We start from the raw sequence: 107,947 nt of genomic DNA on the forward strand, positions 1-107,947 counted from the left end.
CAGTCCAACTCTCACATCCATACACGACCACAGGAAAAACCATAGCCTTGACTAGACGGACCTTTGTTGGCAAAGTAATGTCTCTGCTTTTGAATATGCTATCTAGGTTGGTCATAACTTTCCTTCCAAGGAGTAAGCGTCTTTTAATTTCATGGCTGCAATCACCATCTGCAGTGCTTTTGGAGCCCAGAAAAATAAAGTCTGACACTGTTTCCACTGTTTCCCCATCTATTTCCCATGAAGTGGTGGGACCGGATGCCATGATCTTCATTTTCTGAATGTTGAGCTTTAAGCCAACTGTTTCACTCTCCACTTTCACTTTCATCAAGAGGCTCTTTTGTTCTTCACTTTCTGCCATAAGGGTGGTGTCATCTGCATATCTGAGGTTATTGATATTTCTCCCAGCACTCTTGATTCCAGTTTGTGTTTCCTCCAGTCCAGCATTTCTCATGATGTACTCTGCATATAAGTTAAATAAGCAGGGTGACAATATACAGCCTTGATGAACTCCTTTTCCCATTTGGAACCAGTCGGTTGTTCCATGTCCAGTTCTAACTGTTGCTTCCTGACCTGCATACAAATTTCTCAAGAGGCAGATCAGGTGGCCTGGTATTCCCATCTCTTGAAGAATTTTCCACAGTTTATTGTGATCCACACAGTCAAAGGCTTCGGCATAGTCAATAAAGCAGAAATAGATGTTTTTCTGGAACTCTCTTGCTTTTTCTATGATTCAGCGGATGTTGGCAATTTGATCTCTGGTTCCTCTGCCTTTTCTAAAACCAGCTTGAACATCAGGAAGTTCACGGTTCACATATTGCTGAAGCCTGGCTTGGAGAATTTTGAGCATCACTTTACTAGCGTGTGAGATGAGTGCAATTGTGTGGTAGTTTGAGCATTCTTTGGCATTGCCTTTCTTTGGGATTGGAATGAAAACTGACCTTTTCCAGTCCTGTGGCCACTGCTGAATTTTCCAAATTTGCTGGCATATTGAGTGCAGCACTTTCACAGCATCATCTTTCAGGATTTGGAATAGCTCAACTGGAATTCCATTACCTCCACTAGCTTTGTTCATAGTGATGCTTCCTAAGGCCCACTTGACTTCACATTCCAGGATGTCTGGCTCTAGGTCAGTGATCACACCATCATGATTATCTGGGTCGTGAAGATCTTTTTTGTACAGTTCTTCGGTGTATTCTTGCCATCTCTTCTTAATATCTTCTGCTTCTGTTAGGTCCATACCATTTCTGTCCTTTATCGAGCCCATCTTTGCATGAAATGTTCCTTTGGTATCTCTGATTTTCTTGAAGAGATCCCTAGTCTTTCCCATTCTGTTGTTTTCCTCTATTTCTTTGCATTGATGGCTGAGAAAGCTGGAAAAGATGGACCTCCCAGCTCAAGAAGAGAGAGAGTTCTTCCTTCACCTTCTTTATTCTATTTGGGCCATCAGTAGATGGGATGATGCTCATTGTCAACCTAAATAAACCTGAGTGAGTGACTGATAGTCAGTCAGTCATGTCCGACTCTTTGCGACCCCATGGACTGTAGCCTGCCAGACTCCTCTGTCCATAGAATTTCCAGGGAAAAATACTGGAGTGGGTTGCCATTTCCTTCTCTAGGGGATCTTCCCAGCTCAGGGATCGAACACAGGTCTCCTGCATTGCAGGCAGATTCTTTACCATCTGAGCCACCATGGAAGCCTAGAAGGCGATAATGAGGTAGAAAGCTGTTATTTGGGATCAAAAAACTACAAAGCAGAGCGCACAGATGTGAGTAGCAACCTAAACTGTGTCCTACTAAGGAGTAATAGTCATGGGCTTCTAAAGACAAAGAAGGGAGGCTTGTACGGCAAAGAATTTTAATTGGTGCCGGATGCAGAAACTAGTCCTGGCTGAACAGGATTACTAAAGCTATGACTAGAGCAAGGTGAAATCCTGTTTTGGGGATTACCCAGGTGGCACAGTGGTAAAGAATAGGCTTGCCAGTACAGGAGACTCAAGAGACATGGGTTCAGTCCCTGGGTAAGGAAGAGCCTCTGGAGAAGGAAATGGCAACCCACTCCAGTATTCTTGCCTGGAGAACTGAGCACACACACACAACAAGTTTTAGGAATTTTTGCAGAGTCCTTGGGATTTGTGGTTTCATGCAGTTCAAAAGTTGAGGTTCCATCCAAGTAGCATGTGGGAAAGGTCCACCTACTTAATGGCCTTCTGGTTCCACTAAAAAAAAACTTGACCTTCGTGATTCCATTTTGTTTCACATTTCTCATTGCCCACACGTGAGAGCAGACCTTTACTTAGTCTACTAATTCAAACACTTCATCTCACCTGGAAACACCCTTACAGATACACCCAGAAATAATGTTTTATCAGCTGTCTGAGCATCCCTTGGCCCAGTCATGTTGACTCAAAATTAACCATCACAGGCAAATGTATAAAATTTTTAGAAGAAAATGCAGAAGAACATCTTTATGACCTTTCTGTAATTCTGTAGCACAAAATAATACAGAAAAAAATAATAAAGCACAAAAAGGTAAATTTGATTCCATCAAATAAGAATAATTAAGTAAATGAAAAGGCAAGCACCATCTGGGAGAAGATATTTGTAACACAAAAACTGACAAAGGATTAGTATTCAGTATGCATAAAGAAATCAATAAGAGAAAGACAACCCAACAGAAAAGTGGACAAATACGTTAATGGGCTTTTCACAGAGCAGTGAATACAAATGTCTCACAAACACATGACAAAATGAAGCACTTCATAAGCAATTATAGAAAGACCCTGGATGCTGCAGCTACCATGCTGGCAAATATTCAAATACTGAGCATTCACACCTCTGGTATTCTGCCAGTGAAAAGCAGAATTTTCCATTCTTTTTCTAACAAAGCCAAAGGTCATACCCTACAATCCAGCAACTCTGGTTTGTGACCCTTTAGCAAGTGATAACTTTTATTTAGTGGGTCACAGTCAGTATTTTAAAAATCATTCAATAAAGCAGAATGTTCAGTTCAGTTCATTCAGTCGCTCAGTCGTGTCCAACTCTTTGCGACCGCATGGACCGCAACAGGCCTCCCTGTCCATCACCAACTCTTCCCCTCTCCTCTCTGCCCTGAAACTTGGTGAGTGTTGACCATGACCTTGACCAGACCAGCTCCTTCTGAATCTACATCTCCAACTCTGAGGGCTCTTCTTCAGGGCCTGCTTGTCTACCCAGCACATAGCCTGGGTCCGCTTAAACACAGAGCAGTTCTCATGTGAACTCTAACTCACGTTTCTAAAGATTTGTATGCCCGGAGCATCAGAGGAAAAACCAAACTCTTAAAACAATAAAGGCTGGACGTCCAGGCAACAAAACAGACAGACATCATCTTGACAGAAAGATGGCCTTGGTCAGTCTAAACTGCAGATAAGCTTTTATTTAAAAAAAACAAAAACAAAAACTCTGCTGTGGTGATTTCCTTGTTGGTCTGCAGCTTTGGCTCAGAGGAGCGCAGGTACAAGCTGAGACCTGAGGGTCCAGGTTGGGTGGGGAGCATTCCTACGGGCAGTCCTGAGAAGGCAGGAATGGTGGGCTCGGGGAGCCCAGCCCCACGTCCTCAGTCACGCTGTCTGTATCAGTGGGACCAGGAGCGTGGTTCACAGCAGGGGCCCTGGGTGGGCTGTCAGAAGGCGTCCTTGTCCCCCCTCATCTTCCATCGCAGCAGCCCCTCTGCTCTCCCTCCATCCCTTTATCCTCCTCCACGTGTTCCTTCTCCCTTCTGGATCAAAAATATCCACACTCCCTGAGTGCTCACCACAGCCTGCAGTGTGAGAAAGGCTTTTATTTAGCTTTTGAAACAACCCTGTGATGTAGGATTGTGTGCATACATGCTCAGTTGCTCAGTCGTGACAACTCTTTGCAACCTGAGGGATTGTAGCCCACCAGACTCCTCTGTACATGGGATTCTCCAGGCAAGAATACTGGAATGGGTATACATTTCCTCCTCCAATGGGTCTTCCCGACCCAGGGATCGCACCCACGTCTCTTGATCTCCTGCATTGCAGGCAGATTCTTTACCACAGAGCCACCAGGGAAGCTGTGAAGTAGGACTAATTACCCCCAAGTTCACACTCGAGGGCACGAAGGCTGTGGTAAAGGAACTTCAAGAGGGAGAGCGGGAATCTGACCCTAGGAGACTCTGACTCCAAAGCCCAAACCTAAAAAACAATTAATTAATTTCTTTAATTTAACAAGTAACATGTAAATACATTTTCTTTGTTAACAATAACAACACCACAACAAAACAAAACCAAAGCCCAATCAAAACTGTCAGCATTAAGGCTGAAATCCCTTTCCACCATCATCTCCTATATGGACAGTTTCTCCTTTAGACAGCTGGGTGTGTGCCCTTCCAGAGAACTTTTCTACTCATTTGCATACATAAGTATGGCTACCTTTGCAGTGTTGTGTTATGACTTTAGATTTTGCTGCAGTTTTTCGTCTGGTTCCCTGAGTATAGCTCATTTAAGAAATGATCGATTGGATCTTTTCCTTTGTTTATCAGTTTTTCAAATGATATGGTGAGTCTTTCATATCCTCCAAAGGTGACAAATACATTTAAAAATATCATTATGAGCACATAGATTTAAATATACTGGATACATTTCAATCTATGTGTAGTTATTCTTTTTAATGTGTAAACTGTCGCATCTTTGGCCAAGTTGAGTCTTGACTCCTATAATCAAAGGCTTTGCTCTCAGCCATGTCTCCCCACTAGTCAGCTGGCATCCTCTGCCCACAGCAGTCACTCAGCCCCCTGGTCAGGGTGTGGCTGGCTCAGCCAGGTCACAGGGAGCTGTGGTGCTGGCTGACCTCAGAGCGTTCCTGAAATAAAACTCCTGCGGGAAGGGCGTATCTTGCATTCTGAGTGTGACCAGGGCAACATACCTCCTGTTCCTGCAAACTCCAAAAAGGCACTGACCACCGCCAACCCCAACCACACTCTGTGATCCCCAGCCGGCTCAAGGCCTGGAGCCCAGACTTGAGCTGTCCCAGGATGGCCTGGGATGTTCCGGGTTCGTGAAGGGCATAACATTGGAAACATTCAGAACTAGCTTTTGATCTTGCTCTTCTACTTACAGGTGAGAAAGGCCATCTAACCTCCTTGAGCCTCAGTCTTCCCATCTGTAAAGTGGGATAGTGACAGGTCTTACTGGCAGGAATGATGATAATGCGGCTCCATGCTGAGCACCATGTCTGGCATGTAGGGCTTTGCAGGTTGGAGCTCCATCACTCATATCACTTGCCCAGGGAACAGGGCAGGTGGCCCTTTAGAACGCATATCAGACCTCCTGGGAGTCAGGACTCACTCTCTGACACACACACACTCTGCACATACAGTGCACTCACACCCAACCTGTGTACATCACTCTGACTCACTCCCCTGCTGCATGTCCACCCACACTGCCTTCTGGATCCCTCTCCATCTCGCCTTTGTCCTCTAAAGAGCACCTTTCAGCGCAGTCATCCCAGTAAAAAGAGGGACTTCTCAGCAGTGCAAGAAAGGCTCCCAACTGCAGGTGATGAACAGAGGGAGCCTGCAGACTGGACTGGAGCTCCTTGAGGGTCAGGTTCTAGAATGTTCCCTGCCAGGGCTCCCCTCTGCCTGTCTCTGGTTTTCCTGTCTCAGGCCAAGCCAAGACCGAGACTTGGAGATCTGACTGAGATTTCTGCCTCTGGCTATGAACACTGGGCCTTCTGTGTGAGCAGGGGCTGTGTGAGCCATCTGGCTCCCTCAAGCAAGGACAGGTTCTCTGTTTAAGCCCCAGAGTTGAGGTGGAGAGGGGGAACTGTTGCACCATCATGCACTGGTTCTCCCTTCAGTGCCTGGCACAACAGGCACTCAAGGGCCATTTGCTGAATTCGTCGTGCTCCCCACCCCCACAGTGTACCAAGGGCTTGTCTTCATTAGAAGTGAGTTAATGGGCAGACTGTTGACTTTATTCCATTGGAAAATGGGATTCAGTTCCAACCAACCCCCGGTTCTTGGGAAGCATCCCTTCCTGGGTCCAGTCTCCTATATATTAGTTGTTCTGGAGGGAGGAACAAGAGTAAGAAATAGCTATTTCCTCCCGATCGTTAACAACTGGCTGCACAGTGTAAGGCGAGGAGCGTGCGCCTCCCAACTGGACAGAAGCAGTTGGGGATCCTCAGTCTCCTGCTCCCTGACTGTGCAACTTGCACATGTGACTTTGGCCACCCCCCTGCTAAGTTCAGCTGCACTTCCTGCAGAGCAGATAATAATCCCTACCTCCGGGCTGTGTAGGGATGGAGTGAAGGCGGGTGTGGGGAGGCGCTGGGGCAGGCTTGGATAGGTCCTGGACCAAATCCCTGCTTCCTTCCACAGCATCACAGCATCAAAGAGAATGCCCAAACCCTGGAAATAGCAGGGAATTGGCCAAATAAAATAGATACCTGCATGGAATGGCATGTTAAGTGAAAGTGAAAGTTGTTCAGTCATGTACAACTCTTCCAAACCCCATAGATATACAGTCCATGGAATTCTCCAGGCAAGAATACTGGAGTGGGTAGTCATTCATTCCCTTCTCCAAGGTGTCTTCCCAACCCACGGATTGAACCCAAGTCTCCTACATTGCAGTCGGATTCTTCATCAGCTGAGCCAACAGGGAAACCCAAGAATACTGGAGTGGGTAGCCTATCCCTTCTCCAGCAGATCTTTCCTACCCAAGAATAGAACCGGGGTCTCCTGCATTGCAGGTGGATTCTTTACCAGCTGAGCTACAAGGGAAGCCCTTGCATGAATGGCATGTTATGCAACCATTAAAACAGCTTTACAGCACATATGCATATACATATGTGTGTATGTATTTGTATATATATATGTTTATATTCAAAATAAATATATAAAGTAGACTTATTGAAGAACATTTACTAATAGTAAATTGACCCCTTTTGTATATAGTTCTTTGACTGTTGACAAACTCGCATATCCATGTGACCATCAGCAGAACGCATCATAGGAGAGTCACTCACCCCTAAAGTTCGCCCACGCCCCACTGTTGTCAGCCAGCCCCTCACCCCCAGCTCCACACCTCCACTCATGTGATCTCTTTTCTCTCCCTATAGCTTTGCCTTTTCTAGAACGTCATAGAAATGGAATCATACAGAATCTTGCTTGTTGTGTCTGGTTTCTTTAACTTAGCAGAATGCTGAGTTAACAAATGTCTGGTGTTCATTTATGTTGTAGCAAATGAACTTTATTCCTTGTTACTGCTGAGTGGTATATTGTTTTATGCATGTCCCAGCGTTTGTTTGTTCACCAGCAGAAGGACATTTTTGTGACTTTTGATATTTGATTTCCAGGAGAAATATCAATAACCTCATATGCAGGTGACACCACCCTTATGACAGAAAGTGAAGAAGAACTGAAGAGGCTCTTGATGAAAGTGAAAGAGGAGAGTGAAAAAGTTGGCTTAAACTCAACATTCAGATAACTAAGATCATAGCATCTGGTCCCATCACTTCATGGCAAATAGATGGGGAAACAGTGAAAGCAGTGGCAGATTTTATTTTGGGGGGCTCTAAAATGAAGGGATGGAGCCAAAGCAAAAACCATACCCAGTTGTGGATGTGACTGGTGATAGAAGCAAGGTCCGATGCTGTAAAGAGCAATATTGCATAGGAACCTGGAATGTCAGGTCCATGAATCAAGGCAAATAGGAAGTGGTCAAACAAGAGATGGCAAGACTGAACGTCGACATTCTAGGAATCAGAAAACTAAAATGGACTGGAATGGGTGAATTTAACTCAGATGACCATTATATCTACTACTGTGGGCAGAAATACCTCAGAAGAAATGGAGTAGCCATCATGGTCAACAAAAGAGTTCAAAATGCAGTACTTGAATACAATCTCAAAAACGACAGAATGATCTCTGTTCGTTTCCAAGGCAAACCATTCCATATCACAGTAATCCAAGTCTGTGCCCCAACCAGTAACACTGAAGAAGCTGAAGTTGAACGGTTCTCTGAAGAGCTACAAGACCTTTTAGGACTAACACCCAAAAAAGATGTCCTTTTCATTATAGGGGACTGGAATGCAAAAGTAGGAAGTCAAGAAACAGCTGGAGTAACAGGTAAATTTGGCCTTGGAATATGGCATGAAGCAGGGCAAAGACTAATAGAGTTTTGCCAAGAGAACGCACTGGTCATAGCAAACACCCTCTTCCAACAACACAAGAGAAGACTCTACACATGGACATCACCAGATGGTCAACATCAAAATCAGATTGATTATATTCTTTGCACCCAAAGATGGAGAAGCTTTATACAGTCAGCAAAAACAAGACCAGGAGCTGACTGTGGCTCAGATCATGAACTCCTTATTGCCAAATTCACACTTAATTTGAAGAAAGTAGGAAAAACCACTAGACCATTCAGGTATGACCTTAATCAAATCTCTTATGATTATATAGTGGAAGGGAGAAATAGATTTAAGGGACTAGACCTGATAGATAGAGTGCCTGATGAACTATGGACGGAGGTTCGTGACATTGTACAGGAGACAGGGATCAAGAACATCCCCATGGAAAAGAAATGCAAAAAAGAAAAATGGCTGTCTGAAGAGGCCTTACAAATAGCTGTGAAAAGAAGACAAGCAAAAAGCAAAGGAGAAAAGGAAAGATATAAGCATGAATGCAGAGTTCCAAAGAATAGCAAGAAGAGATAAGAAAGCCTTCCTCAGTGATCAATGCAAAGAAATAGAGGAAAACAACAGAATGGGAAAGACTAGAGATCTCTTCAAGAAAATTAGAGATACCAAGGGAACATTTCATGCAAAGATGGGCTCGATAAAGGACAGAAATGGAATGGACCTAACAGAAACAGAAGATATTAAGAAGAGGTGGCAAGAATATACAGAAGAACTGTACAAAAAAGATCTTCATGACCCAGATAATCACGATGGTGTGATCACTCACCTAAAGCCAGGCATCAAGGAATGTGAAGCCAAGTGGGCCTTAGAAAGCATCACAATGAATAAAGCTAGTGGAGGTGATAGAATTCCAGTTGAGCTCTTTCAAATCCTGAAAGATGATGCTGTGAAAGTGCTGCACTCAATATGCCAGCAAATTTGGAAAACTCAGCAGTGGCCACAGGACTGGAAAAGGTCAGTTTTCATTCCAATCCCAAAGAAAGGCAATGCCAAAGAATGCTCAAACTACCACACAATTGCATTCACCTCACACACTAGCAAAGTAATGCTCAAAATTCTCCAAGCCAGGCTTCAACAATACATGAACCGTGAACTTCCAGATGTTCAAGCTTGTTTTAGAAAAGGCAGAGGAACCAGAGACCAAATTGCCAACATCCACTGCATCATCAAGAAAGCAAGAGAGTACCAGAAAAACATCTGTTACTGCTTTATTGGCTATGCCAAAGCCTTTGACTGTGTGGATCACAATAAACTGTGGAAAATTCTTCAAGAGATGGGAATACCAGACCACCTGACCTGCTTCTTGAGAAATCTGTATGCAGGTCAGGAAGCAACAGTTAGAACTGGACATGGAACAACAGACTGGCTCCAGAAAGGAAAAGGAGTACGTCAAGGCTGTATATTGTCACCCTGCTTATTTAACTTCTATGCAGAGGACATGATGAGAAACGCTGGGCTGAAAGAAGCAGAAGTTGGAATCAAGATTGCCAGGAGAAATATCAATAACCTCAGATACGCAGATGACACCACCCATATGGCAGAAAGTGAAGAGGAACTAAAACGCCTCTTGATGAAAGTGAAAGAGGAGAGTGAAAAAGTTGGCTTAAAACTCAAGATTCAGAAAATGAAGATCATGGCATCCGGTCCCATCACTTCATGGGAAATAGATGGGGAAACAGTGGAAACAGTGTCAGACTTTATTTTGGGGGGCTCCAAAATCACTGCAGATGGTGACTGCAGCCATGAAATTAAAAGACACTTACTCCTTGGAAGAAAAGTTATGACCAACCTAGATAGCATATTGAAAAGCAGAGACATTACTTTGCCAACAAAGGTCCGTCTAGTCAAGGCTATGGTTTTTCCAGTGGTCATGTGTGGATGTGAGAGTTGGACTGTGAAGAAAGCTGAGCACTGAAGAATTGATGCTTTTGAACTGTGGTGTTGGAGAAGACTCTTGAGAGTCCCTTGGACTGCAAGGAGATCCAACCAGTCCATTCTGAAGGAGATCAGCCCTGGGTGTTCTTTGGAAGGAATGATGTTAAAGCTGAAACTCCAGTACTTTGGCCACCTCATGCGAATAGTTAACTCATTGGAAAAGACTCTGATGCTGGGAGGGATTGGGGGCAGGAGAAGAAGGGGACGACAGAGGATGAGATGGCTGGATGGCATCACTGACTCGATGGATGTGAGTCTGAGTGAACTCCAGGAGTTGGTGATGGACAGGGAGGCCTGGCGTGCTGTGATTCATGGGGTCTCAAAGAGTCGGACACGACTGAGCGACTGAACTGAACTGAACTGAACTGAAAATCACTGCAGATGGGGACTGCAGCCATGAAATTAAAAGATGCCTGCTCCTTGGAAGCAAAGCAATGACCAAGGTAAAGACCATATTAAAAAGCAAAGACATGACTTTGCCAACAAAGGTCTGCCTAGTCAAAGCTGTGGTTTTTCCAGTGGTCATGTATGGATGTGAGAGTTGGACTGTGAAGAAAGCTGAGCACCAAAGAATTGGTGCTTTTGAACTGTGGTGTTGGAGAAGACTCTTGAGAGTCCGTTGAACTACAAGGAGATCAAACCAGTCAATCCTAAAGGAAATCAGGCCTGAATATTCAATGGAAGGACTGATGTTGAATCTGAAACTCCAATACTTTGGCCACCTGAGGCAAAAAAACTGACTCACTGGAAAAGACCCTGATGCTGGGAAAGATTGAAGGCGAGAGGAGAGGGGGACGACAGAGGATGAGATGGTTGCATGGCATCCTCGACACGATGGTCGTGAGTTTGAGTAGGCTCCAGGGAAGTCTGGGGTGCTGCAATCCATGCGGTCGCAGAGTCGGACACGACTAAGCGACTGAACTGAACTGAAGTGAACTGATGGACGTTACTATACCGGTTTGTTTGCATGCATGAACGTATGTTTTCATTTCTTTTGGGTAAACACAAGTAAGGTTGTGGAGTTACCGGTAAGTGAATGGTTAATCTTAAGAAACTGCCTACCCACCCCCTCAAAAAAAGGAAACAAAATGCTGTTGTTCAAGTTCCCCTCAGCAACATAGGAGAGGGCGCCCTCTACTGGGGAAAGGAAGAAGCCCATCGCGGAGATGCGGAGTCTGGGAGGCAGAAAAAGGAAAATGAACCCAGGAGAGACTCGAGGTTGGGAGATTCTCGGGGGTAGAGACAGAGGAGACAATGTGCTTTTCTCATGAAAAAGAATCAGTTCTTGGCGACGTATACCCATGCCTTTATTAACCTTGTTTCCTCCACCTTCCCCTTCTCGTCGGGATCGGCAACCCTGGCAAGACTTAAGCGCTGTCCCTCCTGGTACTGACTCAGCAGTCTCTTTCTCTACCTCCATCCCTGCTCCTATAGCTGGAGCGAGCTGGGGCAGGGACTTTTTTTAAATGGAGTTTTGAAAGAAAATAAAACAGGTGAGCTAAAGGGGAAACACGCACGAGTGCATTTAGAAGCTGGTCATTCGATAACTCGGCTGTTCAGAGACGGACATTCGTCAGCAGGCTTCCTGTGAGCCCGGCTGCGTCCTGCAGGTCCAGCGGCCCCTCCCTGACGGTTCCAGGCGCACCACCGGGCGGTCATTCCAGCTTTCCAACAGGCATATGCGTATCCTGCCACCGCAGCTGAGCCTTTAATGCCAACAGGATATTCTCAAGAGGACTTTAGAAGTATGTGTAAATGTCTCATTTTCATACTTGCTCTTCACATTGTGTGCAATCAGACAATACTTACTTAAGAAACAGGGGGAATGCAGAAATGCCTGCAGGGCAGCAGGAAGTATGCTGCACTTTTTCACAAGCCCGTGCTCCACAACTACTGAGTCTGTGATATAAAGCCCAGGAGCCGCAGCTACTGAGCCCAGGCGCCCTAGAGCCCGTGTTCTGCAACCAAAAACAGCCACCATGATGAGACCATGTGCACCACAACTAGAGAGTAATCCCCACTTTCCTCAACGAGAGACAGGCCTGTGCAGCAATGAAGACCCAGCAGAGCCAAAACTAAATAAATACATTTTAAAAAAATAAATAAATAAAAGCAGTGAGAAGAGGAGGACTTATCTGGAACCACACAGCAAATGAGCCAGGAACCTCAACTGACAGTGGCTAGCATGGAGAGAGGGTCATAAACAAGACAAAATAGCAGTCCGTAACAGAGTTAAATTGTCTTTTTTTTTGTTTTTCACTGCATCGCGTCTTAGTCGCAGCATACAGAAGCTTCTGTTGCAGCCCATGGACTCTCTTGTTGGGCTTCCCTTGTGTGCTCGGCTGGTAAAGAATCTGCCTGCAATGTGGGAGACCTGGGTTCGATCCCTGGGTTGGGAAGATCCCCTGGAGAATGGAAAGGCCACCCACTCCAGTATTCTGGCCTGGAGAATTCCTGTACAGTCCTGGGATCACAAAAGTGATCCAGTCCTGTACAGTCCATGGGATCACAAAAGTCGGACACAACTGAGCAACTTTCACTTTCACTGTGGACTCCCCAGTTGCAGCATGTGGACACCAGAGGGCATGGGCTCAGTAGTTGCCCCGTTCAGATTTACTTGCCCCGAGGTATATGGGATCTTAGTTCCCCACCTACGGACTGAACCTGTGCCTCCTGCTTTGGAAGGCAAATTTTTAACCACTGGACCACTAGGGAAGCCCTCAACTGTGTCTTTAATAGAATCATGCTAGTCTGCATTTCCCCAAATAAATCTTCCTGTGCTTTTATTGAGTTCCATTAAAATAAGCCTAAATGATCACAAAACGGAAATCAATAAACTAAACTCCATGCCTGCTAGCTAACAAGATTTCCCAACTGGCTGCCTTCATGACAATTCCTTGAACTTACTGCTTTTCCCTCTTGCTTCTGCAGCATCACAGTGAGGCAGGGGCCAGGCCCACTTCTACGATGACACCTGCCATCACACCTACAGTCATGAGCACATCAGTGACTTGCAGCAAGAAGAGAAGTGGGGTAACGCTCAATACCAGGGGTCTGACCACGGATGCATAGAATACCAAGAACCCTCAGCTCAGGGAAGACCCTTTTGGTCTGGTCCTCTTCAAAGCAACCCCAGCAGGAATAAATACAGCCATTAAGGGGACATCCAGAGAAAGCCAGCCACCCAGGAAGGAGGGGAGAAAGTGGCCGGCCAGAGGGGAAAGAGTAAGTGGGAGGAGGGGCCGCAGGTATGAAATGCAGGGAAGGGAGGGATCAAAGAAGGGAAACTCAATGGCCCTGTGGGTGTAATACCCCCGGAGGGTGTGGGTGCCCGGATGACGTAGGGCTGACCAACTGGGAGCCTGGAAGCCGGTGTAAAGGGGAGGAAACCACCCCGTGCCCTCTCGCTGCCCAGAGTTTGTGGGCAAGAAGCTCGCCTGGACCACCCTGTGTCCTAGGTGCCCGGCCACCTCCAGGCGCATAGCAGGCTTGTGACTGACCTGCTGAACAAATGACTGAACTCTGGGTAGCACTGAGGTTCTGCTTTTATGAAATAATACTGTCTCACTTGTGTGCTGTTGGGGAGAGGAAATTTCCCCTCTGTGCCTCTTGCGTTATTGTGGCTGAACTAAAGATAAAACAAATGATAAAATGAAAAAATAATGGAAACCGTATTTGCTTGGGCTCCAAAATCACTTCAGATGGTGACTGCAGCCATGAAATTAAAAGACGCTTGCTCCTTGGAAGAAAAGCTATGACCAACCTAGATAGTATATTACAAAGCAGATACATTACTTTGTGGACAAAGGTCTGCCTACTCAAGGCTATGGTTTTGCCAGTAGTCATGTATGGATGTGAGAGTTGGACTAAAAAGAAAGCTGAGCACTGAAGAATTGATGCTTTTGAACTGTGTGCTGGAGAAATCTCTTGAGAGTCCCTTGGACTGCAAGGAGATCAAATCAGTCAATCCTAAAGGAGATCAGTCCTGAATGTTCATTGGAAGGACTGATGCTGAAGCTGAAACTCCAATACTTTGGCCACCTCATGGGAAGAAACAGCTCATTGGAAAAGACCCTGATGCTGAGAAAGATTGAAGGTGGGAGAAGGGCATGACAGAGGATGAGATGGTTGGATGGCATCACTGACTCGTGGACATGAGTTTGAGTAGGGTCCGGGAGTTGGTGATGGACAGGGAAGGCTGGCAGGCAACAGTCCATGGGGTCACGTAGAGTCGGACATGACTGACCGACTGAACCGAACTGAATGATAAAATCAACTCAAGATAGACTCATAGAGAAAAAGAAAAACATTTTAATACATACACAGAGCCTCATGGAAAGGGTCCCTAAGAAGTAGCCAAGTAGGCAGCTTTCAGACATTTTAGACAAAGAAACAATACATTTGTGAGAAATTGACAGGACAAAGAAACTACTGTGTTCTGAGTATTGGGTGGTTTGTGTTGTTGTTATTGTTGCTGTTTGTTTGTTTGGCTGCCCTGCGTCTTTGTTGCAGCACAAGGGCTCCTGGTTGTAGTGCACAGGTTTTCTCTGGCTGAAGGCTGGCTCTGGTTGCAGGCTTCCTTCCGTTGCACTGCGCAGGTTTAGTTGCCCTGAGGCATGTGGGATCTTAGTATCCTGACCAGGGATCAAACCCGAGTCCCCTGCATTGGAAGACGGATTCTTAACCACTGGACCACCAGGGAAGTCCCCAAACTTAGGTATTTCGTGTTCAATTAGTGAGGAATCTAAGCAGAGTTCGCGCTTGGGGTGGTAAACTAAAGAAGTAACGAGGCGTTTATCCAGGCTTCTTTCCCCGGATTCCCTGTCCCTGGCAATAAGGATGTCCTTCTATGTCCAGATGCAGCGGGGGCACCTTTCACATGAGGGGTGTATTTCCTGCTATCAGGAGATCAGAAAGGAGAGTCAGAGCATCCCTCTTGCCTTGGCCATTTCTTAACTTTAATTCAAAATAAGCAATGTTCCATTGTAATATATTTGGGAGTAGTCCACCCCAAGTCCCAACAGCACTGGTCAGAAAACGAATCTAGATAAAGACATGGATACTCAGAAAACACAAAAGGATACAGTAGATATGTGAGGATGATCCCTGAAGACCAGTGTACTCAGCCCAGCTCCGCTGTACTCACCGACACGGTGACATGGACGGGGGTGGGCCAGCTGGTAAGATTGGAAGCTGGGCTTCTATACCCAACAGAGACTTGGAGACAGTGGCCCCATCCTTCCTGGGGATGACATTCAAAGAGATGGCTTCAGGTCCTGGCAGCACTGAGCTTTTTCAGGCAGGCATCTGAGGGGTCATCCTGCAGATATGGCCTCATGTTGCCAGAAGCCCTGCTGGAGTTTGACGGTCCCTTGGTGCAAAAGTCTGGATGCGTTTGTTCTGTGGCTCGAGTTCCACTGTTCTCACAGGCCCACATTCTTACCTAAAGAGAATGAGACAGAGGAGAGTCTTTCTAGAGAAACAGTGTGATAAGAAGGAAGGGGTGAGGGGGAGATAGAAAGGCAAGTTAGTGAGTTACCTTCAGTGGAAAGAGTTCAGAAATAGAGGTGCAAGGGCCAGGAAAACGAACAGATGAAGGGACTACACACACCCCCAAGCGCCCCCTGCAATCTCGAGGGCCTCTTCTTTCCCCAGTAGAGGGCGCGCGCTACTGCAGTGCTGTGAGGTACTTGGACAACAACTGGGTCGTTTCTTATAATAAACGTTCACTTACTGTTGTTGTTGTTCAGTATCTAAGTACTGTCCAACTCTTTGTGACCCCATGGACAGCAGCATGCCAGGCTTCCTTGTCCTCCACCACCTCCTGGAGCTTGTCCAGATTCATGTCCATTGAGTCGGTGATGCTATCTAAACATCTCATTCTCTGCCACCCTCTTCTCCTTTTGCCCTCAATCTTCCCCAGCATCAGAGTCTTTTCCAATGTGTTGGCTCTTCGCATCAGGTGGCCAAAGTATTGGAGCTTCTGCTTCAGCATCAGTCCTTCCAGTGTTCATTGATTTCCTTTAGGATTGACTGGTTTGATCTCCTTTGCAGTCCAAGGGACTCTCAAGTGTCTTCTCCAGCACCACAGTTAGAAAGCATCAATTCTTCGGCACTCAGCCTTCTTTATGGTCTGAGTCTCACATCTGCACATGACTACTGGAAAAACCATAGCCTTGACTATATGGACCTTGGTCAGCAAAGTGATGTCTTTGCTTTTTAATATATATATTGTCTAGGTTGGTCATAGCTTTCTGTCCAAGGAGCAAGCGACTTTTAATTTCATGGATGCAGTCACAGTCCACAGGGATTTTGGAGCCAAAAAAAAAAAAAAAAATCTGCCACTGCTTCCACTTTTTCACCCTCTGTTTGCCATGAAGTGATGGGACTTCACTAATCTTAGTTTATGATTCTGCAATCCTACACCTAGTGCTTACCCAAAAGAAATTAGAATCCATGTTCATGCACACAAACAAACCTATATGGGAATATCTATAGTGGCTGTAATAATTATTGTCAAATATCATAAACTTTACAAATGTCCTTCAGCTGGTGAATAAAGAAAGGCTGGCCCATGCATGCAGCAGGATACCACTCAGCAGTAACAAGGAACAAAGCATGTCACATGCTACAACAAAAATGAACGTCAGACGCATTCTGCTAAGTTAAAGAACCCAGACACAAAAAGCAAGCTTCTATATGATTCCATTTGTACGACATTCTAGAAAAGGCAAAGCTATAGGGAGAGAAAAGAGATCACAGGAGCTGAGGTGTGGAGCTGGGGTGAGGGGCTGGCTGATGACAAAGGGCCTGGGGAGCTTCAGGGGTGAGTGACTTTCCTGTGACCTTTGTTCTCCTGATGGTCACATGGATATGTGAGAGTTTCAGCAGTCAAAGAACTATATACAAAAAGCGTCAGTTTACTATTACTAAATGTTCTTCAGTAAGTCTAACAGTTACACTTATTTTGAATATAAACATATATATAAACACATATGCCTACATGTGTATACACACACGTGCTGTCCATCTGTTTTAATGGTTGAATAACACGCCATTAAATGCAGACATCTATTTTATTTGGCCAGTTTCTTGCTATTGAGTGGTTCCCGGGGTTTGGACATTCTCTTTAATGCTGTGATGCTATGGAAGGCAGTAAGGAGTTGGTCCAGGACTTGGCCAAGCCTGCCCCAGTGCCTCCCCACGCAGGCTTTCACTCCATCCCTACACAGCCCGCAGGTAAGGATTATTATCTGCTCTGCACAAAGTGCAGCTGAACTTAGAAGGGGGGTGGGGGAAGTCACGTGTGAAAGTTGCACATTCAGGGAGCAGGAGACCAAGGATCCCCAACTGCTTCTGTCCAGTTGGGAGGCCCACGCTCCTTTCCTTACACTGTGCAGCCAGTTGTAAACTATTGAAAGGAAGTAACTGTGTCTTATTTCTGTTCGTCACTCCAAAACAACTAATATATAGGAGACTGGACCCAAGATGAGATGCTTCCCAAGAACCGGGGTTGGCTTGAACTGAACCCCACTCTCTAATGGAATAAAGTCAACAGTCTGCCCATGAACTCAGTTCTGATGACAACGAGCCCTTGGTATACTGTGGGGGTGGGGAGCATGATGAAGTCAGCAAATGGCCCTTGAGTGCCTGTTGTGCCAGGCACTGAAGGGAGAACCAGTGCATGATAGTGCAACTGTTCCCCCTCTCCACCTCAACCCTGGGGCTTAAACAGAGAACCTGTCCTTGCTTGAGGGAGCCAGATGGCTCACACAGACCTGCTCATACAGAAGGCCCAGTGTTCATAGCCAGAGGCAGAAATCTCAGTCAGGTCTCCAAGTCTCGGTTTTCGCTTGGCCTGAGACAGGAAAACCAGAGACAGGCAGAGGGGAGCCCTGGCAGGGAACATTCTAGAACCTGACCCTCAAGGAGCCCCAGTCCAGCCTGCAGGCTCCCTCTGTTCATCACCTGCAGTCAACAGTTGGGAGCCCTTCTTGCACTGGTGAGAAGTCCCTCCCTTAACTGGGGTGACTGGGCTGGAAAGCTCTTTGGGGGACAAAGAAGAGAAGGTGAGGGGGTCCAGAAGGCAGTGTGGGTGGACATGCAGCAGGGGAGTGAGTCCAAGTGATGGACACAGGTTGGGAGTGAGCGCACTGTATGTGCAGAGTGTGTGTGTGTCAGATAGTGAGTCCTGACTCCCAGGAGGTCTGAAATGCCTCCTAAAGGGCCGTCTGCCTCCTACCCTGGCATGGTCAGTTTTCGTAAGCATTCCCTTGTGTGCAGTCAGAAAGAATCTGTATTTCCTAGTTCACTCTACGTGCTCGTTGAATCAGCTTGTCAGTATGTTTTGCGAAGTTTCTGTATCTTAACTGATTTTTGTGTCCCCTTGATTTATCAGATCCTGACAGAGGCATAGGTAGATCTCCCACTATGGTGAACTGGTCATTTTCTCCTTACAACAGACCAAAATTTTTAATATCTCTTTTAGGATTTTTATTAGATGCAAACAATTTTAGAAGTATTAATATCATACCTTCCTAGGGAATTGAAAGTGTTTTCAGGATCTTTGTGGAACGTTTCTCGACACCAGCAGTTAATTCTCTGAGTTTCCAGACACCAACTGGGTGCTCACTGAATCGGTTTGATTTTGACACTAAACACAGACGTCACAGCCTAAGTGCTCAGTCCCCTAAGACTGTCTTCCTTCACATCAGATGTCCTTCACCACTCACCTGTACTTTTGTCAAAACCCCTCCTACATTTTAGCAGTTTTCCAGAAAGGCTCACAGAACTCAGAAAGGCACCTTAAATGTTTACCAATTTATTAGGATGGATACAATTCAGAAGCAACCAAATGGAAGAGAGGTGGAGGGCAAGGCGTGGGGGCAGAAGATGCAAGGAGCTTCCCTCTCCTCTTCAGGCAGCCACTCTCTGGACACCTTGGTGTGTTCACCACCAGGAAGTTCATCAAGTCTCCTCGCTGAACAGTTTTTATAGAGCTTAATCTTCAGCAACCCCTCCCACGTTCCCTTCTTAGAGATCAGCAGCCTGAAATGTCCAACCCTCTAATCACTGGGTCTTTCTGATGACCAGCCCCATCCTAAGGTTATCTTAGGGTCCACGTCACCCCATTAGCACAAACTCAGGTTGATCAAAGGGGTTCCTTAGAAATAGCAAAAGATAAAGCCTATCAACAAGGAAATTCTGAGGGTTTTAGGAGCTCTGGCCCAGAACCAAGGACAAGGACCAAGTGTATTTCTTATTATGATACACTTTTCACACTTTCTGTCTAGTACTCATTTTTGGTTTGAAGCTTATATTTTCTGATATCAATATAGCTATGCCAGCTTTCAGTTAATTAATATCAATGAATTAACCAGTTTTTAGTTAGTAGTTGCCTAGTATATCTTCTTTTATTAAAAATATTACTATAAAATTTATTAAAATAATTTTGAAAGTTTTCTTTTGTTTAAATTTTCAAGTTTCAGCTATTTATAAGGTATTTACTATGTAAATGTTTTAATATACAAAAGTAGCAGTAAAATGGCCACCCATATACCTAAGGCGTGGGTCAAAATCTGATTTTTGGTCATTTTGCTTTATCTGCATCTATTTTTTATGCCATGTGTTTTACGTAAACCTCATAAGACGTTACGTAAACTTAATAAGATTCATGATTCCTTAATATTCTTCATTATCCAGTTCACATTCAAATTTCCCCAGTAAACCCAAATTGCTTTTAGAGTCCTTTCTCATATTTAGTTACTTTGTCCTCAACATGTCTTTCAGTCTAGAACACTTTATTCACACCCTCAATTTTTTTCCTTGATAACATTAATGTTTTCAGGATGTCAAATGACTTGTCACATAAACTATCCATCTTATTAACTTCAGTCTTTATGTCCTTATATTTCAATTGTATCTGCTGTAAACAGTATTCCCTGGATTCGTTTTCTAATCCAGTAAAATGTTTGTCTTTTACTTGGCAAGTTTAGTTCATTTATATTTATGGTCACTATCAATATATTTGGAATGAGTTCTTCCATCTTATCTGATTATTTCCACAAATCTCACTTTTTATAGGTAATGTTTCAGTATGTTTTAATTGAATGGGCTGCTTTTGTTTTGCTTTCTTGTGTTTAGTCTACCTCATTCCTTTTTATTCCATAATTAATTTGGAAATCTATACTCCATGGGTCCATATCATAATCTCCCCAGTGTGAGAGAAAGGCCTTCAAGAGACTCCCCTTTAATTTTGGCCTGTGTCCCTTGAGCTTGGCACACTTGAAAACAGGCATGAGATGTTACATCAATAGAGCTAAGATAAAACGAAAAGAAACTAACTGGGAGAAAACTATGCTTATGTCAACACTGGGGAAAGAATGCGCATAAGCTTTTCCTAGACCAGGTATGGTCCAAGCAGTAGTAAACTAGAAACGAGCCATTTTATAAGTCCTGTCCGGGATTCCACACACACATGGTCCCCAGACAACCAAGGCTGCCAAGGGAAACATTGGCAACCAGATAGAGAAGATGACTTGCCTTGTGGAGGGAAGGACAATTGGCTCCAGAAGGGTGCTTCCGAGGAGCCCACAAAAGCCCGTTTCAGGAAACTGGTCACTTTGAACATCTGCCAAGCCCAGCTAGTAACAGAGGCAAACGGGACCAATCACAAATGGTCACACCTCCTTCCCTAACCCCTCCCCAGAGGCCTCAGCACCAGGCACATCACATATAAGACCATCCACACCCACACTCCATAAGGTCCGAGGCAGCCTTTGTACCACGTGACCTGGCTCCACTGGGCAGAGCTGATTGATCTAGTGGGCCACCTGATCCAATGGCTGTCAACCAATCAGTAGACAGCCCAGTGTGGTGAGGGAGCCAATGAGATTCTCTCTCAGGAGCTTGTGTTAGGAGCGTCTCGCAGGCCACAGGGAGGGATGAAGCTGAACGGGTATGGGAAGAGAAGCCACAGGAGCGGGTGTGGGATCAGAGACTTGGGGGCCGTGACAAGCCCAAGAGGAGAGGATGCAGGATCACTGTGGGGTGGAAGTGATGAGGCAGAGAAAAGCTGTGGAGAGCAGGGGAGGTTTTAAACAAGATTGGGCAGAGCATGTAATTTTCATTATGGCTGTGGTTTGGTTTGGTTTGAGCCCCACTGGACATCTACAGACTCCGGCTGCTGACTCCTGGAAGCCGGCCTGGATCTAGTTCCAGGTCAAGGGTCCTGGTTTCCCTTGGTTCCTGTTCTTGCATATCAGTCAGGTTTGTCTGTCTCTCTTGGTGCCCACCTGTACCTACACAACTGGAAACACCCATTACTTGAGATAACCAGAGCTGGACTTTGTTTCCTGCAGGTAAAGAACACAGCCCACAGTTTGAAAGTGAGAGAAAATCACCAAAGACCCAGAGCACAGCCTGGAATCAGCAGGAACAGAGCCTCGCTGCAACCTCAACAGACTTCATGCCAGACAGTTTTTGATGCATGTCCCCCAATAAAATCTTTCCTTACTGGGCTTTATTTTATTCTTGTGAAAATAAACCTTATTGTAAAATAGAATGAAAATTACAAACCAAAGCAGAAACCCTCTAGGCAAACAAGACCCCCTCAATGTATAAAGTCACTGCAGACTGGACTGTATAAAGTCACTGCTTCTATTTCTTGTTTCTTGAGAACATGACTCCGATGAGGCCCATGGCTGCAAGGCCCACTCCCGCGATGCCAACTGCCATGATGGCATCTCTGACCTGCAAGAGAGAGGACAGTGAGTCAGACTCTGTGTCAGGAAGCTGAGAACAGACTGTACATTCAACAAGGACATCCAGCTCAGGGAGCTGGACATGCCCCTTAGCTTCCTTGACAAACTCAGGAGTCAACAAATATTGGCAGGGAAATGGGGAGAGAAGGGCAGGATGGGAAAGGAATTGGTGGATGGGGCCAGCTGCCAACAAAGTACACAGGCATAAAGAGGGAAACTCCTTTGACCCTGTGAGTTTTTAAAGCAGACAGAGCCCCAGAGGGTGGCTGTAGAAAAGACAGGGAGACGAAGCCAGATGGTTGAAATCCTGGCGGGCCAACAGGGAGCTCTTGAAGTAAGTGTAAAGTTGAAGAGGAATTGCTATTGAATCCTTAATAAACTCTGACCTCTGTCCTACAAATCCCTCACTTATCTTCACCCTTGCTGAATCCCCAGAGCACAGTCCAGCCAACCATTGACTTCTGCATGTTCTTAAATATATGACTCAACTATGAAAAAGAGTAGTGAGGTTATACTTTAAACTATTAAGATATCTGACTTGTATTGCTTATAATAGGAAAAAAAAAACCACTGGGACAAAAGTAAGAGGAAGTTTCATGGTAAAAATTGAACATATGTCAAATTTCACTCTTTCCTGAACTCCAACTAAAAATAAAGTAAGTCATTAGTTTTAGGCATAATTTCACTAGGACTCAGAGAATACTCACTGCAATGAAGGCACAATGCCCCAGTCGGCAAAACTCTACTTCTCCCAACTAAAAGAGTATCATGAACATGGATCAAGAAATCTCCCCTGAAACCAAACCAGGCATTTAAGCAGAATCAAGATTCAAAAAGGAAAAGATTTTCTTAATGGTTTGATGCCAAGAAATCCAAGGAGACAATATATCAGAAATCTCAATAATATAAAGGGTGAAAATGTGGACCTGAAACCCAAAATCCACATCCTTACATGACCCGCCAACTCTGCCCTTGGTACCCTAAGCACAGAGCTTGTCTAGGTTGTATATTTTGTGGCTGCAGAACTCACACATGCCCAACATAAAGAACAATTTGGAAAGCTTCAGCGGTTAAAAAATATGTATCTTGGCGCTGCCCAGGCTTATCTGAGCCATAAATGTGTCCAGCAAAGCTATATGAAATTCCAGGAAATATACCAGTGTAACTAAGATCACAAGGTACGCAGAACTGGTATCCTCGGCAGCAGAACACGTGAGGACAGAAGTTCGAATGAGGAAACTGACCTAAGTTCCACTGTCGGTCAGTCTTGAGAGCTTCCTGTGACAGGTAATTCGGAGAAGGCGATGGCACCCCACTCCAGTACTTTTGCCTGGAAAATCCATGAACGGAGAGGCCTGGGAAGGCTGCAGTCCATGGGGTCGCTACAGTCGGACACGACTGAGCAACTTCACTTTCACTTTTCACTTTCATGCATTGGAGGAGAAAATAGCAACCCACTCCAGTGTTCTTGACTGGACAATCTCATGGACAGAGAACCCTGGTAGGCTGCAGTCCACGGGGTTGCACAGAGTCGGACTCGACTGAAGCGACTTAGCAGCAGCAGCAGCAGTGAAAGGTAATTAGGCTGGCTTTATGGCACCCGTGGCTCTGTTTCGGTCTTGCTAGGGAACCTGCATATAACCACTTGTATCCAGTGTTTTCCTTGCTAAGCTAGGTGTTAGGGTGGGAGAAATGGTTTGCAGATAATGGAGTAGGAACAATAAGCCCCCAGTTCTTTACAGAACCTCATAGTGTGAGAAGAAATGCTGATGGAGCCAGTTCATACAAAAGATACTTGGTCAAGGAAAACAACAGTAGCCTCATTGTTTGTGCTCATGCTTTGTACAAAGTATGTAATTCAATACAAAAGTAGTATATAGTTAGTTCTGAGGGTGCAAATTTTACAGAAAGAATGATCTTCCTGGGAGAGACAGTGCTCCCTTCAGATGTCATTGATGATTTTCTTGTTGCAAGGCTGCTGGGTCCAGCCCAGCCACTGTGCTGAAATTGCAGGAGTTCTGATCATGAAAATAGGCTACATGGTGTGCATCAGAGGTCTTCAATCAGAATATTACGAAGGAGAAAAATTGTCCTTCGTTATCTTTTTTTTCAAAGTGGGCAAACTGTAATTCTGTCAAGGCACCCTACTTCCAGTACTCTTGCCTGGAAAATTCCATGGACAGAGGAGCCTGGGGTTGCTAAGAGTCGGACATGAGTGAGCGATTTCACTTTCACTTTTCACTTTCATGCATTGGAGGAGGAAATGGCAACCCACTCCAGTGTTCTTGCCTGGAGGATCCCAGGGACGGCGGGGCCTGGTGGGCTGCCGTCTATGGGGTTGCACAGAGTCAGACACGACTGAAGCGACTTCGCAGCAGCAGCAGCTGCTTATGCTAAAATGTCCACTCTGAGTTAAGCCCTGGAATTGTTTCTAGGAAAAAGACAGCTTGAATGTGCTTTCTTTACTTTCAGCAATGTTGTAAGTGGATATAAGAAGAGGAATATTACTCAGAGAGCAACTGAGCAATTCAGACTATGAGGGGTTACAAACTAAGAATGTTTATAAAGTATTTGACAGCAAGTTGGCTTTAATATTTACAGTAATTTTTAAATAACACCCTGCAATTTATCCAGGTTTATGAAATATACACATTACCATTGGCCAAATCTTCAATTTCTACTTATCTTAAAACTTTATCTGACACAGAATAGACTTCAGCCTGAGTGTGTAGCTCCTAGCTGCTTTTTTTAAAAAGTACTATTCAATGTGAAGGCTTATTTACAAAAGCTTACTAAGGATACATTTCTTGAAACCTGAGTATTTTTAGGTAGGTAGATGGAAAATAGGAGAATCTGTTTTAGAATACTCAGGCATGGAAAGCACAAACTACATTTTGGTTTTAATCCATTGCTTCCCTTTCTAACTGGAAAGTTACGAGTCACATGTAGTCTGTTGAAGGAAAATCTAGTCTGCTTTAAAGAGCTGAACACAAATAAACATAATGACTAATCAGATTCTTTTAACACAAACACAAATGTCCTCATGAGTTAAATGAAAGAGAGTTGCTGCTTTGACAGCGATTACAAAGAAAACTACTGCTGGACATTGTCCAGCACCCGCTACTTCCACCCTCTCTGGTGAGACGGGACAAGTGCGGAAGCTGCATTTTAATTTGGCCACACCGTGTATTATGATCATTGCTTGCCTTGGCCAGTGATTCTCAAGGAGAGGAGAGGCTTGGCCTCTGGGAGATATTTGTCAATATCTATAGACATTCTGGTGAAGGCCATGGCAACCCACTCCAGTACTCTCGCGTGGAAAATCCCATGGAAGGAGGAGCCTGGTAGGCTTCAGTCCATGGGGTCCCGAAGAGTCAGACAAGACTGAGCGACTTCACTTTCACTTTTCACTTTCATGCATTGGAGAAGGAAGTGGCAACCCACTCCAGTGGGTTGCCTGGAGAATCCCAGGGACAGGGGAGCCTGGTGGGCTGCCGTCTATGGGGTCGCACAGAGTCGGACACGACTGAAGTGACTTAGCAGCTTAGCATAGACATTCTGGCTCTTACACCTGGGGATGGGAAGGCTACTGGCATCTAGAGGGTAGAAGCCACAGACGCTGCTAAATATCCTTCAATGCACAGAGCAAGTCAGGACAACGAAGGCTTAACTTCATTGTCGATGGCCCAAAACGTTAACAGTGCTGAGGCTGAGAAACCCTCATCTAGGCCAAGAAGTGAAGGGAAATCTTGGGGAACAGTTTACACGGCGCCTCCCCTTGCTCCGCAGTCTACCCTGCTTTCGTGTTCTCTGGAGGGGGTCCAGGAGGACTGCTGACGCTGTTTCGCCTTTTTCAGATGTATGAGTGGTGCATCGGGCTAAAGGCTCAGGAAGACAAATGGCAGGTGTCTGGTTAGTGTTGCTTCACTTTTCACAAAGATGTTTGTAGAAAGAATGAACAATAAACAAATATTTCTTGGTTCTTTTACTATCTCAAGATTTGCAATTGTATTTAAACACTCTAAATATTACGTTTGTGTACTGACAAATGTGTTTTACTAGATTATGTAACAACACTGTGTTGAAATAAAATGTTCTACTTATATGAACTTCTGAATTTGTTCTTCAGTCTATTAATAACCACTAAAGGAGAACTAAAAATGACACAATTAAGAGATATTTTATAAATCTTCCTAATACAACACCCTAAATTTATTACTTCCCAAATGTGCACAGTAATCTCTTTTTTTATTTTATTGCTGCATAGGAGGGTGGACATTTACCTGAAGTTGAAGCCAGGTCTAACTGGGACCTCAACTGTTACCTAGTACCACAAATTATGAAATCAGATTTATTTAGCATAAGTTTCTCTTTATTCTGACATCATCACTGCTACTTTTAAAATATACCAGTAAATGTTAGTTTTCTCATTTAAAAAGATAAATAATTGGAAAACAGGAGAGAGAAGATAAGGAAATCAGAAGAGGGCTTCCCTGGTGGCTCAGTAACAAAGAATCTGCATGCCAATACAGGAGATCTGGGTCCCATTCCTGACCTGGGAAGATCCCACCTGCCACAGAGCAACTAAGCCCGTGCACCACAACTATTGAGCCTGTGCTGCGAGCCTGGGAGCCGCAACTGCTGAGCCTCCGTGATGCAGCTACTCAAGTCCATGTGCCTGAGAGCCATGCTCCACGACAAGAGAAGCCATCACAATCAGAAGCCCGCACAGCAACAAAGACCCAGCAGAGTCAGAAATGAATAAATAAAAATTTTTTAAAAAGAAAATCAGAGGCGCAGTCTAGGGATACAACCTCCAGAATAAAAAAAAAAAAAAAGAGAGAGAGAGAAAATGGAAAACTTCCCAGAACTGAAGAATTGGGGTTTCCATACTGAAAAGAGTCATCAAGTTCCCAATACAATTCATAAAAACAGATCTGTGCAAGGTTTATCATAGATAAATTTCAGAAAACTGAAGATAAGGAGAAGACTCTATAAACTTCCAGAAAGATAAAATTGGTCATATACAGAGGCTTGAAAATCAGAACGAATTCAGACTTCTCAGCAAGAATAGCTTAAATAACATAACAATGGAGCAATACCTTCAAATTTGGGGCAAAATTTTTTTCAGCCTAAAATTCCATCCCCAGTCAAACCATCAATCAAATAGGATAAAATGAAGATATTTTCAGGCACACCCAGTCTTTTTAAAATGCACCTTTTCTCAGAACCTATTCAAGGTGGTATTCCACCAAAACTAGAGAATGGGAAAGATGTGAGCTTCAGAGGGTAAAAGCATTAACACAGGAGAAAACTGAAGGGTGTCTCTAAGGGCTGCTAGTAAAGACAGATACTAGGATGACAGGATGCATCTAATGTGACTCAGGACAAAGCTTTCGAAGGTCATTTTCCCCAGTAGGCACGTGTGCTGATGCCCAAATCCCCCAGATTCCTTCTGTTTGCATCACCTTTGTAAGCTAATGAGGTTCCTCTCATGGACCTGGCCAATGACTTTCCCAGAAGGAGGCTCTTATAAACTGTCAGAGAAGTTGAAACCAGACTGTGACCCAGAGATTCTGGAACTCTTCACCAAACATTGGCAGTATTACCCTGTCCATAACCTAGGTAGGGGTGGACTTGATATTCCTCGATTTTTATATTAATCGCCCTTCACATTCACATATACATACTTATATATTTATTGCATATATGTACATATATATGGATGAACTAATCAGCATGCAGGTCAGTGTAGTAAACACTGCTGGTTATCAGCAGTATGAGGAAGAAGGCTGAGCATGATCCTTGCTGATGAATGCCTCCCCAGGATGTCACTGTGGCCCAGACAGGCCAGTGGACAAGACACTGGGTGAACCAAGAGAAAGAATGAAAATGAGGACCATTATGACCACTTCAACTCCCACGATTTATTAACAGAATTTTCTTAGTTGCCACTATGCTAAGCATAAGGATGCTCTTATCTAATTCACACAGTAACCTTCCGAGATCAATATCATCACTTGTACTTTACCCAATGGCAACCCACTCCAGTATTCTTGCCTGGAAAATCCCATCGACACAGGAGCCTAGTGGGCTACTTGACCACCACACTGACCAAGGGAGAGACCAAATCGCAAAAAGTTAAAAAGTAATGAAAATCAACAACCTGATGGATCTTAACCTCACCTCTCATCAAAAGAAAAAGAAAAGGCATATTCCTTTGCATCAACTGGTATCTAAGAACTTTTAAAAATAATGCTGTCACACACACACACACAAAAGGAGGGGGAGGGCCAGAAAAGGAGGGGAGGAAGTGAGAGAAAATGAGGAGGAAGTTAGTTTCCCAGGAGAAGTGATTCAAAAAAGAGAGTGGCCATGGCTAAAGTCAACTAAGTAAATAAACATCCCCTGGGGGCCCCTGGACTGCCCCTTGGGTTACAGCAGGACCGGGCACAATGCTTTTTATAAGCAGGAAAAGCTGTGTCAAAAAGACCTGGGATTCAAATCTCACCTCTGCTACTTATCAGCACAGCTGGAGACAGCTCTCAGGAAAAGAGATAACACAGATTTGTTTGATGACAAGAAAGGCCACCAACAAGTGCTCTGGGGCTCCATTTCTGCATCTGTTAAGCAGGACAATGAAACCTGCCTCTGGGGCTGTGGGAAGGGTCCGTGTCAGGGCCAGGCGGCCAGGGAGGGCTGGACAACCGGGCTGACAGTGATGCCTGTGCTCAAGCCTTCAGCCAGCATCCCCTACTCCCAATTGTCTGTGGTGCCCATCACCTCACCCCTGTCCCCACCCTGACTGTGATGTTCTTGAGGAGAGTTCTGTCTCTGCTCTCCTGTCTTGTTTGTGTGCCTGTCTCCACCCCAGCCAAGTCCACACTGATGCCCGTGTCAGCTGAGAAGGTGGAGATGGGGGCACACTGAGGACCCACCTGGTCACTGCGGGGGACCCCGTAGCGCAGCTCATTGACGAAGTGCTCACAGTTCTCGCTGGTCAGCTTGTAGAGAACCTCCTGGCCCACCAGCTCCTCCGCCCGCTGGATGATTTTGCTGGGAGGCAATGGCGAGTATCTGCCATCGTGCTTGTTGTTGACGTGGTACCTGTCTCTCCCAACCACGTCACACAGCCGCTCCTTCTTCACTAAGGCCTTGTCAGTCAGTGCAGACATGAGACTGGCCGCACCAGCTCCTGGGATTTCGCCTGTGGATTCAGGAAGAGGAACACAATTGGTCCTGGGCCGGCCCCCAGCCTAGCATCCACCACACCAACAAGGGGATGAGCAGATGAGTCAGGGTCAGAGCTGTGTGGCTTTGGATAAGACCCTTGTGGTCTCTGGTCCCTGGTCTCCTTATCTGAAACAAGGAGTGAAGTTCCATAATTTGTTGTGATTTTTTTAACCTACAGAAGCTGGCCTTACACACCCTGTGACACCCCAGTGGCCCTCTTGATTGTGCAAATACAGGCTCTGAGCACACCCACCTCCCTGGGAGAATAGAGTGTTAATTTTTTGTGATCCCGCCAAGACTCCACTTCCCTGACACACACAAAGCTGATCACTGCAGAAAAGGTGGATGGACCTGGGGAACGGATCCCATTCCCCTTGGAGCAAAGGGACCAAAATCCCACGGCTGCTCCTAGAGGTATGACACCAGGGAGATTCAAGGGGTACACAGGCACAACCCTGGCCAATGCTGAGGGGCTGGAAGGTGCAACAGGTTTCCAGAAGTGAAACTGCCTTGAAGAAAGGGATTTGGGGTCAATACAGGGACCAGGATGGTGTGGAGCAAAAGCTGGTGCCCACACAGAGATCCCTCTTGAGGTCACCAGCTAATATCATGTAGGGAGGGTATGATGACTGAAAACTGGGCTTGCCTTTAAAGAGGTGGGCCCCAGGGAACATCACAGAGGAGACTCATGTCCTTCAGAGAGCCTCTGTGGCCCTGCCATGATTGGGAACCCTCGGTCTCTGCCAGGAGGGGAAGCATCCCATTACACAGGGCAGGACCCATCTTGCGCTGTGATGCCACGTGACAGCAACAAGCAACGGCCAGAGGGTCTGATCAGAGTGCAGGTCCTGTTCTGCTCAGCTTTCCAGAGAGGACTGAACCCCTCTGCCCAGAGAACAACTGTAAGGTTTGGAAAATCAGAGGAATTCAGATTACCTCCTAGTAGGGCAGGAGGTGCTTAAAGGATTCAGTGAAATAAATAAAAAGGTGCTGTGTTTGAGCCCTGAGTCTGTGCAGAGGGTCAGCGTGGGGACTGGATCAGGGAAGCTCCAGAGGCCCATCCACCTTCAGCCCCTCAGCGGGCAGGTAGGGGCCTGGGACTGGGGAGAGGCAAGCTAGGTGCCTGGGGCACAGAATTTCAGGAGGTTCCAGCTCCAGAGGTGCAAGTTCAGAGTCAACACCCAACAGTGAGGGCTTCCTTACACTCCACACGCTGGGTGCCACCCTGGTGAGAGTGTGCACAGGCTCAGAGGCAGAAGCAATGGGTGCTGATTCTGGTTCCATCACTGCACGGTCTTGACATGTCACTTAACTTAGCTGAGCCAACACTGGGAATCCACAAAGACAAGCTAAGATGGATTCATGAACACACATCAATTTAGGAATTTAAAAGTTCCTTTTAAAAGAATTGTTTTACTTTTTAAAGTTAGTCTATTAAACAAAATACTAATTAAACAATTGGAGAAAGGGCACCTGGATGAGGCAAACACTCAATGACTGAATTTGGGGGAACCTCAGACTTCACAGCAGAGCATCAGGTTTAAAGGCAGGAAATAGAGAGTTAGCCAGGGTTTGAGTCCCACCTCCAGGACTTTCCTGCTATGTGACCTTGGACAAGTGGCTTAGTTCTCTGCACCCCATTCCCTATAGAAAAGGCCCAATAAATTCCACCTGTGCCTATAGCGGTGGACAGGGAGCTGCAAGCATTTAAGAAACTGACTCAGTAAGGTGCCTCCCCCAGTGCCTGGAACAGGGTTGGTGCCCAGCAAGTGTTGGCTCTCCTTAGTACTGGGCTGTTCTCTAAGTTTCCTTCCAGCTCTGACTTCCACCATTTTCTCAGTAGTATGAGGTCAGTCCCCCTGCCTCGCCTATTTCACAAGATTCCCGTGAAGCTCCAATGAGAAGATGCAGATAGAAGCATCTTTTCCCTTTAAGGAGCATTGCTCACCCAGTGATGGGTGTCACATTGTCCACCCAGATCCCTGTCATGCCTTTCCTGTCTCCTGTCCAGCAGTTACACCCACTCAGCACAGTCAGTCAATACTGAGGCCCTACTATGTGCCAGGCCTTGTCCAAGGTGTTGAAGAGAAACATGAACTAGACACCCCACCGGCCCTCAACTAGTTTATGCTCTGGTGAAAGGACACTCACAATGAACAAACAGAAAAAAATAAGATACTTTTAGGTTTTGAAAAGGCTGTGGGGAAGATTAAGTAAAGTCACACAGGAAAGGATGACCAGGGGAAACTGCCCTCGCTCAGGCTGGGGAGGGCCACGCTCAGGAATGGCCATTTGAGTTGAGACTTGAATGATGAAGGGGAAGCAGCTGTGCTGAGAGCCAGTAAAGAGCATCACAAGCAGAAGGGAGAGCAAAAGCAAGGACCTCAGGAAGGAAGGCTGCAAGGAGACCAGTGTGGCTGAAGTCTTGTTGGGGAGGAAGAAGAATGTTGGGGTCCCCGGTTACCCACAGCTCCCCCCGTCCCCTCTGCTCCAGCCTCAGCACAGTGGAGGCCCTGGGTGCCCTTACTTGGTGGGGCCAGGTGGACCACATATCCGTTGCCAATGTAGACAGCCCAGTGTCTGTAGAAAGGGCGGAAAATCTCAATCAGGTCTCCAGGCTGGGGTTCAGGCTGCAAAACCAAGAAGAAGGCCGTTAGAAGTGATGGAAGACCTGGGAACCAGGGCGGGGCTGAGCCTAGAGGGAGCAGCTCAGCGGCCTTCATCTCACAGCTCTCCAGGACGTCCTCCGGAGCCCGCCCGGCCCACTTCACACACTTGTGTCCCAGAATTGCAGGGACTACGGGCCTGCCCATCTGTCTTTATGACTTGCAAAGTGCACACCTGAAGGGTTTCTTCATTTGCTGGGGCTTCTACCTTCTTGTTACTCTTAATATTATTGACTGAACTCGAGCTCCGAGTCAAGCACTCTGCTAAGCGTTTCACAGGTGCAGCTCAATAAGTTCACACAACGCGCCTATGAGGTGGGCACTGTTGTGATCCCTGTGTGATGAAAGAGGAAATCAAGGCTCAGAGATGGAAGGGAGATTTTGCAAAACCACCCAGCCCCTGAGTGATGTGAGCAGGACTCAGTGCTAGGCCGCGTGATTCCCAGGCCATCGTCTTGACCACCACAGTGACCGTCAGGCAAGCACACGGGTTATCTGACTACTACCCACCTGGGGGCCCTGCAGACGCTGTCAAATCTGGGGGGCACGGTATTCCACAGACACTCCCCCTACCTGACCCAGAGCCTGGCAGACAGGTGGTGTCAGCCTCTGGCAGTAATGTCCCCCTGGCTGCTCCTCCTGAGAGTGAAAGTGCGTGCATGCGTGACAAGCAAAGGAAAACTCTCTGTGCACTGTGCTCACTCCTCTACTTCTGACACCAGATGTGTGTGTTTCCCACACTAAGAAATTCAATCCTTGGTGCACACTGAGTGGGTGTCCCACAGTTTAACTCAGTTCTGACACTCACGGCCCAGAGTCAGTGCAGACCCCGCAGGCTTAGTCCCAGGAGACTTCGCTTCAGATGCCAGGTGCAAGCTGAAGTTGTCACCTGCACTCTGAACAACTGGCTGTAAATTGATGGTTCCCACAGCCCCCTCCCTTGGGTTCAGTGGTTTGCTGGAACAGCTCATAGAACTCAGGGCAACAGTTTACTTGCTAGATGACCCGTTTACTAGAAAATATGCAACTGAAGAATAGCCAGGAATGCAGAGGGCAAGCTGTAGGGGGAGGGATTCAGAGCTTCCTCGCCCCCTCTGGGGACCACTGCTCTCCAGCACCTCCACGCTCTCACCAACACCCCATGTTAGGGGTTTTGTGGAGGCTTCATTATGTAGGCTCAGTTGATGAGATCATTGCCCACTGGTGATTAATGCTACTTCCAGCTCTTTGATCACCTGGTCAGTTGAAAGGGGCTTCTTCTGAATGACGAAACGCATTCCTCTCAACCCCACCGCTCAGGAAGTTACTCGGGTTTTAGAAGCTCTGTGGCAGGAACCCAGGACCAAGACTAAATATATATTTCTCATTACATCACAGTGGGCATGTGTGGGAGTGAGGATTTGTGTGCGTCTGCAGGGGAAGGTGGGGAAGGATGCTAAAACGCTCCTCAGAGCCCCGCCCTGTGATGAGGGCAGTGGCCCAGAGCCTGAGAACAGTCAGGAGATCTTCAAGATCACTGTCATTCAATGTACAGAGGTCCCAATACCAGACACTGTGCTAAGAGCTGCAGGTAGGGGCACTCGATCTGGACTTCCCTTGTCTAAACCAACCATAAATCTCTTTGGGACACCTGGAGACAGAGCTCCTCAGAGGTTGTTCCAGCCCTCTGTCCTTCCCCCCTCACCCCTTGCTCTGGGGGGCTGTCCACATCCCACCTCCAAATTCTGGCCTGACTGAGAGATTCCATCAAAGATGAGTAGGGAGTGTGGACTCCCCTGGGACAGCAATGATGAGCAGTGGGAATAGCCCATCACCACTCTACAGTGGCTGTGAAGCAGGGTCAAGGGCAGTTCATTTCTATTTATAGAAGCACTAAAACTGCCAAGAAGCATCCTGTGTGGCAGGAAGTATACAGACAAATCATGTTGTCTTATTGCAGCAACTATAATTTATCTTCCCAGAAAAAGGCACCCAGACCTTACTGAGAATCTATTTCAGAACACTGGACAATGGTTACAACTTACAAATCCCATTTGTTTTCCAAAACAAAAGAGGAAAATGTATATTAATTGTTGAGGAAGAGTTAGGAGGTTTTCAAGGATCCCCAGAAGGGAACTTAACTGGCATTTCCATGAATAAGCCAGGACATAAAGGCAAGGCAGAGACCCAGCCCTCAGGGAGCCTAAAGATTAGAAAAGGAGACATTTTGGACTTGAGTAATATGAGGGCTTCCCTGATGGCTCATACGTTAAAGAGTCTGCCTGCAGTGCAGGAGACACAGGTTTGATCCCTCGGTACCGAGGTCCCAATACCAGACACTGTGCTAAGAGCTGCAGGTAGGGGCACTCGATCTGGACTTCCCTCGTCTAAACCAACCATAAATCTCTTTGGGACACCTGGAGACAGAGCTCCTCAGAGGTTGTTCCAGCCCTCTGTCCTTCCCCCCTCACCCCTTGCTCTGGGGGGCTGTCCACATCCCACCTCCAAATTCTGGGGTCAGGAAGATCCCCTGGAGAAGGGAACGGCAGCCCACTCAAGTATTCTTGCCTGAGATTTCCATGGACTGAGGAGCCTGGTGGGCTACAGTCCATGGTGTCGCAAAAAGCCAGACACAACTGAGCGACTAACATTTTCACTTAATATGCTGTCGAGCAATAAGCAGCCAGTAGATACGCAGACCCAAGGAGCTCACTGTATCCCAAGCAAATCACAATGAAAGAAGACCTATGCAGAGAAACATGTTTACTATACACACACACACACACACACACACACAGAGCAACAAAAATATCTACGAAGAAACTCAGACTCTGTAACACTGAATACTGATGCTAAGTGAAAAAAGCCGTACCAAAAATCCACATACAGTAAAAATTTACATACTGTGTGATTCCACTTATATGTCATTCCATAATAGCCATCACTATGGGACAGGAAAGTAATCCATGATTGCCAGGGCTACAAGGGGTGGACAAGAAAGGGGTATGAGGGAATTTTGGAGCAATGAAAGTTTCTGTACTATTCTGTATTTGATCATGGTGAATGGTTACTCAATTGTATGTGTTTATCAAAACCCATTGAACTGAACACCAAAGGGAGTAAATTCGACCTTAATTTTTTAATTAATAAAATTTTTTAACTTTGAAAAATGGATATCTACAATTTGAAAGCAAAAAGGCTGTGATTTTTTTAATAATCATATTGCCTTTCTCTTATAAAAGGCAAAAGGCACATATTTCCAAATACTCACTAACTTCAAACATGCCACCACTCAAAGAAACTTCTTTTTAAAAATGATCTAAAAGGTGATGGATTCACCCACGGGACCCTGTGCACCAGTGAGAAGCAAGGATTCGATGTTCACTTCACGACACAGACAATCTTAACTACAGTGCTGAGTGGAAAAATGAAGACTGAGCTCTGCAAAATACCACTTATATAAATTAAAGACAATCACACACAAACCAATAATACATGTCTTATCAGAACCATACCCAAAAAATTATTTTTAAAAAGCAACAACAAAAGAATCTCAAAAACACACACATCATTTTAAAAATTAAAGAGCACATATTAAACATATTAGGATGCTAGCTAACCATTCGGAAGATGGAGAGAAAAATTATGATACAATGGAACTTAAAAGTCAACAGAAGACAAGGGGTCTTGCAAGGACCAGTGAGGACAGGTTGCCATGATCACAAGACATGAATAATTCACACTCTTTCACTAAACTCTAACTGGAGAAACAACTGCTTAATGATACACACAGCCAACTGTGCTGAATCAAAATTTAAAACTCAAGAAATCGTGTTATATATTTGAAATATGAGAACTACAGTCCTTGGGCCCGTTGTGTGCCTCTGCTTATTTTCGTCTGCTGGCAAAGAATAATGTTTACATTTTTTAATGGTTGGGGGAAAAGTCAAAAGAAGAATATATTGTGACACAAGAAATTATATGAAATTCAAACTCCAGCGTCTATAAAGTTTTATTGGCACACAGCCATCCCCATCATTTACGTTGTGGCCAATGCTGTTTTCTCTCTATGGCAACAGAGACCAGACATAATAAAATGTTCCCTCTCTGGTCCTTAAGTTTGGATCAAAAGTGATCCATTCCTCACTTGGCTTGATCCCCAGCTCTAAAATCTAGTGGTATGCTATGCCAGGTGGTTCTTCCCCCAGGAACAGGTGAGCCAGCAGGAAGCCAGCAGTTCTCCCGAGTGCAGTAACCCGGGCTCTCCCACACGACACAGGCAATGACAATGGCAAAGCTGAGACTCTGTGCCCACGGGATTTCAGAACAAAAAGTCTTTATCCTCTCCACAAAAGCACAGCTTATAATGAGCTGTGTAACAGCCATTTTCCTTAGCAAGCAAATGGGGAACAATGTCTGGCCTCTGCAATTCATATTGGAAAAACAACCTAGATGACCATTAACAAGGACCAGCGAAATAAATTATCTTATATGTGTATGTATTTATAGCCAATAGAGAGAACAGGTTGGTTTTACATGAGCAGACATAGAAGCAATCGAAAAGATAAGTTGGAAAACATTATCCCATTTTTGTTTAAAAAACATCATTGTGACATATGATATTGCTTTTATGTGAAATCTAAAACTAGGCTACAAATAAACTTATCTACAAAACAGAAATAGAGTTACAGATGTAGGAAATAAACTTATGGCTCTGGGGGGAGGGGAGTATGGAGAGAGAAACTGGAAGATTGCGACTGACACATACACAGCACTGTATATAAAATAGATAACTAATAAGAACCTACTGTATAGCACAGGGAATTCTACTCAGTACTCTGTAATGGCTTATATGGGAAAAGAATCTAAAAGAGTGGGTATATGTATACGTATAACACATTCACTTTGCTGTATACCTGAACTAACAAAACACTGTGAGTCAACTATACACCTATAAAAATTATTTTTTTTAAAAAATTGTACACTTATAAGCAAAACATATTATACACTATGTATGAGCTACAGAAAATACATCAAACTGTTATATACTATATGCAGGGGGGATTGGGATTCAGAGACTTTTACATTTTATATTATTTTATTATTTTTAATCAATGTGAATTACTTTTATGATAAAAAAATTTTTAATAATTTTAGATGGGAAAAAATCCTTCATACTGATGACCTTGCAGTTTTTTAATTGGAAAAGGTGAATATTCTCTGTCACCAAAACCTCTTAAAACCATCTTGCATTTGAAGCCTGTAAATATTCCCATGTTAATAATGCTTAAAAATCATTAACATTTGAATGTATCAATAACACTTAAAACCACAAAATAAAACCTAAAATAATACGGTAGATATATCTCAGATCTTAGAATAGAGAAAGACATTCTAAAGATAAAGTCCAAAGAAAAAGGCATAAAGTAAAAGATTGAAAGTTTTTATAGGTTTCCGTGGTGGCTCAGTGGTGAAGAATCCACCTACCAATGCAGGAGACACAAGTTTGATCCCTGATTCAGGAAGATCCCACATGCCTTGGAACAATTAAACCTGTGTGCCAACACTATTGAGCCTGTACTCTAGAGCCCAGGCACCACAACTACTGAAGCCCACGCACCCTAGAGCCCAGGCTCGGCAACAAGAGAAGCCTGTGCAACTAGAGTAGACCTCGCTCATCGCAACTAGAGGAAAACCCTCGCAGCAATGAAAACCCAGCACAGTCAAAAATAAATAAATAAATAATAAATATTTGGGGAAAAAGTTTTTATGATTGAAAAAAATGTTAAAGTTCTTATTTAAACTTTCTATCATTGCCTATTATGTTCACACTCCCTCTTAAGAGAAAATGACCACCCACAATCCCGACGGCCCCCGCAGCCATATTTTATACCACGTGACCACTGCAGACCAGCCTCCACCAGCTGGACTAGAAAAAGGCACGGATCCCAAGCAGGTCAGTGCCCTGTGATCCTCCATGGTCCTCTCTCTCTCACTCAAAAATTTGAATCAAGTAATTTTAAAAACTAGCTTTTGACACAAGAGCCAAAATTGAAAAATCATGACATGGAGCAGACAAGAGAGACCCCAGTGAAGCACAGGCCAAACCAAGGGTTGGAGTTCTCACACCCACTCTGACCAAGCAGAAGACCCCTGTGGACAGTGGGAGAGAAAGAAGCAGGCACATCATGAACAGCTAGCCGGGTCTCGCCATGGATGGAGCACTGAAAGTAACAATGAAGTCGTGCCCGACTCTTTGCAACCCCATGGACAGTAGCCTGCACCAGGCTCCTCCGTCCATGGGATTTTCAAGGCAAGAGTACTGGAGTGGGTTGCCATTTCCTTCTCCAGGGAATCTTCCCAACCCAGGGATCAAACCCAGGTCTCTCACATTGTAGACAGACGCTTTACCGTCTGAGCCACCAGGGAAGTAGAGATGCACAAATTTCAGCTGTGGAGGGCCTGGAATCACCGTGATCCTGAACTGCCTCCCAGCCCCTGGGAGGCCCAGCTTTATTATAGCTCCTGTACTTAGGTTTTCCCCTTACCCCTCTCCATGTGCCTTTAGAATAAAGCTTCTTTACTTGAGCTAGCTTAAGTGGGCTGCTTGTAATCAAAACAGCCAGACCAGAAAATTCTGTGCATTAAAAAAACCACAGACAAACTACCAGTGACTAACTGGAAGAAAATGACAGCCTTAATATATAAAGAATTTTCATGAATCAAGAAAAAATTTAAACACTGAAAAAAAAAATGGAGACAGGGTATAATAAATAATTTTTAAAAGAGAAATATATATTACCACTAACATAAGAAAACTTATTCTATCTCAACAGTAATCAAATAAAAGTAAATTAAAAATGATTCAGGGAGCCTATTATACAGAGTGAAGTAAGCCAGAAGGAAAAGCATAAATACAGTATACTAACGCATATATATGGAATTTAGAAAGATGGTAACAATAACCTGGTGTACGAGACAGCAAAAGAGACACTGATGTATAGAACAGTCTTATGGACTCTGTGGGAGAGGGAGAGGGTGGGAAGATTTGGGAGAATGACATTGAAACATGTAAAATATCATGTAAGAAACGAGTTGCCAGTCCAGGTTTGACGCACGATACTGGATGCTTGGGGCTAGTGCACTGGGACGACCCAGAGGGATGGTATGGGGAGGGAGGAGGGAGGAGGGTTCAGGATGGGGAACACATGTATACCTGTGGCAGATTCATTTTGATATTTGACAAAACTAATACAATTATGTAAAGTTTAAAAATAAAATAAAATTTTAAAAAAATGATTCAGGGGTAATACTAAATATAAGAAAAGATGCAGGTAAACAGGTACCCTCAGTCACTGTTGATAGGCGTATAAATCAATACAACTTTTCTGAAGGTCAATTTGGCAATTTATATCACTAACCTTAAAAATGGGCTTCCAGGCGGCGCTAGTGGTAAAGAACCTGCCTGCCAGTGCTGGAGACGTAAGAGACATGGGTTGGATCCCTAGGTCAGGAAGATCCCCTGGAGGAGGGCATGGCAACCCACTCCAGTACTTTGGCCCAGAGAATCCCTTGGACAGAGGAGTCTGGCAGCCTACGGTCCATAGGGTCGCAAAGAGTCGGACACAACTGAAGCAACTTAGTATGCACGCTTGCACACAACCTCAAATATATTCATATTCTCTGACTCACATCTTTATAGACCAGCTCTTAATACTAATCTGAAATGCCTACAAAAGATGTAACAAACTCACATCTAATGATAAAACATTAGAAACCTAAATATTCTACATAAAGATACTAGCTAAATTCTGCCATATTTATATAGTATACTGTACAGTTATGTTTTAAAAGAATACTTAAGGACAAGAAATATCCATAATATAATGGTTAATAAAAAAGCTTTACAATCAAGGATAACTTAATTTTTTAAGTTTAAAAAAAAAACCTTTATGGAGAAGGAAATGGCAACCCACTCCAGTATTCTTGCCTAGAGAATCCTGTGGACAGAGGAGCCTGGTGGGCTGCTGTCCATAGTGTCGCATAGAATCGGACACAACGGAAGTGACTTAGCATGCATGCCTTGGAGAAGGTAATAGCAACCCATTCCGGTATTCTTGCCTGGAGAATCCCAGGGACAGAGGAGCCTGGTGGGCTGCCATCTCTGGGGTCGCACAGAGTCAGACACGACTGAAGCAGCTTAGCTGTGGCAACAGCAGTGCCACAAAGTGAAAATATAGGTCACTAACTACAAACCACCAAATGGTTCCATTTCCACTTAAACCAAGGTCGTACACTTTATGTCTGAACTTTTTTTATTTTTTGTCTTCATTCATATCTTGGTAGTTTTCCCTGCTTTCCAATAAAGTTTTTCTATGAGGGCAAAAAAAAAAAAAAACCTTTACACAAAATGGTATTTTTTAAACTTTGTTTCAAAAGGAAAACCAACACATTAAAAAAAAAAATTGTGGAAATACACCAAAATGTAAACAGTGTTTATTACTAGGTGGTGGAATTTGGGATATTAATTTCCTTTTTAATTCTTTTCTAGTTTTCCAAAAGTGTAAATACATATATATTTGCTTTAGAATCAGAAAACAATGTAAGATTTGATAAACATCAGTGTGCTCAATCTGGGGTAATCCCTACAATTACTATTATGTAACAAAATAAATACACAAAAGACTAGAAAGATGTATACCAACATCCTAACAGATTCCCTCCAGGTGCTCGAGCTAAGGGTGGTTGTTGTGATTATTTTGTTTCCTTCTATTTTTCTGCATTTTCCAGCTTTTCTGCAATGAGCATTTTTAAGTTTATAGCATACTTTCCAACTTTATAATTTCTCCACTTTATTATGAAGATTTTTCAAGTGCTCAAAATTGAAAGCAGTTTTTAGTGAACATATACCCACCACCTAGATTCTACCACTGTGTTACTGTATGTATTTTATCACAAATATGTCCACCTATTCATTCCAACTGCATATATCTTTACACTCCTGAAAGGCAGACATAAAGCACTGGGGCGTCCAGGACAATGGCAACAGTGCCAGCAGCAGTAAAACAAGCATGTGACGTGCTCTCACGCTGACGGGCTCCAGAACTCACTGGGTTCCTGACTCCAAGCCTCCAGCCTTTATCCCGAGCTGTGGTCTCAGACCCGAGCCTTGCCCAAATTACAGGAGAGGAGGCTGCCAGCATGCGTGCAGAATCACCCTGCCCTTAACAAACACCCTCTCCCACCTCAGGGAAGTGATGTAACTGGTCAATGATACCCTTTGAGAATTCTTTCCCCTTGGGGATGCTCACCTCTGCCTGGGAGGGTCAAAGGACTCATTCATTTGCTCATTCACTTAACACAGGCTCAAAGAGCCGGGTACCTGGACTATGCCCATGAACAAAGCCAAGATAGCCATCTTCACAGAGCTCTTGTTCAGTATCAGAGAGAGAGAGAAATTCTTCAAATGCATTTAAAGCCTCAGTGTGGGTGCGCTTAGTTGCTCAGTTGTGTGCGACCCTTTGTGACCCTGTAGACTGTAGCCCGCCAGCCTCCTCTGTCCGTGGGATTCTCCAGGCAAGAATACTGGAGTGGGTGGCTATTCCCTTCTCCAAGGGATCTTCCTGATCCAGGGATCAAACTCGGATCTCCTGCATTGCAGGAGGATTCTTTATCGTTTGAACCACCAAGGAAGCCCCAGTAAATGATGATATCTAATAGAAGAGATATCAAATAAAAACAAAAAGAAAGAAAGAAAAGGTAAGACAGGATTAAGTGGTCTGGATTGCAATGTGGTGGGCGGGGGTGGGGGGGGGAGGACGCAGGCTGCAACAGTCTAAGGGTGTCAGGGAAGGCAGAGAGTGGGCCCCGCAGATGCCAGGAACATCCAGGCCAAGGGGACAGCCTGAGCAAAGGCCCCAGGTAGGCGTGTGTTTGAGGAACTTCCGGGAGGCCAGAGTGGCTGGAGTGCAGCGGGAAGGAGGAGAGGGTAGGATGGAAGATGGAGAGAGAAGCTGATGCCTCAGCCAAGATGGGGACAGCAGGGCATGAGAAATAATGGATTCTAGACTTCTTTGAAGGTAGACTCAACAGGATTTGCAGTTGCGATGAGGGAGGGTTTGAAGGAAAGAGGAGTGAAACGTTACTTCAAGGTTTCCAGGAGGCTGAATGGGCAGGCTGCTGGCGGGGAGGGTACCCTGGGGTGAAATGTCCACCTGGAGCCGGGCAGCTGCATGTGTGAGTCTGGAGGTCAAAGGAGCGGTCTGGGGTGAAGGTCACTGCCGATCTTTAGAACAGCTCCTATTGGGAGTTGGAGGCAAAAACCTGGCTGAAATGGGTATAACAGAGACCAGAAGGAGAGGACATCCTCCTGGGAAAGGCAGCACCTGAGATTTTTGTTGAAGTCTTGAAAAATGAGGGGGAGCATGTATTTAAACCCAAATCCTGCACTTTTTTTTTTTTGGCACACCATGTGGCAAATGGGATTTCCTGACCAGGGATCAAACCTGTGCCCTCTGCTGTGGAAGTGCTGAGTCTTAACCACTGGACTGCCAGAGAAGTCCCCCAAATCCTTCACTCTTAACCCTCAGACTCTGCTGCAATCAGAGGAGGCAGAAAAGCAGATAGATGGAAAGCAGACAGAAGGAGACAGGTGAACAGGGGTGGGGGCAGACAGGAGCAAAAGCACAGCGGTGTGGGCATCTCAGGGCAACCTTAGGGTTGGGTCAGAAGCAGGATGGACCCCAGGCCTGGCGTTTTTTTTTTTTTTTAAGCCTCCAGGTGATTCTACTGTGCAGCCCAGAGGGAGAACCACAGGAGAGGGTGTCCGTAGGGCAGAGAAGGCTAGACAGAGAGGGGCAGTCGTACCTCATTTTGCAGTTGGGGAAACTGAGACTAAGGTCACTTACCCAGGGTCAGCCCTTAAGTAGCCAATCAGGAACCTGAACCGCCACCTCGTCCCCACCACAAGGAAGAGGGACACCGCCCAGCCCTCTAGCAGAATTCGTCATCTGCCCCTGCATGATAATCCACATTCACTCCTGAAACTCAGAGCCAGTGTGAGACCCTCAGGTGCGGGCACTGCACAGGACCAGAGGGGAAAGGAAAGGCACTTCCAGAAGAATTCTCAACCCAAGGGTTGAAACAAAGCAAAAGGAATATTTTTCTTTCATTCAAGACCACTATATGCCTTCCAGTCCACCCACACTCAGCCCCATTTAGCCCCCTTGTCAGAAGTTTGCAGTCTGTTTTTTTTTAATTAATTTTTTTATTGAAGGATAATTGCTTTACAGAATTTTGCTCTTTTCTGTCAAACCTCAACATGAATCAGCCATAGGTATACATATATCCCCTCCCTTTCGAAACTCCCTCCCGTCTCCCTCCCCATCCCACCCCTCAAGGTTGACACAGAGCCCCTGTTTGAGTTTCCTGAGCCACACAGCAAATTCCTGTTGGCTATCTATTTTACATATGGTAGTGTAAGTTTCCATGTTACTCTTTTCATACATCTCACCCTCTCCTCCCCTCTCCCCATGTCCATAAGTCTATTCTCTATGTCTGTTTCTTCATTGTCACCCTGTAAATAAATTCTTCAGTACCACTTCTCTAGATTCCATATATATGTGTTAGAATACAGTATTTATCTTTCTCTTTCTGACTTACTTCACTCTATATAATAGGTTCTAAGTTCATCCACCTCACCAGAACTGACTCAAATGTGTTCTATGGCTGAGTAATATTCCATTGTGTATATGTACCACAATTTCTTTATCCATTCATCTGTCGATGGACATCTAGGTTGCTTCCATGTTCTAGCTATTGTAAATAGTGCTGCAATGAACAATGGGATACATGTGTCTCTTTCAATTTTGGTTTCTTCAGGGTATATGCCTAGGAGTGGGATTGCTGGGTCATATGGTGGTTTTATTCCTAGTTTTTTAAGGAATCTCCATACCATCTTCCATAGTGGCTGTATCAATTTACATTCCCACCAACAGTGCATGAGCGTTCCCTTCTTTCCACATCCTCTCCAGCATTTATTGTTTGTAGACTTTTTGGTGAGGGTCATTCTGACCAGTGTGAGGTGATATCTCATTGTAGTTTTGATTTGCATTTCTCTAATAATGAGTGATGTTGAGCATTTTTCATGTGTTTTTCATGTGTTAGCCATCTGTATGTCTTCTTTGGAGAAATGTCTGTTTAAATCTTTTTCCCACTTTTTGATTGGGTTGTTTGTTTTTCTGGTATTGAGTTGTATGAGCTGTTTGTATAATTTGGAAGTTAATCCTTTGTCAGTTGTTTCATTTGCTATTATTTTCTCCCATTCTGAGGGTTGTCTTTTCACCTTGCTTATAGTTTCCTTTGCTGTGCAAAAGCTTTTAAGTTTAATTAGGTCCCACCTGTTTACTTTTGTTTTTATTTTCATTACTCTAGGAGGTGGGTCATAGAGGATCTTGCTTTGATTTATGTCATCGAGTGTTCTGCCTATGTTTTCCTCCAAGAGTTTACATATGGTAGTGTAAGTTTCCATGTTACTCTTTTCATACATCTCACCCTCTCCTCCCCTCTCCCCATGTCCATAAGTCTGTTCTCTATGTCTGTTTCTTCATTGTCGCCCTGTAAATAATTGTGTATATGTACCACAATTTCTTTATCCATTCATCTGTTTATAGTTTCTGATCTTACATTTAGGTCTTTAATCCATTTTGAGTTTATCTTTGTGTATGGTGTTAGGAAGTGTTCTAATTTCATTCTTTTACATGTAGCTGTCCAATCTTCCCAGCACCATTTATTGAAGAGGCTGTCAATGTTGGGTTTTTTTTAATGAAATATTTCAGGAGTACAAACAAATACAGAAAGTAGGCTAGTGAGCTTGACTTCTGTGTTTAAATCAGGATGCATTTGGTTTTTAGAAACTGCATACTGATTACAGCCTTGGGGCTCTGAAGCCATACAGCCAGGGTTCAAGTTCCAGTTGTACTTCTTATTAGCTGAGTAGCCTTGGGCACCGTTACCTAACTCCCAGCCTCAGTTCCCTCAGCTCTAAGAGAAGGGTAGTTAGGGCACATGATTCAGGAGACTGTCCTGAGGATCACATGAGTTAGTATCTGTAAAGCAAACACCACCTGGTACACAGGCATGTGCTCAGTCGCTGCAGTCGAGTCTGACTCTTTGCGACCCCACGGACTGTACCCCACCAGGCTCCTCTGTCCATGGGATTCTCCAGGCAAGAATACTGGAGTTGGAATTGAAAGAGACACGTGTACCCCAATGTTCATCACAGCACTGTTTACAATAGCTAGGACATGGAAGCAACCTAGATGTCCATCAGCAGATGAATGGATAAGAAAGCTGTGGTACATATACACAATGGAGTATTACTCAGCTAATAAAAAGAATGCATTTGAGTCAGTTCTAATGAGGTGGATGAAAGTGAAGCCTATTATACAGAGTGAAGTAAGTCAGAAAGAAAAACAGCAATACAGTATATTAACGCATATATATGAAATTTAGAAAGATGGTAACAATGATCCTATATGCAAGACAGCAAAAGAGACACAGATATAAAGGACAAACTTTTCAACTCTGTGGGAGAAGGCGAGGGTGGGATGATTAGAGAGAATAGCATTGAAACATGTATATTATCATATGTGAAATAGATGACCAGTCCAAGTTTGATGCATGAAACAGGGCACTCAAAACCAGTACACTGGGACAACCCTGAGGGATGGGATGGGGAAGGAGGTGGGAAGGGGGGGGGTTCCAGATGTACACCCATGACTGATTCATGTCAATGTATGGCAAAAAACACCACAATATTGTAAAGGAACTAGCCTCCAATTAAAATTTAAAAATTAATTTAAAAAAAAATACTGGAGTGGGTTGCAATGCCCTCCTCCAGGGGATCTCCTGACTCGGGGATAGAACATGTGTCTCCTACATTGGCAGGTGGGTTCTTTACCACTAGCGCCACCTGGGAAGCCCTGGGAAATAGGTAGTGTTCTGTAAATGGCAGTTTTTGCTGCCACTGTTCTTGGGGGTGTTTTTATTATTCTTGATTTGGAAGGTTCATAGACAGCTCCAGGACCAACTGGAGACATTCTGGAGGTTGTGAAACCCAGCCAGAGAGCAAGTTCTCTTTGTTCCCAAATCACATGCTGTGGTGAGTGTGGAAATCCCTCATCTCACCCACTCCATTTCTGATACTCTGGGGAAACCCTCGAGAGGCACATAATTCAAAACAAAAGTAAAATCCTGAAGTCTGGAGAGGGTGCTGAGAATGGATTTTGCTGGCAGAGAGTTGGGAGTTTTAATGCAAAGACTTTAGGAAGAAAAGAAACCCCGGAGGAGCCCACCCTCAACACTGTCTGTCTGAGACTGCATTTTCAGAAGCAGAACCCAGTCCACCTGAGACTGAGGCCCCTTTGCTCTATTGCGGTGTGACCTTCAGGAATCACTTAACCTCTCTGAGCTTCTACAGCAGATTTTGTGTCAGGAATAATGAGATAATGGGGGTGAGAACTCTAAAAACCACTTAATACCTGTTAGAGAGTCCCAAACTCATGCCCCAGGCTGGGTGGGTGCAAGGAACTGGGTGAAGGGGGAGGCCAGACTCCCCAGCTTCAGGCCCAGCAAGAAGATAGAGGAGGGGCTGGGTTGACTCATAACCTGTTCCCTCCCAGCCTCTGGGAGAGGGACAGTGGCAGCTTCAATCAGGCACCAGTCCAGCCCCAGCAGCCCAAAGGTCATGGGTATTCCGAAAAGGAGGCAAAACTCATTTGCCTTCCCAGGCTCTTGAGCCCCACAAGCCCCAGACCTGTTCCACATGTTGAACTTCAGCCCACGGGAAACGACTTCCCCTGAACTCATCTGGGAACCACCACGGCTGCCACCAGGCACCCCTCAGGGTTTTCACAAGTTACTTGGAATCCTTACAGCAGCCCCATTTTAACCACCAGAAAACAGCTCAGAGATAGAAAGTAACTTGCCCAAGAGAACTCCTGAGAAGTGGTGCCAGGGGCCTTCACTGCTGGCTCAATGGTAAAGAATCCACCTGCCAATGCAGGAGTCACGGGTTCAATCCCTGATCCGGAAAGATCCTACATGCCATAGAGCAACTAAGCCCATGCCCCACAGCTACGGAGCCTGTGCTCTAGAGCCCAGGGGGGCCTCAACTACTGAAGCCCACCTGCCCTAGAGTCTGTGCTCCGCAACAAGAGAAGCCGCAGCAACAAGGAGCCCACAAACTGCAACTGGAGACCAGGCCCCACTCGCCACAACTAGAGAAAAGCCCACGCGGCAACGAAGACCCAGCACAGCCAAAAATAAATTCATTAACTAAATTATTTTTAAAAAGAAGTGATGCCAGGATTACACTACAGGTCTTCCTGAACCCAAAGGCCAAGTTCTTTTCGCTGCACCCAGTAATTCACATGAAGCTTCTGACATCTGCTCACCACCCCCACGGTGAGTTTTGCCCACTGCTTCACTGTGTTCTAGGCCTACAAGGCCCTTGACTGTTTGCTAGCAAATTCCTATTCATCCCTCATGTCTCCGCCTCCTCAGCGCCTCCCCTGACTTCCCTGCGGAGAGCGTTTATCAGCCACAGCCCGGTTTGTCTATAATGATGACTATAATTGTCTGGCTGAGCCCCGGGGAAAGGAGAAATCAGTTTCCCTGCCCAGCCCACCAGCTGCACTGGGCAGCCAGCCAGGCACATACAACGTTCTCAGCAGAAGTTTGTGGGCTAGAGGAACACTCTGCTTCCTGCTCAAGCCCCTCCACGGTGCAGATGAACCCCTGCCCTGCCTGAAGCATCTGCTTCTCCCTCCTCCCCTTTGCACCTTAACTAGCTCCACAGAGATCTGTTAGGATGTCAGGCAAACCTCGAGGGTGGTGAAGAGGTCCATAAGAGAGTCTCAAGTCAGAGCCCAGAGCAAGCCCATCAATTTCTGCATATCTGCAGGCAGGAATAGAGATGCAGATGTGGAAAACAGACTTGTGGGCACAGGAGGGGCAGGAGAGGGTGGGACGAATTGAGAGAGTAGCACTGACATGCATATACTGCCATGTGTAAAATAGAAAGCTAGCGGGAAGCAGTTTGTAGTGCGTGAAACTCAGCTCAGGGCTCTGTGATGACCTAGAAGGTGGGATGGGAGTAGGGGTGGGAGAGAGGTTCCAGAGGGAGGGGATGTGTGTATACTTACAGCTGATTCATGTTGTTGTACAGCAGAAACCAACACAACACTGTAAAGCAATTATCCTCCAGCTTGAAATAAATTTTTTTTTAAATTTCTGCATGTCTGGAGCCTCAGATGCCCTCTGGATCTTCACGTACCCAGCAGCAGCTGCTCAACAAGCCACGGGTTTAAGGACAAGGTGCATGGAGAAGGGAAGGCAAAGCTCTTGGACCACGCCTCCTAAGCAAATGTATTAATAGAACACAGTGGCACTGACCTGGAGGCCTCAGGACTGGACTGAAGGGCTTGGAGAAACGTGGGCCATATGGTAGACATGCAGCCTCTCCAACCCAGGGAGATCCAGGGATCTTCTATTGGAATAACTAACAATTGTCAAGTCCTAAGAGCCAGGCTTCCCAGGTGGCTCAGTGGCAAAGAATCTGCCTGCCATACAGGAGATGTGGGTTTGATCCCTGGGTTGGGAAGATCCCCTGGAGAAGAGAATAGCAACCCACTCCAGTATTCTTGCCTGGGAAATCCCATGGACAGAGGAGCCTGGCAGTCTATAATCCATGGAGTTGCAAAGAGTCGGACACGACAAAGCACACACACACACACATACACACACACACACACATACACACACACACACACACACACACACAAGAGCCAGGCAGTGGCACACATAGAGTAGGAAAGTGCACCCATCCTCTGGGTGCAGACAAATAGGTGAGAGTTGTCCATAGAGAATTTTAAAACAACAAGACATACCAAGAATCAGTCTGCTGTTTATTATCGCCATATGGCGACACTTTTAAACAGTATCAGTGATAATGGTCTAAGTTCTAATTCATCCAATTCCTGCGGAGGAGCCTGGTAGGTTTCAGTCCATGGGGTCGCTAAGAGTCGGACACAACTAAGTGACTTCATTTTCACTTTTCACTTTCCTGCATTGGAGAAGGTAATGGCAAACCCACTCCAGTGTTCTTGCCTGGAGAATCCCAAGGATGGCAGAGCCTGGTGGGCTGCTGTCTATGGGGTCACACAGAGTCGGACACGACTGAAGCAACTTAGCAGCAGCAGCAGCATGCGAGCTTTAAGTAAGCACACATTCCTATTCTTTGAAAAGTTTAGTTTTCTATGTGGAAGTCTAATCAGAGAACACCTAGCTATACAGTGAACCTCCAACACACACAGACTCAGTTCCATGTGTCTGCTCCTACAGTAAGTTCTGAATGGCTCAGAATGGTTCAAGTTCGCTTTCAGGACAGTTTGGGCTACCAATCCCTCCCTACATTTTCCTGTGTTTAAACAGAAGACAAGCATCTGCGCTCCCAGCACCAGAAGAAAAGAGACTAAAAGAGAAGTATCTGAAAGTCTAAATCAATTTCGCTGGGAACTAAACTCTCATTCTAAAGCAATGGATTAAATAAGTGTCAAAGTTCACCATCATTCAGTCATTCTCTCTGATTTTTGCCAAAGAAGAAAATCTTGGGAGAATTTTACCAAATAAAATAAAAACTTATGATGGATTTTCTGGTGAAGATGTTTTAGTCAAAATGTTTTAAATGTGGATATATTTAAAAGCCACTAGAATGGATAAACAACGAAGTCCTACTGTACAGCACAGGGAACTATAGTTAATATCCTGTGATAAGTTATAATGGAAAAGAACATTAAAAAGAATATATGTGTGTGTGTGTGTATATATATATATATAACTGAATCACTGTGTTGTAGAGCAGAAATTAACACATTATAAATCAACTATACCCCAATAAAATAAATTTTAAAAATAAAAATAAAAAATCAGAAATTCCCTAGTAGTCCAGTGCTTAGGACTCTCTGATCTTATCTCACTGCCTAGAGCCTGAGTTGTACCCCTGGTCAGGGAACTAAATCCCACAAGCTGAACGGCACAGACAAAAAACAAAACAAACAAAAAACCTAGAGATCAACAAACATAAATAAAATTTAAAATAAAAGCCACTAGAATTAATTTTTTAAGACATAGGCAGCATTGCAGTTTCTGGAATTTATTACAAAATGGGATTTTTATGAATCTCTGACAAACCGATTCTAATGTTTAAGGCTATTCCTATTTGTATATCTGTTGTTTCATATGAGAGAAACTTTTGAAATTAATAAAAAGTGTTCTTTGATCAACTGTGAGCCAAGATAGATTGACAAGTCTGCCTCTACTGAGAGTTGCATATGCAAAGAAGATCAGTTTTGTCAAAGTCAAGGACAACTTTTCAGAAAAAGTTCCAAAACAGAAACTATAATGTTGTCATTATTCATGACTATAACCAACCTAACTATAAGAACAAGTTTTCTTCTAAATTACATTAATGCAACTAAAAACTATTAACCCATTACTTCTATTTTTCTCTATAACATCTACCCTACTTTTCAATTTTTATTTTTTCACTGGCATGATTTCAAATGCAAAGCTCAACAGAAGCAACTTTACTGTGTTTCTTTTCCAGCCATTACTAATATTTATTTCATGATTATTACTGAAAATAATGTTGTTAGATAAGGAAGAGGGATGTTTTTAAATGACCACTCCCGGCATCAAATATGCCAGGTACACCCTAATACCATGGGCTGCCTTAAGCTCTTTACACGGATTAAACCATAATCATAATCAGAACAACGAATTACAGGTGAGCACTTAATATGTGTGCAAAGCACTGTTGTGAGCACTTCAGAAGTATTAAGTCACATAATCGTCACTCTGGGATTGGAAATGTGATCAAAGTGCCACAGCTAGGGAACAGGATGGTGAACATGACCCTAGGGGTGTCTTCCTCAAAAGCCGGGCTCAGAACCTCTCTGCAGTGGGTCCTGATAGGTTGAAAGGAAGCATGTACTAAGCCCCTTTATGATTTCTGAACCACATCACAGATTAGAAATAGGGAGAGTGAAAGTTGGGAAACTCCCGGCAGGGCGCCATGAAGTGTCTCAGCTGAGGCCAGGAAAACGCCCCTGTGGTCAAACCCAGGCGGTGGGGGCGGGGTGGGCTGCAGCAGGTGCAGCCCAGACATCGTGCTCCAGGAGCCCTTCCAGGTGCTCTGGTCTGACTCAGGAAGGCAGACAGGACCTTGGCGGAGCAAGCCTCTCCTTGCTGCCTCCCAGCTCCGCTTGGCCCTGCCTTCCCCGGCTCCTGTTTCAGGCAAACAGGACCTGCCTACACAAGTACTCATTAAGACAACTCTAACCACTGACCGTCTCACGCCTGGTGCCCACCCCACCGGCCAATGGAGGTGTGGCCCGCACATCCTCAAGGGCCCGTTCTCTGATGACTCAGACCGACCCAAACACGGCCCCCACCGCCAGCCCAGGCACGCCTGCCTTACTTACAAAGGGTGCGCGCATCTTCTTGGGTGATGGCGGCCCTCGATTTCAGGCTGGAGTTGACTTTATCAGCTGTGTAAATGCCTGAAGCAGGAAGGAGCGGGGAGTCACCGTCAGTAACAAGAAACCGCGTCCCCAAGACCCCAGGGCCCAGTGGCTTCTGGCGGAGGAGACCGTGCCCAGTTGATCTCCAAATTCTCCGGCCACGACCGGCTCACTCCATTCTAGTTCCTTGCCGGTCCCCTCCCAGCCCCTGCACCTGGCCATGAACCCTGGCAGGGCGGGTAGGAAGGTTCACCTGATACCGCAGAGGCTGGCGGTGCAGCGGCGGGGAGCGCGATCGGTGTCACCTGCCCGGGCGGCCGTGCCCCAGAAAGTCCGCGGCGCCGCGCGCGCGCGGCCCTTCCTCCCCGGCCGCTGCGCTCAGCTAAACCGAACTAATTTGTTTACTCCAGTCTCACCCAAGTTCTCCATCCCCCACACAGCCTGGGACACCGGGAGAGCCACCCCAAGCGTCTCACCCTCCTTAAGAGCTGGCAAGTACCGCTCCACCCACCTCGCGAACTTGGAAGGCAGTAGCGGCCTCCACCAGGAAAGGAACCGGTTAAATGGCCGCAGAGTTCAGGCCAGCGTGAGGTCACTCGGCCCCTCCCCGTGTGACTAATTAGAGCCTCGCAGAGCTCACGCCCCAGGGCGACAGGGACAGCCTGCCCCGGCCTCTGGGGCAGACAGGCCAGGATGCTTTCCACTCACCGCGAACCCTCTCTGCACACACTGCCCTGAGAAGAGGAGACCCCGGAACTCAGCTCGGGGCCACCCCCGCTCAATATTTTAAGATCTCATATACCTATCTATAGAGAAGGCGATGGCACCCCACTCCAGTACTCTTGCCTGGAGAATCCCATGGACGGAGGAGCCTGGTAGGCTGCAGTCCGTGGGGTCGCTAAGGGTCGGACACGACTGAGCGACTTCACTTTCACTTTTCACTTTCATGCATTGGAGAAGGAAATGGCAACCCACTCCAGTGTTCTTGCCTGGAGAATCCCAGGGACAGGGGAGCCTGGTGGGCTGCCGTCTATGGAGTCGCACAGAGTCGGACAGGACTGAAGCGACTTAGCAGCAGCAGCAGCAGCAGCAGACCTATCTATACATATCGCCCTGCAGAGTAATCAGTTTGCTCATCCCCTCAAGTGGGCTTATCCTGTAGTTTAAAACGACCGTAGACCTCCGATATCCACGAGTTCTCTATCTGCCCTCTGCTGGGTAAAAAAATAAGGAGAGACAGAACTATGGATAAGCTGAGATTATTTTAGGGTTCTGGACTTCCTGTTTGGGGCATTCCCTGGGAATCTTGGAACACATCCTCTTAGGATAAGGGGGAACTGTATATTAAATTTTAAGGCCATTTAAAGGCAAGGGCCTAGCAGAGAGAAAGTATTTTTAACTATTGGTTCCCAAGCCATCAGATGTCCCCCAAATCTGGCACCAACCTGGCACATGGTAGGCCTTTCATGAGAAGGAAAGACCAAACACAGGCCCTTCTTATGCACTGGGCTGTGACCCTGCAGGGGTAAAAGTAGTTCTGGTCTATCACTATTTCCTGACCCTTCACTGCTGGCACTGAGCTTGGAATCAGGACTGTTGGCCAAATCCTGAACCTGGCTACCTACAGAGTCAAGAGCACCCTTCCCTCTCTGAGCCTCAGTTTGTTCATCTGCAAACTGGAGTGGTGATGATATTGTACAATATGTAAGATAATGTATAAAAATATACACAGCTTTGCTGTCAGATAGGCTTCTCAGGTGGCTCAAGTAGTAAAGAATCCACCTGCCGATGCAGGAGATACGGGTTTCATACCTGGGTCCCCTGGAGTAGAGAATGGCTACCAACTCCAATATTCTTACCCAGAAAATTCCATGGACAGAGGAGCCTGGTGAGCTACAGTCCACGGGGTTGCAGAGAGTCTGACAGGACTGAGCATGTACACAATGTAACAATAAAAATAGGTTCCCCAAAGGGAGAGCAACAGATGAAGCCAGGAATATAAAGTGGGAGCCTGATGTCTGGCCTGGGGCAAGTCCTCACTGGGGACCTGTTGGCTGTTGTTAACAGGAGTAAAGGTTATCCACAAACTAGCTTCCCAGCACGGAGGTCAAAGTTTTAGTGCATACTACTCACCCAACAAATCGCATTATGTGTATTGAGCAAGAGATTATCTGTAAGACCGTCCAAACCCAGAATGTAAAGTTTTGGTTTTGAGGAAACCACACCTATTCCTGCCTCTCCTTAATCTATGCTTTCAATCAGCCCAGACGTCACTTTTTTCAGTTTTTTCTCCTCCACCCCCCCCCACCCCCCGCCACCCCGACTGTGCCAGGAAAAACAACATCCCTACTGAGGAGCAGGGAGGTCAGGAAGTGTAGTTTCACCTTTCACACAGCTCTTAAACGTGGAGCTCTCTAGCAAAGGCCCCAAGAGAGGTTACCACGTGTTGCCACCACCATCAGCAGCAAAGCAGTCCATCCTTAAGCCCCATTCCAAGTCCATCACCATGATGTGGGTGGACGGCCAAGTTCAAAACAGCCGGGACCAAACTGCTATCTGCCTATGAAGCCTCTTTCAGTCTTTTCTGCAGCCACAGCTATGGAGGCCCATCGTTCTTGTGACAGGTAGAAAATATTAATTTTTCATTATTTGCCATCTCTCCATTCTCTGCCTTCTGAGGGTTCTCCTCCAGGAGAATCCATTGTTGCGCTGTCTCTGAGGAAGGAGTAACTGAGAAAATGGCACAAGGTTACATGCCAAGAGGGCTTCCCTGGTGACTCAGCGATCAAAAATCCACCTGCAAAGCAGGAGATGCACGTTCAGTCCCTGGGTGGGGAAGATCCCCTGGAGGAGGAAATGGCAACCCACTCCAGTATTCTTGCCCGGGAAATCCCAAGGACAGAGGAGCCTAGTGGGGTACAGTCCATAGGGTCACAGAGTCGGACACAATTTGGCAACTACAGAACAACACGCAGAGCAGACCTAAAAGACTGCAGGGCTTCTGAGCAGGTGGGGCAGGTATGAGAAGCAAGGCCAGGGCAAGAGGAGAGCAGGAGGGGAAGAAGTGTGGGCAGACAAACCGCACTTAAGGGAGCAGAATCCACAGAGCATTACGTGACTTGAAAGCTCTGATGCGGAACAGCAACTCCAAACCAGATCACTCCTCAGGGAAAGGTACCCCACCAGCCAAGTGAATAGGCTTTTGATCTGTATCCAGGGCACTCGGGGCAGGCGATGTAAGTACACTGACTCTTGACAGTTCGCTTTGACCAGAAAAATCAGGCTTTTAGGCAAGGAAGGTGAAGTGTAACTTCCTCATGAATTGCCTAGGTCTGCAACCCCTCAAGCCCTACTTTAGAGGTGAAAACAAACCCCTATTGAGAGGCCCTGAAGAGCTTCCACTAGTCAATGTGCAGCATAACCACCTCTATTTCCCCTTAAAAGCACATTCCCGAGAAGTTCCAGGCTCTCATTCCACTAAATGGCCAGTCTGGGGAACTGACAACTGCAGAGAACGTTTGCTTTTGTCCAACATTCTCTCATTTGGTGACTCTGCTTGGTTCTGGTGGAGCCACAAGTCACAGTACCCCCCATCACCCTGAGTAGGGACACACGTGACCTACATCTGGCTCATTATCATGCCCCAGCCCTCAAGGCAGCCAGGGACCCTGGAAGGAGCATATGACCCAAGGCAGACCAGTCAGAATCTTCCTCTAGGATGGAGGTTTGTATGTATATAAAATACACACAAACCTTGTAATAGGTAATGGGTCAAAGAGCCTCTTTCCTCTGGGGACAGTAAAGTGGAATGATGTAAGCCTGGAACCATATGTTCCTGCCCTCCCCAGCAGCATGGAAGAAATCTACAAGAGCAAATGATGCAGCCACTGCAAACAGGAAATAATAGTCCTGTTGACATTTGAATTCATGCCAGTTTAACTTCTAGACATCCAATTACAAGCAAATGCTTCCTCATTTAAAAAATTCTTCTAATTATTAAGTTAATTAGCATTGGACTTATCTTTGGCAAACTGTTATAGTAATCAAAGGCAAAAGTGTCCATCAATGCACCAAAGAGAGGTCATACTTTGCTTGACTTCTCCTTACCCACATGGCCACTTTCCCCACCCTGCTCCTTTCTTCCCCCAGCTCACACTGACGGAGGGCCAACACTCCCAATACTCTCCATATTACATTAACTTGTGAGTTTGCCCCTTTCCTACTAAACTGTGAACTCAGTGCAACACCCAGCCTGGTATGATCAGGGATGGCTGGCTACTGACCCCACCCAGTGTGTTTCAAACTAGGAAAGAAATCTTTTTATTGTAGGGCTGAATGGGGTTTGTAAAGTGATCAGTCAATATTTGAGTTCCAACAACTTCTTCACTGCCTCCAAGGTCGCCAGTAAAAGGGCAAGCTTTCAGTAGAGCTTTATTTACCTCACCCCACTCCCAGAGACGAACCATTTAACCAGTTGGCTCCAGATCGGGCAACTAAATGAAAGTCCTCCAAATTCCAAGGTCCTCACAAGTCCATGTAACTATAAAATCTGTGCTCCATTTTATGCAATACTGTCAACAGCACAGCTTTCTCTGGCATTATGCTAGAGATTACGATTCTAGTGCGGTATTATTTTTCAGGAGAGAGAAAGCCGACTCATTCAAACCACATTACCACTGCCACCTTTGACACCAAGTTTTCATTCCCTTAGAGATCCTATTCACTTTACCAAGCCTAAATCTACTTAACACATCTTCCCATATTAAAGAGAAAGGAAAAACACAAGGAACACGGTGCTGTGATCTTTATTCCATTAAATGACCTTAAAACTAAGAAACAGAAACATGCTTTTATACTAATAGCATAATCTAATCCATTGCACTTTTTAAAAAGTATATTAAATTTTAAAGCCATTCAAAAAGTCTAGAAGGAAGAAAGTGCTTTTAACAAATCATTTTTTTGAAAGAGAAGAGAAATCAGAGAAGAAAATTTGTATACGCTCAAAATTAGTATTCACTCCTTTAAGGCTTAAGTCCATGACAGCATTTACGTATCTAAACTGGAGCACTTTGGGAATCAGATGCATCTTCCCCTGGTCATAAGAACACTACATTTATAATTTGAGTTCTGGCATGTGAGACTCCTTTCTCAAGAAGAAACATTTCTTCTAAAATCTTTCTGTCCTTAATCTTGAAGGCCCCTGGTAAGGGGTACTCTGTCACTAATTTTCAAAATTATGATCCTCTCTGTCCTTTTTGTTCATTTTTACTTATGGCTTACGGTTTTCTGTGCATGAAAAGATTCAGAGGTTCAAGTCACAGTGCTAAATTTTTGCTTTTTCAAAGAAAAACAACTTTCAAACTAGTTTTTTAATCCTAAGTACACCTGTTGGTAAACAGGATACCTGTACATTCATTTTTCAGAGAAGGCACGAGGACTTTCTAATTTAGAGAAACATTTTCATAGAGCTTGGGTAATCCTCTGGACTAAATGCATCCTTGTTACTCCTAACTCTCAGTGATTGTATCTGGCAGGAGACCACCCATTCTGAATCTCAGGCAAAAGGTGTCCACTTGCCTCCAGGCAACACTGAATTGCACTTTCCCATCCCTCAGAGCAGCCTCTCCCACTGTGCTCTCTGAACCACCTGTGATGCTGTTTTTAAAAGTGGTGATTCCAGGGCCACAACCCAGACCCAGATCCACTGAGACAATCCCTCGGTATAAAGCTAGCAATTTGAATTTTTTTAAACATCCCTCCCAGGGCTGTTTTATGCAGGTCAAGATAGAAGAGAGCCACCATTCAAAACACAGCAACAATATGACTTCACAGAAGGAAAACTACTCAACTGCAAATGGTCTCTTCACAAATGGGCTTCGGAATATCATTTTAAAACACCACCTTCACAAATAGTTGGTATGTTAGTAACTGAAGCTTTTCTTCACTATGCCCCTATTCCTTGATTAAAATTGTGATGGATCTAAACATTAAGCCAAATGATGCAACCTGTGTTGGCTACCTTAGATGGCAGCCATCCTAAATAATCCTAAATTACATTTCAATAGTTCCATGGGGAAAAAAATAGCTCTATTAAGATATCCATATAAGTTACATTATTTTGTTTAAAAAACCAGGGAAAAATAAAACTATTTGTTTTTTAATCACTTTTGCCTGGACTTAAATCAACCACGTAATTTTTCTGTAACTCATACATACTTATCAAGACACCATTTTCATAAGCCAGGTGGAACGCTGGGTATGATCTGTTAAATGCACTGCCAGTATGAGGCAGTTTGTCTGTTTGTTCACCTAAAGCATTTTACTTCACAAAAGAGAAAAAAAGCAAAGACCAGGTAAAACAAAAACAATACTCATAAGCAACTCTACCAAGCGTGAAACTACAGAGACCTCCACACGACAGCTTTCTTGATATACTGCTAAAATAAGGTATGACTCTGAGGCTGTTTTCATCATCTTACATGAGTTTTCCCTCTTTCTGTCTATACATCAATCTAGAAAGAGTTCTCAGTGAAAGAATTGAAATTTTGATTCTGTTATTTTTACTTAGAAGCTGGAAGTATTAAAAAAAAAAAAAAATTTAACCTCTTCTAAGTGGTCATGTATGGATGTGAAATTTGGACTGTGAAGAAAGCTGAGTGCTGAAGAATTGATGCTTTTGAACTGTGGTGTTGGAGAAGACTCTTGAGAGTCCCTTGGACTGCAAGGAGATCCAACCAGTCCATTCTAAAGGAGATCAGTCCTGGGTGTTCTTTGGAAGGAATGATGCTAAAGGTGAAACTCCAGTACTTTGGCCACCTCATGCGAAGAGCTGACTCATTGGAAAAGACTCTGATGCTGGGAGGGATTGGGGGCAGGAGGAGAAGGGGACGACAGAGGATGAGATGGCTGGGTGGCATCACCGACTCGATCAACTTGAGTTTGAGTTAACTCCGGGAGTTGGTGATGGACAGGGAGGCCTGGCGTGCTGCGATGCATGGGGTTGCAAAGAGTCAGACACAACTGAGCAACTGAACTGAACTGAAAATGAATTCTTTTCATAGAAAATACTGAAAACCTTTTATATGTTAGTAGGAATGTGCCAACTAAAAATGCTTGCATGGGAAGGCAAGAGTGGCAGAGAAACAAACACCAGGAAAACCTTACAGTCCTAAGTCAAGTCCCTGACCCACACACCAACAGCTGAGGGGAGGTCAGAGGAAAAAGGCATTCTTTGCAACCCGGTCATAAACCTCCCCAGGACTACTTACAGCCAGCAATGAGAATGCACCTTTTACTGGAAAAGTTGATACAAAGTCATCAATTCTCTTTAAAAAAAAAAAGGAAACTCATAGAAATCCTCACTGAGAAAACTATAAACAATCTCCAGAGGCAGAATAAGACCAAAAACAAACAAAAAAAGGCTTCCCCAGGGTAATTACACGTTATTCCTTTATGATCAAAACAGAAATTTGGTGAATTTAAACAGTAACTAAATTCTAAGGTTTCATTAAATCATACATGATTGCATGTTTTTTTATTTTTTAAAAATCTAGTATTTTAGTATTCAAGTTTTAAACATAGCATCCTTTTCTCATCATTAAAAGTAGGATAATTCTAGACAACTCTTCTGAAATCTATAAACATGCTTATACAGTGCATTAAAAGCTAAGTATGTCAACATCTGTAAGGCCTTTAGCAAATAAGTATCAATCTTCAGGAATATGATAGGCCACCTGAAAATGCACCAACATTTCAAAACTAAAGTTTTAATTTAATAAAGCTAAGTATTACTGATACGCAAGTAAACAGTTTTTAGAACAAGTTGGAATTTTTCTAAAATTTAACCATGACTGAATAAAATAGCAAGAACTTCAGGGCAAGATGGTATGTAAATGTGAAAAATACATTAAGCATTTAGAATTAATTCAAAACTTACAAAAATACTTGAGTGGTAAAGTGTTAAAATAGTCAAGAAAAATACTCTTTGATAAAGAGATGACAGACTAGAAAAGACTTTTTTCCACCATCCATTCATACTTCACGTATATAGAACTTACACTTGGAATCTGCCTGTAACTCCCTACCTCCCTCCCACAACAAAAGAAATTATCTTAAGAATTAAGGCTCATATACCTGAATGCTTATATAAATACTTGCAGGCAAGTTGTATGAAGTTTTAGAATCCACAACAATTCACCATGATAAACAAAGGAAAAGGCAACTGGTAGACAAAAATTTTTATCACACAATCAAGGTAAATAAAGAATTTAGATACTTTCTAGATATTATATATCCATACTTGGGTGGGACTCGGTCCTTACTAAGCCAAAGATATTTTAGAGCTACCAGACTAGTCACGTATAAAGTTAAATAAAGGATGGTTCACTAAATAAAACTGACAGTTCTAGCTTCATTATTAAAAACATCAGACCGTGAACAGGAGACTGCAAATAAACGCTGTGGATGAAGACCTGATGCGCTGCCAAGCCGCATGAGACGGGACATCGATTAAAGGCAGCGTGTTTGGTAAAAATCCTTCCTCTAGTCCTTGATAAAGTTCTGTTCTCATGAATGACGACTGTGTGAGTTATGTACAATACACATACGTGTTATAAACCTACAATCAGCGAGTCTGACCAAGGCACAAGTTCAGATGACTTATCAGAGGTCACATGGTTCATTTAAACTCAAGTTTTTTCCTTAAAGTATTACACTCATTCCTTTTATTATGAGCAGCTCTGGTTTTTCAAGGCATGTCTGCCTCTTTTCTAGAAAGAAGCTATAGGAATGAATGAAGGCAAAAAAAAACAAAACAAAAACAAACCAGAATATGTTCTAACAAAACTGCCAGCCTGCCAGGAAACAGACCTTAAATTTCAGTGTATGGTTGATTTAAATACAATTTTTCCATATTATGTGGCAAACACAATTCTCTAATATCGTAAGATTTAAAAACCGTAATAGCATCATTTTTAGTCAGTCTTTAGTTCTGAAGCTTTTGCCAAGTTTTGTAAACTTTTAAAAAAAGGAATCCTTCTCAAAAGAGTACGGTACAAACTGACAGTTCATCCCAAAACAGCATCTTTCATGTGAATGTCCTCAATTTCCTCCCGATCAAGTCCTCGAAAGCATGGGTTCAATCTTAAAAGGCACTAAGCGGCACATGAAGGACTTAAAACCGCATTTCCATTGTTCTTTTAGCTTTCTCCCCCATAAAGTGCACAAAGCAGAGAGTAATGAGAAAACAGACACAAGCTTGGATCTACACCAGCAAGGAAAAGAAACGCTTCCAAGGGAAACGGAAGTGTGTTTAAGAATTTGAAACCACAGGAAAGGTCTGTTCATTTATTAGTGCCGTGTTTCGGCTCTTCCCAGATGGTCCCGGGTCTGCGTTCCTGGAGACCTGGGCCTGCGGCCGTAGCAGACGCCCAGAAATCAGAGGGAGCTAGAAGGGTTCTTGTCTGATCCTCTCATTAGGATGCTACTGAGCTTTTTTATCCGAGGGCGGTCTCCCAGCAACTGCATCCCTTACAGCAGCCTGAGTGGAATTACCGATGTGAGAAGTGGCCTGCAAAAGTCCATTTATTCAACATGTCAGTTAATAAAATTACAGCACAGTGTCAAAACAGCAAGCCATTACAGACAAACTTTCAAAAATCTCTGTCTACACTGAGACAGAAAATTAGGGAATGAAAATGCAGGGGTCAGGGAGTCTGTGGTGGCTGCTAATGCCCCAGAAAGTAGGTCAGCTGAATCTTTAGTGGATAGGCAGCTCGCCAGCCTTCACTGCAAGCTTCTAACTGATCTGTTCCTGCTACTCAGAAAAACAAAGCAGAGTCTCAAATCTGTATACCTGGAGATCATGTCAATGTCAAGAGCCACTGGTTTGATGAAGCGATTTAAGTGAAAGAGATGCCATCTACTGGCAGATCTCAAAATAGAACATTTCGCTAAATTCATATTTTTCAAAGCTCATGACTTTCAGCGAAGCAAACTAACCTTGGATGTAGGAGATAATCAATCAGGAATTATGTCTGATGAACACGTATTTAAAAGTTTCCCGTGAAGAACACAATGTATGTTAACTTGTAAAGTTTTTTGCATTAATGAGCAGGTTTTAAGCATGGAAACAAAATATTAGGTAGGAATAAACATTAACATCTTAAAGAACAATAATAAAACATAAGACCTATCAAAAAAAAAAAAAAAAGGCATATTTCTCATGCCTTCTATCACTATTGAACTCTTCCAAATGGAGATATTTTACAATAGAAGCACGCATATCTATCTGTTATCGACCGTCAGCCTCCTGGGCTGGCACCACTTACCTGCTCTAATACATACGCTGCACCAGAATCAATAGCACCGCCCAGCTCACGATACTGACCAGAGTACCTGATGTACCCCCAGGTGAGAAGCGCTATTAACAGCAGCCCAACCATACAGTTGAACAGCTGGGCCACCACCTCAAGACCAATAAAGCCAGTGAGGCCAGAGGCGATGTACAGAGCCACGATGCCCGTGAAGAGCACTGCGGGGGTTCGGAAGGTGCTGAAGACGTTCTTGCTACTGTTGTGCTTGCAGAAGTTCTCGTAGAGTTCCTTGATCTCCTCCTCCAGCTCCTGCTGGTAACGAAGGCTAAAATCCTTCCCACCCATCTTTTTCGTCTTCTTAAAATGGTCCAGAGCAAGCTGTTTGAATTCGCAGTGCTTCTCCTCTAGAATGTCTGGAGACAGATAAGGTTTGTCTCCCCCACAAACCTAACGAGAATAAAGACAGAACGCAGTAAAGAATCCTTCAGAAACAAGTGCCAAATAAAACAAGTGAAAACGCTGAAAAGCTTAGAAAATTTTAAGATACTAGAAACGAACTTTAAAATGATGACTAAGATCAATAAAGTCTGGGTTCAATTCTTCTGAAAAGCACACTTACTAACCAGGGTGATACTGATCAGTGAGAGCAGTGCCGCTGTAAGAAAGTCTTGCTTAGAAAGGGTCGTAATTAAAAGGCCCCAATAACCAGGATAACCTGAATGTTGCCTCATCATCATAAGCTATACTAAGCAGGATCAAGCTTGGACTTCTCAAGTTAAAAATATTGCCCAGGTTAGATATTTCAGAATAAGACTTACGTCCAACATACCTCTTCCATGTTGTTGTAATAAACATCCTTGGCAGAGGCTGCAGCTGCTAAATTGTTGGCTTCAGCAGTGGCCTTTGAAGAAAGGAAACCACAAATTATAAATTCTTTCTCTTTTAATATTCTTCCACAAATAACCAAACAGAAGTTCTGTTTCACTCTATTCCCCATTCTTCTTCCTTTATGATTCTTCTGTTATTTTTCAGGTTTCCACAAAGTCCAACTGATTAAATAAAATACACCTTTTCTGCTAGATTTTCTGCCAAAAAATATTCTCATACATAAGAATCTGTCATAAAACTAAACCTCTGAAAATATGTCCTTTGCTTCAATTTTGTATGTTAAGGAATAGATGTAACTCAGAAGAGAAAAAATTTATCTTTACAATACCAATCTCACACGCTAACTCCCTTTGTGAAAATGTTTATCTACTAAAGAAATAAACATTTGGCAATAAACAACCTTATCTTCAGTATGTGTAAGTCAGAAATCATATGTATTCACAAAATGACATCTTGAAAACATCAAAATGTTGATAATAAAACTGGCTGAAAATGAAAAACCTGATTAGTAAATAGATAAGTCAGGACATGTTTTACGAAAATAGACAACAGGAAATAGGAGAACAATTTGTCTAACGGAATGGGGTATGTTTAACCTGCGTACAATACTTTTGGGGGGACTCTGTTCTGTTCTAACTCCACCACCATGAATACAGACAAAAAAGTCTGAAGGTAGTCACACTGCTGAAAACATGCTAAACATGAACAGACCTCAGCATAATGAAAAAGGGGGCCCTTCCCTGGTGGCTCAGTGGTAAAGAATCTGTCTGCCAATGCAGGGGACACAGATTCGATCCCTGGTCCAGGACGATTCTACACACCAGGAGGCAACTAAGCCTGTGTGCTACAACTACTGAGCCCATGCTCTAGACCCTGTGAGCCAAAACTACTGAACTAACTCGCACGCCCCAGAGCCCAGGCTCTGCAACAAGGGAAGCCACCGTAGTAAGAAGCCCAGTGCACTGCAACGGAGAGTAGCCCCCACTCCAGAAAGCCCTCGCGCAGCAACAAAGACCCAGCACAGCCAAAAATAAATTAAAGCTTTTTTAAAAAAAGAAAAGGGGAAAACTACCAGGACTGTCAAAGAACTGCTTACCTGAAGCATGGATTTGGGGTGAGGCAGATCTTCTCCTTGGTAAATTTTAATATATGCCTTAGAATATAAACAGAAAACAATTATGAAAAACGCCACTCGTCATATTTAACTGCAGCTTACCTTTCAGAAACAGTGACCGTACAATTGCATTTTCCTAGAGACCTAGATCCACACCCAGGAATTAGCAAAAACACAGCACGCCTCCGAGTGCATGTTAGCATTTTTTTAGTTAACTAGAAATGTTCTCAAAGCAGCACACGCCTACCAAGGCTATGGCTCCCGCCAGACTCCCCATGCACGCTGGCCTCACCACTGCCTGTGGGCAGAGTGACCATCCGCCGTGAGGTAGTCGTGTCACATCTAGGTGCCGTCTCCTACTCACAGCAACTTCCTAACCACCTCCTCTCCACACCATCTTCCTTGAGGAACAGTCTTCCTTTAGCCACAGTAATCACTCCTCTAAGAGAGCGCAGAAAACAGCCATTTGGTGCCTAGACCAATACTGCCACCCAGTGGCCCACTCCTGGAAGGACGATGGAATCTGAAAAGGCTTTTCCTTCCAACTTCCCCCAAGCTTTAAAATACCTGAACTGAGTTAATAACCTATATCAGTTTCACCAAAAGTCAAATATTTTAATAATGAAAACCCCATATTTACCTTAAAATACTCCAGCAGTCCCCGACAGGTGACTTTTGAGCCATTGATCTCCTTTTCCATTAAGTTGGCTGGGTTTAATACATGCAGTATCAGTGTCTGTAACTGCTCTTTGAATTCACTGGCAATGTCTGTCCACAGGACCAAGAACAAGGAAACAATAAGCCAAAGAGATTTATTCAGCCAAGGGGAGCATAAAGCACAATCTTCGGTCCATCTGGTTGTTCTAACATCTCTAGCTGAAAGGGAGCGGCAGGAGTCCCAGACTGTGAGCCGGGCCCTCTCTGGCAATGACCAGGCTGCTGACGGTCTCTATTCTCACGTGACTGTGCGGTCTCCTTCCCTTCTGCAGGATTAAGTCCTCTCTAGTCCAGAACAGAATACGCAGGATATCGCTACCCTGGTTTTCACTCTGCGAGATTCACGTCTACTCCCTACACGTCCAGGAAATTTTACTTTTTATTTTACGGGACTTCCCTGGCAGTTCAGTGGTAAGGACTTCACCTTCCAATCAGGAGGTGGGGGTTCAATCCCTGGTCGGGGAACTAAGATTCTACATGCCTTGTGGCCAAAAAGCCAAAACATAAAACAGAAGTAGTGTTGTAACAAATTCAATAAAGACTTCAAAAATGGTCCACATCAAAAAAAAAAAAATTTTTTTAAAATAATAATTTCATTAACATATCTTCAGGAAAATCCTTATCAACCCTTCAGGTTCTCCCAGACCAGGCCTTTGCCACACCCTCACTCTTCCCCTTAAAAGCATTATAAATCGCTATTTATCCATTTGCTTTACTTTTGTTCGTTTTTTTAACATTAAAGGAAGTAGAAGCACCTGAATCTCATGATATTTATTTTCTATCCTCTCCTCAGAGAGGTTCTCTGGGCCACCCCAAAGGGAAAAGACTACTATTTCAGGAGACATGACAGCTGCTTTCCAGCTTCTGTAGAGTTCCCACAGAAGGAAGGGTCAGGAAGCTATTAAACAGAGCTCTTTCCTCAAAGTGAGAACTAGCTGGCCCAAGTATGAAAATGCAAGGAATCTGATTTATATGATCCAGCATCTTCATAATTCAAGTTATTGAATTCAACTAATTCAAACTATCAGCTAAAAATAAAGTAGACAGGAACCCACATAAAGGTAGGAACTCCTTAACACTGCATAGCCCAAATTTACAAAATGGAGACAGTCTTATGTATTCATTTAACAGATTGTGACCACCTTTTTGTGGCAGGCATTGTTGTACGAGTTGGGGATACAGCAGTGAATAAAACAAAAGTGGTTTACTAAATTTTTTCCAGCTACAAGGATCACCATAAAAATCTCCACAGGAAAAAACTTCAGGTCATTTTATCTCTGAAGATTATAAGGTCTTCTAAGAGGAATTACTAGGTATGTGAGGAAATATAAATTTCTGGAAAATATTCAAAACTATTTAAAAAATAACCATCCATAAAACCCACCATCAGACAATCAAAATTCACATTTAAAATACTCTCCCCTTCCTTTTTAAGGCTCTTATATATTGCTAAACTGCTTTTGTAGAAGATTGTACCAACTTATATTCCTATCACCAACATGTGAGAAGGCTTGTTCATTACTATGAACTCACGAGATTTTTATTGTTTTTAAAACCTTTACTGACTTGACTGGCGAAAAATCGTATCTTGCGGTTTCTGCTTCTGACCGTACTAAACATCAGAGAATCGGAAGGGATCTTCTTCCTAACAAGATCCTGCAAAAGATACATTCTATTCCATTGTAGACTTGGAAGTCTACAAAGAGAGTCTACAAAGTCTACAAAGAGAGCTGCAAGGAACTGAGTAGGTAGGGGGTGAGCTGAAACCAGAGCACTGAGCTAAGTACATGTGAAGCTGTGGCTCGTTTGAGGCCATTCACTATAATGGGGTAACAAACTTTGTGCAAAAATAATTGCTGAATTAAGTTGGATCCTGAAACGGCACTGCAATGGTCCTGGGCTGGTAAGCCCCCGGCTCCTCGAAGAAGCAAACACAGATCAAATCTCCTCTGGAGAAAAAAAAAGATCTGAATAATATAACAAAGAACAGCACAGAGAGATCGGATGATGCAAAATAAGGAAGAAAACTAAGATACGGAAGACAGAATACAAGGTTCACAACTTAAAACAGACATATAGAATCTTGACATTGCAGAGAAAGAACACCCAATCGAAAACTAGACAAGAAGAATTTCAGAGGAAAGGAAACATGAATGGAAATAAATACATGAAAAGATATTCAACCCCATTAGTAATCAGAGAAATGCAATTTAAGATCACAATGAGATACTATTTTATAATCACTAATTTAACAAAACTAAGATGGCTGTTAATATCAAATGTTGCCAAGGATATGGATCAATGGGAATTTTTATAACACTGATGCTGCTGCTGCTACTGCTAAGTCACTTCAGTCGTGTCCGACTCTGTGTGACCCCACAGACGGAAGCCCACCAGGCTCCCCCGTCCCTGGGATTCTCCAGGCAAGAACACTGGAGTGGGTTGCCATTTCTTTCCCCAATGCATGAAAGTGAAAAGTGAAAGCTAAGTTGCTCAGTCGTGTCCGACCCTCAGCGACCCCATGGACTGCAGCCTTCCAGGCTCCTCCATCCATGGGATTTTCCAGGCAGGAGTACTGGAGTGGGGTGCCATGGGAGTGTAAATTGGAATAAGAACTTTGGAAAACAATTTGGCATTACCTAAGGTGAAAATATATGTATTTCAATTATCCATCAATCCCGCTTTTAAGCACATAACCTGGGAAACTCCCATATATCCACATCCACAAGAATGTTCATAGCAGTGCTATTCATAATGGCAAAAAAACTGGAGAAGCCCAAGCTTCCACTGAGAATAAACTGTTATATTCACAGAAGGCTCTGTTATCCTACAATGAAGCTGAATGAATTACAATCCCATGCAATAATACAGATAGCCTTAAAAATAAAGCACACAAAGACGGTAACGACAACCCTATATGCGAGACAGCAAAAGAGACACAGACGTGAAGAACAGACTTTTGGACTCTGTGGGAGATGAGGGTGGGATGATTTGAGAGAACAGCATTGAAACATGTATATTACTATATGTAAAACAGATGACCAGTGCCAAGTTCGATGCATGAAGCAGAGCACCCAAAGTTGGTGCTCTGGGATGACCCAGAGGGATGGGGAGGTGGGAAGGGGGTTCAGGATGGGGGGACACATGTACACACGTGATTGATTCATGTTGATGTACGGCAAAAAACACCACAATATTGTAATTAGCCTCCAATTAAAATATATAAATTAAAAGAAAACAAAAATAAAAAATAAAGATCACCGTGAAAATGCAAATTGGCCACATACTATATTTTTATAAAGTTCAAAAAAAAAAATTGAAGAAACTTAGCAAAAGACTGTTAAGTGAATCAAACACAAGGGCTTCCCTGGTGGCTCAGCTGGTAAAGAATCTGCCTGCAATGCGGGAGACCTGGGTTTGATCCCTGGGTGGGAAAGATCCCCTGGAAAAGGGAGCAGCTATCCACTCCGATATTCTGGCCTGGAGAATTCCATGGATAGAGGGCCAGGTGGACTATAGTCCATGGGGCCCCAAAGAGTTGGACACGACTGAGCGACTTTCACTTCACTTCACTTCACATACAAGTAATAACTTTTTTAATTCAAAGACAAGACAGCATAAGCAAAATTTAGAACAGTAGTTATTTCTGTGGAGAGGCAGGGAGAAGGAAAGAAGCGTACAAATATAGAAAACAGCACTGATAATGTTCTTGGTAAGACTAGAAAACTACAGCCCTTGGGCCAAATATGACAGCTAACTATATTTATAAATAAAGTTTTACTGAAATAGAACCATGTACAATCATTAATACAATTGTCTATGGCTGCTTTCTTGCTACAAAGTAGATCTAAGTAATTGTATGGCCCACAAAGTCTAAAACATTTAGTTTAGTCCATTACAGAAAGTGTGCCAATTCTAGCTCCAGATATTAATAGTAAGTTGGGCAGTGGGTTGATGATACTCATTACACTTCATACCTTACATATATACATTATATATATTCTTTCTTATATGTAATACTGATGCATTCTTTTGGATATCAAATAGCATATTTAAAAATTTAATGGTAGATCATTCTTTTAATTTGCTTTTATTTATTTTATTACTTGTTAGGCCAAACTCTCTCCCATATTTGTTCATTAGCTGATTACCTTTTCAGTGAACTTTTAGGGCCTTTATCTTAGTCACTCTTCAGCAAGTAAATAAATATATTGTTCTTTATGTATACTATAACTGAAATTTTTCTCCATTTTATTTGCCTTTTTATAAACATGCATAAGATTATTACGTATTCAAAACTATAGCACTTTTTCTTGATAATTTCTTTTATTCCTTCTAATTTTAAAGAGTCCTTCCCCAATTCCAGAGGTCAAATAAAATTAATTTTTCCCCATGCTTTCAATTTTATAATTAGAGTTCACTTATGGCTCATAAATTGAAATCTGCATGAGATTTTTTTTCTAAATAGTAACATATACTTCTAATCACTCATTTCTACACCATCTTAAATAATCAATCATAAGATCTCTTGACATCAAAAAATATGTTTTTTAATGAGATACCTAAATAAACAGATACCGATCTCCATCTAAATACCCTTAATTTCATAGTCCTCTCAGGATGGAACCAAAATATAGCCCTATACCAACTTTAAAAAGGTGTTGATCCCTACATTTAACATTTGATAAAGGTGACATTTCAACCAGTGAGGACAAGTCGGACTCTTCGACAGTGTTGAGACGCATAGGCAGTCATTCGGAAAATAAGCTGGATCCAAACTGGATCATTGGGAAAGACCCTGACCCTGGGAAAGACTGACGGGAGGAGAAGGGGATGACAGAGGAGGACATGGTTGGATGGCATAACCGACTCAATGGACATGAGTTTGAGCAAGCTCTGGAGGTTGGTGATGGACAGAGAAGCCTGGTGTGCTGCAGTCCCTGGGGTCACAAAGAGTCGGACATGACTGAGTGACTGAACTGAATTGAACTGTAACTGGATCATAAATTATAATGTGAAAAAATGGGACCCCAAAATTTCAAGAAAGAAAAAGTGGGACAAATTCTTTAAAACCCCAAAGTGAAACACAAATAAGTGTACATATTAATAACATGCTATCCTATGTATATTTATATTTGCTTTGCATATACTAAAGAAACTCTGGAAGCCTACAAAAAAGAGACTTTTCACTGAATACATTTTAATCCTTTTTGGGATTTAAAACATGTGACTGCATTATCCACTCGGAAAAATCTTAAAGGTTTCAATGGTCATCACACTGAAAGACTGAGAGCCTCAGAAATATTTCACACAAGAAACAGCAGGATCTATAGACACCACAAATGGTATTGTCTATGGTTTTACCCAGATTTAATAGACCCTCAGCAATTAATGTTTCTATGAAGGCTGTACCAAAATATGAGTTTTAGACTTAAGAGCAGATAAGAACTACTGTCACATGACTTAGACAATTTCAACATATCATGGCGTCCAAGAAGATTGCTCCCTACAATGTCTTCTGTTTAATTTCTAGCTAAATATCTCAGTAGTTACTGTATTAGGTCTCTCTGCTCTAGTAAAAAAGGAAGACAGTTTTCTTTATGGTGATGACAGTCATCCTGTGTCTGTTGAAAAGGAGTCTCAAAAATGAGCTAATCTCCTAGCTAACTACTATAGGAAGCAGCAGCTTAGCACTGATTATACCATAAATAAGATTGTGTCTGGCAGGTGTTCACCTCTGAATAAATGGTTATTCTTTTAAAAAATAAAGTAAGACCAGTAAAACAATCCCTGAAGTAATTAGGGGAACATTTGCAGAAACAGCTTCAGAATGCAGTTCTTAATAAATTTAAATGTTCTACAAAAACTACATGAAGGTCTTTTTCTGGATTACCGCTAAACATTCTCAGGCTAATGTCTTATCCAAGTTATACAGAGCAGAGCTGCAGGATCTCAACCAAGTCAATGTACAAGTATATGCTTGAGAAAATACAATGTCTAGGTAATTTTTTTAACTCCGAGAAATGTTATCAACTCTACTTAAAGGTCCCCCACAACGAAGTTTATGTGGTTCTCAGCCAAGCACTTGCCAAATATTCACAAGTCTCACACTATTTGCAATGTAACATCCTCAATTTGCTCTTCACTCAAAACCCTTCAATATCTTGTTTTAAAGGCTCCCTAAAATTATAAATACCCACAAACCTTTGCAGAGCTAACAAGAATTCTTCATCAACAACCCTCCTAATGACTATAGTTTCCTTAACAGACACACAGGGGCAAACTATTAACATATTTTTAAAGTGAAACAATAAAGGAAATTTTTATTTCTCAAATCCTTCCTTTTTTAAAAACAACCTCATAAATATTCAGTTTTAAATAATTAGGATCATACAATATATGCTACTACTCTGCACTTTCCACATTTAACAACATATCATGAACATCTTTCTATGTAAATACAGATGGAGCCATCTATCTATTTTTTCCTTTTAAATGATTTATTTTCATTCCTTTGTGAGATATACCGTAATTGAACCAACTCTTCAGAAATATATATTTGGGTTGCTTCCAATAATTCACTGTTATAATAATGCATTAGGGGCACTATTCTTGTCCACGTATTTTTATCTATTTATATATGCATAATTCCTTAGGAAAATTTCCTAAAAGTGAAATACTGGATCAAAAGTTGTGAACATTTACAATGCTGCTACTGTGGTACAGACTATACAAATTGGTACCGACACATTTGCACTTTCTTGATTATTGCTAGGCAACACATATTTTCATTAATTATGCCTTGACCATCTGTATTTCTTCCTTTGGGACTTGCCTTTCCATGTAGTAAAAAAGAATTTTAACCCTAAAAATGTGTTTTATAGTTTTATCACTCATAGTGAATAAATTATAAGACCAAAGGTTGCTTATATAGAATTTGTTCCCTATTTTATAATATGAAGCTTAGCACCCTGAATGTTTAGTGACAAACCCTTCATACCTGTAAATCTGTGTACTCTGGAGTGTCCCCCACTAAAATGCATGTCTATCTGGAATCTCAGAATGTGATCTCATTTAAAAATAGAGGCTTTACAGATGTGATAAGCTGAGATCATACTGGATGAAAGTGGGACCTAAATTCAAAGACCAGTGTCCTTGTAAGAAGAGAGAACACAGAGAAGGTGGCCAGTGACCACAGAGGCAGAGAGTAGAGTGATGAAACTAAAAGCCAAGTTATTCCAAGGACTGCCAGCAACCAAGAGGACAGGACAGCTTCCCCTCAAGAGCCTCCAGGAAGAGCCTCACCTGACAACATCCTGATTTCGGAATTCTGGTCTCCTGAACTGTTAGTGGATGAATTTCTTAAGAAATCTAGTTTATGGTGTTTTTTTACAGCAGTTCCTAGGAAACTAACATAAAATACATACCCAAGGGTGATAGAAAATTTCAAAAGTCAAGGTTACAGAACTTTAAAAAGCTCTTCCTGTTTCCTAGAATAACATGATGAAAATTAATTTTAAAACAGAATATTCTGAAATATTTAGATGTTGAATAATACGGAGGAATGTCATGTTTATATATTATGTATGTTACTCGCAAGGAGATCCAATATGTCCATCCTAAAGGAGACCAGTCCTGGGTGTTCACTGGAAGGACTGATGCTGAGGCTAAAACTCCAATACTTTGGCCACCTCGTGCGAAGAGCTGACTCACTGGAAAAGACCCTGATATTGGAAGGGATTGGGGGCAGGAGGAGAAGGGGATGACAGAGGATGAGATGGCTGGATGGCATCACCAACTCGATGGACATGAGTTTGGGTGAACTCCGGGAGTCGGTGATGGACAGGGAGGCCTGGCATGCTGCAATTCATGGGGTTGCAAAGTCGGACACGACTGAGCAACTGAACTGAACTGAACTGATGCCCAATAACCTGAAACCACCCTAAAGCAAGACCAAAGGTATGAGGAGTCACTTCCACCCATCCTCTCTTAAACACCGTCAGTTAAGATTTCACTGGATAGCTTCCCTACCAGTGATGAATATACCAGAGCTCAGATTTGGTAAAGTCATGTCTAATAATGGAGCGTTAAAATCCTAAAGAACACCTTACCTACAAACTCAACTTTCTCACCTACTCAACTCAGAGAATTCACTCACAACTGCTTTTGTTTCAGCACCAGTGTTGCCTAAGCAGATTTCTCTCCAAAGACAGGCCCCAACCTTGGGTTTCCGAACTGCCAACCTACAGGCTGTGAAAGTTTCCCCTTCAGGAAAGCGGCCAACCACATGAAATGTCACACAGGTGGCAAACAGAAGGTAAAGGTAAGCCTTTCAGACTCATAAGACCAGCTGGAATGTAAATCTTAAGCTGAATGAGCATATTAACTTTCTTGAATCCACTGAGTTACATAAATTGAAAATTATGCATTTTATGTTTAATACGAAGTAATAAAAAACTGCCACTTCACAAGACAAGTTCTAGTAACTAAGCAGTGTAAATGCTCTAGGTGACTTGCCCAGTACGGCAGAACTTCCGTTCTAGCACACTACAGCTTTGAGCAAGGATCTGGACGTGGATCTCTGCCCCACCACCTACTAGCTGAGTACTCTAAGCAAGTTATGTAACTTTTCTAAGCCGGTTTCTTCACTTGTAAGATAAAGGAAAAAATATCAGTTCCATGGAATTACTGGGAACATTAAGTATAAAAGTAACTAGCACAGGGGTGGTGCTCAGTCGCTCTAGTTGTGTCTGACTCTTTGCGACCCCGTGGACTGCAGCCTGCTAGTCCTTGGGATTCTCCAGGCAAGAATACTGGAGTGGACTGCCATTTCCTACTCCACATAGTGCTGCTGCTATGGTCTGAATGTCCGTGTCCTTCCAAAACCCACATGTTGAAATTCTAACCCCAAAGGTGATAGTATCAGTAGGCGGGGCCTTTGGGAAGTGATCAGGTCGTGGGAGTGAAGCCAGGTGGGATCAGTGCTCCTATGAAAGAGATCCTACCATGCTCTCCAGCCCATTCCCCCCAAAAGGATACAACCAGAAGTTTTAAGGCCAGAAAGACAACCTCACCGGATCATGCTGGCACTCAGATCTGGGAAATCCAGCCTCCAGAACTATGAGAAATTAATTTCTATTTTTTATAAACTACCCAGTCTATGGTATTTTGTCACAGCAGCCTGGAGAGACTGACAAATGGCCTCTAAAAATGGCAGCTATTATTATTTCAATTTTACTAAGAACCTAAGAAGCTCAAATGGGCTTCCCTGGTGGCTCAGTGATAAAGAATCCACCTGCCAATGCAGGAGACATGGGTTCAATCTCAGGGGATCAGAAATATCCCCTAGAGAAGGAAATGACAACCCTCTCCAGTATTCTTGCTGGGAAATCCCCTGAACAGAAGAGTCTGGTGGGCTACAGTCCATGGGGCTGCAAAAATAGTCAGACTGGACTTAGTGACTGTATAACAAAAAAAGAAGCTCAGATTAATTTATAAACAAAAGTGCTTGGTTAAACCCATGTGTAAACTGAAGACTAGCCATTAAATGACCCAAGGTTTTAGTGAGGAAGGATCAAAAATAAGACAATGGAACCCAAGAGTCCCACCTCTGATTCCTCTAAGCTACTGTCAGGTTAGCACTCCCTGATAGTAACTCATGACCCAGCATCAAGTTTGCTATAATCACAAATAAGATGAAAACAGTAGCCACGCCATGCATCATACCACCTTTGCTTGGGACTTTAGTTTTACTTCATAAAAATGAGCTGACTAATGTTAAGTCTTCCTTTATCTAGCATTTTTATCTCTTGTAAACCAGGAATCACAACATCATTCTTAGAAAGATCATTAATGGGTACTACCACAACCATTTCAGATGGAGAAACTAAGATAATATAATTCTGATGGTCACACTAAGGCAGGAAGAAAAAACTGAACTAGACTCTAAACACTATCCTTTCTGAAAGAACACAGTATTTCTGTCAAGGACTTACTATTCACAACCGATATTTTCTGGTCACTCTTTTTAATTCCAAAGATAAAAATCACATGTATAAATAACATCATTTGCAACACACCTTTCAATTTGCCATCAAAGTCAGGGCTTGTGGCCACCTGGAGTCCCGGATGTGGTAGCAGAAAACAGGAGACGCTGGAGAAACATGAATGGATGTGATTCCGGACATTCTGAATTTCTTCATGCTGGTGTTCTTTTACCTGCCAATAGAGGCCAACAATTTACAAACAACCACATGTTTCTCCTAACCAGCACTCACTCGTATAGGACAAAGGGAAGAAGACTTTCTGACTCTAAAAGATCACAGTGGCCCAGGTGCTGTCCAATAAGAAAACTCAGAACCCTGAGAAGCAATAAATGCATAAATTTGATTAACTATGGCTTGGCTCTTAGAGCTATCAAAGAACAGGTACTAAAGAGTTTTCTTAAAAGAGTATTGCACAAGACTTAGGAAGAATAAGGAAAGATTTGTGGGCATGAAGGACAAGGAAAGGCTTGTGGGCATGAACCAGTGAGCAGTAATTGACAAAGGACCCCTGTGTTTTAATTTTGGAAAACAGGCTAAGCCTGTTTGTATCCACACCAGAAACCAAAAGCACATATAGACTCACATGTGAATTGTGAAATGGAAATTGCAATCAAAGCTTGGGTTTTTGCCTGGGGTTTTTCTCTCCAATCCCTGTGAGTTATATACACGGGTTCTTTAACCTTACCATGAATAATATCAGTTTGTGCTAATTAATATTCCTAAGTATTTAACACACAATGTAATTTTCCATAATCTGCTTTAAATACAGTGGTGGAGAGTGGTTTAGTCGCTAGGTCGTGTCTGACTCCTGTGACCCCACGGATTGTAGCCAGCCAGACTCCTCTGTCCATGGGATTTCCCAGGCAAGAATACTGGAATAGGTTGACATTTCTTTGTCCAGAGGATCTTCCTGATCCAGGAATTGAACCCAGGTCTCCTGCACTGCAGGCAGATTCTTTACCAACTGAGCTAAGAGGAAATCCCTTAAAATACTTTGCTAAAGTATTAAAATATTTTAATATTTTAATACCTTAAATATTTAAAGTAAAGTATTTAAATATTTGCTAAAGGCAAATGAGAAAGTTATCACTACTTTTAGGTAATTCATCAGAAGACTGTATTTCTATTTACCTGTAGACGCTTTTCCAAAAATGACATTCCTCCCTGTAATCCATAGTTGTATTCATAAGGGAAACTCCAGTCTCGAACCAGGAACATCAGTGTCTATTTAGATAAAGAGCAGAACGCATTATAAAACTGCATAAATGCATTTTCAAAATAACCACTGAAACACTTCGCAAAATGCCACCTTCTTCAAAAGGGGCAAGAGAATGTGCTAAATGAATTATCTACCCAATCCTACCCTGTAATGTCTTAGAAACTCTATAAAGACTAGAAGGACATGTATAAGCCATTTGTGAGGTCAGTATATCCTATCTGATATTTTTGTCCTCATGGGTTAAGAGGAAGAGATTGATGAAAATAGACTGATGAGAAAATGCTACATTCACGGGTCTGCTCAAAAGGCAAGTATGAAGAATATGGTGAAGGACAAGAAAAAAAAGAGCACTAGCTAATCATAAAATGAGACCTGTTAATGTCAGACAGGAAAAAAAAACTAAAATAAAAAATAATGCTTAGAGATCCTTTAATCTTACTGAGGTTACTGTGCATTCTCATCCTCATAAAGCAATTAGCTAAAGCTGGGGTCAGCAAAGGTTTTCTGTAAAGGGCCAGAGAGTAAATATTTCAGACTGTTGTAGCAAAAAGCATCCATGGACAATACAAATAAGTGTAGCTAAGTTCCAATAAAGCCTTCACTATGGCCAACTGACATTTAAATTTCAGATTATTTCCACATACCATGAAATATTATTCCTCTTTTGATTTTTTTTCAACCATTTACAAATGTAAAAAAAAAACCATTCCTAACTCCCAGGTCATATAAAAACAGGCAGCTGGCTGTATTTGGCCTATGGATTATAGTTTGCCCATCTATGAACTAAAACAAAGATGTGACTTATATTTACAGTTAACAGCCTACCTGGAAGGGTTTTTGGAAAATTTCATCCATCGCCAGACGACCATATTCTGTGAAGAGCTTTAAAAAAGAAGAGTTATGGTTTGTAAGGCAATATTACATAAAATATTTTAATGGCTATTCTTTAGCAAATAATTCTTTTAACAGACTGAATACTACTTATATGAGACCAAAATTCTACACTCCCACAGGAGTCACAAATCTTAAAATAATCTAGACTATTTCTCTCTCAGAAATTCCTCATTCCAATTCATTAGCAAACCCAAAATCCAACCATGTGCAACTTCCACATGGCTTAGAATATTGCGATAGCTTCTCACTGTGTCAGCCCCACAGACTCTGCTCAATACAGTGGCCACGGTGGCTCTGTTATACAGAAGGTTAGTCAGACCACATGATGCCTCTGCTCAAAACCCTTCAACCTCACTGTGCATAAAAGCCAGACCCTACAGTGTGATCTGGCCACATTGGCCCTCCTTGATGTTCCTCAAACTTGCTGCATGCACTGCCATCCTAGGGCCTTTGTTCTGATGCCTCCTTCTGCCTGCAATGTCCTTCCCCCCAAACACCTGAACAGCTACAACCCTCCTTCAGGCATTTACTCCAATGACTCCTTCCTAATGAAGGCTCCCATGGCCATCTACCTAAAAACATTACACCTCTCCACCCAGTACTTCCTGTCCCATGTCCTTTCAAATTTTTCTCCTCACTTGTCTATCTAACACACTATACCTTTACTTATCTTGATTAGTATCTGTCTTCACTACTAGAATTTAAAGTCCATGAGGGCAGGGACGCTCTGTGCACTATGGGACCTCCAGCACCGAGGACAGCATGTACCAGACCTGTAGGATGCACGCTGTTCGAATGACCCAATGAAGGAATTCTTTAAAGTTAGGGTTTACACATTTACCTCTATTTCTTCATGAAGCTGCACCAAAAAGTACAGCAAAATGAAGTGCAAAAGTTATAAACTCACAGGACAGAGAGGAAGAGAAAGGGTATGAAAAAGAAGAGTTGTCACAAACACTCTGGAAGGAGAACAAACAAGAACTGTCTTGGGTTTTGGCTTTCTCCACCCCTCTAAGAATAAGAGATCTATGAGGCAGGGGCCAAAAAGTAACAAGCAGAGTCTCAGCAGAATACCTGAAAGGCTCAGAAATTAAAGCACCAGTTACCCTGAAACAGGAGGTGAGGGAGGATGACTGATGACTGACGACATTTCCTGATGACTAAGGAAATGGGTAGAAGTCTTTATATATATTACATACACATATGACTTCCAGCTTCCCCAACTGTGAGATGACACATTTCTACGTTTTAAGCCACCCAGGTTGTGGCACTCTGTGAGGTGTGTGCAGTAGTCCTGACACATCACTCATGCCCAGTCATTTCTGCACCCTCCCACTGACTGGACTACAAAATCCATCAAGAATCAAGTCTACCTCACACACTAGTGCATCTGCAGCACTTGGTCCACTGCCTCACACTAATTGCTGTTGCTGCTGTTTAGTTGCTCAGTCAAGTCCGACTCTCTGGGACCCCATAGACTGTGGCCTGCCAGGCTCCTCTGTCTGTGGGATTTCCCAGGCAAGAATATTGGACTGGGTTGCCATTTCCTTTTCCAGGGGATCTTCCTGACCCAGGGATCGAACTCACGTCTCCTACACTGGCAGGTGGATTCTTTCCCACCGATCTACCAGGGAAGCCCTCACACAAATTAGGTATTCCAAAAAATGTGTGAAAGAAAGGAGCTTAGAAAGGGGTCAGTTTCAGGTGAAAAGGTATCAAAGTCAAGTTTTGATGGATACGTATCACGGAGCAACAGCTCTCAACCACTGAATGATGGCACTGGTGTAGAACCACCAATTATGAAGTACAAGTAACTGGTAATAGTAACATCAAGAGCCAAAATTTTGGAATTATTTTTTTTAAGGAATATAAATTAAAACTAATTCAAGGTAATCTCTATAATAAATGACACCCCCAAGACTCTCACATTCTGATATATTTCCTGGATGTCAGTGGGAAGAGTAGAATTTGAGAAGCATGCCAGACTGCATCCAACTCTGGGATATCCAATGAAGAGGATTTTACAGGAAACATGTGTAAGAACTGCTGCTATGGAGTGAGGACAATGACTAATAACAGTAACAGGTTTAATAGGTAACAGATAGCACATATTAAGCACATACTGTTTTCCAGGCAATGACCCTATGCCTTTTATGAATACTAGTTTATTTAGCCTCACTTGAATTACTGCAGTAGGTTCATAAGCAGTCTCACTGAATGCATCATTGCACCTCTAAAAATATACTCTAAACACAACAGTCACCATGATCCTTTTATCACATGTCAAGCAATATCCTCTGATCAAAACCTGGCTCCCATCTCATGCAGAGGAAAAGCCCAAGTCCTTACAAAGCAGGGCATCACTGGAAGCTGAGCGCCCGCCTCTCTGACGTCATCACTCACCCTTCTCCTACTCATCCTCCAGCCTCACCCACTGGCCTCCACGCTGTTCCTGGACCCACCAAGGACACTCCACATCAAGGTCTGTTTTCCCGCTGTTTCCTTCCCTGCATCACTTTCCCCCCAAAATATCTGCAGGATTTACCCTCTCACTTTTTTCGGTCCCCTGCTTAACTCAATAAGAGCATCCCTGACCACTCCAATCATAGATGCACAGAGTGAAGGACTACCATGAGCCCACACCTTCCTCCACATTTCAATCTTTTGCTGAAACTACTCAGTTGTAAAATGCACCTTGGCCTTAAAACTTTTAAATGACATTATTAACATTTTTATGAGGAATACATACCTGCAGCTGTTGAAGATCATCTTCTTGAATGTTCTGGGACAAATTATAAATCTAGAAAACAAAAATTCAGATTGATACTACTCTACTCTACTTCATAAATCTGGCAGGTGGATTTCTACGTTTTAAGCCACCCAGGTGGCTTAAATACCAAGTAAGTCTAAAGCAGTGACCAGAAGCTTGTACAGTTAAAGGTCTGCATATAAAAATACGAGGTCTGTTTAAACAGTAATATTATCTGTCTTTTTGGAGAACTATGCATATAAGGTTGAAATAGCATAATTCTTCCTTTATAGTTTAAAATACAGTTTTCTTACTTTTTTATACCAAAAAAGTAAGAAATTTTCCCATATAATGCAATTGATTTAACTTCAATTTCCATTTTTCAGACTTTTCCTGGAATATACTATATTATGACCAAAATGGGAAAATATTAGTAATTTAGGCTGCTTCTTGAGCTTGTAAGAGCTTCACTGATACCCGTAGTATAAAAAAAACATTACTTATACTTATCACCATAGGAATTCTGATAACAGAACAATAGCTGAAACTTGATGTGTCCTCTTTATCCTATTTCTTCTACAAAATGTTTTCCTAGTCAAGTGGTTTTACCTGCACAGAGCTAGTCATGGTGCTCAGAGCAAAGATGGTTGCACAGTCTTTCACTGTGGACTGGCTGTCAAATGCCCCCTGGGTGTCCATCAGAACAACTGCAACCTATAAAACACACACACACACACACACAGAATAGGTTCAAGTGAGAAGGGGGAAGCACATGCTTGCAGGTTCTATCAGAAAAGCACAATTACAGCTAACCCTTGAACAACATGGGTGTGAACCACATGGGTCCACTTACATGCAGATTTTTTTCAATAAAGGTAAGTATTTAGATGCCTTGGTTTTTTCTGATCAAAGAACTTTGCCGGAAAAGATTATCTGCTCTGACAGACAGTACAGAACAGAGGTGTTTACAGAGCAATATGAAAAGAGAGGAAAATCACCCTAATAATTAAGACAGCCAAATGTTGAAGCCAATTAGCTCACTTTTCAAGCCAGTCCTGTGGATGTTTTTGTTGTTGAAAAACAAATTTAAAATATTGACTTAGTTTAAACTCAGGCATTATTCAATAAAAATAAAACATATGGCCTTGTTGGCATTCACCTGCAAAGCTGAATACTTCTCTTTAAGTTATAGGATTTTCTGGTCATTTGACAAAAGAAAAACCAACATTTATTTCAATCTTTACGAAAGAGACCACACCACAGATGCCAAATGAAAGTAACAGAATCAAAGCCATCGTTCTCTCTGTGTAACTAGGTCTCATGAAGCCTCATTCTTTCCAAAAAGAACTTAATGACCCAGTCCCACCTTAAAAGTGAGATTTATGTAAAAATGTTAAAAAAAAAAAAAAGATGCAGTACCTACCATCCTTGCATAACTTCCGATAATTGAAAAGGTATCTGCACTCCCACATTCACTGCAGCATTATTCACAATAACCAAGGTACAGAAACAGGCTAAATGTTGTTTGACTGACGAATGGATAAACAAAAAGGAGTACATATCCATACACTGGATTATTTTACCATGGAAATGAGTCAAGTCTCAATACATGTTACATCATGGTAGGGCCTTGAGGGCACTGGGCTGGCTGGAAGAGGTCATACAAAATACCCATATTTTATATGATTCCATTTGTATGAAACAGCAAACATGGAAGAGGAAAGGAGATCGGGTGTGGCCAGGGGCTGGAAGAAGAGGGAAATGGGACGTGACTGAGTTTCTTTTGGGGGGTGATAAAAATGTTCTAGCATTACATGGTAATACTTGCACAGTCTTATAAGTGTACTAAAAATACCTGAATTACACACTTTGAAAGGATGAATTTTATTGTAGGCAAATTATCTCTCAATGAAAAAGAAAATCATAACATCTGCTAATAAGAAAAATGAGGCTAACTAGAGGGAAAAAGAAGAAATACTAAAGAGAAGCTCTTTGAGGAGTGGGAGTCCTATGTACACTTAAAGTACTGGATATTTGGAGGGAAATGGTATTCATATATCATGTAGTGGAACAGTAAAATGCCCTAACGACCTTCAAGAACAGTTTGGCAACAGTGAGAAATAGAGGAAATGGGTATTCTCAGACCCAGTAATTTTACTTTTAAGAGACTTTCCAATGTTTTTCACTAGAACCCACAGTAAGAAATATATTTTATATTACAATCAAATATGCACATGCATTAAGCTGAAATTTAATTTTTATCTGCACTATATATACTCTAATACTTCCTAGTTCTTATTTTTAAAAAACTGGTCATAACAGTCAAAGTTCGATGCATTAGACAGGGCACTCAAAGCTGGTGCACTGGGACAACCCAGAGGGATGGGATGGGGAGGAGAGAGGTGGGAGGGGGGCCCGGGATGGGGGACACATGTACACCCGTGTACATGAACACCCGTGTTCAAAATTCTCCAAGCCAGGTTTCAACAGTATGTGAACTGTGACTTCCAGATGTTCAAGCTGGTTTTAGAAAAGGCAGAGGAACCAGGGATGAAATTGCCAACATCCGCTGGATCATGGAAAAAGTAAGAGAGTTCCAGAAAAACATCTATTTCTGCTTTATTGACTATGCCAAAGCCTTTGACTGTGTGGATCACAACAAACTGTGGGAAATTCTTAGCGATGTGAATACCAGACCATCTGACCTGCCTCTTGAGAAATCTGTATGCAGGTCAGGAAGCAACAGTTAGAACTGGACATGGAACAACAGACTGGTTCCAAATAGGAAAAGGAATACGTCAAGGCTGCATATTGTCACCCTGCTTATTTAACTTATGTGCAGAGTACATCATGAGAAACGCTGGACTGGAAGAAACACAAGCTGGAATCAAGATTGCTGGGAGAAATACCAATAACCTCAGATACGCAGATGACACCACCCTTATGGCAGAAAGCGAAGAAGAACTAAAGAGTCTCTTGATAAAAGTGAAAGAGGAGAGTGAAAAAGTTGGCTTAAAGCTCAACATTCAGAAAACGAAGATCATGGCATCTGGTCTCATCACTTCATGGCAAATAGATGGGGAAACAGTGGAAACAGTGACAGACTTTATTTTGGGGGGCTCCAAAATCACTGCAGATGGTGACTGCAACCATGAAATTAAAAGACACTCTTTGGAAGAAAAGTTATGACCAACCTAGACAGCATGTTAAAAAGCAGAGACATTACTTTGCCAACAAAGGTCTGTCTCATCAAGGCTATGGTTTTTCCAGTAGTCATGTATAGATGTGAGAGTTGGACTATAAAGAAAGCTGAGTGCCAAAGAATTGATGCTTTTAACTGTGGTGTTGGAGAAGACTCTTGAGAGTCCCTTGGACTGCAAGAAGATCTAACCAGTCCATCCTAAAGGAGATCAGCCCTGAATATTCATTGGAAGGACTGATGTTAAAGCTGAAACTCTAAAACTTTGGCCACCTGATGCAAAGAACTGACTCACCTGAAAAGATCCTGATGCTGGGAAAGACTGAAGGCGGGAGAAGGGGACGACAGAGGGTAAGATGGCTGGATGGCATCACCGACTCAATGGACATGAGTTTGAGTAAATTCCGGGAGTTGGTGATGGACAGGGAGGCCTGGCGTGCTGCTGTCCATGGGGTTGTAAAGAGTTGGACACGACTGACCGACTGAACTGAACTGAACTGTACACCCATGGCTGATTTATATCAATGTATGGCAAAACCACAATATTGTAAAGCAATTAGCCTCCAATTAAAATTAATTAATTTAAAAAAATAAAATGAATAATTAATCTGAAAAAACGAAACTGGTCATAAGCAATAAATTGATTTCTCTACACTTTATTGGGTCATGGACACAGTTCAAAAAACTGTGGCCTGGAGACATGCTTGCACACTACTCGCAAAAACATTTTTCGGGTTGTTCACTATAGCAGGGATTACAAAATGAAAAAAAAACAATCTAAATGCCCACCAATAGGGAAATAGGTAAATAAAATAAGACATATTCATCTGATGACTACTGTCCCTGGTGGCTCAGACAATAAAGAATCTGCCTGAGGAGAAGGCAATAACAACCCACTCCAGTGTTCTTGCCTGGAGAATCCGAGGGACGGGGGAGCCTGGTGGGCTGCCATCTATGGGGTCACACAGAGTCGGAAATGACTGAAGTGACTTAGCAGCAGCAGCAGCAGGAGTGGGATTGGTGGACAACTCTCTTTTTAGTTTTCTGAGAACTGTTTATAATGTTCTGTATAGGGGCTGTACCAGTTTATATTCCCACAACAGTGTGGGTGTCTTCCCTTTTCTCTCCACCCTCTCCAGCATTCGTTATTTCCAGAATTTTTAATGATGGCCATTCTGACCAGTGTGAGGTGGTACCAAGTGTAGTTCTGATTTACATTTCTCAGAGCCATCTATTTTTAACCAGTTTCGTTTGTACTCTCTTGGTGGTTATTTTCCTATTTAAAATATACTTGTATTGCTGTTTCTTGATTTATCAAATTTAGAAATTATTTCTTCATGCTCTAAATTCAAGAAAGCATTGTTGACACCTGTCTTTTCCTCCCTTTATAATTTTTTGAATAATTATAAAACCCTTTTACTTCCTCTGTTGCTTAACTCTGTTACTTTAATATAAACAACTATTTCCTACTCATCAGGTTCTCTTTTTGTGTGTGTATCAATATTCCTTTTCATACCTTTTTTCTTCCAGTTTTCTTGAGGTATAATTGACAGATAGCACTACATAAGTTTAAGGTTTATACCATAATGATTTGACTTACATCATGAAATGTTTATTACAATAAGTTTAGGGAATATCAATCAACTTCACATAGATACTAAATTAAAGAAATTTTTTTCCTTGTGGTGAGAACTCTTAGGATTTACTCTCTTAACAGCTTTCATATATAACATACAGCATGTTAATTATATTATGTTGTACATTAATTACATCCCTTGTGCTTATTTATCTTATAAACAGACATTTGTACCTTTTGACTGAATACATCTAATTCTCCCCATCTTTCATCACTAGCCCCTGGTAGCCACAAAACTCTCTTTTTCTATGAGTTTGTTTATTGGTTAGTTTGTTTTTAAAGTATAACTGACCTATGCCATTGTCTTAGTTTGTGGTACATAGTGATTGGATTTTTTCTGTATGTTCAAAAAAATCGCCATGCTAAGTCCAGTTTTCATCTGTCACCATACAAAGATTATATTGACTATCTTCTCTATAATGTATATGTCATGCCCATTACTCATTTATTTTGTATCTGGAAGTTTGTACCTCTTAATCTCCCTCACCTATTTTTTTCCTCCTCCAACTTCAATCCCCTCTAGCAACCATCTGCTTGCTCTCCAGATCTAGAACTCATTTTCATTTTGTTACATTTGTTCACCTTGTTTCAATTTTTAGATTCCACATATAAGCAAAATTGTGCAGAATTTGAAAAAAAAAAAAAGAATCTGTCTGAATTCAGGAGACTCGGGGTTCAATCTCTGGGTTGGAAAGATCCCCTGGAGAAGGAAATGGCAACCTACTCTGGTACTGTGGTCTGGAGAATCACATGGACAGAGGAGCCTGGTGGGCTACAGTCCAGGGGGTCACAATGAGTCAGACATGACTGAGCAACTAACACTTTATGAAACAGAGGCAAAACACTGGGCATCAGGTAACAAAGGATAATGATCCTTGAGAGAAAGGAAACAGATGAGGTCAGCCCTGCAGGTGACACAGCTAACTGGCTAAGGAGGGGGAACCCAGGCAGAGCCAACAGAGTCCCAGAGTTGAGAAAATACAGCTGAGAGTCAGGGAGACCAAGGCAACGGGACTCTTAGGCAGAGCGCCTGAGAGGAGAGGGCTACAGAGGCAAAGAACACCATGGATCGCAGAGTCCCCATCAAGTGTTCAGCTGAGTCTCGACAAGCTCATGTGAATAAGGAAATTACCTGATGCTGGAGAAAGAGCCATTCAAAAGGCTTAGAGGGAAGATTACCCACTGCTCACAGGGGGGCAAGAATAGCACCTCTTCCCTCCAGTCAGACTACAAAAGCCCTGTAATTCTAAAGTCTTGCCTCAGTAGTAAAGAACAAATAGCTCTAGATTAAATACAGCTGTCTCATTTAACAAACCCTAAAATTCAAAAGCAAGACCAAAAAGAATCCATCAGCTTCCAAATTTCTTAAATGCATCCTACATAACAAGCTAAGTATTTTATGGGAATTCAAAACTATCCAGCATTCAACTAGTTAAAATTCACACTAGTTAAAATTCTGGCATCCAACCAAAAGTTTGCAGGCATGCAAAGATATGACTCAAATGAGCACGCAAAGATACCACCCAAATGAGAAAAAAAATCACTGTCACAGACATAAAACTAACAGAAAATGACTCTAAAACAGTATTCTGTATACCTGTACTTCACACATTCAAAAAGTTAAGTGCCATAAAAAACATTTTAAAAAAAGACCTAAAATAAACTGAAGATGAAAATCTCAATGTCTGAAATGAAAAATACACTAGATGAGGGACATCTCTGATGGTCCAGTGGGTAAGACTCCATACTCCCAATGCAGGGGGCCTGGGTTCAATCCGTGGTCAGAGAACTAGACACCACATGTATGCCGCAACTAAGAAGCCCCCTTGCCATGACAAAGATCCTGTGAGCCACAATTAAGACTCAGTACAGGTTCCATATAGGAAAAGGAGTACGTCAAGGCTGTATGTTGTCACCCTGCTTTATTTAACTTATATGCAGAGTACATCATGAGAAACGCTGGACTGGAAGAAACACAAGCTGGAATCAAGATTGCCGGGAGAAATATCAATAACCTCAGATATGCAGATGATACCACCCTTATGGCAGAAAGTGAAGAGGAACTAAAAAGCCTCTGGATGAAGGTCAAAGAGGAGAGTGAAAAAGTTGGCTTAAAACTCAACATTCAGAAAACTAAGATCATGGCATCTGGTCCCATCACTTCATGGGAAACAGATGGGGAAACAGTGGAAACAGTGTCAGACTTTATTTTGGGGGGCTCCAAAATCACTGCAGATGGTGACTGCAGCCATGAAATTAAAAGATGCTTATTCCTTGGAAGAAAAGTTATGACCAACCTAGATAGCATATTGAAAAGCAGAGACATTACTTTGCCAACAAAGGTCAGTCTGGTCAAGGCTATGGTTTTTCCAGTGGTCATGTATGGATGTGAGAGCTGGACTGTGAAGAAGGCTGAGCGCCGAAGAATTGATGCTTTTGAACTGGGTGTTGGAGAAGACTCTTGAGAAACCCTTGGACTGCAAGGAGATCCAACCAGTCCATTCTGAAGGAGATCAGCCCTGGGATTTCTTTGGAAGGAATGATGCTAAAGCTGAAACTCCAGTACTTTGGCCACCTCATGCGAAGAGCTGACTCATTGGAAAAGACTCTGATGCTGGAGGGGATTGGGGGCAGGAGAAGAAGGGGACGACAGAGGATGAGATGGCTGGATGGCATTACTGACTCGATGGACGTGAGTCTGAGTGAACTCTGGGAGTTGGTGATGGACAGGGAGGCCTGGCATGTTGCGATTCATGGGGTCGCAAAGAGTCGGACACGACTGAGCAACTGAACTGAACTGAACTGACAGTGAAAATAAATAATAAAGAAAAAATGTTTAAAGAAAAAAATACACTAGATGGGATTAACAACAGATTTAAAAGACTCGTGAACTAGAAGACTTAGCAACAGAAACTATCTGAAAGGAAACAGAGAAATAAAATTTTTTAAGTGAATGGAGCACCAGTGAGCTATGGGACAGCTTCAAGCAGCCTGGCATGCATGTAATAGGGACAAAACAATATTTGGAGAAGCAATGGCCCCCCAAATGTTTGAATTTTATAAAAATTATAAGCCTGCAGATTCAAAAAGCTCAAAAAAATTCAAACACAAGAAACATAAATACACAAAGACATGTCATAATCAAATTCCTAAAAAAAAAAAAAAAATGATAAAGAAAAAAAATTTTAAAGCAACCAGACAAAAAAAGACACATTAAACACAGAGACAAACAAAAATAAGTATAACAATAGATTTCTCAGCAGAAACAATGTCAGCAAAAAGGCAGGGGACTGACATCTCTGAAGCACTGAAAGATAAAACTCCCATCGTAGAATTCTATACCCAGCATAACTATTTTCAAAACAAAGGTGAAATACTTTTCAGACACAGAACAAAAGCTCAAAGAATTCCGCAACAGAAGAGTAGCACTACAAGAACTATTTAAGGAAGTCCTTCAAGCGGGAGGAAAAAATGAACACAAAAAATAGATAGAAATCTGGACACAGAAATCTGGACTTCAAAGTGAAGTACAGTTAATGGTAACTACATGTGTAAGTACATGGCTTTTTTCTTATTATTTAAATATCTTTAAAAGATAACTGAATATTTAAACATAAATAAAAATAAAAACAATGTTGTTATAGTAAAATATATGACAAAAGCACAAAACTTGGGAGGGGAGAAATGGAATATCAATTGTATCTTAATAAAGCTGTTTAAAAAATTAAAGAATGGATAAAATAATATCTAAAGATCCTTCCAAGCTAAAGTTTCTAACCTTATATTTCAAAAAATCCTCATTCTCCTCCAGTCTCTTCCTACCCACCTCCTCGCCCCCATAGCTTATGGGATCTTAGTACTCTGACCAGGAATCAAACATGTACACTTGGCAGTGATCAGAGCCCCAGTCACTGGACTGCCAGGGAATTCTCTACATTCTCTTCCTTGAAAAAAAAAAGTGCAAAAATCTCCCTATTTTGCTACACATTTTTTTGTATGCATATCTAAGCATTTAAAAAAAAATTAGAGGGTTTTCTAATATACCTTTCTTCTGAAACTTTACTAAAACAGAAACAAAATATTTAAAGAAATAATAAGGAAATTCATAAAACAGAAGCTGTGGAAACAGTGATCAAGAGTCATGCATCAATTCTGCATCTCTCAAAATATTTAATAACTTAACATCAAGGAAAAGGCTGAAACTGAACAACGTGAAGGGGAGATAGGAAATCTCAAGCCTTGGAAAGACAAAAAATGAGAGGCACAAACAACCATGGAAAGATGCTTTAGGGTGAGACTAAAAACAGAAGGAAGGGTTAAAGTCTATTTAAGAAACAGTTGTAACCCCAGATTCTCTCTTTCCACTGGAGCAGACATATACCTTGCCCCAGCTGACCCTTACAAAGAAATCTGGGAGCTGCTCTACAACTGAAGATTATGAGGCTCATGAGAGGAGCCGCTGACAGCCGGAGGGGTGGGTAGAGTGAACGCTGACAGAAGTAGGAGCGTAAAGGAACTTCTGAACAGTTGAGAGCATTAGCCTCTGGGAGTGAAAATGAGCAGACGGAGGGCTAGGTCATCTCAGAAGCCTTCTGCTACCACTGACCTTTTAAACTGCATTCGTGCATTATTTTTAAATCTTGAACTCATATCATTTTGATAAAAATCATTTTAACTGGATTATCTGAAAATTACATTTTCAGATTAACTGAAAACTACATTAAAGTTTTCATTTCACTGTATTTGGTAGCTTGTAAGTCTTTTTCTTCCTTACCTTCTTTCCACCTGGCTTCTCCACAGTGAAAACCTCACTCCAGATCTGAATTCCGGTGGTTTCTGGGTCAGAGCCCCCTCGCCATGAAAACCCTGTCAACGGTTCTTCTGGGTCACCTAACCAGTTTGAATGGCCACCTTCCTTCTATAGGAGAAATAAGAAATTTCCATTAAAACTTATTCAAGTAACTTTGCACATCAAGGATTAACTTATGAGGTGAGTTTGCTCTTTTGGACACAAAAGTCTCCACTTTCTAATTTGAAATAAAATAACTCTACCTCACCTGGAAATATAAGTAGCGTAGCATGAAGTCCAGAAAGAAGGACTTGCCCTTTCGGAAGGCACCAGCCACCGACACCACCACCACATCGAGCTCTCGGATGTGGTCCTGTAAGAGGATGCTGGCCAAGGCTTTCTCTTCTAGCTCAAAGGAATGTTGGTCTTTCTGAACCAAAACAACCTGCACTGGACCAGGCTTTCCACTCTCCATAGCATCACCTATGTTGTTATAGAGATTAAAAAAAAAAGTTTCAAATATATGTATCTTTAGCATGGAAGAGTAAAAACTTTTTAAACAGAGCACAAAAGCACCCAACCATAAAAGAAAAGAAAAAAGACAAATTAATTAGACTTCATTAACATTAAGAATTTTGTTCATTAAAAGACATCATTAAGGGAGTAAAAATGCAAGTTACAGGCTAAAAGAAAATATTGTAACACCTAACTCCAAAGGACTCATATCCAGAATCATTATAGAAATCCCAAAGAAAAAGACAACTATTCCATCTTTAACAAGAGTAATAAGCAAAAGATTATGAACAGGCATTTCATTTAAAAAGGATATCCAAATGGTCAATAATCGTATGAAAAGTTTCTGTACCATTACTTAACAAAGAAATGTAAATCCAAACCGCACGGAGATACCACTGCTTGCCCGTCAGAATGGTGCAAGTGTAATTCTCAGACACTCTGATGGGGATGGAACCACTCTGAAAAACTGCTGGGCAGGATCTACTAAAACTAAACGTAACTATGACCCAGCCAACTCCACTCCTAGGTATATACCTACGAGAAATAAATGTGTAGATCCATCAAAAAACATATACGCAAGAATGTTCACATGAGCTTCATTCAAAATGGTCCCAAACTGAAAATAAACCAGAAGTCCACCAAGAGTAGAAAGGGTACCTGCCACGGCCAAGCCTTTCACATACATCATTTTACTTAATCCTTAGAACTCTACGAAGTAAATAATACGGCTCCATTTTAAAAATAAAGAAACTAAGGCCTACGAAAGTTAAGTAACAGGTCCCAAGTCCTGGAGAAAACTTGAAAAGATCTGTAGGTCACTATGCTTTGCAGATCACTCTTAAAAACCTAGTCAAGGTTTTAGAGGCAAGCAATTCTTTAGCTCAAAATTAACACTAACTCATAGTTTCTCTTCTAGAGTTAAAAGCACAAAGATATTCTTTGAAATTCAGAGCCACTTAGCTATGTGGATTTACAGAAAGTTTACAAAAAAAAAAAACACAAAGCAGCAGTGGAATCTATGAAACGAAGCAAAGCACCACTTCCTGTACTAAAGGAGAGGTTCTCAAGCAGTTAAAAGGACACCTGTTGCTGTTGTTTAGTTGCTAAGTCACATCCCATTCTCTGTGATCCCATGGATTAGATGGAATTCTCCTGGAGTGGATTGCCATTTCCTTGTCTAGGAGACCTTCCCAACCCAGGGATCAAACCCATGTTTCCTGCATTAGCAAGCAGATTCTAATAATTGGGTATTTAATGAATATTAGGAAATTATGAATGAGTAAGGCAATGCCAAAGAATGCTCAAACTACCGCACAATTGCACTCATCTCACACGCAAGTAAAGTAATGCTCAAAATTCTCCAAGCCAGGCTTCAGCAATACATGAACCGTGAACTTCCAGATGTTCAAGCTGGTTTTAGAAAAGGCACAGGAACCAGAGATCAAATTGCCAACATCTGCTGGATCATCGAAAAACCAAGAGAGTTCCAGAAACACATCTATTTCTGCTTTATTAACTATGCCAAAGCCTTTGACTGTGTGGATCACAATAAACTATGGAAAATTCTGAAAGAGATGGGAATACCAACCACCTGACCTGCTTCTTGAGAAACCTGTATGCAGGTCAGGAAGCAACAGTTAGAACTGGACATGGAACAACAGACTGGTTCCAAATAGGAAAAAGAGTACGTCAAGGCTGTATATTGTCACCCTGCTTATCTAACTTATATGCAGAGTACATCATGAGAAACGCTGGACTGGAAGAAACACAAGCTGGAATCAAGATTGCCGGGAGAAATATCAATAACCTCAGATATGCAGATGACACCACCCTTATGGCAGAAAGTGAAGAGGAACTAAAAAGCCTCTGGATGAAAGTAAAGAGGAGAGTGAAAAAGTTGGCTTAAAGCTCAACATTCAGAAAACGAAGATCATGGCATCTGGTCCCATCACTTCATGGCAAATAGATGGGGAAACAGTGGAAACAGTGTCAGACTTTATTTTGGGGGGCTCCAAAATCACTGCAGATGGTGACTGCAGCCATGAAATTAAAAGACGCTTATTCCTTGGAAGGAAAGTTATGACCAACCTAGATAGCATATTCCAAAGCAGAGACATTACTTTGCCAACAAAGGTCCGTCTGGTCAAGGCTATGGTTTTTCCAGTGGTCATGTATGGATGTGAGAGTTGGACTGTGAAGAAAGCTGAGTGCCGAAGAACTAATGCTTTTGAACTGTGGTGTTGGAGAAGACTCTTGAGAGTCCCTTGGACTGCAAGGATATCCAACCAGTCCATTCTAAAGGAGATCAGTCCTGGGTGTTCATTGGAAGGACCGATGCTAAAGCAAATTCCAATACTTTGGCCACCTCATGCGAAGAATTGACTCATTGGGAAAGACCCTGATGTTGGGAGGGGTTGGGGGCAGGAGGAGAAGGGGACGACAGAGGATGAGAGGGCTGGATGGCATCACTGACTCGATGGACATGAGTTTGAGTGAACTCCGGGAGTTGGTGATGGACAGCGAGGCCTGGCGTGCTGTGATTCATGGGGTCACAGAGTCGGACACGACTAAGCGACTGAACTGAACTGAATTAGGAAACAAAACCATGTTTTAGTGGATTATTGCTTAGAAGGAGGCTAAGTTAAAAAAAAAAAAAAAAAACTAATGAATTTAAAGCAAATTGAAGAACAAATATTAAGTTGAGCATAGTAGAGGTAGGTAGATATGGCCAAAATCATACATATGGTCCCAGAAACCCTTTTGTCTGGGAAGCACTGAAGGCTGAATGATGATAGCAGGCAAAGCAGACACAGCAGTCTGACTGCCAGACTCTACCCTTTAAGTATGCACTGCTGCTCATTTTTTAAACTTACAGTATCAGATAGCAACAAAAGGCTTGCCATTTTTTACTTTTTTTGCAAACTACTGGAAAACAACCTATAACTATAGATTAAATGTCATGCTGGCACTATAATACACAGATACTAACACTTTTCTTTCCCATTATTTCCCATTACAAAAAGGAAACATTTTTGTGAATAATCTTTTGGAGTTCTTACTGACATAACAGCAGGTGAATCCGGGGCGTGAAGACCTTCAATCTTTCATATAAAAGAACAAATGAGAACAATTTATTCACACCTTATGGATAAGGCACGGGGTTAAGTGCTGTGCAATACTCAAAGCAGTACCAAAGTCCCTGAGATGGCTGGTTGCTCCCCCAACATCCATTTTTCTCCTGCTGCTATGGTAATATTTTTAGCTAGGCATATAAATACTCAGAAGAAACACATTTCCAAACCAACCCTGTATGCAGGGTATCACTAGTGCCTAAGTTCTGACTGGAAATGACACAGCAACTTTCAGATCATGCATCTTCCCCCTTCTTGCTGGTTAGATGCAAAAGTAGGAGCAAGTCACCCTGGACCAGGCGTGTGAGGGTAACACCTCAGGAACATTAGAGCAACGAGACAGGTAGGGCTGAGGACTTAAGTGTCGCAAAACTGCCACTGCTGGCTCAGTTTCACAGGAAAGGAAAATGTCTACCTTGTTTAAATCACTTACTTGGAGGGTCTGTGCTGCTGCTGCTAAGTCGCTTCAGTCGTGTCCGACTCTGTGCGACCCCAGAGACGGCAGCCCACCCAGCTCTGCCGTCCCTGGGATTCTCCAGACAAGAACACTGGAGTGGGTTGCCATTTCCTTCTCCGGAGGGTCTATGAGAGACAGCCAAACCGAGTAACCAATACAGTAGTCCTCCGGACTCCACAATTAACTTCCTGGCACTGGTTCTTTCCACTTCATCTATTAGTTCACTGAGCAATTTCCAACAGAAAGCAGGCACACAACAAACAACTGTTAATAAGAATGAACATGTATGTAATATAGTCGAAAGCCACCACCCTAAGGATGCAGGTGGTACTGTCAGGGCAACAGGCATGGAAGATAACTTGGACTACAAACAAGATAGAAAAATTCCGTGACACAAATATACACAGTTGTACGCAATGACTTGCACTTCAAGAAAAGATGAAGACCACTAAGGACAGTTTAAAAAAAAAAAGATAAAACCTTTCCTCATCTCTTCCTCTTTCTGCCTATAGTAAAGTGAAAAGGAAGAGAACCGGGCTATATTTAGTTGAGGGAGCTGGGGAGATCCTGCATTTCTAACAGTATAGTAGGCACAAAGGACTTTAAAAGATCTCGGTTTGGGTCCACATAAAGGAAAAATCATTTTGAACTACACACATCAATAATTCAAACAGAGGTGCTCACTTTTCACCATACTATCTTTATCTCTCACTTCCTAAGACAATAAAACTATATTATTGATCATACAAGCAAAAATCTTATTTTTAGGTATCATGTAAATGTCCTTTGCGCATTTATCTTTGCATCTCAGATCCCCCCAACCCCTTAAAGCCCTTAATCAAAACCTCAGGGCCCTCTCCTTTAGCCAGGCCAGCTTCCAATATTTCCTGCCTATCAGGTTGATCATTCAAGTCAACATCTCCAGAGCGTTGCTTTCAATTGTCACCTCATTCCCTAGGGCTGAACACCTTCATTATAGTACATAAACATACCATGACAGCAACTATGTATCAAAACTATCAAAAACATTTTATGGATTGATGGCTCAAAGCTAAAATCTTAATTCTGTAAGTCAAAGCCTTTCACCATTCACCCTGTTGCCTTGCTGCTGCTGCGTCGCTTCAGTCGTGTCCAACTCTGTGCAACCCCATAGACGGCAGCCCACCAGGTTCCCCCATCCCTGGGATTCTCCAGGAAGAACACTACAGTGGGTTGCCATTTCCTTCTCCAATGCATGAAAGTGAAAAGTCAAAGTGAAGTCGCTCAGTCGTGTCCGACTCTTAGCGACCCCATGGACTACAGACTACCAGGCTCCTCCATCCATGGGATTTTCCAGGCAAGAGTACTGGAGCGGGGTGCCATTGTCTTCTCCACCCTGTTGCCTTAGTTTCTCTAATTCTTTATTCTCCTCATCTTCCCAGGTAAATTTATACTGCTCCTAGGAGAAAGTTAGGATCCAAGTGCTATTCTAATTTCAAAATTTCAAACATACAGCCTATTCATCTATTTGTTTCCACGGCCTGAAATGTGCCTTCCGCTTGCCTCCAGCAAACACTTGCTCATCCTTTATCACTCACCTGCACCCTCCCTCAGGCCTGACCCACCCAGTCCTCAGTCCACAGGACTTGAATCCTTACTCTCTCACCTCCAGAATGTAAGATCTATGAGGACAGAGAATTATGTCTCTTTTGTTCAATGCTCTGTCCCCCAAGAACCAGAACAGTGCCCACAGAGACGAGACATCCAGGAAACATTTGCATAATAAACAAGTAAACCCCACCTCTTAGTCACAATGTGACTGTGGGTAAACATCCAACCATTTGTAGTTCCATTTATTTATAAAACTAATACCATCTCAAAGCAACAGTGTCTGACACAAACTCCGAGCGTGTTCAGTCACATTCGACTCTTTGCAACCCCACGAACAGTAGCCTGCCAGGCTCCTCTCTCTGTCCATGGGATTTCCCAGGTAAGAATACTGGAGTGGGTTGCCATTTCCTTCTCCAGGGGATCTTCCCAACCCAGGGATCAAAACCAGGTCTCCTGTGGCTCCTGCATTAGCAGGTCAATTCTTTAACACTGAGCCACCTGTGAAGCCCATGACACATATTATGGACTCAATCAAATGAACCTGTTTTCCTATTTCCCCTACCAGTAAATACTATTGGGAGGTGGTGGGGTAGGTTGAAGAGGGAGGGCACATATGTATACCTATGGCTGATTCCTGCTGATGTATGGCAGAAACCAACACACTATTGCAAACCTATTATCCTTCAACTTAAAATAAATTAAAAAAAGAATACTAGCACATACTATTATTCTACTTGGGGCTTCCCTTGTAGCTCAGCTGGTAAAGAATCTACCCGCAATGCGGGAGACCCAGGTTCGATCCCTGGGTCAGGAATGATCCCCCTGGAGAAGGGAAAGGCTGCCCATTCCAGTATTCTGGCCTGGAGAATTCCATGGACTATATATAGCCCATGGGGTGGCAAAGAGTCGGACACCACTGAGCGACCTTCACTGATTATTCCACTCATTACAACTGTATATTGTAATGAGCTCCTGGGGAGTAAGGAAACTGTCACGTTCAGGCCCCGTAAATACCATAGAATAATAGCTTCTAGTACCATGAACACTGAACCTAACAGTACACGTAAAGAACTGTGGTAAAGTCAGTTTCTTCCCTTCCTCCTCCCAGTCTCCTTTCTGTCACTGTCAGCCTCCTTCAAGTCTGTCTTCATGCACTCATCTACCCATTCCCTTCTCATCACCTTGCCATCTGACTTTCCTCTCAGTCTGTTGAAACCATTATCTAGTTCATCAGTGACCTCACCTGCCAAATGCAATAGGCCTTTCTTGATTCTCATTCAACCCTACACCTGTGATAAAACACAATGGCCCACGACTTCTAACACTTCTTAAAACCTTTGGACTCTACAACAATGCCCACTCCTCCTTCCCTTCCAGCCTCTTTATCAACCTCTTTTCAGCCTGTGATGCCCACCAGTGCCCTGCTTTAGCCTTGTACAGATCTCATCCTCTCCCTGATTGAGCTCTCTGCTCATTAATTTCACTGAAACTCGCTCAGTCGTGTCTGACTCTTTGTGACCCCATGGACTACACAGTCCATGGAATTCTCCAGGCCAGAATACTGGAGTGGTTAGTCTTTCCCTTCTTCAGGGGATCTTCCCAACCCAGGGATCGAACCCAGGTCTCCTGCATTGCAGGTGGATTCTTTACCAGGTGAGCCACAAGGGAAGCCCATTAATTAATTAATTTCACTGCACCCTCTATTTTGGTGATGCAACTTCATTAACTTCTAACCTGCACTTGGGTCCAAGTGTGCAACTGCCTGTGGCATACATTCACCTGGATATTCCACCATCAGCCTACTCTCGCAGTCTCGGTGGAGTATTACACAGAAATAAATGGGTATAAGAGTCAGAGGACAAGTTCCTGTTCCAGTTCTCCCACTAACAACCTGTGTGATTCTGGGCATGTCCAGCCTTCAATCTCAACAGTAAAATGAGGCAAGATTAAACCTCTGCATATAGTATCATTAGTCATTTAGTATCATCAAAGTGAATCCTGCCAGCTACTCCACTCTCAAATCTCTGCCTTTCAGCCTCCACATCTTTCCTGCCTCATAGGCAATGTACCACCAAACCCTATCATTTCTTCCTTCTGTAACTTCAGCTCCTGGTTTGGCAAAGATTGTTATGCAAGTGAAAGAGTATGTAGAGGAGAGAGGCCTTCCCTAACAATCAGGGAAGCCCAGACTTCAGGGCCCAGTTTCGTACTAACTGTTAACAGCATGAGTAAATCATTTTACTTACCTATGTCTCAGTTTCTTCTACAAAATTAGGCAGTTAGATAAAGCCATTTTCCAGCTCTAAAATTCAATGCCAGTTGCACAACCGAAAATTTCCTGAATATCTAAATTGGCCAAACTTGTTACGGAACCTATTCATGCTTTGGTTTAACTTAAACTGTATAGGCCTGGCTAAAGAACAGACCAAAATTCATGATAAAAAAAGCAACTTGCACAGCAAGGACTCCACAAAAGACTTGAGGGTTTTTTTAAGGGAAAGAGACACCCTATTTGCAGTGAAATTACTTCCATTTCTCAGGAATCATACTGGAGATCTAACCTCCAGGGATGGTGCTAGAAAAACCTTTAAGTGGTAACCTTATATGCCTTCTCCCTTAGCAAAGTAATTATTTTCTAAGTTGACATTTTCTGAGTAACACTCACTTATATGAACAATTAATATTTGTTTAGTATATGAAGAGTTCATGAACAACAGATGTGACATTTTATACACATACAAAAGATATGGCCTGACCAGTCATATCTATCCTCAGTATACACTTTTTTTGGGGGGGACGCACCACAGAGCTTGTGAGATCCCAGTTCCCAGACCATCCGTTTACATTTAAGTAAACTTATAAACCTACGTTTAGGAAAAACTGAAGTTTAGTGAACTTAAAACCTACCTTAAAAAAAAAGGTGAGTGGTAAAACTATTATACTGCCAATTATTAGTGCTGTAAATAGCTCAAAGTAATACTGTATCAGTCATCATTTCAAAGTATGTAGAAATATTGAAAATATTTGGTAATTATAAAGGATTCCAATAATTGACATGGAAGTTTTTTCTAAGTACTTTTAAAACACTGACTTAGCCTCTCCTTTTTAATACACATCTTAATCCAGATTAATCACTAGGTTTAAATATGCTTATTTAATCGATGTATAACTGGACTCAGTGGACGTGAGTTTGAGAAAACTCTAGGAAATGGTGAAGGACAGGGAAGCCTGGCATGCCGCAGTCCGTGGGATTGCAAAGAGTCGAACACAACTTAGCAACTGAACAACTTCACCAAAACAACTTCACATCCAGAATGGCCGAAAGACTAACAAGTGAAATTAATTATTATTAGGAAAGATTTGTAGAGACTATGCAAATTACAACACTAATTCTTTCCAGATTTCTGAATTTTTAAAGGGCAGAAAAAAACAACGTAGCAGCACAGGCTAAATAAATGCAGATGAGACAACTGAATTGTAAGTGGCCTTTCTGACCCTACGGAAAACATACATCTTAAGAAACAAGTTCTATCAGAAAAAGCATTATGGGGGAAAGAAGTTTAAATGCTCCTCAAATATTTGAAAACATTGATAAACTCAACGAAACCAGTTATTTGGAAGCAATCACAATTGCTATTTCAGGGAATTCAGACAGAAGTTAGTAGATCAATTGAACGGTTTAGACCAGGGTTTCTCAGCCTCAGCACCACTGGTATTGTGGGTGAATAGCTCTGTTATGGGGAACTATCCCACTTTAGGATATTCAGCAGCATCTCTCACCTCTTCTCACCAGGTATCAATCGCGCTCCCTCTTGACTGGGAGACCCATACATGTCTCCAGGCATTGCCAAGTGTCCCAACCAGGCAAAACCACCCTGGGTTGAAAACCATTGGGGCAGAGCAAGCCTCAGTTCTCATCCTTACTGTCCAGAGAGTTCTGAAAAGCAAATCCTAACTATACTTAAAGAAACAGTTCACTGAGCAGTGTGCATGACTCAGGGTAAAGTTATGACCTGAGTTTTCCATTCTCCTTTTGAAATACCACATTTTCTAAAGAGCAAAAGCAACACACCCAAAAACAGAAGCATACCATTTTCATGCCTTGTTTTTGCTGGCAGTCTTTTAAAGTTCCCAGGTCACAGAGAACGCCAAAGAAAACACATCATCATATACAAAGGTACATGGAAACTCTCAGCCAACTCTAGAACTGCTGGGTGTGGCTCCTTTTTGCTGATGGTGGGAGTGCCTTTTGTCTCAAGGTAGTATATTGGTAGAGACACATATATTTCTAAGGTTGTTTCCGTGAAAATACTATTTAAACACAACTCAATAGAATACTAGGGGAAATTTACATTCTAATTAATTAAAAGGTTTACGAGGAAGATTATTTTCATCTGTCGTAGAAAATTTTTGTATTTTAGCACAGGTAGTGGTTTGGTCACTAAGTCATGTCCAACTCTTGCAAGTCCATGGACTGTAGCCTGCCGGGCTCCTCTGTCCATGGACTTCTCTTGGCAAGAATACTGGAGTGGGTTGCCATTTCCCTCTCCAGGGGATCTTCCCAATCCAGGAATGGAACCCAGGTCTCCTGCATTGCAGGCAGATTCTTTACCTACTGAGCTATGAGGGAAGCCTCCACAGAATGCTTAGCGCACACAATGCTGAACAAAAGCACTTTTTCTTAGTCAATTAAGAATTTTGCAGTGCTTCATGGACTTATGAAAATAAATTATGTCAGAAATGCAGAGACTGAATCTAAAAACGAGAAAAAAATCTTTTTAACAGAAAGAATTCAATATTCACCTTATTTGACTTTACCCTAAAAGTAAGAACACCACCAAAATCAACCTGGTTAGCTGAAGGTTTTAATTATCTGTATTCCATTTGAATAAGACTTTCTTAACTGGCAATATTTGATTTGGATTCCTCATCATTTCAAAACATAAAGAATTAATCTACTTCTCTCCTTTTTCACCTACTCTGTCTGTAAAATCTACTTTCTAATTTGTAATATACTTTAGCCTCCCTATGGACTGTAGGCTCTTCTTTTCATGGGATTTTTCAGGCAAGAATACTGGAGTAGGTTGCCATTTCCTCCTCCAGAGAATCTTCCCAGCTCAGGGATGGAACCCGTCTCCTGTCTCCTGCATTGCAGGTGGATTCTTTACCCGCCAAGCCATTGGGGAAGCCCAGAAGAGTACCAACTCAATACAAAAATACTGACATTACAAATCATACTTCCTATAATGCAATAAATCAAATTAAGCAACCACCTATAGGGAAATTTGATTATTAATATAAAAATTAAATTGCTTGGGTTTTAGGAGCTTTTTCACTAGTGCCTGGCCCCTCAATGAGTTAAATCGGAATCTGTGAGTTAGCTCCAAGCATTGGCAGGTTTTAAAAACCCCATTATTCTAAAGTCCCTGCAGAGCTGGGAACCACAGCTCTACAGCAACTAAAAGACTTATTTTTTCCTTTTAACTAAAAGCTTTCCCATCATGTTTCCCCCTTGATATTTTTTAGAGAATATGCTCTTAGAATCTCAAAGTCAGGAAAATGTTTTAAAATTCAGACTAACTTTAAACTATAGTTGTGTTGTTTAAACAATTTCTCAATATGAAACACAAGGCCACAGAAATTTTAAAGGCATGCCTAGTCATGAGAGGTAAATTTTAAACCAATTCTCAAACAAGTTCACACGCCCTAGGGTGCCCTAATATTTCAAAGAAATATTAGACTATATGACCAAATTGTTAGTAATGGCTACCACTGAGGAACTGGGGAGGCAGAGAAGACATTACATTTCTTCTTACAAGTCTCCATTATTTCATTTTAAATAATTAGTGAGTATATCTTTTATGACTTAGGAATCATGAAAATGAAAAAATGCATGTGCTACATCTTAGAAAACCAATTCTACAAAAGCCTATTATAAACAGGGAAGCCTGGTGTGCTGCAATCTATGGGGTCTCAAAGGATGGGACACAACTGAGCGACTGAACAAGCCCTGTTTAGTGAAAACTAAAACAATTATGCTAGCTCACATCATCACATTTCTTCTCTACTACTACTTTTCTTAACTTTATGACTCCAGTAAGACAGTAAACAATAGCTAATAAAACAACCTGCGCTGCGAACCTAATGCCTCATTTGGTAGAGATCTTCAGTTAAGCGTTTCCTTGACAGGTGTTAAAGCAGCAAGAGAGATTTCTACACTATGAGCTACTTTCTGTGGGGACTGAAAAAAAAGCACTCATTTGAAACTCAACACTGCAATGCTGACTACGTATCTTGGCTTAAAACTTAAAACTACGTAGGTTTTGATTCCCCAAAAGCCAGCCAGAATGTGAAACCACGTTTTTGGTCCGTTAGTTCTTTTCTCTCCTTCCCAAAACATTCTACCCAACTTCGTGTTCAAATTTCAGGGCTGGGATTTATTGAAGAGTCTTCAATGTTCTGTTGTTGCCTTTAGATTTCGCAAAAAAACGTTTGGCCTTTTCAACAGAACACGCAGCAAACAAAAAAAAACTCAGGTAAAACGACAGATGAAATCAAAACCCACGAATTTATGGTGACCATTTGTTTTTAATACTTTCACTCACTATTCTTTATGTCTTCAAGAAAGCAAAAGAACGTATTGTACCACACGTACTAAAAGACCTTCTTAAAAATCAGTTTAGGCCACATTCTATTATCTCCTTTAGGGAGATAAGTGGGGGTTGAAAATCAGTCTTCCTAATACTTCTTGTAACTCAAGGTCGTTAGGATAAAAATAAAGTTTCCAACTCAAAGACACTTCGCAGCCCTCCACAGCTTTTTGAAAGGTTGAATACGGCATCTGTAATATTTTCTCAGCTCCCTGGGCCCGTTGACAAGGCCAGAGCCACTCGGCCCGCGAGTGTGCGAAGCGCCCAGGCAGGAAGGGGACCGCAGCCAAGAGCACACAGCTCTGCCAGGGCGGGGCCGGCGGGGCGAAGCCTCGGAACGACGCCCCGGGACCACCGACCCTCGGGGCCGCCCCAGGCGGGGAGGGGAGGCGCCAGGCGGGCGGCAGCAGCCCCAAGGGGCACTAACAGTCTCCCCCGAGCGCAGGGCCCGACCTCCGAAGGTGGCCGAGGAAGGCGCCGCCCGTGCCCTACCGTCCCGACCCCGCGAGCAGCCCCTGGACCAGAATAAGCCGGCCAAGGAACACCAAGGAGGGGCACGCGGTCCCAACCCCGGGACGAGGAAGGGCGGCGGCGCGGGCGTGCGGTCTCCTCGGAGCTACAGCAGCGAGGGCGGTGGAGGTGGCCACGGAGCGGGCTCGGGGGAAATCGGGCGCCTCACCTGCTCCTCCCGATGCAGCCGCTACCGCTCGCTGAGGGGACAACATGGAGCCTCCGCCTCCAGCAGAAGCAGCAGGGGCGCAAAAAGGGCAGGGCTGGGGCGGGAACGAACCAGGCCCTGGAGGCGGGAAACGGGCGTGGCCTGGGCTCTAACAGAAACTAGCGAGGAGGGGCGCGCGAAGCCGCGAGAGAGCGAGAACACAGAGGGTTGGCATAGGTCGACCGAGGCGCAGCGAGCGCCTAGCCGACTGGGGCGGGAAAGCGCACGCGGCAAAATCCCGCCACCGCCCGACGCGTGTGCGCGTGCGCTGGAGTCAGACACTCGGTCTTGAATACCTGGGGCTGCGCACTGGGAGCAACGGTCCCTTGGGAATTGTAGCCCCTCGTTCTCTGGTTGCCCGCCAGCGGTTCTCTTTTGGCGAACTCATCCGGGGCGGGGAGGAAGCGGAAGAGAGGGACCAGGATTGTCGCGGCTCTTCGACCACTGAACTACAACTCCCAGCAGGCCATGCGGGGAGAACCGAGCCGGCCAGTGGTCCCCGCCCAGCTTAGTCTTGAGGCCAGGCCCAGGTCCGAGGCCTTTGGTGGAACCGGCCTCGGACCCCTACCGGCGGCGTTTGGGAGGGTTTCGATGTTTAACGCTAGCCGGAGCCATAGGTAGGCGGCACTCTACCGTAAGGACCGAAGGGAGGCCTCAACCACGGATGACGTGAGCATCACTGGTTTTTTAAATGATTTTGACTTCACAAGGAGAGGAGGGCGTGACTTCATTATCACCATTACAGCTACTCCGGATATTCCTGTCTCTGCCCAAGCCTGATGGCCCACCATCGCTACTCTTAACAGCTAACATAAGAACTTCCAGGGAAAGTCCTTCCACTGGCTTTGTTCTTTCTAAGCTATGGCTGTATTTTGTAAACAAACCTCTGGCTTCCTGGAGCTTGTCTTGAAGTTGCTTTGGCAATGACACTCTTACTTAAACTGTATGGTAGATCAGTACAAAACACGGTTCTCCAAAAATGCTTTTATTCACACTCACATGTGATTGCAAAACTGGCAGTCGTCACAATTGAAGAATATTGTTATTTTGGATTTGTTGGGGTAGGGACAGTTGTCTTGGGGGTAAGTAGCTGATGAGAGGCTAAAGTGTCTGTCGCCACCACCGCTACCACCTCTTGCATCACCCTTGCTTCATTCATTTGACACATTATTCCACTTTCTTCTGTCTTACCTTTTATAACCTACCCAGAACCTCCTTCCAGCCATGTCTAGTCTGTGCGATGCCCTTGATCTGGGTTTCATTCCCAGAGTGATTAGGCCAGCAGTAAAGAAGTAAAGATAATTCAACCTAAACTTACCTAAAGAGGTCCTGTTTTGCTTTCTTTTCCCCTGCCCCTTCTGATTCTCTGCAAACTCTCAAGGTTATTTGAATACCTCCTCCAGGCATTATATGTGAATCTAGATTCAAGCTAAACTAACTGACCAACAAGAAACTAGATGTGACTATCAGGACAAGTGGTTATTGGGGTTTCACATTGTCTGCGCAGAAAGCAAGATGTTACACAAATCCAAGGCATTTGCGGCACGCTCAGAGAAAGGGGCCAGAGACTAATGACTTGTCACGATTGCCAGAAACAATTGAAAAAGTTAAATTGAACATGGTGGTGATGAACATATAGTGTTAGTCATTCAGTCACATCCAACTCTTTGCAACCCCATGGACTCCTCCATCCAGGAGGCTCCTCCGTCCATGGGATTTTCTTCTCCAGGGGAATCCTCCCGACCCAGGGATCGAACCTGAGTCTCCTGCATTGCAGGCAGACTCTTTACCATCTGAGCTATCAGGGAAACCCCTATATTCCCCTTCCCCATCCTTCTCTATAAGACTGCTCAACATCCAACTTCTGTTTTACTTTTCGTTTGTGTCTTCCCATTAGAACATAAGTTACAAACAGACAGGAATTTGTGTTCACTGCTTGTATCTCCAGTGCCCCCAAACAGTGCCAGGCAGAAAGTAGGAACTCAAGTACTTAAAGGATGAATAAAGAAAGTACACGTTACACGTAACACTACCCACTCTCTTTTTTTGTTCCTTTAATACTAAATATCTAATTTTTGCTTTTAAACAACATACCCTGTTCTAATTTGTGTTAGTCACTCAGTCATGTCCAACTCTTTATGACTCCATGGGCTATAGCCTGCCAGGCTCCTCTGTCCATGGGATTCGCCAGGCAAGAATACTGGAGTGGTTTGCCATTTCCTTCTCCACTATTCTATTTTAAGGCTTCCCAATAGAGATACATTGAAATGCACCCTGTCAGGAAGTGACAGCAAATAGTGACATTACATCTTTCTCAGTATAACATCATCAAGGTCAATGTCAGCACCTCAGCCTTCTGCATATATTGTAGAAGTTTTTGGCACTCGGAACAACACAATACAAATGATAAGTAGACTTTAGGATTAGTCCCAACTCAGAAAAAAACTCCTGTAAACAAGAAGCCTATTTTGTTATTACTGTTTCCTTCTCAAGTATTCATGGTTATCAAAACCCTGGAGATAAACAATATAGTATGACCAGAGGCTGAGCTTTCCTTGTGGTTTTCAAGAAGTAGATGACATATAGATATGTTTGAATGGTCAAGGCCACTGGCTTTGTGGTCAGACTGACCTGGTTCTGAATTCTAGCTCACTAGCTGTACAGTTGGGTTAGTTTACCTCTTTGAACTCATTTCATCATCATCTGCCAAATGATTTGAATACTCAAGCCACAGAGTCATCATAGTTAGTTAAATGAGATGTGTTTGGTAATTATGACTGGTGCATGATTAGTGCTCAAAAATTGGTAATTATATTCATTCTGGAAAAGCAAAACAAAGTCATAAATATTCAACATACTAAAGTATGTTACAAAGGACAAAAATAGAAAAATTGTTTTCTGCAATAATATCCACTGTGAATCAGGTTCCAAAGCTTTCCAAAAACAGAGTGTTTGTTATGTACCAGGCACAGTGCTAGGCAGTAAGGCTGCCACAATACATAAGGCACATTCTTGTCCTCCAGAGACTCGCAGCCTTGTGGGGTAAACAGGCAAATAAATAACCTTCACTCACTGTGCTGGGACACACTTCAGACTCCTCTCCTACCACCTACTTGCAGGATCCACATTTAAGCAACAGTCTAGGCACTCATAGGGACAGACTGGACAACTGGCATTCCCGGGTGTCATTTAAATACCTTACTTTGCTTGTGTATAAAATGAGGGAATAACCTGGTGTCCTAGTTTGTCAAAAGAAAAGTCAATCCTAACTCTTAGGCTGTTATAAGTTGAATATCAGGCCCTCAATATAGTAACAGAATAAAACGTCTAAATCTATCAGCTGCTTCGTTATTGTTAACTGCAATCAACAGCACAACTGTCTTAATGCCTCAAAAAGACACTGGAAAAGATCACTAGAATTTGCTGTTAAGGAAAGGAAGCACTATCATTTGTGTTAAAAAGGGTGTGTGTGTGTGTGCGCGTGCTCAGTCGTGTACTGACTCTGTGACTCCATGGACTGTACCCCGCAAAGGCTCCTCTGTCCATGGGATTTTCCAGGCAAGAATACTGGAATGGGTTGCCATTTCCTTCTCTAGGGGATCTTTCCAACTCAGGCATTGAACCTGCATCTCTTGCAGCTCCTGCATTGGCAGGCAGATTCTTTACCAATACACTACCTGGGAAGCATTAAAAAGGCAGATAAGAATATAGATTTGGTATATTCACCTTTGCATTTGCCACAAAAAAGCTCCTAAAAGCAGTTACCACTGTGAGTGTAGAGGGGGAGACCAGTGGGTACAGAGAGGTTAGTGATAGATTAAAACTTTATAGTATATACACCTTTGAGTATAAACATATATGGCGTGTGAGTATATTAAATTTTTAATTAATTTTTTCCCCTAAAAGTCAGGAAAAAAAAAAACTGATAATAAAATGACCTAGAAGACGAGATGGGAAATTAACTTTGTAAATACTGTCCTATAAAAACAGGACCAAGAAAGATTTCCCAGCTCAGTGCCTCGGCCGTAAAAATTGCTCAGCAGAACTCCTGAGAAATGGATGTACTCCAGTGAGCACTCTAACAATTCCATCTGAGCCCTTCCCTGCCTGAAAAATTATACTGAATCCTCATAAGCCTTCATTCTTTAGGGCTCTGCTTCTATTTCTCCATACTCTGGCCCTGAAACATCTCCATTTTCTCTCCCTTTTGCCCCAATTCAAGCCCTTGGCTCTAGCCAACCTGGGCTAACTACACCCAAAACATCTCACATTTCTAAGCCTCCAGTCACCTCAGAAGGCTGTGTGGTCTTGTGTTGCATTAATGCAGCCTGTGGAAGGGAAGGGCAAGAAGGGATCAAATCTAGGCCAAGTGCTGCCAGACAAGCCAGCACTGAAGTGCATCATGGACTGGGCTGGGAGAAAAGCGTGCTTTTTTGTGTGATTGGTCTGCCTGGAAGGAGGTCTTATAGTATACCTGCAAAAAAGCACCCCATGGATTTACTTTGCACCATTCTCTCTTGCCTTTAAGGACCTCCTTACCACTCCAAGCTCCTATGTGACTTAATTTCTTCATAAAACCTCCCCAAATCACTATAACTCCATAGTGATTCCATCTACTCCTAAATTCATACAATCACTTGTCATCTAATCACAGTGTTATAGTTTTGTGTTGTTTGGGAGTTGTTTTGGCTGCTATTTAATTTGTATTTTGTTTTAACTTTATGTGATTATGTTCTAAGTCTCACCTAGCTTGTAAACTCAGGACAAACATATTTTTTGGATCCCTCCAGATTTCCCAGAATAGTGTCAAACACACAGCAAATGACCAGTAAACATCTGTACAACGGATCAGGTACACAAATAACATCCCAACCAAGAGTCAGTCTCAGGAAAACATACCGGTACAGCAGATGGAGCAGGAAGGAAAGGCAGCTTCAGGAACTGGACCAAGCACAAAGGCCTTTTTTTAAAACATATTTATTTGGCTTCACTGGGTCTTAGTTGAGGTACATGAAATCTTTAGTTGCAGCATGTGGGATCTAGTTTCCTGACCAAGGATCAAACCCAGGCCACCTGTACTGGGAACACAGACTCTTAGCCACTGGACACCAGGGAAGTCCCCGCACAAAGGCCTCGTGTGAAAAACCTGAAGGGTCTAAAGAGACCACCAAGACCACATCAGTGTCTCGATTTTTATCTTCTTTTCTCTCTTTCTAGATATGGAAATAGGGTTCCTTTCCAGGCAGGATCTGCAGATCCTACAACTGCTGTCAGAGTTAAGGACTAGCATCATTCATTTCCTTATCCAGCACCTAATAATATAAATGCTTAAAATTTATATATTTATCAGAATGGTGGCTAACTGGTTTGATTATCATATTGGCTTGCATTTCTCTCTGTCATCCAAAGGACAAGCTGCTGCAGTATCAACTGATGCTTTAAATGCTAGAGTAAGATATTTGCCACAAAGTTATTTTGGGAAATATTCTTCTGTGCCTTTTTTTAAGAGTGTTTCAATGGCCAGAAGTTTTTTTGTTTGTTTTTTTTTTTTTTTCTCCTGTCTCGGCTTTACCTGACCTTAAAATCGTCAAGGGCAGATGTAGTTCACCGCCTGTTCTAGAAGATTTCCACTGGTCAGATTGCTTTCCCTGTCGCTGCTTGGCTGACTACCTCCCTCTTCATGAGGTTGCATCTTTACAGGATCTGCTGATCCTGCAATTGCCCTTGGGGTCACTGATTGCTGCTTTAGCAATAACAAGGCGTATAGCCTTGATTTTTATTACTCCTAGTCTACATTTCCCTTTTTAAAAGAATCATGCACATTGCAAATCATTTGGCCAGTTGTAGGTAGAAGGCTTTGAATTTTGCAAGCCAACCAGAGAAGCCAAAAGAGTAAAATCCAGTATAAATTAGATAGTATCTGGTTTCAAATACAGTTTCCACTAAGGACCC

The 107,947-nt window shown here is 43.0% G+C and overlaps 2 protein-coding genes across 8 annotated transcripts; both read right to left on the minus strand.

The window, feature by feature from the left end:
* Positions 1–18,951: 18,951 nt before the first annotated feature.
* PLA2G16 (phospholipase A2, group XVI) lies at positions 18,952–51,914 on the minus strand. 4 transcript variants are annotated; one of them, XM_005227022.5, is made up of 5 exons: positions 51,846–51,904; positions 51,331–51,408; positions 31,669–31,771; positions 28,847–29,115; positions 18,952–21,897 (listed from the first exon to the last, which is right to left on the minus strand). In XM_005227022.5, the coding sequence occupies exons 2-5, from the start codon at positions 51,343–51,345 to the stop codon at positions 21,805–21,807; spliced, it is 480 nt and encodes a 159-aa protein (XP_005227079.2). In that variant the 5' UTR covers positions 51,346–51,408; positions 51,846–51,904; the 3' UTR covers positions 18,952–21,804. The 4 variants fall into 4 exon arrangements, with proteins under 4 accessions (XP_005227079.2, XP_024842800.1, XP_005227078.2 ...); XM_024987032.2 differs by having other exon boundaries at positions 51,786–51,904; XM_005227021.5 differs by having other exon boundaries at positions 51,623–51,904.
* A 4,244-nt stretch (positions 51,915–56,158) lies between these two features.
* ATL3 (atlastin GTPase 3) lies at positions 56,159–102,381 on the minus strand. Of its 4 annotated transcripts, none has more exons than XM_010821077.4 (13): positions 102,292–102,381; positions 89,202–89,416; positions 88,919–89,062; positions 79,919–80,023; positions 79,310–79,360; positions 76,492–76,548; positions 75,579–75,671; positions 74,481–74,619; positions 64,325–64,452; positions 63,667–63,723; positions 62,512–62,583; positions 61,698–62,129; positions 56,159–60,937 (listed from the first exon to the last, which is right to left on the minus strand). In XM_010821077.4, exons 2-13 carry the CDS (start codon positions 89,406–89,408, stop codon positions 60,851–60,853), a joined length of 1,572 nt encoding a protein of 523 aa, XP_010819379.1. In that variant the 5' UTR covers positions 89,409–89,416; positions 102,292–102,381; the 3' UTR covers positions 56,159–60,850.
* Between the last annotated feature and the right edge of the window lie 5,566 nt (positions 102,382–107,947).

The sequence above is a fragment of the Bos taurus genome, chromosome 29 (assembly GCF_002263795.3).
Source record: "Bos taurus isolate L1 Dominette 01449 registration number 42190680 breed Hereford chromosome 29, ARS-UCD2.0, whole genome shotgun sequence".
In the NCBI taxonomy this organism is placed as follows: domain Eukaryota; kingdom Metazoa; phylum Chordata; class Mammalia; order Artiodactyla; family Bovidae; genus Bos; species Bos taurus.

Excerpts from the sequence above, each read along its gene's own strand:
- ATL3 (XM_010821077.4), bottom strand. The coding sequence starts at position 89,408 with ATGGAGAGTGGAAAGCCTGGTCCAGTGCAGGTTGTTTTGGTTCAGAAA. Across the intron at positions 63,724-64,324 it reads GACTGCTGGAGTATTTTAAG|GCATATATTAAAATTTACCA; the intron begins GTAAATATGGGG and ends TTATATTCTAAG. Across the intron at positions 60,938-61,697 it reads CAGCGTATGTATTAGAGCAG|GCCACTTCTCACATCGGTAA; the intron begins GTAAGTGGTGCC and ends GGACTTTTGCAG.
- PLA2G16 (XM_005227022.5), bottom strand. Across the intron at positions 29,116-31,668 it reads GGTCCACCTGGCCCCACCAA|GCGAAATCCCAGGAGCTGGT; the intron begins GTAAGGGCACCC and ends CTGAATCCACAG. Across the intron at positions 21,898-28,846 it reads GGGTCCCCCGCAGTGACCAG|GTCAGAGATGCCATCATGGC; the intron begins GTGGGTCCTCAG and ends TCTCTCTTGCAG.